This window comes from Arachis hypogaea, chromosome 13 (assembly GCF_003086295.3).
Source record: "Arachis hypogaea cultivar Tifrunner chromosome 13, arahy.Tifrunner.gnm2.J5K5, whole genome shotgun sequence".
Taxonomy (NCBI): Eukaryota; Viridiplantae; Streptophyta; class Magnoliopsida; order Fabales; family Fabaceae; genus Arachis; species Arachis hypogaea.
Genome location: NC_092048.1, coordinates 3,044,324 through 3,166,219, shown reverse-complemented (window position 1 = coordinate 3,166,219; position 121,896 = coordinate 3,044,324). Strand labels below are relative to the sequence as shown.

General features: G+C 30.8%; 10 protein-coding genes and 3 long non-coding RNA genes across 21 annotated transcripts in view; 5 read left to right on the top strand and 8 right to left on the bottom strand.

Moving 5' to 3' along the window:
• Window positions 1-276: 276 nt before the first annotated feature.
• Window positions 277-3,619, bottom strand: LOC112736476 (alpha carbonic anhydrase 7). Its single transcript, XM_025785953.3, has 7 exons — window positions 3,468-3,619; window positions 2,710-2,927; window positions 2,459-2,565; window positions 2,015-2,123; window positions 1,752-1,928; window positions 953-1,006; window positions 277-734 (listed from the first exon to the last, which is right to left on the bottom strand). Exons 1-7 carry the CDS (start codon window positions 3,553-3,555, stop codon window positions 645-647), a joined length of 843 nt encoding a protein of 280 aa, XP_025641738.1. The 5' UTR covers window positions 3,556-3,619; the 3' UTR covers window positions 277-644.
• Window positions 3,620-10,421: 6,802 nt separating this feature from the next.
• Window positions 10,422-11,899, top strand: LOC140178096 (uncharacterized). Its single transcript, XR_011870331.1, has 2 exons — window positions 10,422-10,549; window positions 11,304-11,899. It is a non-coding gene; the product is annotated as an uncharacterized lncRNA (long non-coding RNA).
• A 9,032-nt stretch (window positions 11,900-20,931) lies between these two features.
• On the bottom strand, window positions 20,932-28,521 carry LOC112736475 (BEL1-like homeodomain protein 8). The gene is made up of 5 exons (XM_025785952.2): window positions 28,316-28,521; window positions 24,891-25,909; window positions 22,466-22,860; window positions 22,293-22,353; window positions 20,932-21,671 (listed from the first exon to the last, which is right to left on the bottom strand). The coding sequence occupies exons 2-5, from the start codon at window positions 25,884-25,886 to the stop codon at window positions 21,171-21,173; spliced, it is 1,953 nt and encodes a 650-aa protein (XP_025641737.1). The 5' UTR covers window positions 25,887-25,909; window positions 28,316-28,521; the 3' UTR covers window positions 20,932-21,170.
• A 6,494-nt stretch (window positions 28,522-35,015) lies between these two features.
• LOC112736472 (uncharacterized) lies at window positions 35,016-42,251 on the bottom strand. Of its 2 annotated transcripts, XM_025785946.3 has the most exons (10): window positions 41,798-42,250; window positions 41,193-41,243; window positions 39,906-40,028; window positions 38,536-39,069; window positions 37,421-37,860; window positions 37,084-37,183; window positions 36,933-36,992; window positions 36,763-36,852; window positions 35,748-35,867; window positions 35,016-35,663 (listed from the first exon to the last, which is right to left on the bottom strand). In XM_025785946.3, exons 1-10 carry the CDS (start codon window positions 42,194-42,196, stop codon window positions 35,343-35,345), a joined length of 2,238 nt encoding a protein of 745 aa, XP_025641731.1. In that variant the 5' UTR covers window positions 42,197-42,250; the 3' UTR covers window positions 35,016-35,342. The 2 variants fall into 2 exon arrangements, with proteins under 2 accessions (XP_025641731.1, XP_025641732.1); XM_025785947.3 differs by lacking the exon at window positions 39,906-40,028 and having other exon boundaries at window positions 41,798-42,251.
• Window positions 42,252-45,142: 2,891 nt separating this feature from the next.
• On the top strand, window positions 45,143-48,306 carry LOC112736473 (ATPase GET3B). Of its 2 annotated transcripts, none has more exons than XM_025785949.3 (11): window positions 45,143-45,347; window positions 45,701-45,900; window positions 46,001-46,063; window positions 46,170-46,283; window positions 46,710-46,784; window positions 46,904-46,972; window positions 47,059-47,124; window positions 47,236-47,298; window positions 47,376-47,474; window positions 47,605-47,736; window positions 47,936-48,306. In XM_025785949.3, exons 1-11 carry the CDS (start codon window positions 45,209-45,211, stop codon window positions 48,071-48,073), a joined length of 1,158 nt encoding a protein of 385 aa, XP_025641734.1. In that variant the 5' UTR covers window positions 45,143-45,208; the 3' UTR covers window positions 48,074-48,306. The 2 variants fall into 2 exon arrangements, with proteins under 2 accessions (XP_025641734.1, XP_025641733.1); XM_025785948.2 differs by having other exon boundaries at window positions 45,689-45,900.
• Window positions 48,246-52,317, bottom strand: LOC112736474 (ABC transporter G family member 28). Its single transcript, XM_029291371.2, has 7 exons — window positions 51,487-52,317; window positions 50,763-51,059; window positions 50,132-50,620; window positions 49,898-50,046; window positions 49,526-49,815; window positions 49,170-49,309; window positions 48,246-48,867 (listed from the first exon to the last, which is right to left on the bottom strand). Exons 1-7 carry the CDS (start codon window positions 52,314-52,316, stop codon window positions 48,711-48,713), a joined length of 2,352 nt encoding a protein of 783 aa, XP_029147204.2. The 5' UTR covers window position 52,317; the 3' UTR covers window positions 48,246-48,710.
• Window positions 52,318-60,577: 8,260 nt separating this feature from the next.
• Window positions 60,578-63,852, top strand: LOC112736471 (ruBisCO large subunit-binding protein subunit alpha). The gene is made up of 8 exons (XM_025785945.2): window positions 60,578-60,836; window positions 60,925-61,099; window positions 61,267-61,388; window positions 61,503-61,710; window positions 61,803-61,948; window positions 62,060-62,366; window positions 62,637-63,088; window positions 63,327-63,852. The coding sequence occupies exons 1-8, from the start codon at window positions 60,780-60,782 to the stop codon at window positions 63,612-63,614; spliced, it is 1,755 nt and encodes a 584-aa protein (XP_025641730.1). The 5' UTR covers window positions 60,578-60,779; the 3' UTR covers window positions 63,615-63,852.
• Window positions 63,853-80,765: 16,913 nt separating this feature from the next.
• LOC112736470 (P-loop NTPase domain-containing protein LPA1 homolog 1) lies at window positions 80,766-85,084 on the top strand. Its single transcript, XM_025785944.3, has 8 exons — window positions 80,766-81,108; window positions 81,246-81,394; window positions 81,933-82,267; window positions 82,533-82,614; window positions 82,784-83,206; window positions 83,311-84,057; window positions 84,203-84,319; window positions 84,450-85,084. Exons 2-8 carry the CDS (start codon window positions 81,263-81,265, stop codon window positions 84,852-84,854), a joined length of 2,241 nt encoding a protein of 746 aa, XP_025641729.1. The 5' UTR covers window positions 80,766-81,108; window positions 81,246-81,262; the 3' UTR covers window positions 84,855-85,084.
• Window positions 83,311-93,499, bottom strand: LOC112736469 (uncharacterized). Of its 2 annotated transcripts, XR_011870156.1 has the most exons (4): window positions 91,256-93,499; window positions 89,970-90,067; window positions 87,624-87,781; window positions 83,311-84,046 (listed from the first exon to the last, which is right to left on the bottom strand). It is a non-coding gene; the product is annotated as an uncharacterized lncRNA (long non-coding RNA). The 2 variants fall into 2 exon arrangements; XR_003168761.3 differs by lacking the exon at window positions 83,311-84,046 and having other exon boundaries at window positions 87,402-87,781; window positions 91,256-92,040.
• Window positions 93,500-106,802: 13,303 nt separating this feature from the next.
• LOC112736468 (uncharacterized) lies at window positions 106,803-109,525 on the bottom strand. Its single transcript, XR_003168760.3, has 4 exons — window positions 109,374-109,525; window positions 109,224-109,278; window positions 108,991-109,147; window positions 106,803-107,083 (listed from the first exon to the last, which is right to left on the bottom strand). It is a non-coding gene; the product is annotated as an uncharacterized lncRNA (long non-coding RNA).
• A 3,887-nt stretch (window positions 109,526-113,412) lies between these two features.
• Window positions 113,413-115,659, top strand: LOC112736465 (high affinity nitrate transporter 2.4). Its single transcript, XM_025785938.3, has 2 exons — window positions 113,413-114,512; window positions 114,728-115,659. The coding sequence occupies exons 1-2, from the start codon at window positions 113,428-113,430 to the stop codon at window positions 115,404-115,406; spliced, it is 1,764 nt and encodes a 587-aa protein (XP_025641723.2). The 5' UTR covers window positions 113,413-113,427; the 3' UTR covers window positions 115,407-115,659.
• Window positions 115,660-115,988: 329 nt separating this feature from the next.
• On the bottom strand, window positions 115,989-118,014 carry LOC112736467 (uncharacterized). 6 transcript variants are annotated; one of them, XR_011870155.1, is made up of 5 exons: window positions 117,531-117,741; window positions 117,101-117,255; window positions 116,666-116,828; window positions 116,463-116,583; window positions 115,989-116,207 (listed from the first exon to the last, which is right to left on the bottom strand). XR_011870155.1 is itself a non-coding variant. In XM_025785939.2 (5 exons), the coding sequence occupies exons 1-4, from the start codon at window positions 117,577-117,579 to the stop codon at window positions 116,496-116,498; spliced, it is 447 nt and encodes a 148-aa protein (XP_025641724.1). In that variant the 5' UTR covers window positions 117,580-118,014; the 3' UTR covers window positions 115,989-116,207; window positions 116,463-116,495. The 6 variants fall into 6 exon arrangements, 4 of the variants coding, with proteins under 4 accessions (XP_025641724.1, XP_025641725.1, XP_025641726.1 ...); XR_003168759.3 differs by having other exon boundaries at window positions 116,666-116,773; window positions 117,531-117,735; XM_025785939.2 differs by having other exon boundaries at window positions 116,674-116,828; window positions 117,531-118,014.
• Window positions 118,015-120,445: 2,431 nt separating this feature from the next.
• Window positions 120,446-121,896, bottom strand: part of LOC112736464 (cell division cycle protein 48 homolog) — a 4,687-nt gene continuing 3,236 nt past the window's right edge. The window contains exons 7-9 of the mRNA XM_025785937.3: window positions 121,694-121,896; window positions 121,119-121,478; window positions 120,446-120,967 (exon numbers count right to left, since the gene is read on the bottom strand). The exon at window positions 121,694-121,896 is cut by the window's right edge and continues 79 nt beyond it. Of these exons, the coding sequence (XP_025641722.1) occupies window positions 120,674-120,967; window positions 121,119-121,478; window positions 121,694-121,896 (857 nt within the window). The 3' untranslated portion in view covers window positions 120,446-120,673. The remainder of the gene's footprint in view (window positions 120,968-121,118; window positions 121,479-121,693) is intronic.

Here is a 121,896-nt window from a genome sequence, read left to right as displayed (position 1 = left end):
TAGTTGATTTAGAGATAATGAATAGAATAACTTTTTTTTTATGTTTATTTGAGACTTATTAGTTTATAACTATAAAACAGAGATAAATTAAATAATTATATATATTCCATATACAATAATATAATGGTTCATATATCCTAGCCACATGATCAGTTGCCAAGTAGAATTCACAAAGAGTTTCACAATATATAGAACATTCAACATCATAATAATAATAATAATAATAATAATAATAATAATAATAATAATAATAATAATAATAATAATAATAATAACTTTTTATCTGAAAAAGAGTTTCACAATTCTTTATTAGAGTGTAATCGTGTACATATTTTATATATAGTTAGTGAAAATATATATTTTCTAATATTCTTTCATATAATCTTATGCATATGTGATGAATTGCGAATGTTTCTATGGGCTCTATCAGAATTTTTTTTTTGGTCAAGTGGATTGGATAGTCCCTAATTCTAGACATTACACTCATACATTATACATTCACACAATTCACTTACACACACTATATGAGAGATACACACAAATGATTCAATATTTCTTCAAGAGAATTTGAATTCGGTACAGTTCTATAAAAAACAAACAAGATTGCCATATGATCCAGGCCTCGGCTGCGGCTCTATCAGAGTTTAATTTGAGGAAAAGTAAGGCGGATATTTATTGAACTGCACTATGCGATCGTTTGTTGGTTGTATTGGTCTCGCATTCCCACCTGGACCCTGTAACATATGTCCAAATTTTAACCATTATTATTCTATTTTTTTCAACAATTTTCTAATTCAATTTACAAGCATATATTGATTTATGTGTGCTATATATAAAGTCGTCAATTATTCGTATAAACTATATATTGATGGTTGATTTAATAGTTAAATTTTGATGTTTATATAACATTTTTAATATTGATTATGAAATTACTCAAGAGTCGAAAACTTACATCATTAACGGCATTCTGAAGCGAAACAATTTGTTCTTCTTTAACGCTTCTAATCTGAACAATTACACCTCCATTAGTAAAATTTCTATTAATTATATATACAAACTAACCATATAAAAATATCTTCAAGTAAAAAAAACAAGAATTTCACATATTTAACTAAATTACTAAATATAATACATAATATTTATATAAAGATTTTTTAAATGAGTAACTATTGACATTCTATATATAAGATCTCATTAAAATTAATATATTTTAAAATATTCTTACTTATTAAAACTAAAATTCTAAAAATTAAATCAGTGATCGAACTAGTAAAACTAAAAGTTTAAAAAGTTTAAAAATTCAATCGAAGTTGAATCGAGATAATAATATAATATATTTATATAAGAAATATATAATTTTTTAAAAAATATATTTTATTTTAAATTAATTAACCACTATAAAATGAAATTGATTTGACCAATTAATCAATTATTTATAATCAAATTTTATCTTAATAATAAATAGTACTGATTCAATAATTAGTTTTTGGTTAATCAGACATTTTTTTTTTTTAATTTTCGATCCAATTCTCAAAACAATACTTAAAATTATATCCTATATAAAACAATTTATAGTAATAATAAGTTAGTTGGAAGGTGAAAACTTAGGTACAGTAATCAACTTCACGTGAAGTTAATACTAAGAATTGTTATATAAAAATTTAGTCAAATTATTTAGCCACTTTTAACTATCAATTTTACGTAAAGTTGACTGAATCTAAATCTGCATCTAGTTTAAAAATTTGAATGACCTGTTTAAGGACGGTCCAAGTAACACCCTCTGTACAAGGAGGAGTAGTCAAAGAACCCATGTATCTGTAATACAATTTTGTGTCATTGCCAATGCCAACCACCCTTGGATCAAATACACCCACTGATACATTCTTTCCAGCACTTGATCCATTCAGTGCCTCCAAAGGTTCCTTTAGCTACAAAATTATCAATTACAATTTACAGTTTATAATTTAGAATTACGAGAGATAAATAACTTTATTGAGTGAAAAAATTATTGTACCGATAACAATACTGGGTCTGATCCTGTTCCAATCTTGTAAAGTATTCCAATTACTGCTATTCGATTAGTTATTGGAGTTTGATGCACCAGGTGTAGCTCTAGATCGAATCTGCAACAATATATATTTAATTTTACTCATAAGTAATTATTGGAAATAATTAAGGTGGTAAAAGGTTCAATTGAGATTCAACTGTAAAATAATATATTTATTTAAAAAGTCAGAAATAGGTATATGCATGCATGTGTTGGGTCAACCGTAAAATAAGATAAAAATACATTACATCCAATTCAAAATCTTAAAATATTAAGTTACTGAGTCTCACATCTTATAAACTCCTCACTCTTCCTTGTTTTCTTTGATGTAGAACTAACTTCAACACTTTTCACACTTACAATATTAACAGCATGTATGTATGTCTAGTATATATGTATGTATATACGTACCTTTGTCTATTAATGGTGTGTTCAGATGGAATGTGCCAATGTAAATTGACAAGTGTATAAGAGGTTCCATTAATTTGTAGAGAGCTTGTTGGTTCATGAATGTCCAACTACTCAAACAAATAAGTTGAAAAAGAAAAAAATTAATAAGGGAGTCCAATTTTATTTGCTTAATGATTATTATTATATGGTGACACTACTATATGATCAAGTTTTTTTTACTAATTAAAAAAATACATAGAAATGATATTTACCTGTATCTCATGACCCTTATTCTTAAGGGTATCATAATTGGAGGGATTGTAGTTCAAGTTAAGGGGTCCTAGTTTAGCTACTTGAACTTCTCTATAATTTAAATCAATTGGTGATTGCATTTTTCCAGTTTTGCACGTCCTCCATTCTGGTTTTATGTCTCCCCAATGAGATGGTCCTCTATCACTATTTTCATCGTAATTAAACTCGTTCTCATCCTCTGTAATTGATTAGTTAAATAGATAAAAATAAATTAGCACTATTCAAACACATCAAATATATATCATATTCTAATGGTGAAAACTCAGATGCACTCGACTTCACGTGAAGTTAATAGTTGAGAGTTGTTAGATAATTTGATTGATTTAACTAAATTTTTATCTAACAGCTTTTAATTATCAACTTCACGTGAAGTCGATTGCATCTGAATTTCCACCAAAATTACCAAGTCATGAAAAATAAGCGTACATTTGGTTTATATATTTTTTTAAGATTTTATAAAAAAATAAAATAATAAAAATAATAATTTTTTCATTTTTATTTTTTTTATAAAAATTTAAAAACAGAAAATATTAAAAAAAGTACACAAAATAAAACTGTAAAGGCCGGCAAACACATCCTCATTAGGAGAAGACATTAAAAATCACAAAAAATAAAAAATAAAAAATTGAACATATATATGTAAATATAAATCTTGAACTCACAATTAATCAATTAATATATGCATGCATGGTAATTAATATAATAATTAAGTACTTACCAACTTCTTGGGACCTTGCTGGGGAAGACAGCAAAACAAGTGCTGCAAATAAACTGCAAATGAAAACCTTCGCCGAAAACTTTTCCATTTTAACAACAATTTTTTTTTCCCTCTCCTTTGATGTGTTGTTATGTGGCAATGATCAAGATGTAGCTATCTCATATTTATAGGGTGCAGTGCTACATACAAGTTATGAAAATTAACAAAGTAGGATTAATTAATTAATAATAAGGAGGCCCTCATTTTTCAAACATGAGATAAGCGTTTGCTTTGACTAAATTGAAGAAACTTTTTTTAATCACAATTTCCAATTTTCTAGAATTCTATACGAACCAATATAATAAAACTTGTTGCAGTTCGTTAACATGTTACGTCTACTTAGGATAACTATTAAATTTATATACATATGAATCCCGTTTACAATGTGACAAAGAACTAACGAAAAACAAAAACATCACAATTGAAATTGAATAAAAAGAATTTAAAATTTAAAAATAATAAATTAAAATTAAATATTTTTTTATCTTTTATTTAATTTTTTTATATAATAAAAAAGATACTCAACTATATTTGTTTACATTAAAGATAAATTAAAATTGAATAAAAAAAATATTCTACCTTCTATTTGATTTTCTTATGCCACAAGAAAAAAATTTACTCAACAATTTTATTTATCCACACGTTAAAAAGATTTACTCAACAATTTCCTTAAAAATATAAACTAATAAATAAAAAATAATATTTGTATTACTCACGTTACAAACATCTAAAATACCTATCGCAGTGAATTATAGAGATGAGGGGCCACATTTCTAACAAGAACAAAATTGAAAATCGACACTCCGTTCCACAATATTGAAAGTTGAAACTTAGAAATATAAACTAATAAATAAAAAACGATATTTGTATTACTCACGTTACAAACATTTAAAATACCTATCACAATGAATTATAGAGACGAGGGACCACATTTCTAGCAAGAACAAAATTGACACTTCGTTTCACACTATTGAAAATTAAATTAAAGCTCATTTTTTAATTTATAAAGCTCAAATATGTTATTAACTAATTTATTCACGCAACAAACAAAAAATTGATCAAGGTATTTCCAAACTAGTTTGCTACCTAACTACATTATTATAAATACCTCACTTATTCACTCGAATCGATCACTTCTAGATGAGTATGAGTATGAAAAGACTATGCTATTTAAATTATAATTTGTTAATTCACTTAATCTGTTTTCACACTACAAAAATTTAAGTGTTTAATTTTTATCAATTAATACTTAATAGTGTAAAGATTTTTATACATTAAAGTATACGATAGGATGCTAAAGGAGGTCTTATAGAAGGTTTTAGAAAAGAAGAAAATAAGGATCGCATATATTCGTACAATTAAATACATGTATGATTGGGTCACAACTAGTGTGAAGACTCAAAGTGGTGTGATAGAGGATTTTTCTATTGGTATAAGATTACATCAGGATCATCCTTTAAATCCATACATTTTCACATTAGTCTTAGAAGTACTCACAGAACACATCCAAGAGCATATGCAATGGTGCATGCTTTTTGTCGATGATATGGTCCTTATGGGAGAGTAAAGGGAAGACCTAAATAAGAAGTTAGACTTATAGAGAGAAGCTCTAGAAGTGTATGGTCTGCACATAAGTCGTAGCAAGACGGAATAATAGAATGTAAATTCGATCTAAGAAGGAAAAACCCTAATATAGAGGTAATAATTGGAGAAAACACCCTATGAAAAGTTAAAAATTTTAAGTATCTTGAGTGCATCATACAGGAAAATGGAGAGATTGAATAGGATGTAAATCATAGGATCCAAGCTGGTTGGTCAAAATGGTGGAGTGCATCTGGTTTTATATGTGACAAAAAAGTGCCTTTAAATTAAAATTTAAAGGTAAATTCTATCGCACTGCTATAAGACCGGCTATGCTTTTATGGTATGGAGTGTTGGACGGTCAAAGAGGAGCACGGACATAATAAGCTAAGTGTGCCAGAAATGAAGATGTTGGGATGGATGAGCGGTCATACGCGATTGGATAAAATAAAGAATGAATATATAAGGGAAAGAGTTGGAGTAGCACCCATTGTGGAAAAAATGGTAGAATTGCGTCTCAGGTGATTTGGACACGTGAGAAGAAGACCGACAGAACACCTAGTCAGGAGGGTAGATGAGATGGAAAATTGACAAAGGGTGAAAGGCAGAGTAAGACCTAAGAAGACCATCCATGACGTGGTTAAACGAGATCTACATGTAAACGGTCTCTCCGTAGACATAATACATGACATAATTCAGTGGCGCCGTTTGATTCATGTAGCTGACCCCACCTAGCGAGACAAGGCTTTGTTGTTGTTGTATTCAATTAAATACATACGTTTAATTACATGATATTTTAAGTAATATATTTAAAAATATTTAATTTTACTATAATGTAATTAAGAATATAAAATTTATATCTATATAAAATTTAGAGAAAAGGACAAATAAGTCCCTGACTTTTTGCTCTGCGGACATTTTTGTCCTTGACTATTAAAAAATACTTTTAAGTCCCTGACAGAGGCATTTGGACAGATCAGTCCCTAACGGAGGCATTTGGACGGAGGGACTAATCCGTCCAAGTTTTGTGAAGGTCAAGGACTTAAAAGTATTTTTCAATGGTTACGGACGAAAATGTCCACGGGACAAAATGTCAGGAACCTATTTGTCCTTTTCTCTCAAATTTTACTACACTATTAATACCTGAAAATAAATAAAACTCGTTAATTAACCCAAGAAAAGGTTAACCAACTTAACATATATATAATAGGAATGCTTAGCTTTTTTTTTTTTTATCAGTGAATTGGACAACCCCTAATTTTAGGTACACAACACATCCACATACTCCTCACACATTTATCATATTTTTCCTTCAAATGCAACTTCTAGAGTTTGAACTCTAGACCTTAGTAGTGGGGAGAGAGTGAAATGCCACCTGAGTTAAGGCTCTTCGGCGGGATGCTTAGCTTTAACAAGTGAGGTTATCATCAATATCTGAGCATATGAGGACAAAGTCCATGGCAGACTAAAAAAACTAACAAATAAACACAAAAATACTTAAATTATAGTGGTATTTACTTGCTTTAATTTCACTTTGGTGTTCCTAGCTAAAATGTTCTTTATTAATAAAACAACCCAACACAATAAAAATGGAGAAAAAGGCAAAAAAAAAAAAAAACCCAAATTGCAAGGAATATTCTCGCATCAATATTCAAGACTGTACATTGATATTTGCCTTGTATTAGTTACTAATAATGTTCCCTCCCTATGAAATAGCGGCTGCTAATAATTTCTAACCCTAATCACTAAAATAGTAAAATCTAAGGACTTTGTAGTAGTCTCTACCTAAATATTAAGAGAAAGATGCATGTATACCATTTCAGTATTTTCTAGGCGGCTTTCACATACCAATGGCCTATTTAATTGGGAAAGTACGAGTATAGAAATTTAATTTTTAATTAATTAATATTAATTAAAATTATTTTACTTTTAATTTTTATTTTAAAATTTAAAATTTGTAGTTTTAAATTTAGAATAAAAAGTCATTTCAAAAAAATAAGTAATATTGAAAGAAAGATATTAATTATCTAATTGAATTTATTTCAAAAGACTTAATTGGATTAATTAGATTTAGTCTATTTAACTCGAAATTTAAATAGATTTAATTTTATAAATAAAATTTATCTATTTAAATAAATAAATGAATTGAACTTATGTTTTTAATTTATTTTTAGGTGAAAACTCAGGTGCATTCGATTTCATATGAAGTTGATAGTTGAGAGCTATTAAATAAGAATTTAGTCAAATCATTTTACCACTCTCAATTATCAACTTCACATAAATTCGACTGCACCTGAGTTTCTACCTCATTTTTAACGGCCCTACTTTTAACACTTTACCTTCAATTCCTTGGAGATATTAACAACATCACTTCCCAGCAATATTCCCACGACACGACCTCACAATGACCCTCAGTTACATATCTGCTGTTTTTACTTGATAGATATATGTGGTAACTTAATTATTAATTAATAAATAAACTATATATGAATGATACTGCTTTTTAATACTATAAATTACATTCAGTGGATGACGAGGGTGAAAATGGCTGAGTATGTTCATGGATGAATTTTGGGATATTTGGTGCTGAAAATATTGTCAAAATGTTAATCATTGACCTAAATACTTATGCTTTAATAATACAAAAAATAAATGTATGACAAGAATTTATCTATATATGATCCAATAAATAAAAAAAAAAAGCATGTAACTATTTATTCTTTATTTCGTTTATACATAACCTATTCCTTTAAAGTTGTAATATTTTTTTAATTCATAAGTTAATTCAATTTATGTTTCCAATCATGAATTCCAATAGTACCAATAGTACGTAGTATTTCATTTTTTTTTTAATCAAACCTTTCTGCTTTTCCAATTTCATGAGGGTACTTGTTAATAATTTTTTCAAATTATGGATTTTTAGTTTATTTATAAAATCTTTTAACATTACAATAAATCTGGCAGATAGCGGCAAATATTCTGTGGCGGTTAAAAGAAACCGCTGCATAAAAAAAATCGTATCATATGATGAGTATTTTTAGGCAATATTTATTTACTTGTTTTAAAATCATAAATTAAATGTTAAGTCATCAATTATATATGCTGGTTAAAGTTTATGCATTAGTTGATTTAGAGATAATGAATAGAATAACTTTTTTTTTATGTTTATTTGAGACTTATTAGTTTATAACTATAAAACAGAGATAAATTAAATAATTATCTATATTCCATATACTATAATATAATAATTCTCAAGAAACTATATGTATACAATTTAATCATGTTGGATGACCACATTTGAAATAAGAAGGAGAAGAAAACATCTATGAAATAAGAAACGTGTCTAATTCCCAAATACATACCAATACTTAATTATCAAGGTTCTGAAAATCGGACCGGACCGATCGGTTCGATCGGTTTAACCGTAAACCGACAATGCAAGCGGTCTGGTCCTCCTTTAAAAACCATTAGAGAAAGAACCGCTCAAAAACCGGTGAACTGGCAAAAAATCGGCCGGTTCTTTTAAACGACGCCGTTTTCTTAATTGTTTTAAAAAAAATTAGAAAAATGAAAACCTACCCGACCCGGCACCGCCACCCCCATTCATTCATCTCAGTCTCACAATGAGTGAACCCTAGCCCTCTGAAGTTCCTCTCCATTGTCGCCCAGTAGCCCTCCATCGTTGCCGCAGTCTGAGGTCGTCAGCGCCACCGCCGTCGCCTGGTCTTCAGCACCAGTAGCCCTCCATCGTCGCCTGGTTCCCAGCCCAGTAGCCCTCCATCGTCTTCAACTTCTCAACACCAGTAGCCCTCTCATCGTCTTCATCGTCGCCTGGTCCTCAACACCAGTAGCCCTCCATCGAACCCAGGTGAGTGACTCGTGGTCTTCATCTTCTCTGAACTTCCTCTGCTCATCTTCTTCGATCTTCGCCTCTTCGGTCCTCTGCTCATCTTCTTCATTCTTCGCCTCTTCCGTCCTCTGCTCATCTTCTTCGTTCCTTTTTTTCCTCAGTTGATACAGAAACATGAAGATGTTCCTAGTGTACCCGTTACGCGATTTTTGTTCAATTTATTGCTGTTTTAGTGTTTTGCACTTTTGCTGCTTTGTAATTGTTAATTTGTTAATCTGTTTTAATTTGTTACTTTGTAATTGTTAATTTGTTACTCTGTTTTGTCAATGCTGGAAAGTGGAGACTTACTCTGTTTTACAATATTGTTGAATGGCTGAATACTGTAGGCAGAATTGCTGTGGGCATAATTGAACCAATACTCTTATAATTCATGGAACAATGACTCTTTAAAGGTTTTGTATCTCGATGTAGCTTTCGGCTCAGATTAAGTTCTATTGATGTTCACGATGATTCAAATTCAGATTTGCAGGTACAAAATGGCATATCATTCAAACTATAGTCATCTCCTCCTAGATCCCTTGATTGAGAACAATTAAGAGTTATTCATGGTGGAGAGGCTTATCATGATGGGTGCGAAAACTTGTTATTTGAACATTCAAAGAACATGACACTGATTATAGCTTCACTGATGGTCCCAAAAAAGAACACAAAAGTTTGGCAAAGACTTGTCTACACAGTGGATGAATCATGCTGACACCTATATTCATACATAGTACACTACAATTTCTTTGTAATCAAACACTTGCATGATCCCAAATCTTTGGGAAGAAATGCTAAGGGACTGAGCGAAAATGTAAGCCTTAGTTCATGTTGTAAATTTTGAGATTAGTTGGAACTAAAATTAGATTCGTAATTCATACATAATCCTAATAAGTGAACGAGCCATTTATGGAATGTTTGATTTTTTTTGTTAATTGCTCTAGGCAGAATTGCTGGTAGACTATAATTATATTTTAGGATGTATATTTATAATTTATTTATTATTTTATTCTAAAACAGTTTTTTCGGTTGAACCACCGGTTGAACCGGTTAGACCAATAAACCAATAAACCAGTAACTAGAGCAGTTTGATGACCGGTCCGATTTTCTGAACCTTGTTAATTATTGAATCTTACTAATTTATCATTTTATATTATTTATTTTTAAAGAAAAAATTATGAGTAAGCTTTATAAAAAATTAAATTTAATAAACTCAATTATTTGCCCTGCTTTAAGTGGATATCCCCTATTATTAGTGCCCACCATAGAAATTTCGAAAAATCATCTCATCATTTTATATATTTTATCATTAATTATTTTAATGGGCATTCATCGCACTTAATCTTGCCTCATTGGTGGCAATACCCCACCATAATACTATTATTTGAAGTTGACTTCTTCCCATTATTCACTATCTCATATCATAACCATAACAAGTAACCATTTCCATGCTCCTATATATATATATATATATATAATGCTTCTTGTGCCTTCTTTCTTCTTCATATAATTCAAATCAAATAGACAAATACAAGCTAGCACATATATAGCATATATATCCTAATCACACCAGGTTCGTTTTATATTATTACATGATATATAGAAGTTTTAATTAATAACTAGTACATATTTATTATATGCATATATATATCTTGTTCATAATAATTTAGAGATATGTTTTGTCATTTGCTTAATTTTTCCTTAAAAATAGTACTTGTTTGATATCTTTTCAGTGTTTGTTTTTGCAATGTATGTAGTATCCAAATATACTACCTAAAAATAGATGGAGGAAGTCTATATTTAATAGTATAATTTTTAACATGTAATTATTATTGATTTAGTTGTAAGAGCACTACAAAAAAATCGACAGATAGTGGTAGATATTTAGCAGCAGTTTCTAGAATTTGGCAGCGGTTAGTGCAACAAATTTGAAAGAGGCTACTAAAACCGCTGCTATCTGTTCTGTAGCGGTTAAAAATTGCTGCTATCCAGCTTTATAAGCACTGCTATTTGTCAGTTTTTTTCTAGTGAGAATTTAATTTTGAACTACTAATAATATAAAGTATTTTATACGATTATTTTCCAATTAATTAAATTCATGTGTTTAGATTATTTTTTAAGTAATATATTTAAAAATTAATTATTATTGTTAATGTGACTATATAATTAATTTGTTTATATTAAATTTTTAGACTGAAAATACATTAAAATTAATTTATAGTTATAATTATATGACTTATATGCTCATTGGTAGTCTCTCTACTTAGATTATTTTTAGATTATATTATATCTTATAAGCTTTGATATTTTTGTGACTAAATAACTAGAATGAGGCCTGCGGTGATTGCAACACTACTACTATTATTGTTGATGGTGGAAATTAGCTCTTGTATGGCTACATATAATAATAGAAGAGCATTGGTGATGACAAATTTGCATGAAGATCATCAATTATTACCACAAAATGATGGAGTATTAAGTGATGATAATGATCACCATCAAATCCCAAGAAAGGAATATGATAATAAACCTGGCTCAGGCCAACATACAATCACTGATGAAAATGATAATGGTCACCATATGATTCCTCGCAAGGATTATCCCCCACATACTATAGCCAATGCAGGAGGAGGAAATTAATTAACTTAATTAATGTTTTATTATTTATAATATATATAAACATAGTTTGAGGGACTCCAAGTATGCACTTATTGTTACCAATGAGTTATAGCTCAAATGGCATAGTATCTCCAAACTCAATTAAAAGGTTGCGGATTCGAGTCTCTTATCTTTGGTTAAAAAAAAAAAAATGCACTTATTGTCCATATTATAATATGTAAAGGTTTGTGTTATATGTGTAGTCTTTTATCAGTTTATGTAACATAATTTAATAATGAGTATATATTTGAATAGGTTTTTAAAATTTTTTTTGTCAGATATTTTTGTTTTTAAAAAAAATTATTACATTGTGGTCTTTAAATTTTATAAAAATAAAATATATAACTCCTTATTTTAGTTAGATCTATTGTTTTTATTTAGTCATTTAGATAAATAAATTTTAAAAATATGATAGAATGATTTATATATCTTGTTTTTATAAAGTTTAAAAACTTTAATGTAATAAATTTTTTTAAAAAATAAAAATGTTTGAACAAATTTTTTTAGAGACTTATTTAAATATATACTCTAATTTAATTTTTAAGCACTACATAATAGTAATATATGTGTTATGTAATTGTACAAATTAGAGAGTTTTATGATGCTTAAAGAATTGATGCCTAGCTTGCTTAAAAATGAAAAAAAAAAAAGAAGTGTGAACTCCACTTTTTATATTTGTATTATGTAATGTAAAAATTAGACATGATAGACAATATATTGTACAAATTATTATGTGTTAATGAATAAAATCTCGGATATATATGTTTTGCTTCAAGATTTATTAATATTAATAGTGTCTTTGAGGTAATTAACTAGCTAGCTAGCTAGTAGTGTATGTGTAAATTAAACATTCTGAATTTGATTTCAACTTCATCATTATTCTATTTATTGACTAATAAGAATTCTAATGGGGCATACCACTAAATCTTGCCATTAATTGGTAGACAGAATCTCCAAATGTATTAATATTATTATTTTAATTTTATTGCTTCATCATCATATAATAACACTACTAATACTATTTATAGTAGGTATTAGCTGGCACTTCAGATATGCATAATCACATTCAGCTTTCTTGAACCTTCGTTTTTACTTTTTAGCATCTATCACACATCTGATTCTACAAGTTGGAGTCATTATTCTCGATTTCAGATATCTTCTTTGTCATGCATTACGTCATATATATATATATATATATACATATACATTTATTGCTAAAACCTAAAAAGACACTGTTACATTTTTTCATATATAAAAAATCGAAATATTAATAAATTTATTTACTTGAATAAATATTAAAAATTTAAATTTTAGGGCAAAAAACCATATTAAGCCACATGCAGAAAAGTTTAACCAAAATACGCCAAACAGAAATTTGTTTCAGCAATAAGCCAAGAGGCATTTTTATATAAATCGAACCAACAAGGTTCGAACTCTATTAGCAAGTAATTCGAACCACATTGGTTCGAACTACCACTAAAAAAATGTGAATAATTCGAACCGGTCAGGTTCGAACCAGGAGAGCATGTAATTCGAACCGGTTGAGTTCGAATTATGTGGAGATTAGTCAAGTGTAATAAATCGAACCAGGCTGGTTCGAATTATGGGAAGAGAGGTCGACTGAAGTAATTCGAACCAGGCTGGTTCGAATTACATGTACCTGGTTCGAACCAAAGAGTGGCTGATTGTTATAATTCGAACCAGCCTGGTTCGAATTACATGTATCATGGTTCGAACCAGGTTAGTTCGAATTAGTAGGAGTCAGAGCTCTATATAAACGCTGTAAACGTGATTTGCTCTCATTAGAGGACTTAAGATGGCTAGTGAAGAGGAGAGTTTTGCTGTTTTGGTACACCACAGAGGGTCCATCAAGAGGAAAACTCGGTCCGGAGTGAAGTTCACAGATAAGAATCCTCTCTATATTGTGGTGAATCGAACGACAAGCTATGATGACCTGGTTAGAGCTGTGCTGATGAAACTTGGCCTGGAAGGTGCGAAGCGGATTAAGAAGTTTTTCTATCGCATTCCAGTCACGATCCTGCACGATACGGTGAAGTATGATTGTCTCACGATTGGTAGTGATGAGGACCTCCAAGTCATGTTTCTTTGTCGGAGGCAGTTTCCGGAGGTCCGCACACCAGAGTTGCTGGCAAAGCTGGTTGATGTGGTATCCAGCTCAGGCGGTTCGAACCGGAATACCGCCAATGTAGCCAATGCAGCTGGCTCCAGTTCGATGGCTGCTGTGGCTTCTTCCTCCGTCCCAGTTTACGAGCCAGCGGCCCAACTTGTCGCCTCTCCGTCATTTGCTGTTGATTTGAATGACGGCGTCCGCGACGAGGTAGGATCCTTTGATGTTCTGCCAAACGCTTTACACGGCGTTCCACCGGTTGGCGTCGGAGACGAAGAATTGGGTGATCCTGATGAGGACGACGTTGAGCCCGAAACGATTGAGGAAGATAGCGGGGACGAGCTTGTAGCGGCTGGGCCTGCATTGGCTGGCGGTGGTTCTAGCTCTGGCACACAGCAGTATCCACCATATTTTTCTTCGCTGGACCTGGACGCCATGACGCATGAGGGTGCGCTAGGGCACCCTGTTGGATTCGGAGCTAGAGATGCGGAAGGGAATGCTGGTCTCACAGAGTTCCAAGTTGGCCAGCAATTCCAGGATAAAGATGAGGCCCTGTTAAGTGTGAAGACTTACAGCATCCGGCGAGGGGTACAGTACAAGGTGGTGGAGTCCGATCACCGCCGGTATGTGGGTAAGTGTTCCGAGTTCGGGAATGGTTGCACATGGTTGATTCGGCTAAGTCTCCGGAAGCGCAAGGGCCTTTGGGAGGTCAAACGGTACAATGGCCCTCACACTTGCCTAGCCACATCCATATCAAGTGATCACAGAAGTTTGGATCATTCTGTGATTTCGGCGTTCATTATGCCAATGGTTAGGGCTGACGCATCGGTTAGCATCAAGGTGCTCCTGAACGCCACGGCAGCGCATTTTGGTTTTAGGCCGACTTACAGGAGGGTTTGGATGGCGAAGCAGAAGGCCGTTGGCCTCATCTACGGTGACTGGGATGAGTCATACAGCGAGATACCTAGGTGGGTGTTGGGTGTCCAGCTGACGATGCCTGGTACTGTTGCGGTCCTCAGGACGAGCCCGGTTATAGTTGGAGGACAGGTGGACGACTCTCAAGCTTATTTCCACAGACTTTTCTGGACTTTCCCTCCGTGCATCGAGGCATTCCGGCATTGCAAGCCGCTAGTCAGCATTGACGGCACACATCTATATGGTAAGTATGGGGGAACGTTGCTCATTGCGATTGCACAGGACGGGAACTCCAACATTCTACCTGTCGCATTCGCACTAGTAGAGGGTGAGAATGCGGAGTCGTGGACCTTCTTTCTCTCGCACCTTCGGCAGCACGTGACCCCGCAGCCCGGTCTGCTGGTTATATCGGATAGGCACAACGGCATCAAATCTGCGCTTGAGGCCCCGGACGGAGGTTGGTTACCACCATCTGCGTACCGTGCATTCTGCATACGACACGTAGCTGCTAATTTCGCCCTTACCTTCAAGGGCAAAGACGCTAGGAGGCTACTCGTGAATGCAGCGTACGCGAAGACTGAGGTTGAGTTTGATTACTGGTTTGATATACTGCGGTCTGAAGACCCGGCGATGTGTGATTGGGCGAACCGTATTGATTACTCCTTGTGGACGCAGCATCGCGATGAAGGGAGGAGATTCGGTCACATGACGACGAATATCTCCGAGTGTGTGAACTCAATCCTCAAGGGTGTAAGAAATCTTCCTGTAGCATCCCTGGTGAAGGCAACATATGGCAGGCTGGCCGAACTCTTTGTTCGCAAGGGGCGAGAGGCTGAGGCCCAGATGGGCACCGGACAGCAGTTCAGTCAGCATTTGGTGAAGTGTATCGAGGCCAACTTGAAGACGGCCAGGTGCTTCACTGTGACGTTGTATGACCGTGATAACTCCGAGTTCACCGTAGCGGAGACCACTCCGACTGGTACTTTCTCCTTGGGTTCTTACCGAGTATCGCTTGCCTCCCGGACATGTGACTGTGGGTACTTTCAGGCGCTTCATTTCCCGTGTCAGCACGCACTTGCATGTTGTGCCTACGCACGTGTGAGTTGGAGCTCCTGTGTCCAGCGGATGAGGATGGAGGCTCGTTCAGATCAACATCTAAGGGGGCCTGGATCCCTGAGGTCTGGCCAGCTCTGCGGGGGGTCACCTCACCCTGCATGATGGCGGTGATCTCATCTAGGAAGCGTGGACTCCCGAAGTCTCCAACAAACGAGTCTGACCCAACAAAGTCTGCCCACTGTGATCCTGATATGCGCCAAGGTGTACCACCCTGCTCAGCCTGATCATCCGCTGGCACACCAACGAAGTAATCTCCAAGCGGGCCCGCTCCAGGTCCAGGTCCAGCGTCACCAGTGTCAGCCCCGTCACCGAGCCCTGTGCCATACCACTCACCTCCATGACCGCCATCGTGTGTACTAGTACCTCCATCGTGTGTGCATCCTCCAACGTGGCCAGGCTGGTCGTCATCGTCGTCCCATGGTCAGAACCACTCCTCGCCGTCTGATCCGGCCACCTCCACTGACGCTGGCTCCTCCGTGTCCCTACACCCATCCTCCTCTCAACCCTGCGCCTGTCAGGCACGTCATCCGGCCGATCCATGTCAGGCACACGCCCCGGACCCCGCTGTGAGGCCTCAATTGGTATAGGAACTGATCTCGGATCCCCCAGCTGAGTGTCCGGTGCCAGGAACCTCTTCCCATGCTGACTCCACCACTGAAGGAACTGATGAGACGGTCCAGGGTCGGCAACAACATCGAACCTCAATACACTGTCCTGACGAGCGTCCCAGTATGCATGCCACTTCGGCATGGAAGAGGGGAACCATCGATCGCCGCCTCTCCCGTCCTTGGACATCAGAAAGTCGATGTTCAAGGCGGGACGCGGAGGGGCCTGTACCCCTCCAAACTGAGGAAGAACACGATCTATCTGATGCCACTCTATGACAGCAAAGTAGATCAGCGCGGTCACAGAGCGCCACACCGCCATGTGCCGAGGCTCCAAAACCTCCGGGTGCAACACCTGAAGTACGTCGGGGCTACTGTACGGCATCCATATAAACTGCAGAACAAACCCACAATTATCAGGGCAACTGTACGAGCCAAGTGTAAAATATTTAAGTAAAAGAGCATCAGTTATTAATTAGCATACTAACCTCCCTGGACTGTAACCGGTCTATCCTAAGCCTCCATGCCCGCACTCTCGGACCCTTCTCGCTACCGGAAGGGTTGTAACCTGCCCATCTGCACCATACATATGAGTTACATATACTGATATATGTGTTTACATTATGCAACAGAGTATTAACATACACGCAATTCTGTAAGTCATATTGAAAAAGAATAGGCCCAGTATAGTACCTCGACGCCAAAGGCCAGCTGAAGGCCTCATATCCTGTAGGCCTAAACTGAGGAAACCGCCAAAAGATCCAAGACTGCAGTAGCTGGAGCGGGCCCGCTAACTTCACAACATGTCTGTTTGCCACCCTGCACATGCACCGGTACAACCAGGCCAGTGCTGCCGAACCCCAGCTGTACGTACCCAGCTCCTCCAGCCTCGCTACATATGGAAGCCATCTAATGTGAATCCGGTTGCCAGACTTGTCCGCAAACAGCTGCGTGCCCAGCAACATCATGATGTACGCCCGGACATATCGGCGAACAGTCTCATCATCTGCATCCTCAGGGCACTCACCAAAGGTCTCCTGAAACCAGGTGCAGTTCACTGCATACTTCTGAACCTGACTGGGAGGAGGTATAACTCCTAGCAACTCCTGGAACCAGACCCAGGGTGGACGGCCGCCATCGATGTATATATGAAACTCTGACAGGCAGCCGCTCACGTAACGGCCATCGACTGGCAAACCCAGCTGGTATGCCACGTCCTGGAGTGTGATCATGCACTCTCCGAACGGCATATGAAATGTGTGCGTCTCGGGACGCCATCTCTCCACGAATGCACTGACGAGCGCCTCGTCTAGCCGGAACCACCGGTCGTTCAGCCTTGCAAGATGGTATAGCCCTGCCATCTGCAAGTATGGAACGTATCTATCATCAAGACGCATCCCCTGCTGCCGCCTCATGCTCCTAATGCATCGCTCGGGCTGCGCATGAAAAGAAACGCATACTGAGATATATAACTACACAGGTTTTACAGTAAACCGGTTCACATAAACCGGTTTACAGTTAACCGGTTCACATAAACCGGTTTAAAGTAAACCGGTTTACATAAACGGGTTTACATAAAACGGTTTCCATAATCCGGTTTACATTAATCATTTCGCTAAATTAAACAGCATAACATCACATGAAAGATAACTAAATGGAAAACAAACCCTAAACCACACAACTAAACCGCTAGCATATACCACAATTAACGAGAGCCATTAACAAGAAAGAAATTCAATAAACCGGCTTACTTAAACCACCAAGCATTAAACAACTACCCTAAACCACATATAAAAACCGCTTGCAAAAACCGCTAACAAAAACCGCTAACATAAACCACCAACATAAACCACTACCAAAAACCACTGACTTAAACCACTAACAAAAACCACTACCCTAAACCACCACCCTAAACCACTAACATAAACCACTAACTAATACCACTAGCTTAAACCACTATCATAAACCACCTATATAATCCCCTCACCTAAACCACCTACATAAACCACTAACATAAAGTACCGTCTAACCAGGATACAAAACCACTAAAGCACAACTAACGCTTGAATCAAAAATATTTCCGTACTAACCTCGTCGTTGATGACCCCGGCTATATGAGCGACTCCGTCCAACCGATATAACTGTGCCGGATCGTCCCCCATCAGCAGAGTAGTCCGTTCAGGTCTTCCTCGGAGAGAATCTGGGTCGTTTTCTCTGAGATTTTGTGGGGTAGGGGTGAAGGGATAATGGTTCGAATGAGGGTGATTCGAACTCCTTATATACTTGAATCACACCTAATTCGAACCAGCCTGGTTCGAATTATGAAGGAGTGAATTACGAGTAATTCGAACCGGCCCGGTTCGAATTACATGGAATCGATTTCAAAGCATAATTCGAACCAACCTGGTTCGAATTATGTATGAGAGAAGTTCGAACCAGGGTGGTTCGAATTATGTATGGGAGGAGTTCGAACCTTATTGGTTCGAATTATTCAAATACCTACAACACTAAATCGAACCAGGATGGTTCGAATTATGAAGGAGAGAAATTCGAACCAGCTTGGTTCGAATTATATTAAAATACACTTTGGCTCATTGCTGAAACGAAATTGGATTTGGCGCATTTTGGTTACACGATTCTTGCTTTGGCTCATTATGGTTTTTTGCCCTAAATTTTATTTTGTGTAAAAATAATTTTTGTGTAATAAAATATTTAATAATTAGTTTTAATTATAGATAAATTTGTTAGTATTATAAAGCTTTTATAAATTATTACGAAATGTATCTGAAACAGATTGAGCAAAAATAAATTTTTTAAAAAAGGTTAGAGACCGTAAAAAAGATGAAAATGACTAAAGTGCAGATTTCACATTAATTTTAAAATGTCTAATGTTTAAATTGGTAAGAATTTAAATAAGATAAATGTAAAATAGATTAAAAAATACCTAAAATATTAAGATATTTTATAAAGAAAGATAATAACTTAGTCATTATAAAAATGATTTTATGTAATATAATAGAGAATTATTTCTCTTACTATATGAAAAATTACATCACATTAAAATAGCTTAATCTGTATACTCTTTTTTTTGGGTAAAGTGAATTAGACAACTTCAATTCTAAGTACCACAATACACTCACATTATACACTTGTCCACGTAACATTTAAGGATTCATATTCAATACTTGGTGCACTCACTAAGATTTGAACTTGAGTGCAGCATATTAAAAGGTATATGGTTTAACCATTTGAACTAGACTTCAGCGGTGTCTAATCTGTATACTAAAATGTGCTCTTGTCATGATTTGGGCTTGTCACTTGATCGAGGCCCAAAATGATTGGGAGACCTTTATTTTAAATGTCATGATTAAATTATTTAGGTTAGAATATGAACACAAATAAAGATTTAATTTGCTCATATTATAACTTTTAATTAATAAAAATATTAATTTACTCGATTGAAAATTTCAAGATATCAAAAGAAAAAAATCCAGTGAATATATGGGTAATATAATAGTTTTGTATCGTATAATAAATTAGAAGTGATATTATGTATAAAAATTTTTATAAGACGGAAAGAAGTTGTAGTTTGTAACTTGTGACATCAAAACCCAGCAGCAATTGGTGGTCCACCTAGAATCCGCATTTGATTTAACTTTTTGAAGATATGGGAGCGAGGAAAGAAAATGTTTCATCATAATTTCGTCCTAGTTAACATGGTAAATTTCTTCTCCTTTTCTATGTTTTCTTTTTTATTTAGGGATCACGTTAACATACATAAAAAAACTGTTTACAGAAGAACACGACTACATCCAAAAATTAAGCATTACTAGCTGACTTTCATCCTAAGTAGTTAACCTTACCACATTCGAATTGCTTATTTGCCTTTAATCAAATGTCTTTTTTTTTTTTAAAAAATATAGGTAGATAATAAAAGTACTAAATAATGTAAATAATGAATATATCGGATGTTTAATTTACTGGGTACGGGGATAATTATTCTAATATTAAAATTTAGGTAGGTAATTTAAAGGTGTAATGTGTTTTTATTTTATTAGACCAATTTTAGAACATATTATTCACATTGTTCACAAAAACCATTATCTACTTAGTAAAGTCTTTTTTTTTCTTTGGCACGGAATTTTCTAATCTGATAGATCAAGATTAATTTGCCACGAATTTAAAGATAAATTTTATGCATATAATTTGATGTCTAACTTCTATCTAACTTATTTTTATTATAAATTTTAAATATTTAATAATTATTTTTTTATATTTTTAAAATTAAATAATAATTTTTAATCCTTTTTAATAAATTAAACAAATACTTTTAAATACCATAACAATCATAGAATTTGAATTCTATTTAAAAATATGGTGATGGCCAATGGCCAATAAGTTACATTGCTGATTAAACAAAGTAAAGTTTAAAATTTTAACAATTGTTTAAATAAATAAATAAATAAACCACTCAACTAACTCAATTATCAACTAGCCAATTTTCAATTCTTAAAATGTGGACAAACTTAGAAGTTTATAATTGAAAATCACGAAATGACTTATTTAAAAAATTTAAATTAATAAAAAAAATATAAAAATTGCATGAATAATTATACCTCTAATAATAATATAACACCCAATAAACTAGTATCTACATTACCCCTTCCATCCCTTTAATTTCTTTATCAATTAAGCAAATTAAATCTTTGTCCAATATGATGAGAATATAGAGGTTTACCCATCGTCACGCGCTTGGCACGTGATGTTCCTAATTACCCTACGAAATCATGAATCATGTGCCCTCCAAAGTGGTGTCTAAGCTGCTCCTCATGATGTTGAATCTCTTGTTGTTGTTGTTGTGATCCTTCAACTCCATGCCTTAATTCCAAAGTTAATGACACAGGTCCAAGTCCCCCAACCTCGGCGCCGACGCCGGCGCTGCGGAACGGCATCAAACCCATGAATGTCCCATCCATGCATTCCAATTTAGACCTCTTCTCTTGACTCCATTGCACCTCTTCATGATGATGTATGTCATCATTTTCCTCCGTGGCATTGGCCAAGGATGATGATGATGATCCCATTTCCAAACACCGAAGAGGTTGGTCAACTAATACTTTGGCATGGTTGCTACTTTCATCGGAGGCTGAAGTTCCCTCCCCCATTATTCTATTACTAGAAATCTGATTGGCGCCTTTTGTTTCGAGCATGTGAATTTCCTCAACCATTGGCTTCCATACCCGGACTCTAGCATTTATGAACCAATTTGATACCTACATTATATTATATTCATTATTTAAATTGTTATTCTACCACTATATATATGAACGGAAATAATGTTACATGTAGAATGAAACAAAGTAGTAAATATCCAATTCATCCATGCAGAACATACAACAAAAGTACTTAGATATGAATATATTTTCATGTGAAAAAAATATATCAAATTATATAATAATTTTCAGCTATTACAAGGCTAAATCGTATCAATTCTTAAACAAATAACAGCTCATGTTGTGAGAATTTAGATGACCGTTAGAGGACTATCAGAATTTATTATTTTTGACCATCAGTTAACTATCAATATTTAAAAGTATGGGATAAATAATGTTGTTAAATTATTATATTAAAGGAATTAGACTAAAAAAATTGAATTAATAACTAAATCATGGCCAAAACTAATAATAAATTCTAATAGATTCTAACATTTCTCAAAAATTTATAGTACTCTATTCTTTTTGAATTGATAAAAGAAAAATGTCTTAAGGACCCACTTAAAAGTTAGAAGCAACCAAGAAAGTATGTCAAAACACAGATCAAATCAAGCAGGTAGAAATAAAGAAGATGATAGACAAAATTATGCATTCAAAAAGGACCCCCTCCTTCTCCCAAACCTGATTTCTTGATAGACCAGTTTGAGTAGCTAGCATATGTTTATCTGTGTCCGTGGGGTACCTGAAAAGAATTTTCAACACCAAAAAAAAAAAAAGTTAACAAAACTCAAAGTTTTGGGGAGGAAAAAATATAATTATTCAAGTGGATAACAAATATTAGCTTAGGAACATACGGATGAAGAAAATGCTCAAACAACCATGCTTTAAGGATGGCCACGGCGCGCTCCGGTAAGCCGCGCTGCGGCCTCCAAACATGTTGTTGAGGTTCAAAGTCCATATTACCCCCACCACCACCGGGTTTGTTCCTCTGTAACCTCGCCATGTTCGACTCGAATCGGTTACTAGTACTCGCCGGGGCCGGCGGCATTGTCGGATAATCCTCTCCCAAGGCTTCACATATAAGCTTGAGCTGACTGGAGATGGAGTTCTTTAGGGACTTGAAGTTCTTTGATACTAACTTGAGCGCCAAGGAAACGTATGGGGTTGCAGAATTGAGGCCTGCCACTGTCTCAAAGGATGAAACCACCATTTGCATTTGTTGATGGTATTGCTTGTATCTCCTTGTAACCTATTATCAAATTAAAAGTTTAATTTCCCTAAATTATAACTAGCATAATGTTATCATATATATACATCAACAAAAATATTATATAGTTTTATGAGCAATTACACAGATAAACAATTATGTATTGACACATTAGTAAAAAAAAAAAAAAATTAAACATATTATTTAAAAGTCATCTAAATGTATAAATCTGATTTAATAGTAAAAATTCAGTACATCAAAATTAAAAACTAGAATTTATCACGCTTCATTCTAAAAAAAAATTTATTAATTTGGACAAAAAAATACATGATAAAAAAAATGAGATGTCTAACATACATGATTTTTTCAAAAATTGAGAATTATTTTGAAATAACAAATCTTGTAGAGCAATGAACACAGAAAACATATGTTCATAAAATAAAATAGAACATATAGGAAACTCCATAACTAGAACAATTGCAATTATTATGGTAAAATTATTACAAGATGACAAAACCGAAAAATAATTACTCACCAAATATATACGGCAGGATATGATCCTCACCTTGTAACTATTTTTGATAGAGCTTTGAACAAACATATTATTATTGGACTTTATGAAAGTGACAATGTGCAGTGTCCTTGCTTAGACTTTGAACTCCAAGTTGAATTTATAAATAATTGTGAAAAGTGAAAGCTAAGTGAACCCCAGCTAATTTGTATAAATATGAATATGAATATGACAAATGAATAATTTAAGATATTTTCAGTTAAACTAAATTATTAGCAACTCATTTTACCTACTCCCAAAATGAAAATAAAAAGACTTAGCTTGATTTAACAAGTTAAAAAGATTAATAATTAAGGATATAAATTATAAAACAAATGGCGATTGCTATAGTGTCTAAAAGTATTGTCTAACTTATTATAAAAGATTAAAAATTAATATTTAATATTAAAGATATAAAAACAAATAATTTTTAAATATTTAAAATTTACCACAAAAAAATAAATTAAACAAAATTTAGACATTAAATTATAGGCACCGTAGATAGAATTCACCAACACAAAAATAACATTACCAACAATGAAAAATCAAATAGTAGGTGTGCTAGTATGGCAATAAAGTAGATGAGATCTTAATTCTTCTGCCATAGGCAACTTTAATTAGCCACTCCATTCAAAGTTTCAAACCAACAGTGAGATTGTCAAGAACACATGGATTTAGAAGGCACATTTGAAGTGAGTTACTGACACATTGGAAGAGTAACTGTACACTATATATCTCTACTACTAAGCAATAATGATGCACTTTGGGTTTTTCCCCCCACATTATCTGGGTGTCACATAAATAAACCTAACTAATAGTTTGTATCTTTGTGACCTAACTTTATAGCATCCACGGTAAACTAACTGACACCAAATAAATTAAAACAGAAGCCATGCATGCTGCCTTAAAACACAGCCTTTATGTCACAACAGTTAATTCCTGACAAACACTAACCATACCAAATACATATTACACATAAAACTTTGGTCATCTCCAATAATACAATACTTCTTGAAAATTTTAAACACAAGAATTAATTATAAATAAAATGGTTAGAGATATAATCATTAATGTTATTTTTTTTATTAACTTAAACTTTTAAAACGAGTGATTTCATAATATGATATCATATTTCTGTCTGAAAAATCAAGAGTTAGATATTTGCTGAACTCCAAAAACTAAAAAAAAAATTATATACAAAAATCAAACAAACCTAACAACTTTTTCCTATCAACTTAAAATTCTAGAAGGTGGAAACTCAGGTGCAGTCGACTTCACGTGAAGTTGATACCTGAGAACCGTTAAATGATTTGACTGATTTGACTAAATCTTCATTGACTAAATCTTCATCTAACGATTCCCAAGTATTAACTTCACGTGAAGTCGACTTCATCTAAGTTTTTACCATTCCAGAGTGAGTAGTTTAGTGACAAAAGTTATGTATAAAACTATGTTTATTTCTTAATAATTTAAATTAAAGCAGGTTATTACATAAAAAAATGAGGGCAGAGAAAAAACCAACCTCTTCTTGCATGAACAGTAGTTTGGCCTTATTCTTTTGGCACTCTGGCCGAGAAGGAGAAGAAGAAGGGGCATGGAACATGGAAGAAGATGAAGAAGAACCTGCTGCTGCAACATTATTATTATTATTATTATTACTACTACGTCCTCCCTTTTCAGAAACAAGTAACCCATGATCACTTCGATCATCATCATCATCATCAGCACAAGTAGTAGTAGAAGGCCATTCTGATGTTGATGGAGCAGAATGGCGGCGGCAATATTCATCTAACAACTTTTGACATGGCTTCAAGAACCTTGAACTCTTCAAGATTGTTGCATATCCCGTGAATGGACCTAGTGGACCAACACTGTTTCTGTAATAGTAACTTGATGGCTTCATCATCATTGGATTAGTAGTAGTAGTAGAAGATTTCACATGAACATTTTGACTATGATGATGTGATAATGGTGATGATGATGAGAGTGATAAGGACAACCCCTGATTATGATTATTATTATGATTATTCCAACCACCACCAGCAGCAGCAGTAGGGGTATAATTGTCAATAACATAAGGATGATGCATGAGTGATGAAGCCATTTCTGAGTTATTAGAAGCTGGCTTAAGATTCAGAATATCTTGTAAAGCTGCATTATTATTACTACTACTACTATTCTGTGAAGAAGAATAATGTGCAACCGTCACTATATGGTTATGGTTATTAGCCACACTAGGACTTAGTGTTGCAAAATTACCCGAGTAATAGTAACAGTTGTTATTAATCATACATTGTTGTGGGGATGAAGAAGCATAATAATGTGATGAATAGAGAGATTGTTGTTGTGGTGGTGGTTGTTCAACATCATCAAGCATGTTGTAGATTCTGGAATCTTGTTGGTGAAGTGAAATTTGTTCTTCAAGGTTTGTTGGGAAATCTTGTTGTAGATTCTGGAATCTGAGCTTGTCACGCCGAATTTGCTGTGCAACATGCAATTCAGGCCTTAAACTACTCATTCCGATCCAACTAATCAATCCTCCTGCAATCTCAATAATATAATTAAGAACTCATCATTTATATTAATAATGTAAAATTAGTTAAAATAATAAATATTTTATTAATGATATGTAGTTATGTACACACAGAATTAGTATATACTTGACATCATCTCATTAGAAAAGTGTTATTAATATAAGGTGGAAACTCAGGTCGACTTCACGTGAAGTTGATACCTGAGAGCCGTTAAATGATTTAATTGATTTAACTAAATTTTCATCTAACGGCTCTCAGGTATCAACTTTACGTGAGGTCGACTTCACTTGAGTTTTTACCTTACTATAAACATATATATTTGCTTTTTCGTCTATTGTAGGTTTAAATATTCTATTAGGACAGATTTAATTATTATAATAGTTGATTATTTATAAATTTGGTATGTGGCTAATTTTTATTATTAAATAAAAAACTAATTATTAATATCTATATAATATTTTTGTATTGTATATATTCTAATTGATTAAAAAAATACTAAATTGAAATTTTAAAAATAACAATATTTTTTACAAATATAATTAAAAAATATTTTAAAAACAAAAATTGTGCCTTAATCTTTTCTCAGTGCACATTAGAGATGATAAAACCAAGGGAATGATTAATTAATCAAAGGTGATGAAGGTCCACACACTCCCAACTAGCGGTTACAATAATGCGTGAGATAAGAGAGGGGCCAGGTTGGGAGACAGCAAAATTAACTACCATGAGAAACCAAACAACAAAAATTAATTACTACTCAAGAAGCTAGGATTAGATGTTATTGAAAGGACACAAATGTGACCAACAAGGTTTTCGGTACAAACATTTCTACTATTTGAGTCTTTTCCCTTCATCTGTGTCATGAGAAGACATGCAACTTGGGGGAGACAACAACATTAACTAGGCCATGAAAAATGTTACTATTTGTAATTAAAAACCACATTAGCTGTTACAAAAAGACAGATGTGTGAGGCCAATTAATTAGGTTCAACATCTAATAATAAAGAAGGTAATTATTAAGAGATCCTATATATTAATAAAAAACATTATTATTAAATAATTAAATAAAAAAGGCAAATTGCTAATGCATTGAAGGAAAAAAAATAAAAAGTGCAATATTTTTAAAAATGTAGTTAATAATTTGATTATCAATATATTTTTAAAAGTTGAATAATTTGTATAAAATATAATACCAAGTAAAAAAATTAAAATATATTTAATTAACATATACAGTACAAGACTAACACACTTTACTACTAAAGAAGTGTTTAAACATGAATCATAAAAGAGCTATATGTGGTTTAATCAAATTTTTGTTTAACTAATTATTTCTTCTTGTTGCTAGTTTTCAATTTTCATCCTCATTAATCTTTCTACTTTTAATAACTTAGCCAAAAACTAAACAAACAAACAAAAAGAAAGAAAAATGTATATACCCCTATAATTAACAAGCTAGCCCTTCTTCCGTACTAATAAGCATCATCAATAATATTATTAAATTTTTGAAAAATTTTTAAGTGTACCGTCATATCAGTGTTTCAGTTATTTTTAACCGTTGATCTTAATTATAAAAAATATATATAATATATATAATTAAGATCAACGATAAAAAATTTACTGATACACCAGTATAACGGTACACTTGAAAATATTCCTAAATTTTTCTCCCTTGACATACATATACACAGCCCCCAGCATGAAACTATTCCAACCACCAAAACAAAAACAGTGCATTATCTCAAATATTTCTGTCGGTAATAATAATAATAATAATAATAATAATAATAATAATAATAATAATAATAATAATAAACTGTCACAAAAGAGAAGAACTTATCAACACAGAAAATAAGAACATAGAAGAAGTTGAAGAATAAGCTATCATATATAATATTAAGTAATAATAATAACTCACGTATAAGCTAACACCACATATAATACACTCACTGAAACCCTAGCTTTGTGATGATCTCTCTCTCTCTCTCTCTCTCTCCAATTGGATCTATCTATGTATACGTGTGATGAGGTTGGTTTTCAGTAGACTCACAAGTCCACAGAAATCTTATTATTCTCTGCTTTGAAACCCCAAAAAGAAGTGAAAACATAAACAGTAGGAAAGAAAGAAAGAAGAAAGAACAAGGAAGAACAACAACAAAGAATATATATATACTTGGAGACACCTTGATAAATGTGCATATACACCTCACAAAATAAACCACGTTCAAATTTAAACACTAATTAACAATATATATATATATATATATATATATACGGAAAAAAAAAAAGAAAATACAACAAAATATATAACCTAGGAAGAAGAAGTAGTAGAGAGTTCAAAAAAAGGATAGAACAATTAAAAAGAATAATAATATGTAATTTTAAAAAAAATCATGTGATGCACAAGTGGTGATACCTTGAATTGGATGAGAAGATCAGAGATTGAAGGTAGAGAAAGATAGGGATGATGGAATTAATAGAGTAGCTGCAATTTTTGGGAAGATTCTGAGAGATAGAAGAGCGTGTTGGAATGAGTGGGGAATAGAAAGTGGGAGAGTGTGAAGGTAAGCTAAGAAGAAGAGAAATAGTGGCACAAATGCTTAAGCTTTAATGTCACAATTTAACCTTTAAATATAGATATACACTTATATAAAAATATCTTTCTAAAAATAATAATTAAGATTTAATTTAACAAATATTATCATTTATAATAAGTAATAATTTACATTTATATTTTCAGATATTTTATATACAAAAAATATATAATTTAAATTTATATTTATCAAAATTTTGTATACATATAAATCAATACAATTTACACTTATATTTTTCAAAATTTATACACAAAAATAATAAAACTTATTTGTTAAAATAATTTAGTATTTATACTAATTAAATAATAAATAAAAATATTAAAAATTACTGTCCTGAAAAATTTTCCTAATATATATTAATATTTTAGATATTATTTGTATATATATTACTATTTTAATTTTTTAATTTTTTCCATTTTTTATTCTATTTTTGTGGTGTGGTGCTCCTCCAACATTTGTGGTCCCTTGTTCCGTTACTTACATCCACACCTTGTCTTCCTCTTTACCCTCTTTTTATTCTGTGCGTTTTCCAAATTCTCTCATTCTTCTGTGTCTTGCACTCATTTTCTTTCTTTTTCTCCCACAAAAGGATATCATGTTTCTTGTTTTCAATATTATTATCATTGTTTGTTTGCAACTCGTTGTTTTTATGTTCACTTCAATTGAAATTTAGCTATGAATAATAAATTCCACATATATCTTGAATCAAAATTTTATCCACTTTATATAATAGTTTCTTATTTGATCTATTAATTTAAATCTCCTTTAATTTAGGGCTAAAAAATGATATAGATCTTGATTGCACAAAGTATTTAAAATTTAAATTTGAGTGTGGAACCAACTTTTGAGTACTATTCTTTGATAAATTTTTTTTAATTTTCTCATAATTTTATTTCAACTAGTACTATATACATTACATTAATTATAGGATTTAATAATAATCTAGGGCATAGATATAAGCAAATAACATATTACTCTCAGACGCACATGTGTTGTTGTGTAGGGGCTACCTTTCTTTCATTCTTTCATTTGATAGAGATGAACTACTAGAATGGAAAAAAACAAAATAATATCACCTTAAAAGCTTTTATTTAGGACAATTTATTAGGTACATATATAAAATAATGCAAGATGAGATATAATTGTTTATATATTTTTTTATTAGTTTAAAAAAAATTTATAATATGATATTGAAATTTGTATGGTTAAAAAAATTAGATAAATTTCAATTTTTGTTCTTCTTAAAAAAATAAATTTAAGATAAACTAACCTAAAAAAAAGTATACACCTGAGCTGTCGTGTCCGCGTGTCGGACACATTTCGGACACGACACTCACCGACACTCGTCCAATACGCGTGTCTATCGTGTCCAACCGTGTCTTAATAAAAAATAAAAAATTCTTCTCCGGATACGCCGGACACACCTAAATATCATCACGTGTCAGCGTGTCCAGTCTTATTCTTAACATATATTCTTAAAATAAATTTAGATATAATATATATTATTATTTATTAAAACAAAAAATATTTTAAATATTTGATATAATTAAAATAAGACATTAAAAATAATTAAAAATTTTAATTTATATTTTAATATCAATAAAATATCAAAATATCATTACGATTTATCCAAAAATACTTTATATTTTATATGTATGCGTGTCCCTGTGTCATATAAGATTTTAAAATTCGCATGTCAACGTATTCTGTGTTGTGTCGTGTCCTGTGTCCGTGTCACTGCATCATAGGTATACACAAAATAACCAATTTTATTATATAAAAAAGGTAGATATGGAAAAATGGAGATACATTATGAACAGTGCAAGTAAAAGATCACTGCCTCCTGCAACCTGGGTTTTGAGAACCTCCAAAACTCTCACTTGTATTTCTCTTTCATACACTCACTCACTCTCTCTGCCATTGATGAGTTAAAAGGAGAGAGAGAATATGCAGGTGACGTCATCTTTCAATCACTTGCTTAGCTTCTTGTATCAATGTTGCCTCGTATGCCCCAACTTCATCACTTCACCTTCCTCTTACACTCTTTTAACTTTTATTAAAATATCGTAGGGTTTTTAATGGCTTGAATAATAATGTTTTTAATCAAATTAATATTGAAAAATATTCAATTATTCAATGTGCAATCACATAATCCTCTTGTCCTTTAAGAATCATATTTGAATTTTTTAATATTTTATTTATTATAAGAGTTTAATTTTGTGTTGTCAAAAAAATTATAAATGGTTTAATTAAATTCATAAATTTAGATAATTTTTTAAATAGTAAATTTAAAATTAGTTAGTTTTTTACTGATACGATAATATATAATTAATTATTTATGTAAAATCTGACAAATTAATAACTAATCTATCATAAATTTAAATTTTATTTAAAAATTTATCGTTATCCAATAAATTGCTATATAAATAAAAGAAAATTCAAATTCTAACACTTGTTTAAGTAAACGAATAAAATAATCACTCAACCAATTTAAATTAGTTTTTGCATCAAACTCTTTATCACTATTAATAACATAGTATAAAAAAATTAAATTTTTATTATAATAACCACAAAATACTTCAAATGTTTATATTGCATATATTATAGAAAAAATTTTAAGTGTATCGATCGAGAATACTGATATTCTAATTGTTTTAACCGTTAATCTAAATTATAAAAAAAATATATATATTAATTAAAACCAACAGTTAAAATAATTAAAATACTGATGTTTTCGGTACACTTAAAATTCATCCTATATTATAAACTTAAATAAATATCTTTTTTTTCAATTAATAATCCTTAACTATTATATTTTTGCAATTAAGTGTTTCAAATCAATAAAGCTAGAAAAAGAAAAGGATGTTTAAAGTTAAAACAAGGAAATCTTAATTGTAGTGAGGTAAGCCAATCACGTCATTACAGAAACCCTAGCTAGCTGTATGGCTGGGGTAGCTAGCATATCACACCAAAAAAAAAAAATTTTATTTATTATTATTAATAGAAACTCTCATAAAACCATTCCAGTTCCAGCATCTGCCTTCCCTCCCTCTCTGTGGGTCTCTGCATCACTCTTCAGTGCTTGTCAATGTCACCTTTTGTTTATTTTTTTTTATTTCTTTTCCAATCTCACTACTCTACCTATTGTCTTCACTATTTTGCCACCCTGCTTTCTCTATATTCACGCCACTGCCACTCTCTGGACTCTACTGCCCCTGACATGAAAGCCTGTCCCTTCATCTAAGAGTAACCACACTCATCAATATTTACATCATTAGCACCAATTATCATAATTACAAATACTAATAATAACCACTTTTTATTTTTTAAATACATAAAAAAAAATTTATAAAAAGATGGGTTCAAATATAATATAATACTAAATAAAAATATTATTTGTATATTAAAATTAGTCATTATATATTTATATAAAAATATATATATAATTTAATTTATTTTAATATATATTTAAAAACTAATAATTAATTTTAGTAATTATTTTTAATTAGCAGGTACCGCCTAATATTATTAAATATTAAAATATGAATAAAGAAAATTAATTAAGATAAAAATTAATTTTACTAAAAGTAAAAAAATCGTTAATCTTATTATTGTTGATTATTGTTTTTGTTTTTATTAAAAAGATTTTTGCCTTCGTTCAAAAAAGTTTTTCCTCTTCAATGTATATATTTTATACTCTCATATATAGGTCAAACTACACAATTAAGAGTATTTCTTGGTATATACAATATTAAATTTTTCACCCACTAATAATATCTTATTTTTTGTTTTCATAATAATAAATTAATGACTAAATATTGATATCTATATTTCAACCTAAAAAAAAAAATAGTTTACATAGTATACAATAATAGAAATGTATTAAGTATTCGATACATAATAACAAGTACAAATGGCTCATGTCTATTGTCTAGTATCAAGCACTTGTGCCCTAGTACCTTAGCTTTATTATCTGCCACAACAAAATAAGTTAAAAAGGAAAGTAAATTAAATATTAATACAATATAAAAATATCATTAATTGGATATGGTTTTATAATAATTATGGATCCTTGCCCTTATGTTTTATTTGAACAAATATGAGAGTTTTTTTAATATAAAAAATAAATTTTTCTTTGTCTCGGTTTGCATGTGTAATATACTAATATATGGACTTATGATGAGTTATTATATTTTTAATAACCTTTTTTTATTTTTTTGTAAATTCTAGAAAGAGTGAACATATACATGAAATATTTTGTTTCCTAATAGAATATTGTTGTGGATAATTATCTAAGCTTAAGTTAATCTTTGAAGAGTAAGCTATGTCTCAAAAATAGGTTAATTGTTTTGTTATGGAAATAGAAGTAGTGATATACTTTAATATTATAATTTTTTGTATTTTTTAAAATTGTAGAAAGTACATAAATCGGAGGGTCTAATTTCTGTACCTCAAATTTTTTAATTTTTTTAGCATAAACCGGACGGTCCGATTTCTGTACCTCTACAAATCAGACGGTCCGATTTGTGTATTTCTAGAAATCGGACGGTTCGATTTATGTACCTCTAATAAATCGGACAACCCACTTTTTGTTTCTCTAGTTAAACGAATCTACATTTGAGTATAACACCCCAACAATTCACATTTTAAAAAAATACTACTACCACTCCAATATTAAAAATAAAAAATTCACAAAAATAAAAATGAATTTGAAAATGTTGCAGGAAATTATATATATATGTTTTCTCAACTATCTGAGTGGAGTGGCATGATTAATCACAAGTTTCTAAGCATCTATTTTAGTAAAAAGAGTGAAAAAATAAATAAATAAATAAATAAAGAATTTGGAAAAACAAAAATTCCTTATCACTGAATGGATGTGATTCCCATGTACAGCAATAGGGAAATACGGTGTACATATATATGCTCCAAAGTGAAGTGAGAATATGTATATATATGGGGACGAAATTTCACAAAGAAAGGGTACAATTGGACATGATTTATCAGTCACATTTTGACCATTCATTTGCTTAATGACATGAAAGCATATAAAGAATTTATATGTGGGGTCCCTATATACATTAGATGGAACATGTTCTGTTTTTCAACAATTCAACTTATTCATGCTAGGTACAGTCACACTTCAATTCAATTCACATAATAATTATTATAACATGGTTTCATTGCTTTCAACCTAGCTACTATATATCTTAGCCACAAGGTAGAAGGAGAGGGTAGTTGAGAATCACAATCATGAAACCTTTTTTACAAACATAAGATAGTAGAATAATCATTATACATTTTTTTCCTTAATTTTATGTAATTATTTTCTATAATTTTTTAGAACAATTATGTTATTTACACAACATTATTGATAAAATGTATGACTAAGTTGAACATCATATATATAGAATGTTTGTGTGTGTCAGAAAATATACAAATGCCAAAAATATTATGTACATCATATATTTATTTGTGTATTAATATATATTATTTTATATTAATAATTAATTTAATAATTATTTTTTATATCTACATAATATGGTTGATAAAAATGCTTTGGCCCAAGCTATATATATAGAGATACATTCAAATCAAGGAGGCTTCAAGAGGATGTTTTGTAATGTTTAAGCCCAAATAAACGTTGAAGTTAATCCTATTTGGGCCTACGTTGCATTATAGTGGGCCCATTTGAAGTTTTAGGTAATGCCCAAACAACTAGCTCTGGCCCAAATATAATTGACCCTATATTGGCAATAAAATTTAAAAAATTAAATTAAATTAAAATTTTACAAAATATTACATCACTAATAGTTTTCTAGAATATTATTCTAAAATTATTTCAGGCCACAGATCTAAGTATCTAACATACATAAATATAAACACTATATTTAAATGAGAGGAATGGAAATGTTGAAGTTGCAAGGATAAGGTTGTTGCAATTTCCTTATTATAATTTTTGTTCCAAAGTAGAAAGACAGCAAAGTGTAACAATATTCTGTGTGTAGCCAAATAATAATAATAATAATAATAATAACAATAATAATAATAATAATAATTATATCTCACCATGTGATGTGATCAAAGAGAGAGAGAGGGGTTCCCTACTTAGCCTTCTTTTTTAAGTTTTCATAAGGGGACATGTATGTCATGTAATCATATCTTTCTTGTCTTGTAATCTATTCTTGCCCTAATTAAAGATAGTGTAATTCATACACAATAAAAATAAAAATCAAAAGAGTAATATAGTAATTAACTTATATCTTTTTTACTTTTATAATTTCTTTTTCTTAATGTAATAATAATAGGTAAATATAGCTCTTCTATATTATATATTTCTCATTTATACTATTCTCTACCCATGTAAAACTTTAAACTTGATATCTTTAACAATCTGTTAGGTATCTAAAGAAAGTGAAAAACAACACCTTAAAAGCTAGCTATTAAGGGGAAGAACCATTCTCCTTATATACAACATCAAGCATCTCATATTACTCGATGTGAAACTTTGAGCACCCATAATACTTAAGTCCCTAACACAATCATTTATTAACAAGAGAAAAGTTAAAGAAAAAGTTACACTTTAAATGATATAACCATTTGTATTTTTTATATTTTGGCTATAATTAGCAGACAAAAATTACAACACAAATAGAAGAGAATACTAGAAGAGTAGCAAATTGGTAAAATATACTTCTATATTTATTATTATTGACATTTAGATACCAAAAAAGTGCAGTCTATTAATTATAACAATTTTATATACATATTCCATCACCTTCAAATCATGTTTTGTGTTCTATAATTGACTAAAGAGCAAGGTAATAAGGAAGAGAAATGTATGTATTTTTATATTGTCAACAGATATTGGAATTCATAGTCATAGGGAATCTTGTCAACAATTGTAGAAGCCTTAACATTATTATTATTATTATTATTGGTTCTGAAGCAATCCACCATTGATTTCCTTAAAGTACCAGAAGTAGGTAACTGGTTACACACCCAATCCACCAATGAATCTATGTCTGATGCAAAATCATGCATGTTTCTGAGAAGTAGTTCTGGGAATCCAATCCTTTTTGTGCTTGTTGCCAAAATTGAAGCTTGAAGATAATCTAGTTTTGATTTCTCCAATTCAGATGTAACTCCTTCAGATGTGTATATCCTCACCTACATGCATGCATATAAATATATCAATCATATGCTTTAATTGCAAAGTATTATCATTATTATTGATTAGTTAGAAACACTTACAGCTGGAGAAGAACGAGTTCCACAACAGAGAGCAAATGTGACATTAGGATCTATGGATTCAACTTCATAAAGTTCACCAATTTTTGACTCTTTATCTTCCCACTCACCCTTCCTCTGTACCTAAACCATCCATGAAACATGGATTAATTCTTTATTATTTTTCACTTTCTTTAAATTAAAAGTTATTTCAAACGAGTAGACTATCATTTCTAATTATAAAAGTTCTTAGGTAGCGTTTGGTGGAGAGACAGAGACAGAAAGACTAAGAGATCGGGATTGAAATAATTCTCAGTATTCTTTTTGGTGCAAAACGGGAGACAGGAATTGAAACAAGAATGAAACTCTAATTTAATTTGCACAAAGGGTAAAATTGGAATTAATTAATTGAAATGAAAGTATTTTAGGTATAAAATGTTATTAAAGTTTTAGTCTCTATCTCTAAAAATTTCAGTCTCCTGTGTCCCTACTTTTTGGAGGTATTGAAATACTGAAATTTTAGAGACAGAGACAGAAATTTTAGAGACAGAGACAAAAATTTTAGTACTAGTCTCTGAATTAACAAACACGATATTGAGTCTCAGTCTCTCAATCTTTCTCTCAGTACTTCAAAATAAACGCTAACTTAATGTTAATAAATTTACTCATGAAAGATGAGAAATTGTCATTTCTACTCATAAAAGTTTGAAATATTAACAAATTTATCTACAATCATATTACGTGTACATCAAAATTAGCCACTAGTATAAAATATATATTGAAATATAAATACACATTAAAAATAAATAAACTACATATATATTTATACACAAATATATTATTGACTAATTTTAGTGGTTGATTTTGATATAATTAACGTTTGGATACTTTTATCACACAAAAACTATTTTTTAACAGTATAAAACTAGATTTGTTGATTCATTTATGGTTAATTTTGTCTGGATTCTAAATTTTGATGGATAAAGATTGTAATTTCCTCTTTTCAAATTGAAGAGATTGGTTGAGCCTAATTACATACCTCTTTGATATTAGAAGTAGCTCTTTTCCTCAAAATGAAATGCTCTATTTCTTGAGCATTTATTATGTTGCCTCCTATATTGAGAGTTGCCTATATATACACACAAAGATTCATTCAATTAAACATTTAATGTCTAAAATCTTATTATGTGTAAGATCTTTCTAGTCTACCTTGTTCATCAATGCAAGTAGCTTTTCTGGTGTGGATGGAACTCCATATTGTATAAATCCCTAAAAGAAAAAATTAATTAATTAAATAATTAGTAATATCATATAGAGAAATTGAACATGAAATTTAAAAAAAAAAAAAATTGTACCATACATGCATGATACAAGCATTGTACACATTAATCCAGAATGCTAACTTCTGTTGATAAGTAAGGCATTTCAAATCAACTGTTTGAAGATTACTCATCAAGATCCTGCATATGGAAAAAAATAATAATATTCTAAATTGATAAACAAAATGTACTAATTAATCAAAGTCATATATGTTAATGGTGAAAACTCAGGTGCAATCGACTTCACGTGAAGTTGATACGTGAGAGCCGTTAAATGATTTGACTGATTTGACTAAATTTTCATCTAACGGCTCTCAGGTATCAACTTCACGTGAAGTCGACTTTACCTGAGTTTTTACCTATGTTAATTAAGCAGACCTTAATTTCCTTAGTAATGGAATAGAGGAAGGATTTGAGATGAACTTAGGATCCATAGAAGAAGAAGTGAATATAACCAAGTTCTTGTAAGGACCAATGTCCCTTGGAATGGACTCTTCAGTATCAAAGATAGCATAAGGGTCTTGTTGCCTTGCTTCCCTTTGAAGCATTAAGTTTGATTTTGTGTTTGATGTAGTGTCCACCCTAAAGCTTCTTGAGCTTAGTGAAGAGTGCATAGACCTTAAAATTGGACCTGATTTCTCCAATTCCATTGCTCTTGATGTTCTTAGAAGCCTCACATATATGAAATTCAAACACTTCATTATGCTCTCTGATAGCTTGTTGGGTTGCCATTTTAGATCATTTTCTTCTGAAAGAAGTGGATCAAGCAGTGATCTTGTTGGAAGATCTAGGTACATCTCTGGATTACGTTCCCTAAGCTTACAATATCAAATTAGATAGTGATTCTAAATTAGTAATAATGTTCACATAATATAAGGTACATGCATGTGGGGAAAATGTAGTAAGAAAATGTATTAAACCACTCTTCCACCTTAGCCCATGACTAGGGGTGTAAGTTACCGAATCGGACCGAAAATTACCGCAAAATCGAACTAAAGATTACAACAACCGATTTGAAAACTGAAAAAATCGGTTTTTGTTTTCTGACAAAACCGATCGGTTCGGTTCGATTTTTGGTTGGCTCGATACGAACCGAATCGAACCGAAGATATGCATACATTTCAATATTTTAACCTTTAACCTAACAACAAAAATCCTCAACCCCTAACCATTTCAATGTTTTACTCTTATTATTTCAGTTTATTGACTATTTTAAACCTCTAATTATTGTGATTCATATTCTTCTCATTAGAAATTAAAAACCGAAAAAACCGACCGAACCAAACCGAACCGACAACACCCCTACCCATGACAACAATAAAGACGTCTCACGGCCAACAATTTCAACCCAACAGAATACACAAATAAAATTATAATTGAATTTGTATATTCTGTTGGGTAGAATTTGTGGGCAGTGAGACGTCTTTATTGTTGTCATGGATTAAGGTGGAAGAGTGGTTTAATAAAATTAAATGAGTGAATGTGTTACATACCTTAGGTGATGGATGGCGAGGGTCTCTCATAGGTGAAGGAGCTTTCACCATCCCATTATTAATTTTCCTACCAACAACTCTTTCTTGATGAAACTTCACATCCTCTTGAAACTTGTTTTCTTTCTGTTCAACTGAATTCTTCATCATCATCATGAACCCTGTTTTCTCATTAAGACTACTACTAAGCTCATTATTATTACTATTAAGAGCATAGTAATCACCCTTTATAGCTTTGCTTATGAAATGCAGTGCTTTGGTCTCATATGCCATTCTTTCATGAACACTGCTTCTATGATGAATAGGACTTGGAATTGGAATTGGAATTGGTGCAGAAGTAGGGAAATTGTGATGATGATGATTGTTCACATTATAAGAACCAGAATTATTATTATTGCTCAAATTCCATGATTTTGATTTTGTTTCCTTTGTGATCTCTTGTTCATGTTTCAAACTTGTTTGAAGATGATTTATTTGGATTTCAAGTCTTGATATCTCTCCCTCAACCATTACTAACTCTGCTAAAAGTTCTTTCATCTGCACAAACAATATTTCATGATTCAAATGTTATTATCTAGTTAAATTATTTAATTTGTTGCCATATAAATACATACTTTTGCTCATTAAGTATGTAACATGCATCTAATTTTTTTTTTAAATTTAATTATTATGTTAGTCTTTTCACCAAATTTATAATTAGATATTTATACTTATTTCTTTTTAATTAGATTCCTACACTGTTTTTAATTTTGTAATTAGATCTTTTTCGTGTAAAAAATATTAAAATTAAAAGAATATTCATTCTAAAAAATATATGATCAAAGATCCAATTAGACTCTTGATTGAAAGTGTCTTTAATTTGCAGAAAAATATTCTGTTAACTCTAATATTTTTCACACTAAAAATGACTTCATTACAAAATAAAAAACAGCTTAAAAATCTAATTAAAAAATTAATTATAAATTTGATCAAACAATATAAATTAATAAAATAATTAAACTTTTTTTTTAAATGTCACAATATGTTAACTATTGTAGAATAGTATACCTTCCGTGCGTATTCCATAAGACTCTTCAAGATCTAATCTATCTAGCTAGAAGAATATTTTTATTGTTATTTATTCTCATGAAAAAAAAAAAAAACCATTAGTCTATGACAGCATAGAAGGCATAAACCTCAACTGTTTGGGTGGCACTAAAACCTACTCTTCTGTTTCTTTTAATTTATCACTCTTCTTTTTCATATATATGTATATGATTGTGAGATTTTGATTAAAAAATGACCAACTACTATGAGAAATTAATCTAGCTTAGCCAGAGAAAAAGAAAAATAGAATAATGGCAAATTGTGAGGTGAGGATTATTTGATTTTACCTTGGGAGGAAGAAAATTGGGAATTGATGATAAGGTTGAAACATTATTTGGTCTATTATGCACCATCTCTAAAATCTCATGAACCTTTTCTTCTTGGTCCAATAACTTTTGAAGCATAGAGACCTGTTTATTACATTCAAAATTAAATCATCTATATAATTATTTTTCTAATTTAGGTGAAATGCTAAAATGGAATTTATTTTTTAATAAATGTTATTAGTCTTGATTAGATTGTTTTATAATCTTTGTTATAAAATTAAGCGACGTTTAACGAACCGCTGAAATTCTGTTTTGCGGCAATTTAAAACCGTCACAAATTTCTATATAAACTGTCGCAATTTTCCACTTTCTCCATAGTGTATATAAAGATGCGTTTAATTTGTGTTTTTATTTTTAGAATTTTTTTTAATTTTGCAAAAATAATAATAATAATAAGATATTTTTTTTTATAAAATTCTAAAACAGAAAATAAAAATACAAACATGCTTCTTAGCTTCAATCATCAAGAGCATGGTTGAGGTTGATGAAGTTTGATTATTACTAGAATAGTTAATTAATACTATATGTATAAAATTTCCAATTCAAAGGTGTTCCTTCATTTGAGGAGTATGGATCTCATTCACTGCTAGTTCTCCATGGTTTAAAATAGCAAACTTATAGCTCCAAGGTTTGTACTATTTTATTTCTATGAAGAGGAAACTGATAAATGAGTCATAGCTTTTTATCAAAAGAGAACAAACTATAAACTATATATATAGTGATCTAAGTTCATTATCACCATGATCTGATCTTTTGAATAATATGTACTTTCATAATAAATATTTGGTTATGGTTGACGTTTTATGGTGCTACTAAGTCAATTAATGGCAATAGGTGTTCCCTACAAATTAAAAGGCTACAACACATTGCTATGCTTTTCTTTCAAGGAAAGAATTAAACTAGTATATTTTATTTTTTTAACTGATTAATCATAGCCCATGATGAAAAACTAGTTAATTAATTAATTAGATCAATGATAATTGCATTTTACATTAATATTTACCACAAATTAATTAACCTAATTTGTTTACAATCTAGCTGCATATATATGGATAATGCTAGATAGACAAAAAAAAAAAAAAAAAAACAGATAGAACTTGCCATATTTAGCATTAATTAATTATCGCAACAATTAATGAATGCTAAATAAAGCAAGTTATGGCTGTTTTTGGCTGATTTTCTTTGGTTACCAAACATTTTCGCATCAATATTATTACTACTATGGAATCAAAATATTAATCCACTTACCTCTCTTTCAAGTTCCTCTTTCTTTTGCTGCCCAGAAATTTTCTTCTTCCTCTGAAAACAAAGAATAAAAGAAGGGAAATAATAATCTTTAACTTAATTAGGAAAAAAAAGGGATAAATTTATACATTATTATTACTTTATCTGATCATAAAAATGAAGCAAGTAATAATCATAAGTTTTATCTACTAGTATCAAATTATTAGGAATTGCACCATAATATAAATAAATAAAAATTATTTTTACATGTAAATTTTAAAATTAATTATTTTTGTTACCTAATAGCAACTTGATTATTGAAAGTTAGGACTTAGGATAAAAGAATTTTACTAATAAACCATCCCTATATATATATTTCTTCAATAATATTCATAAAAATCATGATAAAAGGTCAAAGATTAGGAAAATTTTTAAATGTACTGGTATACTGGTGTTTCAGTGATTTTTAACTGTTCATCTTAATTATAAAAAGTATATATAATATATATAATATATATAATTAAGATCAACGATTAAAAATCACTAAAACATCGGTGTACCGATATACTTGAAAACTTTTCTAAAGATTAAAGATTGAATTGTGGTAATATTAGATTAAAGAGACTTACAATAATATCATTGGAGGGAGAGCGAAGCAAAGAAGAAGAAGGTGGTTCTAGTTGGCTGGCCATGGAAGAAGAAACCTCACTACACCCAACAATGTTAGTATTAGCACCCCAACGCCTTGAAGAATAGACATTAAAACAACACTGTTGTGTTGTTGTTGGAGGGCTTCCTTCATCACCTTCATTACTATTATTTTTATTATTATGGTTAGAAAAGGAGGTTATTGATGATGACACAAACTTGTGACCCAAGAAAGTCCCATCACTTCTTCTAATACCATTCTTCTTCTTCTTCTTGGCTTTGTTTATTGCATGAAAAGATGAGAGGGAGCTTTCAGGGTGGTGGTAGTGTTGTTGAAGAAGAAGAGGGTGTTGTGGATGCTGGTGAAGGTGGGACATCATATCATACAAAATAATGAAATCAAATTATAAAATGGAAGCTATTGTGGCGGTTTTTGGTTTGCCGTCACAATTTTGGCGTAGCTTGCAATCTTGGTTTCTCTATATAGCGGTTGATGAACATGAATCATTAGCGTTTGTTTTGAGGTACTGAGACAGAGATTGGAAGACTGAGATTCAATATTATATTTGTTAGTTCAAAGACTGGTACTAAAATTTTTGTCTCTGTCTCTAAAATTTCAGTATTTCAGTATTTCCAAAAAGTAGGGAGACAGAGGACTAAAATTTTTAGAGATAGAGACTAAAACTTTAATAACATTTTATACTTAAAATATCCTCATTTTAATTAATTAATTTCAATTTTACCCTTTGTACAAATTAAATTAAAGTTTCATTCTTGTTTCAATTTATGTCTCCCACTTTGCACCAAACAAAATACTAAGATTTATTTCAATCTCTGTCTCTTAGTCTTTGTCTCTCAGTCTCAGTCTTTTCGTCTCTGTCTCTCCACCAAACGCTAGTAAGAGTCTTCTAACTCTTTTTGGTTACATATTCCGAGCTATGATATAATCCAAAATTTTATATGATTTTGTTACGCTTTGGTCATTTTTGTTGTTATTAATTAAAGAGATATATATAGTATAGATATATAACCTAGATAATAATAAAATTTCATACATGAAAATTTATTATTATTATTGTTTTTATTTGGTTGGTTGATGTAGTAAAAGGTGGCTTTGTACTTGGGAAACAAATTAAATAAATAAGAAATTATATGATGGGTCAAAGATGACAAAGTTTCCATATGGATTATTACTTTGCAACTCTACCGTACCAAATCTTAAATGTATGTGAATAGAAAATAATTACATTTGAGAGACAAAAAAGGAAAGGATTGTTATACCTTGGTTGGTGAATATATAAACGAGATCCCTCTTTAATAAATTCCATCCACCTACGTACACTATAAGAATATTTAGTATTAGATAAAGTATAAGAAATTTATTTTAGTTAATTAAAATTAATTAACTTTAGTGTTTAGATTTATAGTTTGTTCGGTAGGTTGGGTATCGGACGGTTCGGGTTGGTACTTCGATTGATGAGAGGGGGAATCGTCTGGTTTCGGGTTGTTGGGTCAAGGGGTGCAGCCGATGTCCCGAGCTCTTCGTGTGGGGAGGGGGGTGTCACTTGCAAGGACACTCCGACGCTCTAGTCAGTCAAGTGTGCAGATGAAAAATGGTTGAATGGTATGTGACGTACCTTGGGGGAAGGGTAGGACCTTCCCCATATATATCGTGTCAAAGGTGGGCCCATCGAGGACAGGCCCACCTTCCTCGATGCTTTCTTCTTACAGCTGTAGCGTAGCTGTCAGGGACGCGTCTTCAGGTCGGCGACTGAGCGCCTTGCTCCTGACCGTTCGGGTCGAGTGGTGCTCGGGTCGGGCCGGTCCGCTAGTGGTTTGGGCAAGCCGTAACATAATTTAAAATTTAAAGTTAACAATTTATGATTTAAAATCTAAAATTCAAATTAAACAAAATAATTTTAAAAAAAATTAACTGCTATTAATTAAAAAAATTCAACTATATTTATTAAGATCTTGTGATATGGAAGAGAAAAAAAAAAGGGATTCCTTTAAATCTAGGTGGCCGCCATTCTCTTAATAATATTTATTGCTTCCATGAATTTATATGGACCAAGCTAAACTCTACAAAGTTTCATTTCATCATGTTGCAAGCAAAGCTTCCTAAGTGAATCATAGCCAATCTATCTTTTGCACAAAAAACTGATTGTAAATTAAATCAAACTCATTCTATTATGATTAATTATCTATAACACTTTTATTTTATTTTTTTTATTCTCTCTCATTTTTTCAAGTACATCTAACAAGTAACAACCACCAGAAATGAGTATTGCTGTATTGGAACAACTAGAAAGTGGAATATATAAATATTTTCAAATCTTGCTATGTACACACATTATTTTAACATCAGTATTTTTTAATTAAACATAATTTAAATATACAATAATTAACAACCGTATTGTCATGGTGATGTTGACACTTAACAGTATGTGATCGATAAGCCTATAGTATTATTTAAAAAAAAAAGTAGTTGAATATGTTGCATGGGCTTAGCTTTAAAGCCACAATTAGTTTTATTTGGGTGTGATAATTGGAATTTTTGGAGGCCCAACAAAAGGTGCATATTTAAATTTCGTTTAAATACCCAATATTACACAACTCTAGCTATTGGGACATTACTGAGATTAAAAAAAAAAAACAGAAATTGGAAATTTTTATGAACAGCCAATTGGACCTTTATATATTTTGGTTAGGAGTTTCCAAAAAAAAAACCTCATCATCAGAAAAGACTAAAAAACTAGAAATATATCAAAAAATAAAATAAAGAATAAAAAATTTTATTACCTTGAAAATAAATAAATTTTTCTGTCATACTTTTAAAAAATTATTTGCCTAAATAAAAATAACAATTTGACTAAAATAGAAATTTATGTGTTTTAATTTTATAAAACTTAAAAATTTTAATGTAATAAAAATTTTTGTAGGACAAATTTTTGATTCGAAATTTCTTAGTAATCTATTGGTAAATCCTCTAAAATAAAAAGGAAAAAAAATTGTATGTTTGGGTTCTTAACTTCTTATTTAACTTTAACAAAATATAGAAACAGAATTGAATTAAATTATGAAAAGAGTTTTAAGGATATCAAGAACATCAATATTCTAGTTATTTTAACCGTTAATCTAAATTATAAAAAAAATATATAATATATATTAATTAAAATTAACGGTTAAAATAATCGAAACATTTTTCCTAAGTTATGTTCCTGAATTTCTAAGTTCCAAGCTTGCACATATTTTTGACAAAGCTAAATATTTTTTTTCCCTTTTTCAGATAAAAGAAAAAAATAAAACATAAAATAAAACATATTTTGAAAAATTAAGACACTGCTTTTGTTATAGCTCAGCTGCTTCTGCAAAGTGCAAAATCTCGAACAATGGCGGCGCTGGTTGGGCACATTCTGAAGACACAAAAGCACTCTTCATTCATTCGCAGTGTTACCAGAAGAACCATTGACACTAGCTTCTTCTCTTCATTGCATGAACCAACGTTCAAAATCACTCCTTTGTCTCAAGGTATTTTTCATTCTCTATCACCTTTCACAATGGATCATATGAAGTCTATGATCTTTCAGTGTTTACGCGCCTGTTATGCTCTGTTTCTTTGTGGGGTTTCGGAAAAGATCGTAACTTTGGTAAAAATTAATAGCATTTGCTAGAGCAAGAGCATGCTTCACTTTGCAGAGGTGTTACACAGTCTAGATAGTTAAACAAAAATCAAATACATATTAGGATTTTACAACATATTGCACTTGCATGATGGATGATAAATGTGGGATAATACGCTCGGTTATTATTACAATTATTGTTATTTTGATCAGTGGCTAAGATTGTGCAAATATATTTTAATAATGTAGTGAGGTTGCTAGGATCTTGCACAGAAGGTGTTTGTGGATTTGACGAGATGGTGACGGGGAAGGAGAGGAAGTATTACATGCTTGGTGGGAAAGGGGGTGTGGGAAAAACAAGCTGTGCTGCCTCCCTTGCAGTGAGATTTGCAAATCATGGGCACCCCACTATGGTGGTTTCAACTGACCCTGCTCACTCCTTAAGCGACTCTTTTGCTCAGGTACCTAACGAGACCAAGAAAAATCTCTTCAGTGTTTAGTTTAGTAGTTCTTCAATATGGATAAAACTTCAGCAGAAGTGTAATGCTACAATCTCGTTAGGATTTGAGAGGTGGTAGGCTTGTTCCGGTTGAAGGAGTGGAGTCACCATTATATGCACTCGAGGTACTCATTTTGATTGAAACAGAATTGAATATTAAACTAATAGTGCTCATATGTTTCTATTTGTGAAACCGTTTCTCGCGTTCTATTGAATCTTTGTTTGGGGCAGATAAACCCTGAGAAATCTATGGAAGAGTTCCGAGCAGCTAGTCAAAAACTGGGTGATGGCACGGGTGTAAAGTCTTTAATGCAAAGCATGGGACTTGGAATGATTGCTGACCAGGTAGTTTCTGCTTTTAATTATGAGTGTTTCTTAATCTAGTGTTAAGTTCTAATCATTTTTAGGGGCTAATAGTTTGCTGTATATTTACACCCTTATGATAATCACATGAATAAGTACTACATACTTAGCATAGAATATTCTTCATTACTATCAAAGTAAAACTCATATTTTGCTACTATTGACTGTCGCGAAAGGAGCAAATCAGAAATTGCTAAAACATCTTTGAACATTCTGAAAATTGAGAAATTCTCTTAGAGTTTGGTAATCTGAATCGCATTGTTTGTCTTGTGATGCAAGTTAGCAAACCATAATACTTTTATATCCATTTTAGTCCATGTTTCTTTCTTGTCCGCATTAGGATATCAGTGACTCAATGTCGAATGTTGGCATAACATTCCTTTGTCTTCTTTAATGGAATTGCCAAAGTTAGGGGATTTGAAGCTGGAAGAGCTCCTGAGCACTCCTCCACCTGGAACAGATGAAATTGTTGCAATTTCTAAGGTAGGCTAGTTTCATCTCCCCCCACCCCCCCCCCTCCCTCTCTCCTTCTTCCTTCTAAAACCAAGCACTGAGGATCGTGTGCTCAGATGATTTTTCTTGATTTTGTTGCTTTGTTCCAGGTGATGCAATTTCTTGAGTCACAAGAGTATAATATGTTCAGTCGAATAGTTTTTGATACAGCACCAACAGTATGTAACAGTTCTTAGTTCACTTATTATGTATTTGGATTTATTCAGATAAAATGAAGATTTATGTCTCATAAATTCCTCAATAGGGTCATACACTTCGGCTACTGTCACTGCCCGACTTCATGGATGGATCTGTAGGCAAACTAATGAAGGTATATGATTCATGTGTGCATTAAACTCAACAAATATACACCAAGAACTAGCTGAACTAGTCATCTTCATCTATGTTAGAATTCACTAACAAAAGCAATTACCTTATCCAGTTGAAGAAAAAAATGGGTTCAGCCTTCAAATCTTTGCTTGGGAAAGAACCTCAAAATGATGGTGTAAGTTATTAAATTGTTATTGTAAAGGCTTTTTCCCCACTGTTGAAATTTTAAGTATTCCATATTTGAGCTTGCAGCCGGACAAGCTTGAAAAACTTAAGGAAAGAGTAGAAAAAATACGGGATCTCTTCCAAGATTCAGACACTACTGAATTCATAATAGTCACGATTCCTACGGTAATCCTAAGTTTCTATTCTACATGGCTTATTGATTTTGATATTGAAATAAGCAAAAATATTTGCCTCTTGGCATTATTTTTTGAAATAACCAATTACATTTTGATCATTTGACTATGAACTCTTCAAGGTTATGGCAATCAGTGAATCCTCAAGGTTACATGCATCCTTGAAGAAGGAAAAAATTTCTGTTAAAAGGCTTATTGTTAATCAGGTTTTGCCTCCTACGTCAGACTGCAAGTTTTGTTCAATGAGAAGAAAGGTATTTATGAATGTGTATTATGTTCTTTTCATACTTTATTATTCTTGAATTTTTTTTTTCGGTCATTTGCTGAGATTAATCTTTTGGGAGACAATTAGGATTTTTGCTAGTAACTCTTGCATTGAGTTGGGAATTAATAATCTCTGTCTTTTTCTACATTCTTCTATCCTTTCTGATCACCAGCTCTAACAATTTGCAGGATCAAATGCGTGCAATTGAAATGATCCACAATGATTCAGAACTTGGTGGTTTGAGGTTATGCCAGGCACCCTTAGTGGATATGGAGATAAGGGGTGTCCCGGCTCTCAAATACATGGGGGATAAGCTTTGGAGGTAAAAACTTACATGATCGAAAATAGATACGAGTCGAGGACCTTAAGAATGTCTTTAGCAACTTCTCTAGGAATGATTTTCGCTTTATTTAAAGAATCTAATATGTTCTTTCGAATGCTCAATCTTTGTATAACTTTGTTTTGGCTTCTTTAACTACGTGCCGATGTAATGTTTACAGAACTAGCAATTCATGCGAGCATTTATTGAAGGAATTGAAAGAATACATAAATCTACAAATTGGTTTATAGTGTCATACATACATATCATACAACTTGGCTTATCTGCTGCTCTCATCACCTCCACACCAATTGATGGAGGCATCAAAATGATTATGCTAAACTTAAATTTGATGTTTAGTCTAATGCAGAACTTGCTGTTGAAATATTCTTGGAACTAATATTTTAGTTGAAAGTTAGAAGGGTAATATCTCTCTCTAATGCTACACTATCCACAGCTAACAACTCATATCATACTTTTTTCTCTGATCATCATCTGTTCCTATGAGGATACAACTCATGCCACATTGCTTTACAAAGTTGTTGAGCACAGGTCATGAGTTGTAGCACTAGCTAGCCAGTGTTGTTTGAATTTGCCATGTTTACTCTGTACAACAAGAATTCAGAGGGATTGAAGAGATGAACCTACTTCTTCTGGAATGTTATCATACAAAAGAATGCCAGCACACGACTAATTACTCCAGTTGCTACAAGAAGGCCTAAACATTGATACCAACGGTTGAGATCATAGCCACTCTTATAGAGTGCACCACATCGACTTATTAACCAAACTCCAGCATATCTGCATAGCAGAGAAATCCACTTAAGAAATCAACATAAAAACTCTCTATAGATGAAAAAAGGGTCTTAAGTACTTACTATACATAGCAAGAAAAGACATTCTTAATCATTAAATACTTAGATTCTTAATAATTGCATTAAAAATTTGTGTAACTATTAATGTTTCTTTTTGTCTGTCATTGTCACTTTTTAGTACATTATTAGATCAATGTATCTGAGTACGAAAATTCAAAAATAGAGAAAAAAAAAAAAGGTAAGGACAAAAGGAATGGAGTAAGATATTTGAATAAAGTCCAAGTATACCTTTTGGCATTTGATATAACAAATGCTTCAAGAGCCCACCTTGCGTAGCATATGTCTGCCACAAAGCGGATGAATCCATTATTCTCAGAATTTTCATAGGTTGCGATGAGTGTCAAAACTACTGGAAGCAATGCAGACCACTGCATGATACACAGATTTTCTTGTCAACATGATAGCAAGACATTAGGAAAAACTTTTAGTGTACTTATATTGTTTCCTATAGTAAGTCAATATATACCCTTTCACTATTGGATGCGAATCCATTCTACGTGGATCCTGCATTTGGTCCAATAGTGAAAGGGTACATGTCAGTTAGGCGTACGAAGCCAGAAGAGTAAAAAGATCGTAATGCTAACCAGCTGGGCTGGACCAGGTTCAAGGAAGATTGCTAACACATAAGCTATGCCAGTAACACAGTACACCAAACATAGCAGAACAGCATAGTTGGCTTGAAAAGAAGATCTTGGATTGTTGAAGAAATAGAACATGGAGAGATACATCAGAGGTTTGATGAGTGTACTGAAATGATCAACTGTGTCCTTTGAAAGAAAATATGCAAGGCTGCTCATGCCAGAAGCACTCTCCCTCCAATAGTGCAACTTATCCAAGGAGAAGGATCTCAAAGCCGCGATCTTCGAAAGGAGTGCTGAAAGCAAAATATTATCAGATGACAAAGAAGCATTTTGGTTTGCATAACAGGTAAGGAGATTTATTTTGATGACACTCACATACTGCTATTACTGTGTATGTATAACCAGTTGCTCCAAATGATTCATCACTCATTTTGGCTAGTGTTCCTAGGCAAAGTCCTGCTAGAAGCAAGATCATAAAGTCCACGGCAAGTGATCTAGCTTCTCGTAGCCGCTGCTTACCAACTCTGCAGGAAATAATAACAGATCAAATTCAGGTTCAATGGATGTATATTATTTCACTGAAATGTTGTTGTTCTTTTGTTAACTTACCTCCCAAGAAAGTACTTGTATTGGGTGAATGATCCAGGTGTCTTCCTATTGGACAAATCGTGTGAAGTCAAGAATTTATAACTGAAATTGTCCCTCTTCATCTCAACACTGGCCTTCACATCCTGCCAAAGTTCTCCAGCAAAAGATGGACCAGCATTGTTATCTGGAGTGGAAGCTGCTACACTTGGTGAACCAGTATTGTTAGTAGACATTCCTTCAATGAGTTCAAGCATATCCATCGGCACAGGGTAGCCATTATGAAGCATCCATCTAACAGGTAGTTGTTTCTGGCTCACTCCTGACCCTGCTGGTATCTTTATGATTCCTTCTAAAATGTCAATGTAGTAATCCGGAGGGTTGACGCGGTCAGGGACAACAATTCCCAAGCCGGAAAAGTACTCTTCCACCTTGTTCACTGGTCCATGATACACTGTAAGTCCTCCTTTAGCTAGCAATATAAAGTCATCAAACATCCTGAACAATGTGTAACTGCAGATCACCAAAAGAAAACCATAAAAAAATGAGAGTATGCAACTGTTAGAACTAATTGATTTGATTATGCAGCTCGTGAACTCATAATGTTAAACTATGTTCGAATAACACTACTATTTGGCAAAGTTCTTGAGATTACCTAGGTTGGTGAAGGACCATACATATGTTAACTCCTTCAAGGGCTTCACGTCTAAGAGCTCTAAGAAGTAACTGAGATGATGAACTGTCCAAACCAGAAGTGGGTTCATCTAAAATTAGAAGTGAAGGTTCCATCACCATTTCGAGTCCAACATTTACTCTTTTCCTCTGTCCTCCGGAGATTCCTCTCTTCTCCACCGTACCAACCATAGAGTCCCTAATTGCCTGCAAACCCAGAGCCTCGATGACTCTTTCAACCACTAAGACTTTCTCCTCTTTTGGTAGATCAGCCGCGAGCCTACATTGACATTAAAATGTAGTTGGTGGAAAAAAAAGGGAGAGAGGATGCTTCATGAGCAAGAAATGCATTCAACAAGGACCATTCAATGTAGACCTAATCTGAATGGCATGTGAATAAGAACAGCTAAACAGCTGTTTCTTCATAAATTCTCGAGTTAACTCATAAATTCTTGCAGGTTCTTACAAGTTTACGTCCACAAATTGAGTATGCAGGATTTAGTATTCATGGAATGCCTTTTTCTTTCCTTTTTTTCCTGATTTGTCTTCAACTTTTGACTATAAGCTGTTTTGAAGAAACATCTTTAAATGCAAAAATTAATGGTAGAACTCATCACAAACTATTTTGTAATGGAATGCAATGATGAGTGGACTGATCATAATCCAATAATTTATCAAAGATTAAAAGTGATTGATATATGATATACCTGCATCTGGCACTGAACCACAGATTTTCCTCCACTGTCAAATTTCCATGAACAATATCATCTTGTGGCACAAATCCAATGATTTTCTTGTACGACCGAATTGGCGATTCCTGGCCATTTACAAGAACTTGACCAGTTGTGGTGCATCCAGCCGCTTTCCCGGTCAAAGCAGAAAGAAATGTTGTCTTGCCGGCCCCAGATGGTCCCATAACTGCTGAAACCCGGCCGGGAAACAATTTACCTGTCACACTTCTTAATAGGTGTTTGTTTTTTCCTTTCAAAGTGAGTGTTAAATCTTTAAATGCAACCTCAATGGTAGGCCTTTTCCTTATCTCAATCTCATTAGCCATTGAGATAACTCCAGAGAAGGTCATGTTCTTCATTTGTTCCTGTAAGGCCTTCTCTTTCTCAATCTGATTATATGCATACTTGAACACTTGACTCTGAGTATGCAATTGCTTACCCTTTGGTGCTTGCTTCTTAACATTCTTATCCCCTATCTGAATATTAAAACCTTCTTGGCTATCAGGATCTTCCTCAATGTCACTTATTATCTTGCTGAGGTTGCTCTTGTCCTTTTTCTTTGCTTTTGCAGGGGCAGAAGGTGGTAAGGTTCCGGATCCCTTGTTAGTCTTTTGGCGTGAAAATGTTCGCGACAAACTCGATTGCAGACCTACTGCGTGCTTCTTGGCTATGTCTTTTGCTGATTTCCATTTTTCTCGCGCTTGTGTTTCTCTCACGTGTGCTGCAGCCCTTTCTCTTGATTTTGCTTGTCTTCTTTCTCGAGTTGCAAGAACTTGATCAGAACAGTTATATATGATAATGAGCATGAAACACACTCCAGCCTACATTCACAATTTGAACAAGGTAAAATTCTACAACACTTTCCATAGACTCTAAATTCATTTGATGTCACATAAAGCATGCAACCAAAAGAATTCATATGATTATATGTGTAAAGTTTACTTACAAAGACCAGGACACCATATGCAGTAATATTCTGGTTTTCTGATTTAGGTTCACATGTTGCCAAAGTGAAACATCCTGGGGAAGATACAAAATCAAGAAAAAAAAGTTATATATAAAAAGAAATGGTCAGTGGAATGTTCATACACACTCAGAAAATGATAGTATCTTCAACACAATAATTAGGCATGTTGCATGCATTTACCCAACATTTTATGACACACCTAATGCTACTTGAGAAAATAATGAGAATGGAACATAGAAGAACATGACTAAATATGATAACTTTTAACTCAAACGAAAGGAGATCAGATAAAAGGCAGGGAAATCATACTCTCTTGAGCAGTAGAACCTGTTCTGCAGTAATACCTGCAATTAGTACATGAAAGAATTCTCATTTTCACAACAATGTAAGAACACATATCAAAGAGAAACTATACATACACGGTTATAGAAACAGAAAACAATAACAGAAACCAAACAAATGGTGTAGAAAGAAAGAAGTAGAAGTTGAGTGATAATAATGAAAATATACCCCTTATTGCAATCATTTTTTATGATATTAGATGGACAGAATGCTCCTGGAGCACAGAAAACCTCTGCACTGCTTCTAATATCAGCCCAAATATCTGCTCCCCCACAAGAATGGGTTAACTTTCCAGGAGGTATCTGATAACGATATCTGCATTATTGATTCTGCTGATAAATATTAAAGTATGCCAAAAAAAAAGGAGAAAGAAGAAGCAGTGAAAGTGTAACTAAAAGGGAAGCACTTACGGTTGACATACTCCACTTGTTGCATTGAGAGTTCCACGTGGACAATAAGCTCCCAATGGACAAGCTTTAAAACAAAAAATATATTAAAAAAATGAAAACAAAAATTAAAATAATAGAGAATAACATTGTCATAAAATTACTTTTTCCAAAAATTTAAGCTGATAAGAGATAGAACATGAATAATTATAGCTCTAATATATATCTCTTTAAGCAAAAATCTCTTTTGGGCAAAGCTTTTTTCTCTTTTTTATTTGTCTTAAACTAAATTCTTTTGAGATCTAATAAAGATCGAACTATAAACCTTTCGATTATAGAAATTCTGATACTATATTATGAAATCATTTCTTCCAAAAAGTTAAGACGATAAGAAGAAGAAAAATATGAATCATTATATCTTTAACAAACATTAAATTTTATTGCTAGTTCTTAATGTTAATCAATATTTAATATTGAGAATGGTTTTAAACAGACAGATACGTATTATGTTGAGCAGTTTAGTCAATTTAACGATTTTCAACTCGAGAGACTTACGTATCATGCAAGTAAGACCAGGAGGGCAAAAGAAACCTTCACAACAAGGTTGGCAATCTGAATTTCTAACAGGTATGTCTTTCTGGGTGCTGTTAAGCTCTACTTTCTCATTAGCCTTACATGCCCATCCAGGCTCACACCCATTTAGCCACGTGCTCGTATTGCAGTTCACATTCGGATTCACAAACCTTTTGTTGCTTTTAACCAGCGATGAATACATTTCAAGCTCTGAACCTATGCACATGCGCTGTGTAATATCTCCTGATGAATGGTAACAACAACATAACACACCATGCAAATCTATATATATAGAATCAAATCCAAAAAGAAAGTAATACTTGAAACGAATCTATAAGATTAGATTCAACAATGTTACGTGTACAGCAAAATCAGCCTCCAAAGTCAGCTACCAGTAAAATATATATATTGGAATACGAATACACAAATATAATTGTCGCTGATTTTAATAATTAATTTTGGTGTAGAAAATAGGTTATATTCTCACATACCTTGTAAATTTTTGGCACAGTTGGTGAGAAAAGAGAGATCACTGGAGAAATTGAAGGCACCATCCCAATCTCGGTCCCTGAATTAATTAAGGTAGTTATTGTGTTAGATTATTTGAATGATCAATCAAAACAACAACACATACAGAAATGAATGAAGGAATGAGAATACAGACGCATCCACAATGCAAAATCCCAAGTGTTTCCTGATTGAATCCTTGAAGACGTTGGTGTAACTACCCATGCTTTTGTACATTTCCTGTGCAAATAACTGAACTGCAGCTTCATTGGGGAGGCCGGTGCCGCCGCCGGCCGCGGCGCCACCGCCGGGGGCTGTTTGAGAAGACGCTGGCCCCACAATGCAGGTCAATACAACAACAATTGTAACAAAGTTAACCTTCCCTAATATCTCTACGTATCCCTCTATCTTGTTCATCATAATTCTAATTAATCACAAAAAAAAAAAAATAAAAAATAAAAAAGTATCTATTTAATATTTGTTAGTATTGCTATTATTATTTACAGTGTTGTTGTTTCTGATGAGATCACAACAAAAGGGTGAAGAAACTCGTAGGAATTACTATTGCAGAAGGGTAGATACATTGTGAAAGTGTGTTGAGGAACAATGGAGGGAGAGAGAGAGAGAGGTATTCGCATTTTCCAATGAAGAAATAATTAATGGCGGCGAGTGTGTGGTGGGGGAGCAGCATGCATTTGCTTTCTTTCTTGTGCCTTTAAAATGGAACGTAGAAATTGGCCATGAAATAATAATGGTTGAATAATGATGAAAACAACAAACATGCATGCATGCATGCATGCATCAATGCTTATTCTTGCATTGTAAATAGGCTTGTCTTCCAATCACGACACGTGTCAAACATTTAGTACCATGCTCTCAAAATCATATGCCTCCAACCTCGCATAGCTTATATTTTTTTTCCAATAATTTCATTTTCAACATTATATACTAAGGATTATTTAATACTTGTAATATATTCACAATGTAAAATTTAATCAGATTTTCTATATATTTACCTGCTTAGGAATAATAAATTATAAATCATTGTGTTTCACCATGATGAAAATCTAAAAACAAATATTTAGATGTTAATTATGCGAGTGTCAATCCTTCCATTTTATTAAGATTACAAAATGTTCTTGTAAATTATGATAATATCGATATATAGACAGTGATTTCAAATCTAAAATTTAAGCGGTCACCAAAAAAAAAATCTAAAATTTAAGCATATTTTTTCACAACTTCATATAAGGTAGAGTTTTTTTTTTTCTTTTTTCTTTTTTGAGGTGATAGTGTTAAAGCTTGTAACACATTTTATACGTCCAAGTTTTTTTTGTTAACTAAGTTTAAAGTTTAATATAACAAAAATTAATTATGATTATTATTTTTTAAGTTTTATTGTTTAATTTGATTGGACTTAGTTTATAAAAAGACTTAGATGTACAGTATTATTTTATCGAAAATGTTTGGTAATTAAAGAAAATTAGCTAAAAACAGCAATAACTTGCTTTATTTAGTATTCATTAATTGTTGCGATAATTAATAAATGCTAAATAAAGTAAGTTTTGGCTTTTTTTATAACAAAAAAAAATTGACCAAAAATAGTTAGAATTTGTCTTATTTAATATTTATTAATTATTAAATAATTAATGAATGCTAAATATATAAGATAAATTTTGGTTGTTTTTTTGTCTATCTAATATTACAGTTAAAATTTTAAACTACTACAACAGTATTAATTTCGACTTTAATTCCAAAAATGATTAGTCTTTTGTTTTTTAGATTCGAATTTAAGAGTACAATTAAAATTATTGAATTTATCAAAGCCTTTATTTGCATGATGTCGATGCAGAAATATTTGGTAACTAAAGAAAAATAGTCAAAAACAGCCATAACTTGCCTTATTTAGCATTTATTAATTGTTGCGACAATTAATGCATGCTAAATAAGGTAAATTCTGACTTTTTTTTTGTCTTTCTAATATTACCGATGTCCATGATATGTAGCTATTTTTAATATTTAATCAAATAATAATTTGATGTTTTCACATATTTATATATTCTTTAAGAAAATTAAATAAAATAAAAACTATTCTATTGTTTTCTTGGTTTTAGACTATTGTCTTAAATAATAACAACGAAAAACAAGATTATGAATGGAAAAAGAGGAGAATTCAAAGAATTATATGCAACATATTCTATGATTGACCGATTTGATTTGAGTAATAAAACTAAAAAGGGATATTTAAACTTGAAGAAACAATAATGAGGAGCACAAAAAGATCTTTCCAAAAGTTGAGAATTAAAAAAAATGTTAACTTAATTTCCTTCTATATATATTTATTCATTATTCTTTTTAATGAATTGTTGCATACAAAAGACAAAATTTAATATCTTAATACTTATTTAAACGGATATATAAATTGAGCCGAACAAACGCGAATAATAACGGTGGTTTTTTTTTTTGTTTTACTATTTTGCGACGGTTTCAAAAGTAGTCGCTAATTTTCCGATGCTATGCGACACTAGCGTTTGGTGGAGAGACAGAGACGGAAAGACTGAGACTGAGAGACAGAGACTAAGAGATAGGATTGAAATAAATCTTAGTATTCTGTTTGGTACAAAATGAGAGACAGGAATTGAAACAAGAATGAAACTCTAATTTAATTTGCACAAAGGGTAAAATTGGAATTAATTAATTAAAATGAAAGTATTTTAGATATAAAATGTTATTAAAGTTTCAGTCTCTATCTCTAAAAATTTTAGTCCCCTATGTCCCTACATTTTAGAGGTACTGACTGAAATTTTGGGAACAGAGATAGAAATTTTAGTACCAGTCTCTAAACTAACAAACATAATATTGAATATCAGTCTCTCAGTTTTTGTCTCAGTACTTCAAAACAAACGCTACCTTACATTGTAGTGCAAACAAATTACTTTTCTATTTATGTATTTGGTCTCAGCTGAAGCTCTTGATCATTGCTTGGATCACTGCAATTTCATTGGCAGAAAACCCTACACCAAGGTTTGCAAGAACATCATACTCCAACCACCCAGTGTCACCACCACCATTTTTCATACCTTGATTACCATTATTATCATTGGTGTTCGATGATGATGATGGTGGTGGCACTATACTTTTGCCGCTAGTTGCAGCGGCTATGGAAGGTTCGGCGTGGCGCAAGAGCCACTCAATTGTGTCACCATGAGTCTTGTGCCCTAGCTCGCGCGTGAGCTGGAACACGCGCGCAGCACATAACGGTGGCAACAGAATGCGACTTTCTCTTCCATTAACCTTTTTGTGACGATCTTTATTGTTATTATTATTATTGATGCTAACCTTACGAGGGGGTGGGGTATTATTAGAAGAAAACTTCATGAATTTTGGTTTGTTATTACTTTTGGTTTCTTATTGTTTTGTGTGTGTGTCCTTGGATCATTATATTCAATAAAAGGGTTCTTATATAGTAGTCTTATTCTCCCTTGAAGCAACGGTTCCTTAATAAATAAAAAGAAATATTTATTGTTCAAAATATTCAGAGTCAATCTGAGGTTGATCGAATACTCTTATAAATGGTAGACTCATTGATTACTGTTACATATCATGCAATGCAAGTAATTAAATGAGTATGACCAATTGAGCATATTAGGGCCATTAAAAGTAAATATATAGAGTAACGGTTCTGCTACGTTATCAACAGTATATCTGCCAACTTCTACCAACTCTTATTTATAATTGTATTTTATGGAAGTGTGTTCGTGGATGTGTCTAATAAAAATGTCTTTTTTATAGCTGTGTTTAATAAAAGTGTCTTTATAAATATATTTTCTGGATGTGTCTCTTTATATATGTATTTAAAATATATTAATTATTAGACACATCCACGAACACACTTCTATGAAACATACTTATAAATAAGAGTTGGCAGAAGTTGGCAGATAATATGTTGGTACTCTATACTTTTCCATAGAGTAAACATCCCGCAATTTTTGTCCATTTTCACGAAGGATAAAGTGATTTCTGTTTAAAAAAAAAGACGCTTCGATCTCTCTTTTAAAAAATTCATTAAATAATAACAAAAATTATTTTTGTGAGGATTTTATTTATATTTTGTGAGGGTTTTAAACCTCCACAAAATTCTTTTCAACAATATAACCAATTATTACCACTATTATCATTATCTTCTTCATCCTCATTATTATTACGCCTACCTCTATTATTTTTATTGCTTTATCATCATCATTATCTCCTCTACCGTCATCATCATCACCAAAATATTATCAACATTAAAGTTCTCTTCTTTCATTTCTTATTTGATATTATTTTTTTCTTTAAAAGGTATCTGTACTACAATTTTTTTCTTTTGTGACATCATTTTTATTAATGGTTTTTCTTCACTTAACCACCATTGGTAAAAGAATTTTCAAAAACAAACTTATTAATAGTTTGTGGAGGTTTAAAACCCCACAAAATATAAATAAAACCCCGCACAAAACTAATTTTTGTTATTATTTAACGGATTTTTTAACAGATAAATTATATTATCCCAAAATAAAAATATTGAAGATCGAAGTGTCCCTTTTTTTTAATAGGTATTGCTTTGTCCTTTGTGAAAATGGACAATGCTTACGGATTTACCTATCTTTATGCCTTAAACACACATGTTAATTTTATAAATTAAAATTTTTTTAATTAAAAATATAAAAATTAAGTTTTTAATATATTTATTAAATAAAAATATTTAAAATTTCTCGTTAATAATAAATTTATCATGTAACTTAAAGACATACATTAGTTAAACCTATATTTTATTAATCAAAATCAACTAAATTAATCTAATAGTTTATTGACATAATAAAAATTAATTAAAAAATAAATAGACACATAAAAAAAGAAAAAAAAAGACTTGATTCAATTTAATTATAAAAATAACTTATTTAACCATATTTCTCTAAAATAAAATAATATACTTTATTGGTCACCAACTTAGCTATTTATATAAAATATATATTATAATATAAAATATAATATCAAATATATATATATATATATATATATATATATATATATATATAATGACTAATCTAATAACTACTACTTTTTAGTATTCAATAGTGTCATTGTTTTAATTTTTTCTTCTATTTCTAGTTTTTAGTATTTTATGATTAACCACTAAAGAAAACAAAAAGTTATAATGAAGAATAAAAATTGAAACATGACCCTAATATACTTATTACTATTATTTAGACCAAAATATCTCTTACTCTCTTATTAAAAAAAATTACTAGTGTTTTCAAGTAAATTTGTTATTCTAATTCATATAGGAACGTTTTGTTTAATAAATAATTTAATTAACAAAATAATAGATGAAAAATAGTTAAGAATTTGAATTATTATTGTAGAAAAATTTTTTAAAAATATGGATTGATTATTAACCAAAAAAGTTAATTTATACCTATCTTTCTTCATAACTAATTATTACTACTTTGACTTTTTATTGTTATAGTCTCTCTCATCTTTTATTTTGAGATTTCATAGAATGCATTTATTTAGATTTTTTTTAATTACTATTTAAAATGACCCATTCAAACACACCCTTAAATCTTTCACTAGTTTAGTAGAAATATAAATATGTTTAGAGAAAGTGTAGATACAAAAGCAAATAATATATTTATATTGTACAATAAAATTTGAATTCTGTCTAACTACAACTAAAAATAATAAAATAAAAATAAGATAATTTATTTTTTATTAGAAACTACATAATCAAGTTAACTCTTTTTTTCTTTTCCTGTTAACTAAATCTTGGACCCTATCAAATGGTAGAAGCAAATAGAAACTCAATTTAATATAGATCAGAATAGGTTTACCAATAAAACCTTGCCTCATTGCACTTTTATCAATATGGAAATGAAGCTATGCAGATCAAGTAGAGTGATTCCATAGTAGATATTCACAAAAAAATATTATATTAGTATAAATAAATTTAATTATTCGTTTAGTACAGGATTAATTACTATTATATATAGTAATTTAATAATTAATGTTTAGATATGATAATCGTATTTTTTAAAATTTAATTTTAATATACTATCAGTGTAAAACAATTTTACACGTATATTTAATTACGTAACACCACATCATTAAAAATAACTATTACTTTTATTAATTGCGTGAATAATCATAAAAAAAATAAATATAATTGAATAATTATATAAAATATTTTACATTTTTAATCCATTAAAATTAAACTAATTTTTATTGGTATAATATGATGGATCCAAAAGTAAAAGGGTTGTTAATCCGAAATCCGACCCGGATGAGAAAAAGGGCCTTCGAGAAATCTGGAGAGAGAGAGGAATGTTCTGGAAACTGAGATTTGGTATCCATAAAGCAGCAGGCCCAAACCCTAACTTTTGTGTTCACTTTCCAGTTTCAGACACTCTTCTTATCCATTCCTCACCCAACACACACACACCAAGTCGTTAGCATCAATGGCCTCCGCAAACGCTCTCTCCTCCGCCTCCCTCCTTCGCTCTTCTAACCGCCAGGTACCATAACATCTAACTAACTAACTAACTAGTACAACAACTCTTAACTACCTCCTCACACTTTCCAATGTGAATATTTCTTTTTCAGAGTTTAAGCAGCAACAGGAGGCTGAACCACCAAAACAATGGCAGAGTCAATTACCGTCGCTTCTCCGTCAGAGCCTCCGCCAAGGAGATTGCCTTCGACCAGAGCTCACGCGCCGCCATTCAAGCCGGTATCGATAAGCTCGCCGACGCCGTTGGTCTCACCCTCGGTCCCAGGGGTACGTACAATCCTGCTTAATTTTATTTCATTTCTCGTTCGTTTTTGCATTTTAGATTTGAATCGTGTAATTTCAAGCTCCTCTTGGAGGGACTGGTTTGATTTATAAGAATTTACAATGATGCTGAGATTTCGGAACTGTATTTGCCTATTTGGTTATTTTTGAAGGGAGGAATGTTGTGTTGGATGAGTTTGGAAACCCTAGAGTTGTTAACGATGGTGTCACCATTGCTCGCGCTATTGAGCTCCCTGATGCCATGGAGAACGCCGGAGCTGCTCTCATTAGGGAGGTATGCGAGGGATGGTTTCAATTTTTTCAATTGTAAAAATCTGATAATGGTTTGGTTATTTTGGTGTTAATGACGATGATGATTATTGATGTGTGGCGAAATTGTGTGGACAAGGTTGCTAGCAAGACTAATGACTCAGCTGGCGATGGGACAACGACTGCTTCGGTTCTTGCTAGGGAGATAATTAAGCTTGGACTGCTCAGTGTGACCTCTGGTGCTAACCCTGTGTCTCTCAAGAGAGGAATTGATAAAACTGTTCAGGGTTTGATTGAGGAGCTTGAGAAGAAGTCCAGGGCTGTCAAAGGAGGAGATGACATCAAAGGTGTTATATGCTATACCATTTCTCTAGGAATGTTTGTTTTACCTTGAGGTTTGGTAGACTAATGATGGTTTATTGGTCTGGTAATGGAACAGCCGTTGCTTCTATCTCCGCGGGAAATGATGAGTTGATTGGGCAAATGATTGCTGAGGCAATTGACAAGGTTGGACCAGATGGCGTGCTATCCATTGAATCTTCATCCTCATTTGAGACTACTGTTGAAGTTGAAGAAGGAATGGAGGTATAACTTTTCTGCTGTGGCAAACGGGTCGCTTCTTTTCCACTCTGTAGGGAATCGTGATGAGTTTATATTCACTTTGTAATTCTTATTATTTTGTATTATGTGATACAGATTGACAGAGGGTATATCTCCCCTCAATTTGTTACAAACCCTGAGAAGTCGATTGTTGAATTCGAGAATGCGAGAGTCTTGATTACAGATCAGAAGATATCGGCAATTAAGGATATAATTCCACTGTTGGAGAAAACAACTCAATTGAGAGCTCCCTTGCTTATCATCGCCGAGGATGTCACTGGGGAGGCTTTGGCTACCCTTGTTGTGAATAAGCTGCGGGGCATTCTTAACGTTGCTGCCATCAAAGCTCCCGGTTTTGGTGAGCGCAGGAAGGCCCTACTTCAAGACATTGCTATATTGACAGGTAGGTGAAATTCTCTTCTGTACTTGATTGGATACATAGCACATCAACATTTGTAATGGATTTGAAATGAAATCAAATGACCAATCTCAGTTGAAAATAGGTTAATATTGTTAAAAATTAGTCTGGTGTATGGTGTATTTGAGTGCAAGGTGTATTGATTTGTCAAGTTAATCACTGAGTTCTGTTAAATTGTTAAGTATATATGATCATGAGATGGGAATTATGACAACCATGTGGCTGACAAGTTGATTTTGTGCCTTCAATTACCAGGTGCTGAGTTCCAAGCCTCTGATCTGGGATTACTTGTTGAGAACACCTCAGTTGAGCAGCTTGGTATCGCTCGCAAAGTAACCATCTCCAAGGATTCTACAACTATGATTGCTGATGCTGCATCAAAAGATGAGTTGCAAGCTAGGGTTGCACAACTAAAGAAGGAGCTGTCAGAGACAGATTCAGTTTATGATACAGAGAAATTATCAGAGAGAATCGCCAAGTTGTCTGGTGGAGTTGCAGTCATCAAGGTCGGTGCTGCCACAGAGACTGAACTTGAGGACCGTAAGCTCCGTATTGAGGATGCCAAGAATGCAACCTTTGCTGCCATTGAGGAAGGTATTGTTCCTGGTGGAGGCACCGCATTGGTTCACCTTTCTGACTTTGTACCAGCAATCAAGGACAAGCTTGAAGATGCTGATGAAAGATTAGGAGCTGACATTGTTCAGAAGGTGAGAATGCTGACAAGCTACATACATAAAGCTATAATCTTCTTTGTACTGCATAATGCACATGTTCCATTATTATGATAACACACCAAGTCCAACTATAAAACAGATATAGAAACCTCCTACATAAATTCCTTGTCTATTTCAGATTACAATACACTTTAACAATAAACAATATAACCCTGAGTTTTCTCCAAGTTACAAGTTGATCTGATAACTGTGGAAAATTTTAATATTGTAGGCATTGGTATCACCTGCATCATTGATTGCTCAAAATGCTGGTATAGAAGGTGAAGTAGTGGTGGAGAAGATAAAGAACAGTGAATGGGAGGTTGGTTACAATGCCATGACAGACAAATATGAGAATTTGGTGGAGGCTGGAGTCATTGACCCTGCAAAGGTGACAAGGTGTGCTTTGCAGAATGCTGCTTCAGTTGCTGGAATGGTTTTGACCACACAGGCCATTGTTGTTGAGAAGGCTAAGCCCAAGGCACCTGTTGCTGCTCCTCCTCAAGGCCTCACTGTTTGATTTCTCTATTACTCTTTCAAGGTATTGTCATTACAATGTTACGGCAAAGAACAGTTTTGTGTAGAAAATGGTAAGAGCCCAAGTTTATGAACGAATGTTGAATTGAAAACAAAAGAATCGTAGTTGTAAGCATTATTGTTAGATCATGTTTGGATTGGCGGATAAGAGGTAGTGTTGATTGAGTTCTAAATATGTTTCACGAGTGAAATAAGAGTTATTTTCCTCCGTTAACGTCCAAGAATTAGATCTACTTCACCATACATCGTGCTAATTTTTAACATTCATGCATGTATGAATATTTTTCGAAAATATTGTGAACTTCATGATTGAGGCTATTCACATTGTAAAGTATAGTTCGGTTCAACATTATTGGTAATGTTAAATGTTAAATTGAGACATTCGCTCAGAAGTTTGTGACTCAGAACCATACTTTGAAGTGCCAAAGATCTTGATTTTTAGTTACCCTAAAAAAAAATCTAATACGCGTTAATCCAAAATTAAAAAAAAAAAGAAGTCCTATACGCGGTGGAATGATATCATCATCATATTATAACTATATATGCACGTATTACTACTTTAAATTGGTTTTTGAAAGTTTTTTAATTAAATTTATTTTTAAAAATTTTAAATTGGTCAAATTAATTTTTCTGTTATTTTTTTTTCATAGTCAAAGTTTATTTATATGGTATGTTAAATGATATTATAATATATACTTAAAAATTTTAATTGATTGTTAATATGATATTTATGAAATGAAATTAAATTAATTTTAAATTGAAGTATTTTAATGTTTTAAAATTCTTTTAATTTAAAATTTTAATTTGATTTAATTGTATAAATTTATTATGTTAGTAAATTTTTATTTTTAAAAATGACAAAAAAACTAATATAACTAAAATTTAACTAATGTAACTAAATTAAAATTTTTAAAAGATAAATTTAATTAAAATAATATCTTTCGAAATTTAAAAATATCTTACTATCTTTTCACTTCTTCTCGATGTGGTAGGTTAGTTTTTCCTTCGTCTTACAAAAATCATTAAATATGATCTATTAAGCGAAGAACTACTTTTAAAATAATAATAAACTTAAATAAGTTTTTATTTTTATAAAAGACATTTTTTTTTTACCAAAAATAGGAGACTCGAACTCGCAATCTCTTAATCTCTTAATTGAGTATGGAGAGACTATGCCATTTGAGTTATAGACTATAAAATACCTCTTTGTCATTAGTTTTCTCCGAAAGTTAATTGCCGATGTGGACCAACATTAGAAATTATATTTCATAATTATCAACGACTTATTTAAATCATAATAATATTAAAAAACTACATGGCATTGCTAGTTGCTACGGGAGTACCGGGTTTTTAACATGGGAAGCATAATAAGAATTGACGAACAGAAAGAACCCGTAATATGTTATCCAACTATGCTATATGCTATGTATGTATACATTAAAATTAAGGATTAAAATCAATTACTAATATATAATACATATTAAATATTAAAAATAAATTAAATTATATAAATATATTAATAAATTATTTGATAAGTGATTTTAATAACTAATTTTAATATATAAATAATATTTTTGTATATTATCAGCTCTCTTCCTTTCCGTAAAGCAAAGTCAAATTAGCATGCTGATTCTTTTGGTGGATGAATGCATCACATATATACACATTTTCATTCTAATGACAAACATCTTCTAGAGGAGAATCCGAAAATTCAATATCATTATATCAACCTATACTTAAAAACGGGTAATGTTAAGTAGACAAAAAAAACAGGCAGAATTTGTCTTATTTAATATTAATTAATTATTGTAACAATTAATAAATATTAAATAAGACAAATTATGATTATTTTTGGCTGATTTTCTTTGGTTACCAAATATTTTCGCTTAAAAACTACTTGCCGTGTATAAAAGTTCATTGCGGGAAAGATTCCCTCTTGAGAATGACTCATACGGTAAGAAAAGAGTTGATACCTTTTAAGAGAGCTTGTCAACATGAGTCGGAATATAGATTATTCATAGAAATAATAGAAATAGAAATAATGTTTATACTATTTTGTTTATATATTTTTTTACATTTTTTTATGGTATAAACGACTAATTTTTTTTATCTTCTCTCATTTCTTATCAATTACTTTTAATATGGTGTAAAAAAAAACATAAATGTATCATTCCTCGTTCAAAAATTCTTTAAATAGACATGTTTCTTTCTTTGGAAGTAGTAAACGATATATTCCTCAATAAATGTTGGTCAACCTTTTAGGTAGTAGATCCTACTCACAGGGGAAGAAGTTTAAGAAATTCTTTTTTTTTTAATGTATATTGTTTAATGTTTACTACTTTCGTTTTTTAGAAACTTAAAATTTTTGTTTAACCTTTTCAATATTATGTGTTTAAATTTATTAAATATTTATAGAAATATATTACTTGCCGAAAAAAAAATGAAAAAAAAAAAGCTAGAAATTACAACCTTATAAATCATAGTTGTGAATGAAGGAAACACTAATGGTGTGCCAAAACAAAATGCATAGTTTCTTTTTTTCTTTTTATTTTTTATTTGTTTATATTAAATATATTTATTTTTGGATAACAAGTTAATAATTATTAAATTTCAGATTTTTTGTCATAGAAACTTTAATATTATGTTATGAAATTGCTTATTTTAAACATTTAAACCAATAAAAATATATGCATGAATAATTATAGATCTCTAATATTTACTTTGATGCAAATGGGCAATAATGATATTTATCATGTTTCGATTTATTTCTATTTATTTATATGAAATTTTAAACAAAGAGCAAATTAAAGCATATATTTTCTAGCAGAAAATTGTAGGAAAAAAAGTTAGCTCAATATAATTTCTTGATCACCACTTTAAAATTGAGGAAGGAAAAAAAAAACTAGCATAGTATATGTATGCCAATAACTCAAGAATCAAGTTCTTTAATTGATTCTAGTTTATCAAAGTGAACACATGAAAAAATAAAGAGGAAAGTATCGTTTTTGTCACCAATGTTTAGGGTAAATTTTATTTGTGTCCCTAACGTTTAAATCGTTCTATTTGTATCCCTAACGTTTGTAAAAGTGATTCAATGTTATCCTACCGTCAATTACACATCATAAACGCTTTAGTTTGAGTTTTAAAAACCTCTTCTTGAAGTTAGAATATAAATGTTTGGGATAGAATCGATAATCTACTCCGAAAAATAGCTCATCAAATGTTAAAACTAATTCCTACAACATTTATATAATTCACTTTTCTAAGGACATAATTGAATTTAAACACAAATAGTAGGTATAATATTAAAATCGATCACATCCAAGTGAGACCTAATTGAGAATAAATACATCCAAGTGAGAATAATTGAAAAATATAATCTGATTTGTTAGTATAATTGATAGTAGGATAACATTGAATCACTTTTATAAACGTTAAGAATACAAATAGAACGATTTAAACGTTAGGAATACAAATAGAACTTACCCCAAACGTTGGGACAAAAACGATACTTTATTCAAAGATAAAAAAAGCATATGGTTTGTTACTTTGTTATGACTACATTATTTATTAAAGAAATGTTCCATGAGGGATACAAGTAACAAAGCTGCAAAATTCAATGCATGAAAGCTTATTGTAGTGTGAATGCTTATTGTAATGTGAATGTTTGAAAGCTTATTATAGTTTTTCAAACTTAAGAGTTAAGGTAGTGAATACTACATCCTCTACTAAAACATTCCATAAGTTATATATTTGTTTGTATCTTATAATTATTGGTCCATGTGTTTTATATCAATTTCAGCACCTTTATTTATCTCTATTCTCATCTTGGACCACAAAATAAAACACCCTTGACCCCTTCACTACACCAAATTATATTACTTTTTACATCACTCACTAATAGACATTTAATATGTCCATATTAGTCAACATCTAAATTGGTCTTAGAAAAATTTTGACCGAAATTTTTAATTTCTAATAAATTTTTATTTTTACAAAAATTTTGAGAATTATTTTCTTCGAACAAATTAATTTTTTTTTGTAGCTTTTAATTAAATTTTTAAACAGGAATAAGTAAATCTTTGACAAATCTTATTATAAGATAACTAGATAAATTAGATTCTTTTTAAAATATGTGGGATCAATTTGTTCGACAAGAATAATTTTATTTTAAAGACCTCTAAAAAATAGAAATTTATTGAAGACCAAAGTATTCGATCTAAAATTTTTTAAAATCAATTTTAACATTTATTCTAGTATTTAATTAAATACATATATAGAATTGGTAGCAACAAATATGTTATAGTCAAAATGGTTCTAAAAATTTCGTCAATTTAGTTTTTGAAAAGTTAACATATTAAATTAATCTTAAAAAAATATAATAATAAATTAAATTAATTTTTTTATTAATTAAATAATGATGTATCACGGAATAATTATATTTAGTATCATTATTTAATTGATGAAAGTATCAATCTGATACATAATTGTAAATTTTTTAAAAATTAATTTGAGACAATTGATAAATTGAAACAAACTTGTTCAAAGATTAATTTCACTATCAACACAATGATCATATGTAAAAGTATTATTTTTAAAACAATTTAAATAAAAAAAAAATAGTGAACCAATCTCAATTTCTGAATTAATAGCTCAGCCACTAGCAGTCTAGCAATCTAGCACTAGCTACTTACAACCCCACCAATAATAATTTTCCAATCATGTATCAGATTCTTTACACTTTTTTTTTTTTTTTCATTTTTGTCAATATATCCCACCATGAACGCAAAATATGCAACCACCAAATCAAATAAAAGCCTCTAATGCAGCGTTGAAGCATGAATATTTAATTATATATATATGGCATCGAATTGAATTCCCCCCTTTCATATAAGATATAGCATCGTTGCGTTTGCGAATAATAAGCTTCTTATAACTTTAATTTTAGGGGTGCTCTCGTAAAGATGCGTAAAAGTTTTTTTTATAAAGACATTTACGTATCATATTATTATTCGACGTATTAATAAATCGGTTATTTTTGAATATTTTAACAAATTAGAATAAAATCGAATTTTTTTTATAACAATAACAATAAATCTAATTTTTTGTAGGGATTTAAATGTCCGAAAAACAAAAAGTTAGGGATATAATTGTCTTGTTATCAAAAAATTTAAAGATATTCGATTTAGATGGTATAATTTGATCAGATCAAATCGGGTTTAATAATTATAATGCAGACAATTGGGTTTATTATTGTTATTATAATAAATTGATTTTGTTCTGGTTTATAATAAAAAATAAATTATTAACCAGTTTAATTAGGGGTGTCCGCGGATCGGATCGAATCGGATATGGCCAAAAATTCGATCCGATCCGCACAATTTCCATCGGATCGGATCGGATATGATATCCGCACTTTTTAGTGCCGGATCCGATCCGATCCGATCCGCACATTTGCAGATCGGATCGGATCGGATATCGGATATATCCGCATAATTAAACCTTCTCTTTTTAATCGTATTTCTATGTAAAAGAATTCGATAAAAATATTTCTTTCATACTTTTAAACTTATTTATTCCTAAAATATTTTTAATCAAACTCTCTCTAAATAACAAAAATAAAATAATACAATATATGAATAATAATTACTAACTAAAACATACAAACAAGTAAATATAATACCAAACATATATATATTTATTTATTTTTTAATTATTATAGTGCGGATCTGCGGATCGAATATGCGGATGTAGAGCAGATATCTGCGATCCGATCCGATCAATTTGCGGAACGGATCGTATCCGCAATTTTCGGATCGGATGCGGATATTTACCGCGGATCTGCGGATACGATCCGATCCATGGACACCCCTAAGTTTAATAAAGATATTCAATAATAAAATGACATGTGTGAACGTCTTTAAAAAAAGACATTTTTAGTGTCTTTATTAAAGTGATCTCCTTAATTTAAACATTTTTATTTGTTAATGATTGGGGTTTCACCTTTTTGCAGTTTTTTTTTTTTCATTTTAATTTTGTTTATTGGTTTCATTTCCCATACTTCTTTTAGTTTTCTATTTATTAATTAGAGAAGGATCCACGTTTATGTCCTCTAATTTTAGCTGCTATTATATTTTTGTTATGGAAACATTCTTAAATGTTCAAATTTGGATTTGTCAAATGAAAAAAAAGAAAAAAGTTAACATAATTGGGCAAGAATAAATTCCGTATCAACCAATGATGGAGATTAATTATATGAAGGAAAAGTATGAGAAGTCAATGAAATATTTGTACAATGTGTATAATGGATGTTTAGGGAGTATTAGAGATATAATCATTAGTGTTACCTTTTCTCATTAACTGAATCTTTTTGGGATTAGTGGTATTATGACATGGTATTAAAGCTTTAGATCTGAAAGGTCAAGAGTTTAATCCTTGGTGAACCCAAAAATCAGTTTAAGTTTTTGAGAATATGTTTATTATTCCTAATACTCGGATTGTTATTCTAGATAATATGAGGGATGTTTATTTTGTAACTCAATAGCTCATTATACACCTTATACAAATAGTCCATTAGCTCCCTAGCAGGACTCTTATATGAAACACACTTTACAGTTACAAGTGGATGTATATTCTCATGAAAAGAATATATAAAAAAACGAAAATTCACGTACAGTTATCTTTATATAAAATTATTTATTGAGAATTGTTATGATAATTTGACATATTTAACTAATTTATTATCTAACGACTCTTAGAATGTGTTTGAAAAGTATAGAATTAGAATTCTCTTGAGAAATGAATTCTTTTTTTTTTGTTTGGAATATAAAGAAATATATAAATTTAAACTCTTTTGAGAATTTTAATTCTCATCAAGTTAAAAAATAAATCAAACCAATATAGATCTGATTTGTAAATCTAACCTAATAAAATTTGAATTTTAAATTAAAATATCTAAATTAATTCTAACATAATTTGATTTTTTAAATATATCCATTTCTCTTTTTCTTTTTTTCTTCTCTCTTATTGGGGTAGCATAGTAATATTACATATACTTCAACCATTTTTTTTCTATTTATTTTTTTTCCAAATTTAAAAATTAGTGTTAGAATTGAATTGCAAATCAATTCTTGCTAGAATTCAATTTAATTCCATCTCATTAAAATTTCTAAACAAACTTTTTAATTATTAATTTCACATAAAAATAATTGTATATGAATTTTTATCATAAAAAATAAAGCTTTTTGCTAGTGACATACATATAAAAAAATATATAAAAAATTATTTTAGTTAAAAAATTTTAATTACCTTTAGTATTTAAGTTTATAATTTAAAATTTAAAAATAAATATTTATTATTTAAAATTTATATTTTAAAATAAACAAAATAATTTTTAAAAAATAAACTAATATTAATTAAAAACAATTAGTTATCTAACATTATTCATAAAAAAGATTTTAAGGGTCAAATGTCAAGTTATATATACTCACTCTAAACTCTAAAGTATCTTTTACTTTTTTAATTTAAATTTTAAATTCTACTTCAGAAAACAGTTATTATTGGAACTATTTCAATGTTACAAGAAGATAAGATATCTATATTTCAACATCAAAAGATTATATAAATGAATATCAATAGACTTTAATTACACTTTTGAATATTTCCAAAACCTTCCGTGTACGGTGAGTCCGCGAGTATTACTGGCACCGTCAAACTTATCAGATGAATAAAATCAGTTTTTTTTTTTTCCAGAAAAATATATCTTTTAAAAAATAATAGACGTTTAAAATTTTATCTTATATAGAATCTACCTTATAACAAATATACTATATTAAATTCAAAATTCTTAATAATTTTATTTGGATATATAGAAATTTTTACTTATTTTATATTTTGTACTGTAGTTTTTTTTTTTTCAAAAAAAATTATAGAAGAGGTTCATGATTGACTAAATAAAGATTTCATAAACTGAAACGGAAGTAAAATATGGTCAGCAAAATTTGGAGTTGGGAATAAGTTGGCTTAAAAAATTGCAACAAGTTTGCAATATTTAATTTAAGATATTTTAAGTCAATTATTTGATGTGCCTAACTTTCGTAAGTCTTCTACTTTTGTTGACTAGAGGAAATGTTTACTATAACCTGTTCGAGTTTTCGTTATTCTTCCAATTTTCTTTCCTAAATTATCTTTTTTTAATTTTAGAATTCTATGAAGAAATAATAAAACAAGAGCCATAAGTTTTTTTTTAAATGTATCTTTGTTCTCAAGTTATGTATTTCCTTATTTTTAAATTAGAACAACAATAAGAAATCTTTGTGCCCTTTTTTAGATAATCATGCCACTTTTAGTTCTCTTAATAGTGTTCCTAATTTGCTCTCCAAGAATTTTTATAGCCACTCTATTAAGTTCTTCTTTCTTTCTTTTAATTAATCTCGTCCAACGTATATCATTTTTTTTCTAAATCTAAATCTAAATTTATTATCTTATCTATATTCTAATTTTAACATATATCACTTTTTTTCTAAATCTAAATCTATTATCTTATCTAAATCTAAATTTATTATCTTATCTATATTCTAATTTTATCCAAAGTCTTCGTGTTTTTACTATGAGTGTCTAAAATAGGAAAAAAATCTATCTTGAGAAGTACTCTAATGATGATGCTGCGACGGTAGAGGGTGTCAGCCTTCAAATGACACCCATAAAGTCATAAAGCTACTAGTTTGGAATTGTCGAGATTTTGAGAGACCCCTGACAATCCACAATTTAAAAGGAATTTGTAAATTCCACTCTTTCGAAGTTGTTTTTCTTGTGAAACCAAAAACCAACCTCGACAAGTGGAAGCAAAGCTTAAATCTTGTGGTTTCAAAGATCGGTTCATTGTGGATCCATCAGGAGTTGCCGGTGGCCCTGCTTTGGCATGGAAAGAGAAATGCAATGTTCAGATTATTAGTTATGACAACTTTTACATTGTGGCCTCAATGGTGGAAGTGGGCACTAATGTTTCTTGGGGTATTATTGGAGTTCATTTGACCTCTCATGATCAAGATATGCAGGTACAGTATGAGGCTCTTCAACCTATTATTCAAGCATTTCAAGGACGAGTGATAATCAAGGGTGATTTTAATGCTATTTCTAACTACAACAAAAAAGTGGGTGGGAGAGTGAAGTCAACAGCTTCTATCGAAGCCTTTAATTCATTTATTGATGACAGCTCTCTAATGGATATTAGAATGATAGGCAAACCATTTACATGGTCAAATCAGAGGTCTAGTACTCTAGTCCATATTTAATTTAGGAATGGCTTGACCGTGTGCTGGTTGGTTCTGAGTGGCAGAAACTATTTCCTAATACTACTATTATTCGGCTTTCTGAATCAGGTTCTGATCATGCTCCTCTTCTCACTTATTTAAGCTTGATAACAGAGAGAACTAAACGGCAATTCAAATTTCAAGAACGGTAGTGTTCTAATGATGAGGTAAGACAGATTGTGAATGAGATATGAAGGGAGAGAATAGAAGGCAGCCCCATATTTATTTTATTTCAAAAATTTAAGAAGTGTCGACACAGTCTTGTCTTATGGCAGCAGTCTAATAGAACGAACTCTAAAGAGAAAATTGATTCTCTTCAATCTCAATTAGAGGAGTTTCGAACAGCAGGGGTCCATAGAGGTAATATCATCTCATATTTAGAAAGCAAACTAGAAAAAGGCTCTCCATAATGAAGAATTATATTGGAAGGAGAAGTCTAGGGTTAGATGGCTTCAAGCGAAAGATCAAAATACTAGTTACTTTCACCAGAAATTTTGTAACCGCACTCGTCGGAATAAAATATGGCACTTGACCGGAAACCATGGCGAATTACTTTCTTCAAATGCTGATATAGTGGCAGTGGTTGAATCTTATTTTAGATATATTTTTTTCTCCTCTTGTCACAATGATCCAAGCCCACTATTCACTAACTTCAAGCCTAAGGTTACAGCTTCTATGAACCGAAGGCTTAGACGTCCAGTTACTATAGAGGAAGTCAAACGGGCTACTTTCAGTGTTCACCCTCAAAGTGCCCCAGGAGATGATGGGATAACAGCTAAATTCTTTCAACATTACTGGGACATCGTCAGTGGTGATGTATTTCGGGCAATTAACGGGTTCTTTACGGGAGGTCACATATTGAAAAGTTTCAACCACACACAAATTTGTTTGATCCCAAAAGTCTCAGATGCTAAAGATATGTCCCAGGTGAGACCAATTAGCCTTTCTTCTATAGTTTATAAAATTATTTCTAAAGTTATAGTTCACAGATTTCAAAGAATGATGCATAAACTTATTAGCCCTTCTCAGAGTGCTTTTATTAAAGGCCGACTGATCTCTTATAATATCTTAATTGCCCATGAATGTATGCATTACCTCAAGAACAATAAACAAGGTCTGGAACATGAGATGACCCTCAAATTGGATATGAGTAAGGCCTACGTAGAGTAGAGTGGAACTTTTTGTGGTTTATGTTGGAGAAAATAGGATTTGATCCCCTTTGGATTATTTGGATTCTTGAATTAGTGACGACTGTTTCTTATTCTGTGATTGTGGAAGGACAACCCTATGATTTTTTCAAACCACAAAGAGGTCTCCTCCAAGGAGATACTCTTTCTCCCTATCTTTTTTTATTTTGTGCAGAAGGTCTCTCTTTCTTGCTACACAAGGCAGAACAAAACAGTCTCATTGAGGACATTCATATTAACAGGCATTGTCCTAAGGTCAATCATCTTCTATTTGCGGACGGCTCTATTCTTTTTTGTAAGGCTAATTCAACTGTTTGTGGAAAGAATAATTCTCCACATACAAGCGTTTTTTTATACAAGTCATTTATATTAACGCACTTCGAACCATACTGCACGTTTTCACTGCACCTTCTTCTTCTTCTTCTTGCTGTACGTTCTTCTTCCTCTTCCTCTTCTTCTTCTTCTTTTCTTTCGTTTCTTGCCTTCTTTTTCTCCTTCTTCATTTACGTGCTTTTCTCTCTGTTTTCTTTCTTCGTTATTCTCGATTTCCATTGTTTTTTGACATCAAGCTCTGAAATCGTTTTTGAAGAAGAAGAAGAAGCAGCAGAAGATGAGGAGGAGAAAGAGAAAGAGTTATGAATTATGCATAAGGTGTACTTCAACGAATTTTGGGTGTATTTCTTAAATCCTTTGGGTGTAGTTTTGTAATTCTTTGGGTGTATTTCTGTAATCTTTTGGGTGTATTTCTATAATCGTTTGGGTGAATTTCTGTAATCATTTGGGTGAATTTCTGTAATCGTTTGGGTGAATTTCTGTAATCGTTTTGGGTGTATTTCTGTAATCGTTTGGGTGTATTTCTGAAGTTCCATTATCTTCAAATTTGGCAAGAAACTCGTTTTCATGGAGGAAGAAGAAGAAGAGTCGTTCATAATGCATGGTGAGTAGTGCGCTTTTGAAACAGGAAGTGGTTGAATAACGTGCATTTATTTACTCTTGAATGTGGGAGTGTAATGCGTGTGTTTTGTTGGAATTGTGCCAACTTGTAAGACTTGTAAGCCAAAAAGACTTGTATGTGTAGCAGCCCTCTTGTGAAAATATCCTTGATTTATTATCTACGAGTGCTTCAGCGGTAAGAAAGTTAATCTTGGCAAATTTACAATTTTTTTCAGTCATAACACTCCTCTTGACTCTCGTGCTTGTCTGACTGTCTCCTTAAACATTTCACACATAGGAGCTCAAGATAAATATCTTGGGCTGCCATCTGTTGTTAATAGATCAAAGAAAGTCACTTTTAACATGGTTAAGGAGAAGGTACATAAAAGAATTCAAGGTTGGAAGCGTAATCTATTGTCTACTGGGAAAAGATTAGTTTTATTAAAGACAATTGGGGAGGCCATCCCGATTTATACTCTCTCCTGCTTCAAATTACCAGACAGTCTAATCTCTGATATTCACTCCTTACTGACTCAGTTCTGGTGGGGTCAAAAAAGAAATGAAAGGCGACTGACCTGGATCAGCTGGGACACTATGACCCGCCCAAAAAAGGAAGGAGGTCTTGGTTTTAAAGACCTTAAAGCTCAAAACCTTGCTCTGTTAGAAAAATAGTATTGAAGAATAGCAACACATTCTAATTCTCTACTGGTCAGAATTTACAAAGGTAAATATTTCAGAAACAGAAATATTCTAAATGCAGAACCTGGAACACTCTCTTCTTGGGGATAGAGAAGTGTTTTGCAAGGTAGAAATGTGGTGGAGAAGGGACTTAGCCGGAGAATAGATAACGGTATAAACATTCGTACGTTTGATGACCTATGGCTGCCTCCCCCATATCCATTCACTGTGCCAATAAATGTTCAACACTCGGCCATTGTTGCTCCCAGAGTAAAAGACCTGATTATTGAAGAAAGAATTTAGAATCAACCGTTAATTATAGAGATCTTTTCAAGTGATATTTTAACTAGAATTCTATCTTTGAAAATTGAAGGTGGAGATGACACACTCCAATGGACACTGAACAAACAAAAGAAGTATGATACAATATTAGGCTATAGAGTGACATACCTATTCTTACACCCTCCGCTTGAACTATGTTCAACCCATATGCAGTAAAAAGCCCCCTGTATCAACCTTTGGAAGATGAAGCTCCCTCACAAAATTAAACTGTTTATTTGGAAGTGTCTCCATGGTCGGCTTCCGGTTCTAGCCCAGATTTACCGGAGATTTCCTGCAACACCGGCACTGTGTCTCCGTTGCCAAGAAGAGGACGAAACAATCCCTTACCGTCTTATGCAATGTCCACCTATAAGAGATGCTTGGTCCAATAGTTCTCTGAGTTTATGCCTCCCCACCCATTCAATTACTGAATTTTGGTCTTGGTGGAACACCACGACGGAGCAGTTTGTTCAATGGGTGGTGACAATCGGAACCAACAATTGTTTGCTATTCTATGTTGAGATTGTTGGAAAGTTAGGAATATCTTTGTCTTTGAAGAAACCAACACTGTCCCAACTTCTATTCTCGATGCTTCTAGTTCGAGAGATTCAACATCTCTATGTAACTTCTCATTGAGTTAGTTCACAAGTCCTATTCTCTGAAAAAAAAATCTACTTTCACTTTTTACAATTTTTTTTTTCTATTTTTCACTATTAGATTTCTTTCTAAGTGTAGTTTATTTAAGAGATCCCCATCATTTATTATTTTTATCCTGACATAGATTCTGTATTTCATTTATCAAATTTAATAAAATATATTTTTATCTTTTAAAAAAAAATAATAAGAACTCTTTTCCAACGGATGTAACATCCTTATTTTTAATATCTTTGTTTTAATTCTCTTTTTAACATTTTAAAATATTTTGCGAGTAATTCCATTTTTTTACCTTCAAACCAATAACTTTTGTGATCCATTTCTCATGAAATTTTCGCTATTTTTCATTGGGTTTAGTCCTAAGAATAGACATATATCTTAATAAGGTTTATTAATTAAAAAAGATTTATAAAGAATATTAATTTTAAAACTTCTAGACACATATTAACCAAACTTATTTATTTCACACATTTAAAAGAATTCTTATGTTTACTACTCTGGTCTTTAATATAATATTGGATATAAATCCAAATCCTAGAAGATATTCTCTCCCACAAACCAAAACACTTGTGATAATCTCTCACAGAAGAAGCAAAAAAAAAAAAAAAAAAACAAAAACAGTTTGCATATGTTTTATTTTTTATTTGTTTTATATTATTTTTTATTTTTGAGATTTATTATAGATCGAATTTTAAATTTTTTTTATATAAAATTATGATATTATATTATAAAATAATAATATTAAAAAGACTAAAAAAATAAAAATAATTGAAAATCTTTTTTTTGATAATTAAAAATAACTAAAATTTATCTTATTTAATATTTATTCATATTCTGACTCAAAATATAAATTCAGGTCGTCTAAAAAAAAGTATCCTCAACCATTTACTCAACTTCTTTAAAAAGGTTTACTCAAATCTCTTTTATTATTTCTATCTCTTTTAAAAAAATAAATCTCAACAAACTCTTAAAAATAAAAAAACGGTTATCATTAATTAAAGATAGAACTATACTAAAAAAAATAATAATTATATTCTACTATAAATATATTAAGACTTTTCAAATATATTTACGTTGTAATCTATTAAACATTTGTCTAAATTAACACAATATACTAACATAGGAACAATTTGGACGCTGTTCCAAGAAGGAGTCGAGGTTTTACGCTAAAATCTAAATCAATGTTTTAGGTAACTCTCAAAACAATATTTATTAAAATTAATCTCAATAGAAAGAAATTGGATGAAAAGCTATATATTTTAATAATGATGAATCATAGTTAAGTTTCTTTAATGAAACCGCCAAGGTTTGGAAGAGTGATTATTAAAATGTGTGCCTAGTTTGTAGTATGCAACTCCACGTGTTGTTCTTTCTAAACCCTAAACAAATCAAAACACACGTGTTATCACCAAGACTTTCATCACTATTGCTCATGGAGGTTGCTACACCAAGTCACCAACACAATATACTAACTAATATTAACATTATTCTTAATTCACTTCCCCAATATGCCCACCATTTTTATTTTTAATTACCAAATCTACCACACTCAATTGCATTTTCATTTTCTATTTTTCATTATAAAATTATATTAAATATTTAATGTAATCAAATGAAAGTTTAATGTTTACAGACCCTACGCCCACGGTTTGCAGTCTGTTTCAAATAACTAATATTGTTTTTATAATTTTTTAGTCCTTCATTAATTATTAGTGCCATATATACTACTTATGTTTCTATGTTACATTCTTCCCTTTCTAGACAAAGCTTGAACTACACGTTAGTCGTAATATGAACGCAATTAATAATTAAGGGTAATAAAGTTTTATTTTTAACAACGGAATATGATGAATAACTTATCAGAAAAAAAATCAAAATAAAAAATTTCAGCAAAAAATATGAGTAAACAAATTTTAGTTTATTTAAGATTTAAAATTTAAAATTTAGATTTAAAATTTTGGTTTATTTATATTTTTAAAATTTTGTCAGTTTCATATTATATTATTTTATAATTTAAAGTTTATTTTATTAATATTTAAAAATTTAAATTAAATTAATAATAAATTTATAATACTAACATAAAAAAACAATTAATTAAGAATAAATTATCATTTGTATTAATAAAAGATACAGACGCTGACAAATGTACCCATATAAAAATAAGAGTACCCAGACGTTGATTACGTAATTAGTCCTTAGAGTACTTTTGGCACACAAAAATTATATTCCGTAGTTATAATTATCGTTTTATTTTTATATAAGTACATTCATTAACGTCTATATCTTTTATGGATACAAATAATAATTTATTCATTAATTAATCAGAACATTCATTTATTCTAGGTGCATGCAAGAATTTCTTTGAATGACATGCATGTACTATATATATTCATCTAGAATTGGTTGTAGAAGTCATCATTAGATGCTATATATATGACCGCTATTGCATTGGTGTAGTGTTTCTTCATCAGTGCTCTAAGATCAAATATATAAGGTACGTATTTAATTTTATTATTTTAAGATAAGAATGAAAATAATAAAATATATAAACATTAAAGTAATAGAAAACTTACTTCTTTTTTATTTTTAGAAAAAAAAAACTTATTTCAAGTGAAAAATATTTTGTGTTATATGTTTGTATACAATTTCATATATACTTTTTAGATTTTAATTTTAATGTATTGATAATTTAAAATATTTTATAGAATCGTACGATTATAATTATTTTTTTAGATAATTATTCACGTAATTAATATAAAAAATAGTTATATTTACTAATATAATATTATATAATTAAATACACGTATAAAATAATTTTATATTTATAGTACATTAAAATTAAATTTATATTTTTTATTCTAAAATATTTATCCAAGAATGATATGTAGGGTGGACTTCAAAGTCCACGCCCTAAAACAATAAAAAGTCATATTCATGTAATAGAAGGTGACAAATGAAGTAAACAACATAAGAACAAAGACAAATTAAGTAGCATAGACCTGCTTCCACATATATCACTATCTTCTTCGTTCAAAATCAAGCTCTTCTTTACATGAGACATCGATGACAATAATTAAGAATAAAAATTTATAATAACAACACCATTTCACACTGCAGGTTGTCTCCTTTATCCACCATGAATGCATTTTTGTTATTTGATTAATATGCTGTGTGGGGTTATAGTAGCTAGCAGGTAGGTATGATATTTACAAAATCGATGATGCAGTTATTGAAAATATCATATTATATTCAATACATTATTCCGGTGAATGAGATATTTAGTTTGTATTTTATGGATGAAAATTGTCATTCAACCAAACATATTAGATTTTGCACAAGCAGGATTATCCTAATAATGTTTTTGAAAAAAAAATTCTAAAACTTAAAATGTTTGATATATATATATAACTAAACGATAATCAATGGAATTAACTAGTATACAACAATTATCTTTAATTAATTAATATTAGTCAATTTTTCATATTATTTTTAAAATTTTAATTTTCTGAAAAATTTAAAATTTAGAGTTAAGATTTAAAATTTTGTTTAAAATTTAATTAACTGATATTAATTAAAATAAATTGACTTTTCAATTAAACTCTAAATGATAACAAGATTGAATTGGCTAGCTACTAATCTATCCATTTATTATTATTAATGGTTAAGATAAAGTTTAATTCATTGAATAAAGAGTGATAGATGGTTCTAACCAAAAAATAGAAAAGAGTGATAGATCATAGATTATGACACTGGCCCCTCACAATCCGGAAGGGTAATTTTTCAAGTTCTCTTTTTCGCTATTAAATTTCTTCCTTAATTTAAAAGGAAAAAAAAAAAGCAATTAATATAAAAGGAATAAAAGTATAATAAATTAATAATATTAAATTACAGAATCTGAATCTTTCCTTAACCCCTTTGATCCTCATTTAGGGCCCACGCTTTCTCCACAGCGTTCCAAAAATCGAAAAAAAAAAAAAAATATATATATATATATATATATATATATATATATATATATAAATAATAATACGCGGCAAATGAAAATTCCTTAAAAACGGAGGGCAAGTTCGTCATTTTAACGCACACGCTGAAAACCGTTTATTTTTTGGAGACAAGAAAGCGGTGCAAAAATGAAACGAACCAAAAACAAATCAAAAGAGAGAAGAGAAAGAATGAAGGAAGGAAGGTTGATGGATTAAGAAAGAACGAAGAAGAAGAAGAAGCGATTTACGTTTTCAAAACCTAAAACCACGACAACAACAATGGCGTGTAATTCCATCAGAAACAATTTAATTAAATTCAAATTGATCAATATATTCTCCTGATTCATTGTGCTTTGTTCCGTGATCATCCTGATTCGTTCCGAGTCGCATTGTTGCGGTTTAAGGTTTAGGTACCTCTACTTTTCATTGATTTCAATATCATCGCAATCGCATGAATACATTTGGCTTAGAATGGAAGTTATTATTTGTTTTTGCATGATAATGAATGAATGAAGGATGGTGAACGATAATTGTGTGTGCGTTCCAGGTGCAGGATAAGGAACGATGTGCGAAACTCCGAAGATATTGTACATAGTGGTGGTGGACGAGAAGGAGAAGGATTCGTTTCGATACACGCGCTCTGTTCTTCAGAGCACTCTTCAACTTATGGGATGCAAAGCTCGCCATGCCTTCAAGGTTTATTTTATTTGTATTGTTTTTAAATATTTGTTGTGAATTGGAATTTTGATTCTGCAAAATTATTTTGGTGATACTAGATTTTGAATAATTTAGTTTTAATTTCCTGAGAGCTGTGATTTGGTAACTTAACTGGTTGATCTGGATAATTTTGTTCGAGGCTCTGGGTTTGAGGTGCTTTGCTGGAAGTTTTGGTTGAAATTATGAGGTTTTCGAGTATTTTTAGTAGTGTTGTTATTTGTTAGGTATAGGCCTGTAGTGAAGCTTTTGCAATTTGACGTGTTTGTTCTTTTGCTTTGTCGTTTTATTTTTTAAGCTTCTTTTAAGTCTTCGGTTGTTGTGTTTGGTCTTTGTTTTTGTATATATAAATTAATAAGAGTTTCGTATGCACACAGAAAACTATGTATTGTGAGTCAATTGCTTCATATCAAACAAACCTTTGATTTTGAGTAACAAATCGTAATTAACATGGCCTGCTCTGGGATATTTTCCCTACTACAAATTATTCTGATTATCTTTTTTATTTTCCTCTTAACAGATCAGCAAAAGAGTATTTGAAGTCACAAAGGGGGAGAGTACCACTGGTACCCCACAGCCTGAAGCTGTAACGCTGTCAGGTTCATACACACCAAGTGAAAATTTTGTGAATAAAGATGGTAAGAATGCTGGTTTTTGCTTGGCTAAAACAGACTTAGGAGACCGGTTATGTCGTCTGGCGAAAGAAAAAAATAACAGTGTACCATTTGAGTCGTACAAAAGGCGCACAACAGCATTTGTTCAGAGAGAAACATTTTTAGATATGGTTTGTGATGCTATGTCTGAGTACAAGTATCTCGGTCCCAATCAGAGAGCAGATTTGGTGCTAGCCTGCAGGTATGCCATTGTTTTCATACCTTGTTGGGGCCTGTGTTGATTTACAATGCAGACAATTAGAGATGATTTTTCATGGTCAAGATTTTTACAATACCACTAACCATATAGCACATCTTCAGAGACTGAAGTGTTTATGATTCTATTCAATGGCAATAAAATTTTATGGACTCATTTCCAATTTTCTTTTTGTAGTTTGTTTGGAAGAAATAAGCATATTGATATATGTAACACTAAAATTGCATATATCTTCTATTTTTGGTTATAGGATGCGAGAAAGGAAGGAGTCTGTGACAGTGCTGTTGTGTGGCACTAGTGGCTGTGGCAAATCCACATTGTCTTCACTGCTGGTAATTTATCTTCATCTTACAAGAAGTGTATCTCTTGCAAATCCAATTATGTAATCCTAGTTTGTAGTAATTGTTGGGTAGGAAATATTTTGGCTTGCCATTGAAAGATGAACAGCTAAGAGCTATTTATACCTCAGTCAAATATTTTGGGTACCATTTATAACTGCAGGGTGGCAGATTGGGCCTCACCACAGTGGTATCAACCGATTCTATCAGGCACATGATGAGGAGTTTTGCTGATGAGAAGGAGAACCCCTTGTTATGGGCTTCTACTTACCATGCCGGCGAGTGTTTGGATCCAGTTTCTGTTGCAGAAGCCAAGGCCAAAAAGAAAGCTAAAAAGCTAGCAGGCGTGGCACGTTCTCTTCCCAAGGATGTAGCAAACGAGGGTGGTCATAGGAAATGCGATTCAGGGACATTGGAGATAGGCTCTAACATTACTGAACTGCCAAATCCAAAGCAAATGGCTGTTGAAGGATTTAAGGCACAGAGCGAGATGGTGATTGACAGTCTTGATAGGCTAATCACTGCCTGGGAAGAACGGAAGGAGTCTGTTGTTGTAGAGGGTGTTCATTTGAGCCTAAACTTTGTTGTAAGTCATTATTGTTTTCTTTAATATTTCTTTATGGAATTCAAGAAGTACTTCTATATTTTTCTGATTGCCTGGAAATAATAATAACTTTAATACTCATGCAGATGGGGCTTATGAAGAAACATCCTTCAATCATACCGTTCATGATATACATTTCAAACGAGGAAAAGCACCTGGAAAGATTTGCTGTACGTGCGAAGTATATGACACTTGACCCAGCTAAAAACAAGTATGTAAAGTATATTCGAAATATTAGGACAATTCAGGATTATCTCTGTAAGCGTGCTGAGAAGCATTTAGTTCCCAAAATAAACAATACAAATGTTGACAAGAGTGTAGCAGCCATCCATGCAACTGTCTTCAGCTGTCTTCGGAGGCGTGGAGCAGGGGATCAACTGTATGATCCCATTAGAAATACTGTAACGGTTGTTGATGAGGAGTATAGACATCAATGTGCAGCAAATACTTTAAGCTCGAAAGGAATGTTCCGGTTGATCCAGAGGAAAGGTTCTTCAAGGAGTCTGATGGCACTTGTTAATACCGATGGATCTGTTGCGAAAGCTTGGCCTGTTAATCGCGTTGACTCTAATGGGAAGCCTATTTGGGGCCTTGGACCAGATAATGGAATCGGAAGTCCAATGTATGGTCCCTTGCGGATTGGTAAGGCAGAACCGATAAATCTTCAGTTTGGTTTTTATGGGATCAGTGCTTGGCCCAGTGATGGTGGTACTAGTCGAGCTGGAAGTGTTGATGAGTCGAGGGCTGATGATTCTGGTAGTAGATATGATTCTGGTAGTAGATATTTATCCTCTTGCTGTAGCTCACCGACCTCGGAAGGTCCTGCGAAAGAGGTAAATTTGAACAACTCTTTTTAATTTATCTTCTTGTTCAGTGCAAAAAATTAAAGGCTCGTTATTGTTGGTGACGAAAAAGTTGGAGTATAAACTAAAGACGTTAATCTTTTTGTTGCCCCTTTTTTCATTCTGTATTTTATAGCTCAAGGAAGATTTCTCGGTGCATGGTAGTGATGAAGAGTTAGACGACGATGATCAGCTAGAGGTAGGTAGTGATGATGATTTAAGTGATGATGGTCACAAAGACGTCCATGACGAGGTAAAGTTAAAGTCTCCATATTAGTTTAAATGATACACCAATATGAACTGATTGTGTGCGTGCACGTGCATGTGTATATACTATCAATTCTTCCTAGAGAGGAATTTTAGGCCTTTCCATTGCTGTGCAGGAAGGGTCAGTTGATGAGGAATCTACAAAGTCAGATGAGGAGTACGATGATCTTGCAATGCAAGATCAAGATTATGGGTATGTGTGGCAGGATGACGAGGAGGAGTTGAAGGATAAGCTTGCCGCGGTTGCAGCGGAGTTAGAAACAAAAATGCAACCGAATAATCATAATCGGAACATGGATGTATTCCATAGAACTAGAAGTGAGCCAATCCCTGTGCCAGGTCCAGGTCCAGGTCCAGACCATCGTTCTTACTCTTCCTTTCTCGTGGAAAAGAAGAGTGAAAGGAAAATAACGCCGAGGGGCAAAGCCAAAATGAGAAAACGCTCTCTTAGTATTCCTGCATTTGGCAAGCATAGTTCAGCAATCAATGATCCTATCCTTTCTGGTGCTCCCCAAAGGTAGTAATACGATCCGTTTCTCTTTTTTGTATTTTATTCATGTCTTAAATGTACCTTAATTTGTAACTATGCGCCCCCCCCCCCCCCCCCCCCCCCAAAACAAAAAAAAAATGTACAGCTTCCAAAACTTCCATCCTTTACTAGTTGTTTCATTACTTCGCCAGATTTTGAGGGATTATATATAATATAGTTGAAAAATAAGCAAACATGCCAGAATGGCTGGTTCCTTTTATTTATTCTTTTTCCTTTCTAACCTTTAATTGGCCAACTATGTAAATGTATGCATCGTATAGAATTTGCAAATAAAAAAATGTCTGCTATCATAACGTTAAGACTATGCAAGGGTATTTTCCCCTAGTGTTCTAGAGGAGTGTTAGGGTCCAGTAAGGAAAAGTCTAGGGGACCAGCAACTTTTGTGTTTTCTGGCCAGCACTTAATCATCAAAACAAAAGTGAGTGATCTCCCACCATTAGATGTAATCTCACACTATTAAAAACATTATTGATGGTCAATTGATGGTTACAAAACACCAAAATTGCTGGTCCCCTAGCATTTCTCGTCCAGTAACTTGTGATTTGTAGTCATCAAGTAACCATCAATAATGTTTTTAATGGTGTAGGATTAATTAATTTTTTTTATTAGTTACATGTTGGTAAGAATTTAATAAAATTGTTGGTAAGAATTTAATAAAATTACTGGTCCATACTTTTTCTCCTACTGCTCTAATGACTTTAGACAGCAGTGATTAGGAAAAAATTCACACACTAGAATTTTAGACCATGTTTATTTATATTTTTGGTCAAGAGACAATTTTGTTTTTTCTTTACAATTTGAGACCATTAATCATTGGCAAATAAAGGTTTTGGACCTTATTGGGCCTTGAAATAAATTATTTTTATAGCCGACACTTGTCAAAGTTAACCAAAAATGATGTATCTTTGAAGAGATTTTTTTTCTCATCAGGGTTATTTGTGGATTTTCATATTTAAAAGATATCTATTGATCTATCTATAAATTTTGTTTTTTGTAGGAATAGATAGTTTTATGGCTATTATGGGATTTGTCAGAGCGATAGGTACTCTTAATTAGACGTCTTGAAAGGAGATTGTTACCTTTTCTTTTTTCTATCATCCATTGGATTGAGTGAGTCAATTTTTAAGAGAACCTAAATATATTGACCCAGTGAAAAACAAGAATAATAATAATAACAATAATACCAACAAATCAGCTAGAATTATTTTTCTTATTTAATCTTGTAAAGTCGCATGTTGCTAAATTTGGCATAAGTAGCTTTTTCCCTCCATTTTGTAGAAGTGACCGAAGTCCTCTTTAATTATTCAACTATCAAACCATCACATTATATTCGAAAAAGTTCGTGGAAGCTAGCTAGATTTGTACAAAAGACTGAGTCTGAAATCTTAGTAAAAATCTCAAATCTGGCAAAAATACTGGAAAATTTGCAGGTTGTATATAGTTCGTACAATCACATATAGCAATTAGCAAATATCTTTCCATAAGAAGGTTACACTGTTATAGAACCATCTTAATTCTTAACACCAAACTAAGCCCCTGCCATTATTCTTACCAAATAATAATTTAATTGTTAATGTTTTACACTCAATATTCGCATTTGTAAAAATGGTCAAGGCATTATATGCATAATTAAGTTAAATAAATTCATTGGTATAGTATTACATTAACCTCTCTAACTATATGCATAATTATTACCACATCCTAGTACTGAAAAAAATGCATTAATTTAGTAGAGTAAAAGAATAAGGGTGTTTAGGGATATTGATAATCTAATTACCTGACTAAAACCAACTTAACTTGATTATATTAATTTTGTATTGACGAGTATTAATCAGGTGCAATCGAGTCGGATTCGATTTAACCTGATCTTTATTGGTTCTAACCTTCTAAGGTCAAGATATCTGAACCAACTCGATTATCAGATTAGACTTATATTAATTAAAAAAAATAGTATATATATAATTTTATTCTTTTCTAACTCAAATTATGATATTTATTTCTAACTCAAAATTTGAACCAATTAAAATTTAATCGATTTGATTCTCAATTTTTTTTTTAATTCGAACTAACCCCATCTGTTAACAACCCTAAAAAGTATAAAATGTAGAAGATGGGTTTGTTATAAATTTGAAGGAACAGAAAAGGGTTGGATATTGGTGTACAGGGAGATCTAAGGTATGGGACCCTAACACAGTCCTTGAGTTGCATGTCTGCCATATGTACACCAAATATAATGGCACACTTTGGGTCCATATAACGTACCATACGAGGGGACCTCAAAACCCTACATTTTTTAATTATTTCCTTTAGTTTATATAGTAAGCTCACATATTTGTTGTTTAGTTTTCAAAAAATTCAAACATTTTAAATTGATTTTAAACATATACAATAAGAAATTAAATAAGTTTTTTTACTAATTAAATAATATTAAAATATTAAGAATCTGATTTACAATTATATTGCCCATAGATTAATTTATGATATTTAAACAAAAACCAAATAGACAAAAAATGCTTAATTTCTCAAAGAAGGTAACATTTTAGCTATTAACTCATATTTATCACTTAGCAGTTAGCATAATGAATAATTTGAAGTCTTATTAAAAGCTTTTCATACATAAAGCAATAATCAAAATTAAAACTAAAATGATTATGTGAATGGAGAACTAATTTTGGTTGTTCAAATAATTTAAAAAAAAAAAAAGATAAAAAAGGTAGAAACAAAAGCAGCAGAGAAGTACCAATGTGGCCTCCACATGTCACATGAGCTTAACAGCCATCAGCATCATCTTACTCATATTCCTGCCCTATTTTCTGCATTGCAGCCACTCATACTTATTTTGTCTTGAATCATTTCCAGCTATGACTTCTCCCTCATTGATCTGTGTTGGATCTTTTCCTTCAATTTTAAAATATTGTATCACACATTATTTGGATGTCAACTATCATCAATGTTTAGTACTACTTTTAGACAAATGGGTGGTTTAATTTTAACAGTTTTAATTATCTTATTTTGGTCAAATTATGGTAACATTAATTAGTCAAATAACTCTAAAAATTGTATGTGATGACTTCAATGTAAGAGCACTAGAGTAATTTTCATGAAAATGGTATCATTATTGTTGACTAAAATAAGGCACAATATTAACATCTTGTAAGGAAAACTATATATTTTATGGGAAATATTTGGTAACAAAAGAAAAACAATCATAACTTGCCTTATTTAGTATTCATTAATTGTTGCGATAATTAATTAATATTAAATAAGGCAAATTTATTTGACAGTGATGAGTGATGAACAATTGAACACGGTGCAAATCAAGTATGAGTAACGACTAACAATGAATTTTTATAGTCATCTTTAATTTTACTTTTTATTTATCTTTTTTTTTATAATAAAAATTGAAGTTTAGATCTTCTGTTCATAACAATAATTCTGATATTATGTGATCATGAAATCACTAATTTTAAAATCTTAAACCGGTAAGAAGAGACACATGAATTGTTGTATTTAATAAATAAAAAAATTACTACTATTTATTTATTATCTTTTAGAAAAACGATAGTCATTCTTTACCGTATGTTCCAGAATAATTAATCCAGAAATCTCTTTAACACAAAGGATACTAGACATACAGTGTGTGCTGATAGTAGTGATTTTAAATAAAATTATAATAATTTCTTCAATACTAAATCTAATCAGCCAGTCACAATTTCAGTGATGATCACCAATTCACTTTTCCTAATTCCCTTCATCTTTGAAAGAAGCAAAATTTGGCAAAAATGTATTATTGTATTCAGTATCTATTTCCATATCTAGGAGTGGTTAGCATACATCAAATATAGTACATGGTAGCATGTGTAGTGTTGTACTATATAGGAGTATCTATTTTCTTTTCTCTCGTGCATAAAATGTGTATCTGAGTGCCTCATAACATGACATGTGGGAATCTCATCACAACAGTTTTTGTACGGAATGATGGAATCATATACATAAAATTAAATTTTAGTCAAAATATCATCAATAATGTAGAGTGTGTTTTTGTATTAATTTGATGCTATACACCTTTTTTTTCATAATATCTTCTAATCTGAAAGATTAAAGACTAATTCATTACGAATTTAAACTTCATTTAAAGATTTATCAGTCAATAAATTACTGTATGAACAAAACGAGATTCGAACTGTTAATACTTAATTAAGAACTAATAAACTAACTATTAGATCAACTTAAGTTGGTTTGATGCTATACTACTTTGAAACAATGGATTCATCATGATTTAGTTTAGACTTTAGATTAGACATACACACTGAGAAGGGAATCCTCTTCTTGCTTGCTAAAGAGAAGAAATAACCAGACATTGGATGATGGAACCAATATTGTATATAGTACATATGGTAGCATGTGATTATGTCCATTTTCACCTAAAAGGTAAAAAAAGCCCATAATTTTTATATTGTTTTCCTATGATGAATGGTTCTTACACCCCATCCTTCTATCTAAATTTTATTGCATAATAAGTCTATAAATATACACAGTAAACTTAGAAGCAAGACAGGCTCATTCAAGTCCTTTGGTTTAAAAAACATCAATCTTAGAATAATTTAAAATATAGAATAAATGACCATTTGTACCCATGAAAGATGAAAACGCTGACATATGTACCCACACTAAATCGAAACTAAACTTGTACCCACGCAAGATGCCCTCCGTGTGACAAAAGTACCCTGTCTTTGGAGGGTTGGAGCGCCACGTAGGGTACTTTTGTCACACGAAGGGCATCTTGCATGGGTACAAGTTTAATTTCGATCTAGTGTGGGTACATATGTCAATGTTTTCAATTTTTATGGATACAAATGATCATTTATTCTTAAAATATATTTATGAGTATGTCTTCCTATCACTGTCTTTTCTTCTTAATAATATATATATAAAAATTAAAATAATTACTATTGCATAATAAATTTCCTTAATAGACTTTCTTTTATTAAGTATGTAACTAAATAAAAATTGAATTTCAAAGAGGAAAACTCATAGTAATTATAGTAGTGTATATAATATGTAATCAATGACTATGAGCACTCACAAGGTTTGGTGATAGAAACTGGCCTCCTGAAATTAGAAGAGATTATATCTTTAAGACTTAGTTGGTTACTCCCCAACATGAAGCATGTATATCTACCTCTGTCATTTTCATTCAATAGATCAATCAATATAATATAAAATAAGGTGAAAATTCAGGTGTAGTCGACTTCACGTAAAGTTGATAGCTGAGAGTCGTTAAATGAAAATTTAGTCAAATCAGTGAAATTATTTAACAATTCTCAATGATCAATTTTACGTGAAGTCGACTGCACCTAAGTTTCTATTATATATATAATAATACCTACACTCAAAGATAAAAGATTAGAGGTTAGAAATAAATTTCATCATCATTTGAGATACATTACCCAATCAATGTATGTGTTATGATAATTTATTTCCACCTAATCACATTTCGGATAAAAACTAATTAAGCTTAATTAATTAGTTGTAAGTTATAAGATTATTATGTTAAAGAAAATAATGCAATCAAGAGGGCAACTTATTGACTAAGAATAAATAAGTAAAAGTAAGAGAACAAATTGCATTTATATTAGGTGGAAATTCAGGTGCAGTCAACTTTACGTGAAGTTTATAATTGAGAGTCGTTAGATGATTTAACTGATTTGACTAAAATTTTCATCTAACGACTCTCAACTATCAACTTCACGTGAAGTGGATTGCAGTTGAGTTTTCACCTTATATTATATCCAAAGTGATGAAGTTTCTAAGAGTTATATAAGGGGGAAAAAAGATGGTAGGGATGAAGTGGGTGTGAAATAATAATGATGATAATAAAGAAGAGTGGGCCAAAAGGGTTATATTTGGTTCTGATTCTGGGTACACACAGGATGAGATCAGAAGAAGAGTGTAACGGGAAGCAGCATTTGCAAGAATATGAGTGAAACCAACCAAGTGTTGGACAGTGATGGGTGCACACAGATTTCCATGCATACCATCATGAATCATCACTATCATCAATAATCATCATCCAACATTTTATTTTATTTATCTCTAATAATATTATTATTATTACAATTAAGACATACACTATTACCTGCTGGTAATTTTTGAGCCTCCAACCTCTCACATTGATCCATCATTAAAAATATTCTTAAAATTTAATTTCATTTTAATTTTGTTCATAATATTTTTTTATTTATGACATTTTTTATTTTGGCCTGAACGTTTTAGATAGAATTAATGTTTAAAAATAATTTTGACACAAATCGAAAATATTATAAATAAAATTAAACATTACAAATATTAATGACAAAAATCATAATTTACCTTATCATATAAAAAATAGTAAGTTACTACTGCCAAATCCCCTTGATCATGGAACTCATCACACAATGTCATTGATTTTGCATAATCCAAGTTCCCAAGCCAACCCAGCTTCAATTTTCAATGATTTTTGCTTAATTTCATTGCTACATCATATGCAAACCCTCGCAATAATCCACATATACAAACATTAATATATATAGTACATGTGCAGTACTTAACACTATATGTATACTATTAAATTATTAATTTGTACATATATGTTATACTAAGCAATATAATCAACAAGCATGTAAATATATATTAGATTTTTAAGTTTTAGTTAAAGGTAATTAATAACTATGTTAAAATTTAGAAGAAAGAATTTTGTCATCACTCAAATAGTCTTGTATGTAATACTAAGCTCACTACCAAAAGAATAAGAAAATGTGATATATATAATTGGAATAGATGTTTAAATAATTATTAATCATAATTAAATTTATATGTTGTTTGGAATAACAAGTACAGATCTACCTGTGACTTATGATGAGTACTGGAATTATCCATTCACATTCACAATCACAAAGCTTTAATTTCTTCATCAACTCTTAGAAATTAGCAGTGAATTTTCAGGTGAAAAAATAAAATAAAATAAAATCATATAAGATAATTATAAAATTTAGTAGTATTACTACATATAGATATAGATATAGATATAGACATAAACATAAGTGAAAAGGGTTATGCTACGTGTACAACAAAATCAGCCACCAAAATTAACCACTAGTATAAAATATATGCTGGAATATAAATACACATTGAAAATAAATTAAATCATACATGTATTTATACATAAATACATTCGTAACTAATTTTAGTGGCTGAAATAACATTTCTCAAGTGAAAATTATATATCAAGAAACAACATGACCAAATGAGTACCCTAAACTAAAATCCATATGCTCCTTTCTCTCTCTAGATTTGTAGAATGGGATATATATTTATATAATGCATGATAATCTATATTTAGAAAGTTAAAAGACGCCATGGTAATATGGTATGCAATTTATGAATCCCTGAAATTTGTGTTGAAAAGGAACATTCATAGATCTGTGAAGTCAGCACATAAAGAAGACCTAACAACCACATCCCCCTTCCCCTCCCAAATAACCCTATTTTGACAACCTAGGACTGTCTGCAAAATGCAAAAACACCTAATTTATTAATGTCCCTATATATTCTAATATTATATACTTATCATCCTAAATAAATTAAAGAAAAAAATAATATTAGACATTTTGTACTAATCTTAGCTTTAATTTGTTTTATAATTTTTTACCTAGTCCAATCCAATTCAATTCAATTATATATACACATATTTGTATTGTTGAATTTCTAATAAAATATTGCAAGACCATACCCATATATAATTAATTATATATCCATTGTGAATGTGGCAATTAATTAAATAAAATAAAGAAAATTAAAAAAACCACCTGACAACAACAGAAAGTGAATAAAAGTGGAGGAAAAAAAGGGGGTCATCACCTTCACCAGTTGCTGAAACTCAATTCTTCTGCAGATTAGATCTCTCTCTCTTTTTTATATATATATATAATAATAATAATGGAGACAATTGTGAAGCTGGGAACCCTGTTTGTTGGGGTTAAAACAGTAACTTACTATTGAACTAACAGAGAGAGTAAATAGGAACAGCATTTTGAATGAAGAATTGAATTGAAGGCGTTTATTGCCGATGCAGCATCATCAAGATTCTCACTTCAAAAGAGAAAGTCCCACATACACAACCTTCTACATTTGCATGTGAATCTTGATGATGCTACATCCGCAAATAACGACTGTATATCTATCTATCTATCTATCTATTTATCTCCCTCTTCATGCATCAATAATAATAATATATAAAGTTCTATATAAATTAAAGGCACAAGTTGCACAGAAAATTGCCAATGAGTAATAGTTCAAATGGCATATTCTCCCTATATTCAATTAAGAAGTTGTGGGTTCGAGTCTCCTATCTTTAGTAAAAAAAAAAAAAGTTGCACAGAAAATTAAATTTTAAGGAGAGCAAATAGGGGTTTTATTTATGTGAATATTTGGCCACAGTTTTATTTGGTAAAATGGAATCTATATATCCAATTTTTTTTTAAGATAAAAAAAATATAAAGAAAGAAAATCGAACTTGTGCAGAAAAGACAAGAAAAAATTATATATATTCATCAGTAGAATCTGTAAAACTGAAGGGCAAGCTAGTTTAGCTTCAAAAAAAATCTACAAATAATGGTGATATTTTGTGGAAAAAAAGGAAGAAAAATAATGAAAAAAGATAGATAAGATTCAAATCTATCTATCTCTCCTTTATTAAGATTCAAAGAACACACTTCTGAAAAAATCATCATCACAACATCCAAGTGAAAAGTAGTTCACAAGTGAATCTAAGAATAATTATATAAGAATTAAACATAAATAATATATATTTATATTTATAAACATAGAAATTAAAACATAACAATTATTGTTTCTTACCAAAACATATATATATAAGTATAGATATAGCAAAACGAGTGAGATCTAACTAACCCTGAAGCAAAGGAGAGAAATAGTGAGAAAAGAAGAAGCTAAAGAGAGTTTTGGTTATGGAGTTGGAGTTGGAGAGTAACAGTAAGAAGAGGGTTGGGCACACATATATAGAGAGAGAGGAGACACTACTCGTTGCTTTATTGGTACATCTATTATTATTTCTTTTTCTTTATTCTCATTGGTTCAACTTAGCTGTATATAATTCTTTCTCCATTTAAAACCCTAGCTATATAAATATTCCAACCATATTATACCTACACAAAATATTAGTTCATAAATTAATTATTTATATAAAATATATTAAAATATAAAATATATATTTGCTAAAGTATTATTTTGTTACTTATTAATATCGTTTTAAACGTCTGATCTTAGTTCAAACAAATTTTAAATAAATTTAATGTTGTTTCACAATTAAATTTAACATTATACATTTGTATATTTAAGAATCAATATAATATTTAATTTTAGTACGGAAGTAATATCGATTCATCAACTAATAATAATTAATAGTGTAAAAGTTTTTTTTGTTAATTATTCGAATCAAATTTAATCATAAAAAAATATTAAATTCATTTAAAATATTTTAGAACTAAAACTAAATTTTTAAAATATTAGAGACTAAATTAAAATTTAACTCCAATATTAATAAAGACCAAAATAATACATTTAATTATATATAGATCGATATATAATATCTAATCCTTAGTGTACACATAATATACTCAATTTGTCACTATTATTATTGGCCAACATTAAAAATTTTAAGAGAAAGAAAAAATTTGGTTCAAAAGCTAATATTTCTCTTTTTCAATCTTTTTTTTTTTTGTTTTTAAATGTTTGTTTATCTATAATTTTGTTAGCCGAAGAAATTGGCTTTTTGATAAAATCGATAGTGTCTAAATTTTATTATTTTAGAAATTTAACTAATATCATTTTACTTGACTTAAAGATTGTGAGTAACTTTTTATGAGATTTTGTTATTTTTAAAATGTAAACATAAGATTTTTTTTTGTCAAATATAGGAGACTCGAATTCGCAATCTCTTAATTGAATATAGAGAGATTGTGTTATTTAAACTATAACTCATTGGCTTAAACATAAGATTACTAACCTAAAAAAAGAGAGAATTTATTATCAATAATTTAATAATCAATCTAACATAATATAAGATATCAATTAAAATATGACACATCATAAAAAATAATTTACATATCATTTTAAAAATATGTTATTTTAAAAGAGATTAAATAGAATTCACTTTAAAAAATTATGGATATGTATAAATATCATTTTCCTAATTGAAAGGAAGAAAGTTCAACAGTGGAGTGATGACGCAACAATGTCACAATCATTATAATTATTTCAATTATATATTTATTTTATTTTATTTTATTTTTTAAGAAATCGCCGAATAGTATAGGTCCACGTTCCTTAACTGAGGAGATTCTCAATTACATCATTTTCAAAGGCGCAGTGTGTGGGGAAAACCCCTCACTGAGTTAAAAAATAAAATCTGTAATGTATAATTTTTTAAAAAAATAATAAGATAAATAATTACATTCTTTTAATATAATTTTGTAACTTTTTTTAGATGCACCTTTGTGATGATCAAGTTAATCTTAATTGTAAATGAATTTCACCCATTTACATGTTCCTTTTCTTTAAATAACGAAAATAAAATTTATTATTTATTCAGCAATATCAATCGGGGTTGAAAAATAAAAATTAATTAGTCGTAATTTTCGAACCGGATGAGGTGATCATGCCTGTAAATTAAAGACTCTAATGATTAAGTTAGTTATTATTTAAGAGGTATTAGAAGTGGAATATATGATATACTCTTTATATGGTGTATGTATTTTATTTAAGGGACTCACTCAGATAAAGACGTCTAAAATATTTTTTTTAAAGATGTTTTTAAGATTAAAATTTAACATATATAATCGATTAAATCATGTTATTTTTGTCAAAATTAGGCTAGACAAATTGATTTAATAGAAAAATAGTGAATCAAATCTTGAACTGATCTAAATTAATATTATTTTTTATAAAAAATAACTACAATACTTTTATTATAAAAAATAATTAAAATACTCTTATTATATATATATATTAATTTTAAAAATTCTAAATCCTAACCCTACGATAGAAAAATCTACGATAGAAAAATAAATGACTAAAATTTAGGATTCTCAAAATTAATATATATAATAAAAAAATTTTAGTCATTTCCTATAATAGAGTATTGTAGTTATTTTCTATAAAAAATAATATTAATTTAGACCAGTTCAAGATTTGATTCACTATTTTTCGATCAAATCAATTTGTCTAGTCTAATTTTGACAAAAATAACAAGATTTAATCGATTATACGTGTTAAATTTTAATTATTAAAAACAATCTTTAAAAAAAGACGTTTTAAGCGTCTTTATCTGAGTGGCTCCCTTTATTTAATTAGGGTAAGGTAAAATTAAAATATCGACGTTTTATCTTATAGAGGTGAACGTGGATCCGATTTAATATTTTTTTTTAAGTTTGAATCTGATCCAATTCGATCTGTACATTTATAGATTGGATATATCCGCAAAATATAAAAATATTTTTAAAAATTTATTTTTATTAAAAAAATATCAATAAAATTTTTTCTATTCTTTTAAACAGGTTTATTTTTAAAATAATATTAAACATATTTTTTAAATAATAAAAATAAAATAATACAACATATATAATAATTATTAGTTGAAATAAAATATAAAAAGATATTTACTCATTTATTTATTTATTTATTTATTGCGAATCCGCATATATACGAATTGAATATGCGAATACTTATATAAAAATTCGCAATCCGATCTTATTAATGTGCAGATCGGATCGATATCCGTAATTTTCGAATCGGATTCAGATAAATATCGCGGATATACAAATCAAATTCGATCCATGAACACTCCTATTATTTTGTATGGTATATTTTACTAGTTACGTAAAAAATGTATATTTAATTTTTTTTTAATTTCAAAATTTAAAAGAATTTAATTTTGATGGAATATCCTATGATCCAATTATACTTCCCGTAAAATGTGTTTTAGACAGAAAATATTTTAAATCCAGTTGAAAATGTAAAACTTTAGCAGTATTCAATAAATCACTGAATACAAAAAATAAGATTTAAATTTTTAATATCTATTTAAAAATTAATAAATTAATCATTAAACTAATTCCAATTAGTTATTGAGTGCAAGTTTATTATGAAAAATTGAATGGAAAACTTTAATTTGCGCAGCCGCGGATTGTGCATGTGCGGGTGCTAGGGAGTTGTGTGTTGAGCATGTGAATGTGAAATGGAAGCTAAATGATATGCTCCTTCTTTAAATAATAATTATTAATAGCAATACCAATTATATTATATTAGATTGTTTTGTACTAAATATTTTCTATCTTAACTACCCAATGCAAGTACATGTATAGTCCTTGCTACAAATATCAAATTATATAGGTTTCATCACTTTAATTTGTTTGTGCATATATAATATAAAATAAAGCCATAAAACCTATAAAATCACTTTCCTTTTTTGGGTTATAATTAAGAGGAAATATAGGGAGTGTACAATGTATATAATATGGAGTTAATTTTAAATTAAAATTAAAGTATCGAATGTTTATTTAAAATTATTCGCATATACTTATTTTAGAATAGTAAATATGTATTTGTGTAATTAGTTTCAAGTGTTTTAAATTGGATGTTCGATTTAGTAGGATATCAGATGTTTATTATCCCTGATACTCGGATGGTTATTCTGGATAATATGAGTGTATTATGTTTGATAAATTAGTAGTATTTTATCCTGAATGTTCGAATCTGTACAATAACGGATGGTTAATTTTAATTTTTTATTCATATTGAGCCAAAGAATCAGCCCATTATACATATTGTATACTTATTCTATTAATTCCCTAGCGGAATTCATTAATTAAGTATATGAATAAATTAACTCTCATAGATACTATACTAGAAATTAAGAAGCAAAAATATATTGAATTAAAGTTAGATAGTACATAAAAGAAGACTTAATTAAATAATTTTTATAAATGCATGCCCTAATAAACATGCAACAATAATTCATTACTAGTATATATAAGAATCTTCAATTAGATCCATGTTCTCTTCCTTTGTTTCACCTAATTAAGGTATTACTATGTAGTGAGTAATGATTCCTGTGTTATTAATTAATAAATCTCCATCGAAGTTTACGTCATCATGAATAACACAAAAATTCATTCCAAGACAAATTGAGAATGATATGTTATATGTGACAGACATAACCATATGCCACACTCTCATTTGTTGCCTCATTAATTATTTGTTTAGTGATTAACCATTATTACCTACTCAAATTAAAACTCTCATCAATGCATGTGACACCTAGAAGAATTATATTTATTGTGTGGAAAGTGGAAAGCATAATCCATGGCATCCTAAGTTTGAATCTGCTTTGCATGTGATTTATGACTATATCTATAAAGTTAAATTTATTTAATAATCACGAGGGATCAAAGACAAATTAGAGAGCGTGTAAGTACTTTGCACTTTGCACGTGCTAATGTGTGAATGAAGACTCATCATGCTTAGTTTTAGAATAAATGGTTTGATGAGATACTGAATATAAAATAAATTTTAATATCATATTATTATTATTGTTAAATATATAATTATTTATGTATTTTTTATTAACTTAAGATTTTTTGCAAAAATAATTTCATCATATGGTATCAAAATTTTTAGCCCAAAAAATCTAAAATTTAATCTTTGTACAATCAAAATAAAAATTAATATAAGACAAAAACAAAAAAAATAAAAAAAAAGTCGTCTACATAAAAATTCAAATAAATATATTAAAAATATAATTATTTATATATTTTTTTATTAATTTAAGCTTAAAAAAATGATATAGTGGCAATTACCATTTAAGTTGGACTAGTGTAACATATAATTTTAAGATTATTATTGCAACTTTAAATTGACCCATATCACTTTAAAAGCTAACCTTATCTGCAGATAATAATAACCAGGGAAGTTTAGTCTTTATATAACTTAAAAAAATGGGTAGGTGGCGAAAAATAATGCAACTTTATTTGGGGATAGAAATTAAAGTAGATTTTGACTACTTGGGGGTTAGTTGTTGATTTTTTTTTTTTGTTGGTTTACCCAAAAACGGCATCCGCCAACCCGATAGGTTAATGACTAATCCGTCGCGAATCTGAACTCCATTTAAAAGTCTGTCGCTGGCCAATGAGTTGCTGCAGGCACAAGGTGAAATTTAAACTCCCAACACTTGCTTAAGCGGACAAGTGAGTTGACCACTCGACCAACCCAAATTGGTTGGTTAGTTGTTGATCTAAATACCGTTGATGTCCTCCTCTCCCCTACTCTTGAAATTAAAAGTGTATGTGTATGTGCATGTGCATATCATTGAAGGTCATATCATCACACAAATAATATGCCAACTAATGATTTATCTAACTTTGGTTAACAGTTGTACAGATGAGAAAGTACCTGGTTTTTATTTTATACAATAATAATGAGTGATTTTCAATTTCATGCATATGTATAAGCATCCAAGGACATTCACAACCCTCCCTCATTTGTCTTTACCTCATGTAACCAACAATTGCCTCTTCTTCTTTTTTATTAATTAATTTAACCAATATTGCTAAAATGTCACTCAATAACAATAGATAGATAGATAGATAAACTAAAAAGAAAAGTATTCAAATAATTTTGTTGTTGATAAAAATATACTCGAATTTTGTTATTAATAAAAATATTTTTATTTAATTTAAAAATATGATAAAAATATTTATTATTAAATATGTATTTTTAAAAAATTACTTTAGAGATTGAATTTTAATATTGTATTTTTTAAGTATAATTAAAAAAATAAAATATTTTCATAATTAAAATTTGATATTTTTTTATTAAGTATATATATCTTTTGTCAACAACCAATAATACTTTTAAAAAATAAAAAATCTAGAGATCAATTTTTGATTCCATTTTTGTCTTTTTTTTTAAATAGTTATCTAAATATTTTTATAAAAATGTATAAGCAGTTTGTCAAATATAAAAGTCATTTGCCATTTAAAAAAAAGATATTTTTTATGGATATTTTTGTTAAATTTTAAAATTATTTGAAGGCATTTTTATCGATAATAAATTCGGATGAATTTTTGTTAGTAAAAAAATATTCGGTGTATTTGTATATATATACTTGAATTGGTTTATATATTAACACATTTTGCACGTTAGTATATGGTGTATGTAGGTTTTTTTTTATCAAATTATTAATTATTATTATTATTTTGACATACATCAGATCTTAGGTTTCTGATCCTGTGGGATGCTTGAAATGCTAGTGGCTTGAATGAAGACGGAAAGGTAGGCAAAATTTGGCATGCTTAATAATTAATATTATTTTATTCATCACTTTTATTTCTCATAAAAATAAGGAAAAAAAACTACTAAAAATGATAAATATTGAGGATATGAACAATGGTGAGTAGATTGGTGAATTCGTTGTATTTGGTACTGATTTGTAACTAATGATAATAACTATACTTAAACAAGTACTATATAAAAATGATGAGAAGAAAATAAGTATGAATGAATGAAAGGTAGCTAAGTTGGTGGTATATGTATGACAATTATTGCAAAAACATTACATGCTGTAAAATCCTATATATAGCTGGAAAACTTCCTGTTTGGTTCAGCTATTGGCTGGATTGTGTGGGAGCAACGATTGTGACATTTGATTCTGACATCAACCATTCACAACTCTCATGCCCTTCCAATCAACCTCCCTAACTACTACTACTAATAATAATGATTATCAACATTGTTTGATTTATTCTCTTGCATGGCCAATTAATTAAGAAGCCAATACGTGGATTTTAAGTTTTTTACCTTAAAGTCAATGGAATATTTATACAATCTGTACAATTGAGGATTAGGGAGTATTAGAGATATAACCATTAGTGTTATCTTTTGCCATCAGTTAAAGCTTTTGGGATGAATGGTATCATGACATGGTATTAGAGTTCTGGATCTAAAAGGTCAAAAATTTGATCCTTGGTAAACTCCAAAATTAATTTTTGGAAAATAGCTCCCTAGCATAGACTAGCTAAAGAGAGTAAATAACTTAAAATTTTAAGGGTAAATACAAGAACAAAATCGATAATTTGGAGAACAATACAGACTCTAGAGGCATAAAATCAACCATGGATACATCAATACATTATTTATGTAGGATATTCCATTAATTATTTAACGTTGACCTCACTGTGAGACTAAATTGATACTAAATGAAACTTTTTTGGATTCAAATAGAACACTTTAAACCTTAAGGACTAAAACAGAATTACACCCTAACATAGGAGACCAATTTAATACTTTACCCAAAATTTTAATTATTAATAGTTTTAGATTTGAACCGATTTAAGTTTATTGAGTGGTTAACTCACTCTTTTTCGCTTAATTAAATAAATGTCGACAGTTTAAATCTAGCATTATGTATGTAACAATTTATTAGCTAACGACATATTTTTAAATGAAATTCAGATTTATGTGTTTATTATTCAATTTTCTAGTGATAAAATTCAAATGTTAGAATTATAATTGGGACAAAAAACTAAAAAAATAAGAGAGAATAAAGGTGATGATGTAAAATTGGAAAGTTTTATTAATAGATTTTTTATCATGATTAACCTGACCTCATATAAGTATTTATCAATTCATTTTTTTAGAATTATTATTATAGAAATTCTAAACATTTATGTGTATTGTATATGTAAAGATGAAGATATTATTGGGCACAAAAGTTAACTGATTTTGCTAATTGACAATATTTTTTAAATTAAAATTAGTTACAAACGAGCAATTACTTTTTTAAATAATACCGCACTCTTCAAATCAAGAATATAAAAGATTATATAACCTCTTACCAACTGAATTTTGGATTCACCAAAAATCGAACTCTTAATTTTTTAGATTTAGAAATCTAATATCATGTCATGATACAACTCATCCCAAAAGCTTCAGCTGATGAAAAAAAGTAACACTAATAGTTATATCTCTAATACTCCATAAACCTCCATTGTACACATTGTATAAATATTCTATTGGCTCCTCGTACTTTTCATTTTTATTATTATAACAAAATTTATTAGGCAATACCAATAATAATAACAAGAATTATGTATGTAAAAACCTATGATTATTATTATTTGAAGAAGAAGAAGAAAAGGCATGGGGAAGTAAATGAAGGAGAAAAGAAGGAAAATAATGGGGTGACAGATTCCATCTTCTCATCTTACTTACTCACTCAGTCCTACCTGTCGACCTGAAAAGAGCACCATGGACCAGTCCGTACAATCTGACCTGGCTTACACTTTCACACTATATATTTACTTCCATTATATTATTTATTTATTTTTAAATTATATCATAAATAAAAGAAGAAATCTTCACATTTCTTTTCTCATTATAGCTTTACGCTTTGGCCTTTGGATCATAAGTAAGGGAATTATCAATTATGTATGTTTTGATCAACTTAATATTTATAAATTTAATTTAAACTCATTTTGATTTATAATAGAATAAGATAATTTATATTGTGCTATGTATTTATTCATAATTAATTTCATTTTTTTTAAAAATAATTTCAAATTAATAATTTAGACAAGATTCATCATAACTCACATGTAAATAATATTTTAATTGAATTAGAAAGTCAACTTCAAACTAATATTAGTCGATTTTTTAAAATGATATTTTTATCTTAAATTTTAAAATTTAAATCTTAAACCTTCCATTTACAATATAAAAACATTTTTTTTAAGTAACAACGGAACAAACATTAAAAAAAAAAAAAGATAACTACTATAAAGAGAACATTTTTAATAGAGTCAGAAATTAAATATAAAACAACACAAAAAAAAATTCTAATTATAGATCATAGCCAAAATATTACCAACTTATCTATATAAATATTAGCTATCCTAAATTTGTAATAAAGATATCAGTTGCTGAATTGCTCGCACCGCAATTTAATATTTTAAAATTGGGTAATGCTAGGTAGACAAAAAAAAACAGCCAAAACTTGTCTTATTTAGCATTAATTAATTGTCGCAACAATTAATGAATGTTAAATAAAGTAAATTATGGCTGTTTTTTTACTAATTTTCTTTAGTTACCAAACATTTCCGTTTAAAACTCGACTTGAGTAACGGTATAGAAATCAAGATTGACACTGAAACAAGTAAGTTGATTCTTTATGCTTATTTGTAACTTTTCTTTTAAAGCTATGAAAGATGCTACCAAAATGTAAATTATATATGTATAATGTGTAATGATTCATTCAATGTATAAAACAAAAAATGAAATACATAAATAATAGAGGCAATATGTATAATAAATAGGAAGAAAAAGCAAAGATTGATGGGAGTGGATGGTGGTCCATGGTCCCTAATAAAAAATAATTAATAATAATAATATTGGAGCCTTTTAGAATGGTATGATGGTTCATAGTAAGAGGTTGTGGGAACGAGCAAGGTTGAATATTGCATGATAATAATGATAGAGACACACACCCACCCTAACTCATTGCATTGTTGCATTGTATTCAGTCAAATAAGTACTATTGGGCCTGCTCCAGTTTCCCTTCCTCCACTATTCTTACTTCAATTCTCTCAATTCCACTTCTACCAATTCAAATCCATTATTATATGTTCACGATTTATAACTCAAATAACATAGTATTTTTTTTTATTTAAAAATTTTGAGTTTGAATTTCATCGATTGTAATTATTCAAAAAAAAATTCCTAATTCCTGTTACTTTTACAATAAAATTTATAATAAAAAATCAATTCATAGAATTAACTAATATTAAATAGAAGGTTAATCAATCAATCTCCATCCAATCTCTTACTATTTATGTACATATATATTAGGTTATGATAATATGGTTGAATGCTAAATTTATGGAGTCTATTGGCGACATTTTGGTGATGAGTATCTATCATCATTGTCCCTTAATTCATTTACTGTTGTGATATTTCTAAGTAACAGTTATTTCCTAAAAATAAGGAAGACTACTTTAATCAAACATTTCTTATCCCTTAGTTTTATAATTGCATCTGAACGAGATTTTATGTGTAGAGTAGCTAGTTAGGTACGTGGGTCTATTATATATTATTAGTGTAGACTATACCGTCATTCATGTCATGGATTTCATGCTCATATGGTTGGTGATTTAACTTAGCATCAAACTCTATGTCAAATCAAAGATTATTTGGTCGGGTAATCAAATGTATATTTTTTTTGGGTTTATCTATCATGTGCCCTAATAAGAACATATCTTAAAGGTTATAAAACAAAAATTTTTTTATTAAAAATATAAAAAATTTAAATTTTTAGTATATTTATTTTATAATTATTAAATAAAAATATTTAAAATTTTTTACTAATAGTAAACTTATCATGTGTTTTTAGGATACATGCTAGCTAAATCTTTTTTTTTTTTACGATATCCACCTCACAAGTTAAGGATTAATCTATTATCTATTAATTCGAATCATTGTCTTTTGCTTAAATGGACGAGTGAACCGACTATTCGATCAACCGAAATTGGTTAATACAAATGTATATAAATAACTAAGAAAGTAAACATTATTCACTTTGAACAAAAATAAACATGATATGTTTTGTTTTATGCAAATTATAACTGCAGTGTATGTGCATATGCTGATATGCATTACAATTACTTGGAAAAAAGAATCATGAAAAGAATAATCCCCCAAGGCTAAGAGTCTAATTAAGACTAATTTTAGGGTTTTTTTTTGGTCAAATTTTTTGCTTATATATTTTTTATTGAAACGGGCCTAAGCCCATAAAGAGAAAATGCATATCGCTATTTTATTTAGAACCCTTGAGAATAAAAAAAAAAAAACTTGAGAATCTTAGACCAAAAGAAGAACCATTGCAACTTATGAAACAAGGCCACAAGAAAATAGTTTATGTATGGGTTAGGTTGTGTTTGTTTCGGAGAACATGATAAGAAAGATAAAGATGCAAAATTTTGTGTTCATTTCTGTTTGATGATAAACTAGAATAAATTATGAAAATTCAATTTATTCATATTTTTTTCATTTAAAAAATTTGAGACGAAAAATATAATAATAAAAAATTAATAAGAATAATAATAATAAAAAAAATTTGTGCCTCTTGTTAGTGTATTTGTGTCTTTTTTGTTAAGATGAACAGAAAATACACTAATTCAATGTCTCTGAAATCTGAGCTAGGAACGGATCCAGAAATCTAAAAATGGAGAAGTCGAAAATTAAAATCTTGTATAATTAAATATAATATCATATAATTAATAATAAATATAATTATAATTAGTTTCTTAATTAAAAATTTTATAAATACTTGTCAAATAAAAGAATAATTATCTTAATCTTTATAATTTTTTCATAATTTTTTTATGGTTTTACATCTAATAAAATATAAAATTATCTATTTTAAATATTTTTTAATTAATTTATTTTATTAAGTATTTATGTTTCTGTGAGTTATATTTTTATATTTTATATTATTAAAAAATATGACATAAAATAATATAAATTAATTATACTATTAATTTTGTTATGTGAATTTAAAATATATTAAAGTATTTTTATATTATTAATTAGAAAAATAATAATATTAAAATATTTTTTATATGATTATAGATGTTAAAATTAATTTTAAAAAAAGAAACGTAAAAAAAACTCTAAATCAAATAATAAATACAAATAATATAAATGCATGTAGAGAAATTTAAACCTTAATACATAAAGAATACCAACTCTTTTTACGATCACTATGCTATGAAGTTTTACTCTATATAATGTATCTATTATAATAGTATATGAGTTTAAAATTTATTGAGAGGCGACCAAGGCCACTAGCTACTTGCCCCCCTCGAGTCCATTCCTACTCTGGATACAATGTCGTCTCTGTCTATATTTCTTCTGTAAAACGCGATTTTGTATCTCAGTGTCTCTGTCTTAATGTCCTGTCTTTGTAAACAAACGTAACTTTAAGGATGTCTCACACTTAATTAAAAAAACAAATATACATATATAAAAAATTGCGTAAAATATTTTTAATAAAGTATCATTGAAAATGTATGTAATTATTTTATTTTATACCAATAAGTAAATATATAACAAAATAATTATACTTTTTATTTTTGAAAAATATCGTGTTATATAAAATAGTTTTTTACTCGTGATCTCAATTAAGTATCCTTTAAAAATGGTACAATATTAAGCCTTTTATTATAATAATTTAAAAAAAATAAAATAAACACATCTAAAAATTATAAATAGATTTAGTGTCCTTTTAAAATTAAATACATATTTAAAATACAAACTAAATAAAATAAAATTTTAAATTTTAAATTTTAAATTTCTATTTCAGATTTAATATATTTAATTATTAATATATTATAATTTAAGTACACATCTAAAAATCAAATTATTAAAAATTCAAAATTTTAATTTTAAAATTCTAAAATAAACATTAAACTATCTAATTATTAACTAAGTCTATTCAAAACCCTCATAAAAGTAGAGAAGTCACATTTACCACACATCCAAAATTCAAAGGGTCACATCTGTAACACCCTACCACACAGAACTTTACACCTAGGATGTAAAACAGGGGTGGCGAGACGCTACGACTTCTAAAAGTAAAAATTTATATACATAATATAGTGAAAAAGATTTATAATTAGGAGACTTTGAAGAAAGGTTAAAATCGAAAATGGTAAAATGAAAAGCGCAACACTCACACTACGTAAATGAAAAACGGAAAGATAAGAGAAGTTAATATAGATATAACCGAAAGAGAGCTCCAAGGTACAAATTAAATATCAAAACTCAAGACTCGGCTCGCGAAAACAAACCGGCTTGAGCACATAAGCATATAACATATATAAGAGAACCCAAAATAAGTCCAAGATACAGAGTTACAGAACCTATTTCTCCACAATAACCTCTAAGAGGAAGTTAATACATCAATACATAAGTAGTGGAGATAAAAGTATCTACATATATAGATATATGCAAAATAAAGTCCCAAAGACAAGGATATCCGCTATCAAAAGCTTTCAGTATGCTTCAACGAGGTGCCTCACCGTCCTGCATCTAAAAATCACAAAATATGTATGGGATGAGAACCGGAGGTTCTCAACATGGTAACAGTGCCCACATAACTAACATATAAGGTATCGGGAAAGCCAAAGGCAATCCTAGAACTTCCGACAATAGATTCAAATTAAACTTAAAACTAACATTTTAAACCATAAACAGAGTGAGATATCTAAGGATTCTTGGTTCTATCTAACTTCCTAACTTAACCCCTAAGCTCTTCATCTCTTTCTCCAATTCTACGAAACACCGATACACAGACAGATAAAGCAGACAAGGCAAGCACAAGTAGATATTTAAATATAGCAAATATAGCAAATAAGCATAGATATTCAAATAAGCAAACCCAAGTAGTGCAAACCAAACAAGTTACATAAATGCATATGATGTATGTCTTTTCTACTGGTCGTGAGCTCACGTGTCGGTTACTTTGCCAGAACTCGACACATCCGGTAACTAACCCGGATATCGTCCTCTTGAAAACCGGTGGCGGTACACCACCACGAAACCCACCATTGCGAGCGGTACACCACCACGAACCTCGCAAGATCTTCGTCAATTGGAAAAACAACACACACATGTGGACAGTAAACCACCACGAACCCCACACAACATTCTCTTTTAAAAACATGTGGGCGGTACACCACCACGAACCGCCCCACATACGTCTCAACAATGGGCAAGTGGTAAACCACCACAAATCTTGCCAGGTCAAACTCAAAACAATTTCATATTTAAACCTCTTTCAAAAGACTAAGCGAATCATTTATTAACTAAATAGCACGGCAGAATCTCAAGACTTCAGGGAAGACAACAACCAATCTCTTTCTTTAAAATTATTAAACTTATTGAATCATAATTCCTTAAAATGTAGTTCTGTAAACAAACTCAAAACATAAAACTTTTCTTAATAAATCAAAACTCAAAACATATTTCGTTATTTTTTCTTAAATAATTCAAGTAAAGTGACATGATTCTTAAATTTATAATTTTCTAAATAACATTTCAAACAATGTCTGAGATTTTATAGAAATTTCGGCAGCATCTTCCTAAAACTTGGACTTTGTCACTCTTTTCGGGTCCTATCCAAACCATTTTCTCAATTCCTTTCCAACAGGTTCAAAACCAAATCATTTTTCCAAATAAACATAAAATTCAGGTTTCCAACTATCAATTCATTTGCAATGTCAAATCGCTTCCAAAGTCAAATCATTTTCGATAAATCAGCAAAACTAATTCCAATCATTTTCAATAAATTATTATCACAATCACACCAAACTCAATGAAATCAACGAAATCCAAAAATTCAAATAGTTCAACCCAGTGAATTACAATTCAACCACCTAACTCAACCACACTAACAACAAGTACTCTTATATTCATTAATCCAATCAACAACTAACTCCAAACACTCCTCAACACACCATATTTTCATTTCACATCACACCAAATTCACATATATAATCACTTCCACATAATAATTCATTTCTAACAACAACAAAAACCATATCAATAATTCATATATATATATATATATATATATATATATATATACTTCATCATTATTATCATCGTTACATACATCATTATTTATCTCTACCAACATAATACCAATCACCACAACTCTTCTCAACATACTTACTTTTTATCTTCACCAAGTTATCAATATAATAACTTAAGTACAAAACAACAGGTCAATAAACATAATCATTATCATTTACCAACCTTCACATATAATAATACACATCACCGTCTCAACCAAAATTTCATCATTTCTAACCAATATACATTTTAACTAAATCTCAATCACCAACCACACCAACAATTTAACTCTTATCTTACGGTCAACTAACCTACGTTTTCACGACACATTATATTTTAATTATGAGAAACCGAAACCATACCTTAGCCGATTTCCCGATAAACCCGGAACACCTCTCTTATATACCACACCCCAAGTTTTGAAATCCTAGCTTCTTTCCAAGCAAAATCCAGCCTCCAAGGTTTGATCACAAGCTTCCCAAATTCTCAAATCGACTCCAGTCAACAACCAATTTTAATCTAACAACACATTTATCATCACAATCAATGTAAAGCTCATTAACTCAATATTTCAAAAGGGTTTGTAGGTGCTTACCTGACCCATAGCTCTAATAAGCTAAACTCGACAATACCCACAAGTTAATTTGAACCTAAACACCGAAATTAAATAAAATTCAACATAGATTCTCATTGAATTTCAAAATTTGAGAAGGAGAGTTATGAAACTGAGAAGTGGGTTCCATACCTAATAAAGGACTGCACTTTATAGAGCTCGACGCTGCGGTCGCGTGGCTGCAAACGGTGTGACGATCGGAGCTCCGGATTGAAAGTTACGATGAATTGAAAATTGAAAAAGGGTTAGGTTTTGATGGCTTCTTCAATCTCTCTTCTCGGTGCTGGAAGGGAACAAATGAATGGAGAAATGGCGGAACTGAAATTATATATGTTGGGCCTTGTGCTCGGTTTGGATCCAGTCCAATCGGTTTGGTCCGTTCGACCCAATAATCTTGGGCCGAATTCTTTAAAATTAGTGTCAAAATTTTTATTTTAATTAGCTCTACCTCATTAAACTATAAAATTATATTTTCTAATTTTCTTAATTAATAATTAATTTATTAGCTAATTATTTACTAATTTTGTGAGTTTTACAACATCCAAAACTCAACGGCGTCTTTGAAAACCCAGAGAAATCATCCTCCGCCGCCGTTCATCCACGGCACCGTCCTCCTCGTCCCTCATCCTCGACGCTGCTTTCCTCCACCTCGGCGCTCATCCATAACGTCGCATTCCTCTCCTTCCAAGCTCATCTTCGTCGCCGGTCTCTGCCCGCACTCTCCTCTTCTCGCGTCGGTCTCCTCCCCCTGCGTAGCTCCCGCACGCCGCGCTCCTCTCCCCGTGCAGCTCCGTCACGCCGCGCTACTCCCCTACGCAGCTCTGTCATGTCGCCTTCCTCCTCCACGCCGCTTCTCACTCGGGCTGCCTTCCTCCTCCAAGCCGCTCCCCTTGCGCCGGAAACACTCATCAGGTATTTGGATGTGGCTGTGTTGATAATTTTTATTCACTATTCTGCATGATTTGTAGTGCTTTCTTTCCCCTATATTGTCCTTTTTTTATGTTAATAAACGTGTTTATGCTGTTCTCGATGGCTTTTTTTCTCGATTAATGAAAAGTATCATAATTTTGGATGTGTTTATATTGTTTTTGTTTTTTTTATTAATTAAAGTATAATTTTGGATATGTTTATGTTGTTTTTTTTTAATCTGGTTAATAAAAGGCTGTATAATTTTAAATGTGTTTTATGTGTTTTAGATGTGTTTATATTATTGTTATTTTTTTAATTCTGGTTACTAAAAGTTGCATAATTTTAGATGTGTTTATGTGTTTAATTGGAGCCAACTGAGTTTGTAATCAAACTTTCGTGAAAGAATAATGACATTCTAGTTTTGGATGTGTAGGTAATTTTTTTTCACTATTCTGTATTATTTGTAGTGGTTTGTCTTTCCTTTCTTTTTTTTTCTATTTTTTTTTCGATTAATGAAAGACAACATAATTTTAGATGTGTTTATATTATTTTTTATTTTTCTCTCGATTAATGAAAGGTAACATAATTTTAGATGTATTTATGTTATTCTTATTTTTTTTTCTGAATAATCAAAGGCAACATAATTTTGAATGTATTTGTGTTTAATTGGACCAGCTGAGTTTATAATGATATTCTAGTTTCGGATGAGTAGATAAAATACTTACATGAGTTTTTTTTATTTGAAGCAGAGAACTTTGCTATATGAGAGAACAATATGGTCTCTAATAAAGAGAAAGTGTGTGTGAACGAGAGATTGGTGATGATGACGTTACGAGAGAGGGAGAAAATAAAGAAAATACTTTATTATAATGATAAAAAGTTAGAGATTTTTTAGTTGTTAAAGTTTAAAATAAGAATGATTCTTTAAAAATAAAAAATATGATTAATTAAAGAATTAAAATAATAAAATATTAAATTTAAAGACTGACTAAAGACTAATTTATATTGTACAAATAACATTTCTCATTAACATATATACTAATTCTTATTTGTATTTAATTTATTCTATATTTGATAATATAAGTCTTAACGAGAAAGAGTACATGTATGTACATCTTCCAACAACATTATTGTTGTCCATTATGTTTCAAAGACTGATAAATAAAAAATTGATCGATACAAGTTCGTATTAAAATATATATCAATGCTCTTATACATGATGACGAAATGAACAAGCTAAGCAACGTGTTGACCTTGTAAAAAGAGGTTAATTTTAATACACTTTGATTATAAAAAATGACAAATCTATATTATTAATTAATTATATATTTATAAATTTTTTGAATTAATGAGAAGAAAACAATGTTTCTATTAGTTTATAAATTTATCAATATGGAATAATTAGCTAGATAATTGAATATTGATTTAAATGTAATTAATTTATATTATTAAATATTTTAGTTGGTATAATATTCAATCAAATTCATCCAATCTTTTTATTGGTATACTGCTGAGGGTATACAAAAAATAAATTATTTGTATATTTTGTGAGTATAAATATCAATATTATGTAGTTGTACTATTACAGCAAAGCTCATTAGTTTTATTAACTATGACAAGTGGTACGGAAGATTACGTTTAACAATAATTCAGCAACTCTAGGAGCTCATGAAAGGGTATAGTTTAGGTTGTCATCAGATGTTGATATTACTTTGATTAATACTAATTTTTCACTTTAAACTACGCACAAAAGTCCATGATCCATTAGTTGTTATATATGAAATTATTTCTTTCAAAAATAGAAACTAAAATTATTTTTTTTAAAATTTAAACTAATAAAAAAATTTTCTGACATCATATCATAATTTTTTTTTAAAAAAGATTTAAATTAATAAAAAAAGCATATCAATAATTATATACTTATATCTCTAACATGAGGTTCATCATTATTAGTTTTAATTTGATTATTGATTTGTTTCAGATAGTTTGCTTTTTTTTTTCCTTTGGATAAGGATATAAGCTAAGTAGTACTCGTACGGCATAAATAAGCGAAATAATTTATCATCTTAATAGATTTTCTTAAATATATATAACTTTAACTACTAAATAGATAAATATAATTAATTATGTTTAAACATATTGAAATATTACAAGTTATGAGTTTGAAGATAACATTGCAAGTGTACTTTATTCATATAGTGCTGTTTATCCAAGTGTGACAACATTTGACTTTATCACTTGTTCAAATTATTTAAAGCCGAGTTTATATATATTTGATTCACTTATATTATTGTTGGCAACTTGATATTAGATGTTGCCTCTTGGCAGCCAAGGCATTTGACTTGGGATACGATAATTTGGCAGTAATTGGCAAAACAAAGCAAAGTGATGAGATCAATATTGGACTCTAATAAAAATATTGTATAAGTCACTAGTTCAATAATAATTCAAAAAATATATATAATTATTTTTAAAATTTAGAATTTATAATTTAAGATATAAAATTAAGAGTTTATATAATTTAGCATTTTGATTCCAGAATAAAATAATATTAACTAAAAAATGGCAAATACTAACGCTAGTTACATCATATATATATATATATATATGAGAAAGTCTAGGGGCCGGCAACTTTTGTATTTTGTGGCCAGCACTTAACTATCAAATGAAAAGTGAGTGATCTCCCACCATTCGATTTAATCTTATACCATTAAAAATACTATTGATGGTCAATTGATGGTTACAAAACACAAAAGTTCCTTACCTCTAGCACTCTTCTATATATATTACTTCTTTGTTTTTCTGAATACTGCCACTTGCATGCGAAGTTGGGTACTACTTGTTAAAAGAAAAAGAATCATGTGTTTAAGGTGATTAAAATGAAAATTTAGGAGTAATAAATTTGATGTGAAATTGATAATTGAGAATTAATATAAAAAAAGTGTAAGGAGTCAGTATTTTTATTAAAATTTGATCGGTACTTAATCAGTAAAATAAATAAATAATTTTACATCATTAAAAATATTAATAATAACTAATTAATAATTACAAATTATAAAACTTATTGATCCTAACATTTTTTGTCGTTAAATAATTTAATTGATTTGACTAAATTTTTATTTGATAATTTTTAAATATCAACTTTACCTAAATGTTGAATGAACCTGAATTTCTACCTTCTCTCAAGTAGTTAAGTATATGTCCGTGTACCAGAGAATCTCCATGTATAGGTAGCTAATATTACGTCATGTATGTATATGAACCTTTGGGATATACAATGGGACTCTCTGCGGCGAAATGTGATGACGTAATTATATTATACTACTTTCTCCAACCCTCCATTGTCAACGCTTTCTACAATATAAATACCCTCCCCATTCCTTCACACTACTTCATCCATCCATTCTCACTCTCATCATATACATTCATTTACATAATGCCTGAAATTGAAGGATCTCCGGGAAGCTCCATGCATGGAGTCACCGGAAGAGAACAAACCTTCATATCCTCCGTCTCATCCCCAATGGTTCCCACCGACACCACGGCCAACTTCGCCTTGCCCGTGGATTCAGAGCACAAGGCCAAAGTCTTCAAGATCTTCTCCTTAGCCAATCCTCACATGAGAACCTTCCACTTGTCATGGATATCATTCTTTACTTGCTTCGTCTCTACCTTCGCCGCCGCCCCTCTCATCCCCATAATCCGGGACAACCTAAACCTAACCAAGGTAGACATTGGCAACGCCGGTGTTGCCTCCGTCTCCGGAAGCATATTCTCCAGGCTCACAATGGGTGCAGTTTGCGACCTCTTAGGGCCGCGATACGGCTGCGCATTCCTTATCATGTTAACCGCGCCGACTGTATTCTGCATGTCGTTTGTTAACGACGCTGCAGGATACATAGCGGTGCGGTTCATGATAGGGTTTTCGCTTGCAACATTCGTGTCGTGCCAGTATTGGATGAGTACAATGTTTAATAGTAAGATCATAGGGTTTGTGAATGGAACTGCGGCGGGGTGGGGGAACATGGGTGGCGGAGCCACCCAGTTGATAATGCCGTTGGTTTATGAGGTGATTAGGAAAGCTGGGTCAACTCCATTCACTGCATGGAGGATTGCTTTCTTTGTACCCGGTTTCTTGCATGTTATAATGGGGATCATGGTGTTAACCCTAGGACAAGATTTGCCTGATGGTAACCTTGGTAGCTTGCAAAAGAAGGGGGATGTTTCCAAAGACAAATTCTCAAAGGTGTTGTGGTATGCCATCACAAATTACAGGACATGGGTCTTTGCCCTTTTGTATGGTTACTCCATGGGAGTTGAACTTACCACTGACAACGTAATTGCCGAATATTTCTATGACAGGTTTGTAGAGCAGTTTTACACGTATATTGGTGGAAATTCAGGTGCAGTTTACTTCACATAAAGTTGATACTGAGAGCCGTTAAGTAATTTGACTAAATTTTTATCAAACAGATATTAACTTCACGTGATAACAGCGTGAATAATTATCTAAAAATATCAGCGCATCAAAAATAAACTCATACACGAAACTAATAATGAATGAAATTGTAGTGCAGGTTTAATCTGAAGCTACACACAGCTGGAATGATAGCAGCAACATTTGGAATGGCAAACATCATAGCACGGCCATTTGGTGGATACACATCTGATGTTGCAGCCCGGTTGTTCGGAATGAGGGGCAGGCTTTGGGCCCTATGGATCCTCCAAAGCCTTGGCGGTGTGTTCTGCATATGGCTGGGGCGGGCCAACTCTCTGCCAATAGCCATCGTGGCGATGATTCTCTTCTCCGTGGGAGCACAAGCCGCATGCGGCGCAACCTTCGGCATCGTCCCCTTCATCTCAAGAAGATCCCTTGGAATCATCTCAGGGCTCACCGGTGCAGGTGGCAACTTCGGTTCAGGGTTGACTCAGCTGGTTTTCTTCTCAACGAACCGGTTCTCGACGTCGGCGGGGCTGTCGTTGATGGGTGGCATGATTGTGGCATGCACTTTGCCGGTGACACTGGTTCATTTTCCTCAATGGGGTAGCATGTTTTTCCCTGCTTCAAAAGATGCACAGAAATGCACTGAAGAATACTATTACACTTCTGAATGGAATGAAGAAGAGAAGCAGAAGGGTTTGCACCAAGGAAGTCTTAAGTTTGCTGAGAATAGCAGATCTGAGAGAGGAAAGCGTGTTGCATCTGCACCAACTCCACCCAACACAACCCCTACCCATGATAATAATAATGTCTAATAATAATAATAATAATCAACCAATTCAAGTTGAAGAATCTCAGGTTCTTTTTTATTTGATAATTTTCCACCTCTTATGTGATTCTTGCACATAAAGTTTGGGTGTAAGGGAATCTGTTTTTTAGATTAGGTGCTTCAATTTGTGGTGCAAGCATATTTGATATAATATGTATTAAAAATAAGTTGAAAACACAGCTGATGCATTTAACTTGATATGAAATTAATAGATGAAAGCTGTTAAATAATTTGATAAATTTGACTAAATTATTATCTAAAAACTATCAACTATCAATTTTATATGAAGTTAAAATTTTTACCTAAAATTGATATATAAAAAATAATGAATAATATATCGACCATGTAATTTTGAATTTTGGTGTACATTAAGAAAAAAAATGACTGCTCTTACTAAGTTATTTTTATGAAGAAAAATAATTTAATATATTTAAATAAGCTATTATTTCTCATGCTCATTAATTTTAGTATCGTTGAGATTGAATATTCTGGCGTTGAATAATGTGAGAGCAAGTGGGAACAACTTATATAAGGTGACATTACCATCAACAATACGTCAACACAGATCTTAAGACTAACATTGTTACCAGTTTATTATGTTGATGATTCCTCACTTCAATTATTGGAGCTTATAATACAATAAAAACTAACAACTATGTTCAAATAATGCTTACAAGAGTGACTCATCTTCACGCAATCAAGCTTAAGAAAAAGAATGGTTAACCACTATACGTGTCGTTTGCTTCAAGCCACATTCTATAATTCATTCAATTCCAAGATTTTGGGACTGCAAAAAAACAAACGTAAGCGTTTATGTTTTGAGAAAAATGTTGAGAAGCAGAAACAAAAAGGTACCAAGTATGATGAAGACAAACACAAACTGACAAATACAAACTATATATAAATATAAATAAATGCGTCATGCACCAAGTTCAACACTAGCTTAATAATTTAACAAATACAACATATTTACACAAGCAATTGCTTCATGTAGAACAATACATCAAGTAAAATGCTAATTAGAAATTAACTAATCAGTTACCAGATTATGGTATCTGAATCTAAATCTTGAAGTTTAGTAGCTTAATTTGCCAGTTCCATCACAGGTTGAACAGGATCTGCTAGAAGAGCACTTTGTACAATAGCTCCACTTCTTTGGAAGCCTATAACATATATAGTTCAATAACTAAGCTATTAATTAGAGAAATTAAACAAGGGAGGTTAGAGGAGGAAAAACAATAGTACATTAGTACCCTGCTGTGAATCGAGTAGCCATGTTCTTAGCTTGTGATCTTGCCCTCTCTGCGCTTTCGTCCGATCGTTTCTTGAGCACGAATCCTTCTCCATTGCACTCTGAACATATACCAGAACCTCCACAATCTTCACAGACTTTCACTTTAATTTCAACCTTTAATAAAGACATTTGATTTTGATTTATACAAATTAACACTAGTCATATGAAAAAGGTAGCAATATAATGCAGCAACCATGCTATATTATACAAAAAAAAAAAAAATCAGCTACCAAATCAGCTAATCAAATAAAATATTTGGTGAAATAATATTTTTCATAGTGTAGTACACAATGCATACTATTAACAACTAACATACTAATAAGAATATAGTTATCTCTACTAATTAAGATAAGCATAATTATGTTTGGAAAGATTTGGTTACTTACCTGTGTTGAAGAATCAGAAGATTTGGTTCTGTTTACAAGAAGAGTGGCAGCTGCAGCAACAAGGGTTGCAGTAACCGCCACTGAAGCTGCTGTCTCAGGCAATGCAAAGGACACGGTGGATAATCTCCTTCCTTGAAATTGTTGTGACTTTCCATCTATTCAATCAAGGAAACAACAAATTGAGGACTATAATTCTATAAAATTCAAGACATAGGTATATCCATGAACCTTGAGGAATTCATAGTATGTGACAGCATTCAATTGAACTATGCAAAAGCAACGGCAGCATCATGAAAGGACATGAATTCCCCGTGACTTAGTTTTCAGAATTCTCCATTGAGTTTAACACATAACATACTAATTTTACATATAATAATAATAATTTTAAAAAAAACAATGAAGAAGAAGAGGAAGAAAATAATATCTTAACTGTTGGAGGAGGAGGGAAGTGAAGGAGGGTGGTGCATGACAAGATCCATTGAAGATAACTGTCTTCTTCTCTTGTGTTGTGTTCTGTTCTCTCCACCAACTATTACTCTCTGTTTCTCTCTCTCTCTCTCTGTTCTGCTCCCTTATCCCTTTGCCTCCTTTCCTCCAAGTCTAAGAAGAAAGAGAAAAGTGAAAAGGAATAAAACAACAATTTTTCTCTTAAAATTCTTATAAAATAAAAAAATATTCTAGTTAATACTATTAATTTATTTTATTAAATCTGATGTAATAAATTAAAATACTGATGTGGTAAGTATACTAAGAATAAAATATTAATGTGTTACTCTTTTTAAAATTTATTATGTTTTTTATCTATAAAATATTTTTTTATTATACAATTCACTAGTTGGTACTTATAAAGTTTTAGACTTGAAATAAGACATTTCTATTAAACCTTAACAAAGCAAAAGAGATTGAAATGAACCGACAAATATTTTCTTAGCTGGTGGAACTTAGAACAAAGTTTAAGTCCAAGGGGTGACATGGATCACGTGACCAAAGCAAATCAAGTCTTTAATCTTTGCCAACTCTTGTGATCCCTTTTAGTTTCATACTCACTAACGCTCCCTGTTAATTTTTCTCAATCAATTCCAATCAAACTCATCTCATTGTAAAAAATTACCAATTAACATTGTGAATAATAAATGGTAATGTTTTACACACCTTTATGACCTTTCACTCTCAGTAAATTCTTCTGGTAGATTCTAAATTCCTATTCCATTTTAGTTTGGGGTAGTTATTAATGTCACTATTGTTAGAGTGCAGGCTATTCAATTTCAGACCCAACTTAACTAATTATGCTCAGAGTTTCACATTTCACAAACTTGAAACCACACAACACAATCTATAAATACACACTGGCTTGCAGTTGAATAGTCTAATTCAATATCCTCTTATGTATATCATGACTTTAGTATTAATAATTGCAACTTTTTAGGTGGAAGATTGTTAATTATTAGGGTAAGTTACATCATATTCAACCACTTCTGAATATTATGGATACATTAATGTCATATCTTTTTTTCAAAATATTAGATAATTTAAAGCTTAAGAAGTTAAAACTACCACTCCGGAAGAAGATTGATGAGACTTGTTTTCCTATTAGGCCACCAAACATTTAAATGAGAGGTAAAGACTATGGTGTTGTTATTCACTATTACACAAGTTTGTTAATTGGATTCAATTCTAATAAATGACAAAACCAGAAACTAAACACACATAAGTCAGCATTATAGGAAGGCTTAATGAGTTCCCCAGTTACCTGACACAATCTCAACTATTTTTCATTATGAAGTCAAGTGGTTTATCTCTTCAACTATTAATTGTAATAAAAGTTGTCTAACACTATTATAACCACTGTGAAAACGGTTAGAGATATAATCATTCATATTTTTCTCGTATATGAAATTACAATGTTGTTTTGTAAACAACAAAAAAAGGAAGATACAACTTGGATTTAGGGGCAAGAACAGGAACAAAAAAAATTGACTTGAGTTGTGGAAATAAGATGAAGTAACTCACGAGCATCCTTCCTTATTGCACAGATCAAAAGAGAAAAAACTCATTCACCACCTCTCTCTCACCAACTCACCTCCACCACAACACACAAAGTTATGTATCTTTGTACTATAAAACTTAGCTGTATCTGCATATATATCTGCATCCATCACCCTATTCACGAGCCCATTTAAGACCCTTTTGCTTCAAAAATCCACCTTATAAGCCTCTCACAATCCTCCTCTTTCTTCAAACAACACAAACACAACACTTGAAAATGCCTACTACTACTTCTACTACACATGTTTCTTTTCTTGTGGCCCTTTATATCTTCTTCCTTGCACTAAATTTTCTATGCATGAGTATGGCTAATGCCTCAAGGGTGATCATTCCCCGCAGCGCGCCAAGCACGGTTACTAGGCCGATGTTCTTGCCTGAAGAAGAAGCAGAGAGTACTCTTGTGATGCCGGATAAGCGAAATAACAAGAATGTCTTCAATGGGAGACAAGTGAGTAATTGCTTGCCGAAAGGGTTTCGCCATAACTCTGCTCCAAGCAGATTTGTGAACTATGATACACTAAGCTGCTCTGGAATAATGCACTCAAAGAATCCTTAAGCTTGAAGATATGATCTTGTTCAATGGAAGAGACTTCAATCACTGCTTTTCTTATATATGGTTTTTCTGAAGTTGGAACATGAGAAAATAGTTGTGTCTTTTTGCTTTGCTTGGCTCATGGATGGTGCCTTTTTCTTCTTTCTTTTCTTTATTATATATTTCAATTTTGAGTGATGTGGATAGGCAAGATGATCTTAAGTTTCCTTTTTTCCTGTTGTGTGTATAGAATGCTAAGATATGTTGGTCCAATATTGTGAAGAAAGAGTATGATAAATATTTTTTTTAAGCCATTACTATGTGTATGGCATGCATATTGTCCTAGCTTGTGAATAAGAATTTCATGTAACTAAAATTCATACTAACATGAGTTTTAGTATTTAAATAAAATTATCAATCACCAAAATTTTTATATCCATTCAAGTAGGTTGAGGCTACATTGTTTATAATGATGAATTATATAAAATGAATGGCACCCAAAAGTAGGAGCACACCAAAATCCAGAGATTATAAAATGAATATCAAACCGGTGTTCAAAGATTTAATGTTAAAATAACCTGTCTCATGGAAGTATAAAAAACATAACTTCAGAAGAATTGAAAATATGTTAGTTCTTTATGCAGAGTAGTTTCTGAATCATAATTGGTAGTTTTAAGTTGGTGATAATAAAATATAATCTCTAACCAATAAGATTTTGTAATCCCTCATAGCGTTGTTTAATTAAGTAGCCATGTATAAAGACTGAATTTCATGGTAAAGTAGCAATCGAAGGCATGATTATCTTTTAACATGATCAGAATTTTTCTAACATAACAAAAGGACCTGTATCTGAATTCTATTAAAACTGGTAACAATGCAGGGTTAATCTATAAGTATGTGAAATGCTAAATATGCAACAGGTTTCAGCAGTTTACAAACGCATCTTTTGACCTAAACATGTGAGACTCAAATACATCATTCTATTATTAGAGAATCTAACTATATAGATCATCTTCATCAGCACCACCAGCAGAAGTTGCAAACGGGTCTGCAGATCCAGTGGTCCTACTTCCAGTCTCTGGAAACCTAAACTCGGTTCCAAACCCCCGGGATTGCTGCAAGGTCTGAGCGAATGACTGGTATTTGCGGATATCAGCGTCGCTCACACTCCTACGTGCATACTTCATCGACTCTTCGAAATGGCCTGCTTTGATCTCCGCAACTTCATCGTCCACATCCTCATCCATGGCCTCTGGGTTATCTCTCCTCTTCCTCTCTCGCTCCAAGTCCTGAATGAAACCATAAAAATATATAAGGTCAGGTTTCCATGTTGCTGTTTGAGTTATGGTTTCGAAGGGCAAAGAACTAAAGAGTAAAGCTTTACATCAATCCCTTCTCTTTTCTCCCTTACACTCCAAAAATCCAGACTCATAAACGTACCTTTTCTATGTTTTCTCTTATGGCATATTTGCATGCTCGCTGGCATATCTCTGTTATATCAGCACCACTGAAGCCTTGAGTATACTTGGCTAGTGCACTCAAATCGACATCTTTCGAGACAGGTGACTTCCTCATGCACGCCTTGAAGATCTGATAACGAGACTCCTCGTCGGGGAGAGGGATGTAGATCAATTGATCAAGACGGCCTGGCCGAAGAAGTGCTGGATCAATGATGTCTGGCCTGTTAGTAGCCCCAATTATGAACACAGTCTTCTTGGCAGACATTCCATCCATTTCTGTCAGAAGTTGATTCAAAACTCTATCGGCAGCACCACCAGCATCCCCGACACTACTTCCTCTCTGCAACAATGACAAAGTGATAAGCATTTGCGAAAATCATGAAGTTACTATCACATCCAATTCTTAGTGACACCATGGGGTCATTGCATTTTCTCCCAAACTTGCGTGAGCAACGGTAAGGCATTAAGCTTAAACGATAGAGTACAATTAGAACTAAATTCAATATCAAAAGGCAAACTAATATATCAAACTAGGAGCGAGCCAAAAAAGCAAACCTGAGTGGCGATGGAGTCGAGCTCATCAAAGAAGAGAACACACGGAGCTGATTGTCTAGCCTTGTCAAAAATTTCTCGAACATTGGCTTCGCTTTCACCAAACCACATAGTAAGCAATTCCGGGCCTTTCACACTTATAAAGTTAGCTTGACATTCATTAGCAATTGCCTTGGCCAACAAAGTTTTTCCACACCCTGGAGGAC

Excerpts from the sequence above, each read along its gene's own strand:
- LOC112736476 (XM_025785953.3), bottom strand. The coding sequence starts at position 3,555 with ATGGAAAAGTTTTCGGCGAAGGTTTTCATTTGCAGTTTATTTGCAGCA. Across the intron at positions 2,928-3,467 it reads AGCAAGGTCCCAAGAAGTTG|AGGATGAGAACGAGTTTAAT; the intron begins GTAAGTACTTAA and ends AATCAATTACAG. Across the intron at positions 2,124-2,458 it reads CACACCATTAATAGACAAAG|ATTCGATCTAGAGCTACACC; the intron begins GTACGTATATAC and ends ATATTGTTGCAG.
- LOC112736475 (XM_025785952.2), bottom strand. The coding sequence starts at position 25,886 with ATGAGTAGTTTAAGGCCTGAATTGCATGTTGCACAGCAAATTCGGCGT. Across the intron at positions 22,861-24,890 it reads TACTGTTCATGCAAGAAGAG|GTTACAAGGAGATACAAGCA; the intron begins GTTGGTTTTTTC and ends ATTTGATAATAG. Across the intron at positions 21,672-22,292 it reads CTGGTCTATCAAGAAATCAG|GTATCAAATTGGTTCATAAA; the intron begins GTTTGGGAGAAG and ends AATATAATGTAG.
- LOC112736472 (XM_025785946.3), bottom strand. The coding sequence starts at position 42,196 with ATGATGTCCCACCTTCACCAGCATCCACAACACCCTCTTCTTCTTCAA. Across the intron at positions 40,029-41,192 it reads AAGAGGAACTTGAAAGAGAG|GTCTCTATGCTTCAAAAGTT; the intron begins GTAAGTGGATTA and ends TGTAATAAACAG. Across the intron at positions 39,070-39,905 it reads CCAATTTTCTTCCTCCCAAG|ATGAAAGAACTTTTAGCAGA; the intron begins GTAAAATCAAAT and ends TTGTTTGTGCAG.
- LOC112736473 (XM_025785948.2), top strand. The coding sequence starts at position 45,209 with ATGGCGGCGCTGGTTGGGCACATTCTGAAGACACAAAAGCACTCTTCA. Across the intron at positions 46,284-46,709 it reads TTGGAATGATTGCTGACCAG|TTAGGGGATTTGAAGCTGGA; the intron begins GTAGTTTCTGCT and ends GAATTGCCAAAG. Across the intron at positions 47,125-47,235 it reads CTGTAGGCAAACTAATGAAG|TTGAAGAAAAAAATGGGTTC; the intron begins GTATATGATTCA and ends TACCTTATCCAG.
- LOC112736474 (XM_029291371.2), bottom strand. The coding sequence starts at position 52,316 with ATGCTCATTATCATATATAACTGTTCTGATCAAGTTCTTGCAACTCGA. Across the intron at positions 50,621-50,762 it reads ATGGTCCTTCACCAACCTAG|TTACACATTGTTCAGGATGT; the intron begins GTAATCTCAAGA and ends GGTGATCTGCAG. Across the intron at positions 49,310-49,525 it reads AACCTGGTCCAGCCCAGCTG|TGGTCTGCATTGCTTCCAGT; the intron begins GTTAGCATTACG and ends TGTATCATGCAG.
- LOC112736471 (XM_025785945.2), top strand. The coding sequence starts at position 60,780 with ATGGCCTCCGCAAACGCTCTCTCCTCCGCCTCCCTCCTTCGCTCTTCT. Across the intron at positions 61,711-61,802 it reads AGGAGGAGATGACATCAAAG|CCGTTGCTTCTATCTCCGCG; the intron begins GTGTTATATGCT and ends GTAATGGAACAG. Across the intron at positions 61,949-62,059 it reads AAGTTGAAGAAGGAATGGAG|ATTGACAGAGGGTATATCTC; the intron begins GTATAACTTTTC and ends TATGTGATACAG.
- LOC112736470 (XM_025785944.3), top strand. The coding sequence starts at position 81,263 with ATGTGCGAAACTCCGAAGATATTGTACATAGTGGTGGTGGACGAGAAG. Across the intron at positions 81,395-81,932 it reads AAGCTCGCCATGCCTTCAAG|ATCAGCAAAAGAGTATTTGA; the intron begins GTTTATTTTATT and ends TCCTCTTAACAG. Across the intron at positions 84,058-84,202 it reads CGGAAGGTCCTGCGAAAGAG|CTCAAGGAAGATTTCTCGGT; the intron begins GTAAATTTGAAC and ends TGTATTTTATAG.
- LOC112736465 (XM_025785938.3), top strand. The coding sequence starts at position 113,428 with ATGGGACTCTCTGCGGCGAAATGTGATGACGTAATTATATTATACTAC. Across the intron at positions 114,513-114,727 it reads GCCGAATATTTCTATGACAG|GTTTAATCTGAAGCTACACA; the intron begins GTTTGTAGAGCA and ends ATTGTAGTGCAG.
- LOC112736467 (XM_025785939.2), bottom strand. The coding sequence starts at position 117,579 with ATGGATCTTGTCATGCACCACCCTCCTTCACTTCCCTCCTCCTCCAAC. Across the intron at positions 116,829-117,100 it reads CTTCTGATTCTTCAACACAG|GTTGAAATTAAAGTGAAAGT; the intron begins GTAAGTAACCAA and ends TCTTTATTAAAG. Across the intron at positions 116,584-116,673 it reads GCTACTCGATTCACAGCAGG|GCTTCCAAAGAAGTGGAGCT; the intron begins GTACTAATGTAC and ends TATATGTTATAG.